The sequence below is a fragment of the Aquarana catesbeiana genome, linkage group LG02 (assembly GCF_042186555.1).
Source record: "Aquarana catesbeiana isolate 2022-GZ linkage group LG02, ASM4218655v1, whole genome shotgun sequence".
NCBI classification, from domain to species: Eukaryota; Metazoa; Chordata; class Amphibia; order Anura; family Ranidae; genus Aquarana; species Aquarana catesbeiana.
The window spans coordinates 502,263,178-502,407,356 of NC_133325.1; the positions used below are offsets into that span (position 1 = coordinate 502,263,178).

At 42.5% G+C, this 144,179-nt stretch overlaps 1 protein-coding gene across 1 annotated transcript; it reads right to left on the bottom strand.

Moving 5' to 3' along the window:
- Nucleotides 1-16,256: 16,256 nt before the first annotated feature.
- Nucleotides 16,257-80,579, bottom strand: LG02H6orf132 (linkage group 02 C6orf132 homolog). Its single transcript, XM_073615749.1, has 5 exons — nt 80,257-80,579; nt 37,752-37,855; nt 30,168-30,240; nt 23,940-27,306; nt 16,257-17,925 (listed from the first exon to the last, which is right to left on the bottom strand). The coding sequence occupies exons 1-5, from the start codon at nt 80,378-80,380 to the stop codon at nt 17,832-17,834; spliced, it is 3,762 nt and encodes a 1,253-aa protein (XP_073471850.1). The 5' UTR covers nt 80,381-80,579; the 3' UTR covers nt 16,257-17,831.
- Nucleotides 80,580-144,179: the final 63,600 nt, after the last annotated feature.

Genomic DNA, 144,179 nt, shown 5'->3' on the forward strand with positions numbered 1-144,179 from the left:
AGTATCTTTTATTTTGAATAGCAACCCAATGCACAGTAGTGGTCAACTCACCCCTACTGCAGTGCATCACAACACACGTCATGCGCTGCATTAGAGAAAAAGGTTAAGGTGCATTTTTGGTTGCATTGTGCGGTGTTGGCAGGGTGCTTAAATTGAAGGAGCCACCTTAAAACGTAACACGTATTAAAAATGTAACATGATACAATTAAACACGTGTGCAGCATACTGCAATGCAGTGCACAAGAGTGAGGTCATACAATATTTTTTTTCCTAAACCTTTAAATTGAATGTAAACTCCATTCTTGAAATCTGACCTTGGCACATCTATCTGTAGTGTTTACTTATCGCTCGCCAAAGCACCAAGTCCTGTGTCTTTCTGCTGCTCCATTCCTTCGGCATGAGAACTTCTGACAAGCTCTCCGACACAGGAGATAAAAGCAGCTGGAGGGGGTGTGACCGGAAGTCTACCTGCATGGATACTTGAGCTAGCTCTCTCATAGCCCACAGCTCCACAGCCTTTTAAGGGGACTTTCTGCACCCGTACATGGGTGGATTCAGGAGAACCCGCTCCTTCAAAGCACGGGGATTATCCCAACCCCCTTCCGTGTCTTTCACGACCATCCGCAGCTATTTTACATCGCCTCCCATGCCACCCGGTGGGATGGACAAGATGGCACCGGCTGCCTCCACCTCTCACACGCGGACTCCACCACAGCCTGCCTTTCAAGCTCAGCTCAACAGCAGGGCACACCCGAGTCTGCACGGATGGCATCCAGGATCCAACCACCACAGATGGACACAATGAGTCTCCCCCAACACCCTGATTACCAGGCGGTGGTGCCACACGGGACACAGCCCGCTGCACTGGGCCTAACCTCCACCTCGTACACAGTGTACAGACACCTTCCTGCGGCTGCTGCGCACAGCATCAGACCCCGGCCTGACTGTTGGGGGTCCAAGCTGTCCCTCTCCTTCAGTGGACTTCCCACCCTCACCAGGCCCCATGCAAACAAACAGAGGACTCAGAGTTCTCACAGGCCGAGCCCCAGGGGAGACTCACTCCACACCAGGCCTACTCCTCTGCTCCTGCCTCTCCCAAATCAGAGGCAATCCCGCTACAGGGACCCCGGTTCCTCTGGGAGGGGTGCTGACCACATCTTTACCTATGCCCAGGCAGTCAGCTCTTCGTTCCCAGCTCATACAGGGGACCGGCAATACGGGCCTCATCTCCTACCCAAGCCATGACGTGGAGAGACTCGTGGGACCCCCAAGTGAGGCCTAACATGCAGGTCCAGATCACCACTACCCTGCGACATCAATTGCCATCCTCTCCTCCTCACTTCTTGCCACCGCAGGTGGCGGTGGGCCCCCAGCATCAGGTGCCCCCCTCCTGGCAATCATATCTCCAAGCCATACCAACCAAAGAGAACTTTAAACAACTAATTGAGGATGTTAAATCCACTTCCCGTGCAGAGATTCAAACACTGCATGCTAATTTCAAGCACTTCGCAGACAGAGTGGAGATGGCAGAGGAGGAAATACAAGTAACTAAACTAGCAGTACATTGCACTCAACTACAAGGATCAGACTGTTGCATACTGCTGAGAGATATGCAGACCCATGTTGAGGACCTGGACAACCGAGGGTGAAGGAACAATATCCGAGTCAGGGGCCTGCCTGAATTGGATTGCCCCGAAGACCTGCAAACCACCCTGCAAACCACCCTGCAAACCTTATTCAATGATCTTCTGGGAGACCCCTCTAACAAACACATTGAAATGGATAGAACACACCGTGCCCTGCCCCCTAAAGGTCCTGCCTCCAAACCCTGCAATGTCATTTGCAGAGTTCACTCCTGAAAGAAGACATCATGTGTAAGGCCCGCTTCAGCTGCAAAGTAGTCTTTGACAACACACCGGTACAGCTATACCCGAACCTCTCTTGGATTACCTTAAAAAAGCACAGACTCCTCCAACCTCTTCTCCACTCGATGCAGGAAAAGGACATTGTCTATCATTGGGGATTCCCTTTCAGCCTCATAGCAAGATGACAAGGACGATCTGCCGTGCTACGATATCCGGGAAGACCTGGAAGCCTGCGATGTTCTTGGGATCCCTGTCCCCCAATTCCAGGAATGGGACTTGGTGGCCACCCCACCGCCTCCACCCAGTTTGCAGAAGGTCCCCCCAGCTAAACACTCCCATGGTCCCCACACCCCCCCCCCCGTAAAGCTGGCAAACAAAAAATTGTCTGACTGAAGCAGGGCCTCCCCCTTTGTCATACCCACCTATGATCCAAACTTCCTCCTGGCTGACATTCCTGGATTACCCTACAGCATTGCACATGGCCCCCTTAGGCCCCTAACGTACCCTTTTTTAGTTTATTGGGCATATCTCAATAGAGATATGAGAGTGGTTACCTTTCCGATCACTAGAACCCCCCTTGGTTTACCCCCTAGAGTTCCTTTGATATTTTATTGTTGACTTTTGATAACTATCACTGCGGTTCTCTGTGTCCCCCTGGCCTGTTCCTATTCTTGGCCAGGAGGACATATAGAAACGTAGTCAGACCTGTAAAAAAAATAAAATAAAAAAGGCAGCTGGAAATTTGTGTTGGGGGAGGGCGATTAGAAGGAGATTAGCAGAGAGCTGATTTATTCACAGCACAGCTCTGCATGTTTCTTCTATGCCCATTCCCTACAGAGCAAAAAAAAAAAAAAAAAGAGGTCTGACTATAGATACACTTTACGTACTATCACCTGTTGAGTAATATGTATATAGCAGCGATGGCAGGCCCTTTTTGGGGATATATCAGACCCTGACATTTTCCCAATGATCTGGAGAAATACACTGAGGACACAAGTCCCTGAGCTTTCTCGGCTGCCCTGCACAGTACTGACCTTGGAAATGCTCAGCACTAAATATTTCTATGTTCAGTTAGACGCTGAAGGAGATTGGTAAAGATATGAGTCATGGTCTCCCTGATTGACATCCTGAAAAAGATAGCCAGCAATGTTCCTGAAGCAGACCTCATCTCCAGTACAAGCAGAGGCTGGGGGAGAGCAGCAGATGGCTGTCACAATTTTAATGAATGGGTATCAACCATTTCAGCCTCTGAGCACAGCTATTCATTAATAGGCAGGGTTTTGGGCACCACTGTGCTGCCAGTTCACGGTCCCTGAAGCTACCAGGAACATATTGTTATAGAGCTGTTATTATCAACTGCAACTCCATTTTGTAATCTTCCCTCCGTTTTAAAGAATGTACGTGCCTTATCTTACACTTCTTTCTCGTTAAGAGTTTTAGGCTTTTTTGTTTGAGCCAAGTTTTAATTAGAAAACCCCCACTGACTCACTTTGCACATGAAAGCCGCCTGTTGTGTGTGTATTGGGGTCTCTAGAATCCTGACGGGGTCTCTGTGGGCTACCAAGGAACAAAGGGTGGTCGGCTGTTTAGTAATCCATCCTTTCACGTATAGTCTCAAGCAGTGATGGCGAACCTTGGCACCCCAGATGTTTTGGAACTACATTTCCCATGATGCTTATGCACTAAGCAGTGTAGGTGAGCATCATGGAAAATGTAGTTCCAAAACATCTGGGGTGACAAGGTTCGCCATCACTGGTCTAAGGGAATGCAGTTGCCATAAAGGTTACTTATGCAGTGTGCAAGTGATTTTACTGCATCATAACTCTTGCCACCCAGGCCCATGACCAGAAGAAGATGGCACCAGTGATGTATGGATTGAGAAGGGGTAAAGACAGACCTTGCACTGCTGGAAGAAGGGCACACTAGGGGGTAAATATGCCATAATGTGCAAGTATTTCATGCATGCATGGACGTTGACAAATGCTTCAGGAGCACAATGCTGATAAGTGTTGCTTTAAAAACTAGATTCACTGGATTTTGAGAATAATTGAGATGTGTAAAACTGGCGGTTATAGATATTGACAGTTTTCATGTTAGTGCATGTTGCAAGGAATATTCACACTTCTAAACACACACCCAACACAGTAATCAGCTGTAATTAAATGCAGATATATACTTAAATGATTATTGAATAGGCATAAATAGTATTTAGGGGGATTTCCTCAATTTCGTTGGACCAGAGTACACACTTTATTCATGACATGTATTTTAAATTAGAGCTGAACACCCAAGTTTGACCTGCCAATAGGATTTGAAGTTCTGTGTAGCCAGTCTCTTGATCCAGACACACTTGCTATGAAGGTCAGCTGAGACAGCTAGCCAAGAATTCACCCTCGGCCTACAGCCTGGTTAATGAAGAAGCAATAGCACACTAAGGCTACTTTCAGACTGGGGCATTGTGGGCGTCGGCGGTAAAGCGGCGCTAAATATACCGTCATTTTAGTGGCGCTATTCGGCCGCTAGCGGGGCGGTTTTAAGCGGGCTGAAGTTTGCTCTCTGCTGATGTCACTGCCGTCACCCCAGGCACCACTTCATCGCGACCACGGAGTCAGGATCCGCCAGGTGCCTGGACTGACACATGGCTCAGGCTTTCAGCGAGCCGCTGAGAGCCTGAGCCGGCCACCCCCACCACAGCCCAGTGCTCCAATGAGTGAGGACGGAGCAGAGAGCTGTGACTGACAGTCTACAGCTCTCTGCTTGGTAAGCTCTGAAATATGAGCGATTGGCAGTGTTCAATTGCTTGGTTCTCAGTGCAGAGGCGCCAGGGATTGATGCTGCATCCAACAAGGTAAGTATGATTCCTAAAAGAAGTAATAAAATAAAAACCCTCTACTTCTCTTTTAAGTCTAGTGAGAATTTACTAAGTGATCAGTCTGTACTCCTTTAGTAAATCATGTCTAGCTTTCTCAAAGCTCAGGGCTTAACTTACACAGTCACAAAGCAGTTTATTAGAAACACCTGCCTAATCATGTAATTGTCTAATCAGTCAATTGCATGAAAGCAGTGCAATACATAAGGCCATGTAGACACCGGTTAGCAGAGATGAGCTTAGGCGTGGTATACATTACCCTTTTATACGAGCGGGTTTGTGCAGTGACAGTTTTCTAGTGGGTTTGCTCATGTGGATTCAGACTAGGATCTGAACACACCTGAACTCATCTCTACTGGCCAGGAGTTTCAGTTCATGTTCCCACAAAAAAAAAAAAAAAAAAATGGGGGTAAAATATATGTAATTTGATTATGGCATGATTGTTGGTAACAGATGGGCTGATTTGATTTTCATAACTTTTATAATTGCTGATTTAACAACACAATGGCCTCTAGTGTTTATTTAAAATGTAAGAGAATAGCAAAAGAATACTGGTTCAAGATGACAGAGAGGCTACGTTGACTTAACTACTTCAGCCTGGAAGGATTTTCCCCCTTTCCTGACCAGAGCACTTTTTACAATTTGGCACTGCGTCGCTTTAACTGCTAATTGCGCGGTCATGCAATGCTGTACCCAAACAAAATTTGCGTCCTTTTCTTCCCACAAATAGAGATTTCTTTTCATGGTATTTGATCACCTCTGCGGTTTTTTAATTTTTTAAATTAAACGGAACGGAAAAAGACCAAAAATTTTGAAAAAAATTATATTTTCTACTTTTTGTTATAAAAAAAATCCAATAAAAACTCAATTTTAGTCATACATTTAGACCAAAATGTATTCAGCCACATGTCTTTGGTAAAAAAAATGTTCAGAGTTTCAGTTCATGTTCCCACAAAAAAAAAAAAAAATGGGGGTAAAATATATGTAATTTGATTATGGCATGATTGTTGGTAACAGATGGGCTGATTTGATTTTCATAACTTTTATAATTGCTGATTTAACAACACAATGGCCTCTAGTGTTTATTTAAAATGTAAGAGAATAGCAAAAGAATACTGGTTCAAGATGACAGAGAGGCTACGTTGACTTAACTACTTCAGCCTCTCTCTTCAGAGATTTCTTTTCATGGTATTTGATCACCTCTGCGGTTTTTTAATTTTTTTAATTAAACGGAACGGAAAAAGACCAAAAATTTTGAAAAAAATTATATTTTCTACTTTTTGTTATAAAAAAAATCCAATAAAAACTCAATTTTAGTCATACATTTAGACCAAAATGTATTCAGCCACATGTCTTTGGTAAAAAAAATGTTCAGAGTTTCAGTTCATGTTCCCACAAAATAAATTTTAGTCATACATTTAGACCAAATGTATTCAGCCACATGTCTTTGGTAAAAAAAATGTCAATAAGCGTATATTTATTGGTTTGCGCAAAAGTTATAGCGTCTACAAACTAGGGTACATTTTCTGGAATTTACACAGCTTTTAATTTATGACTGCCTATGTCATTTCTTGAGGTGCTAAAATGGCAGGGCAGTACAAAACCCCCTCAAATGACCCCATTTTGGAAAGTAGACACCCCAAGGAAATTGCTGAGAGGCATGTTGAGCCCATTGAATATTAATTTTTTTTTGTCCCAAGTGATTGAATAATGACAAAAAAAAAAAAAATTACAAAAAGTTGTCACTAAATGATATATTGCTCACACAGGCCATGGGCATATGTGGAATTGCACCCCAAAATACATTTAGCTACTTCTCCTGAGTACAGGGATACCACATGTGTGGGACTTTTTGGGAGCCTAGCCGTGTACAGGACCCCGAAAACCAATCACCGCCTTCAGGATTTCTAAGGGCGTAAATTTTTGATTTCACTCCTCACTACCTATCACAGTTTTGAAGGCCATAAAATGCCCAGATGGCACAAATCCCCCCCCCCCAAATGACCCCATTTTGGAAAGTAGACACCCCAAGCTATTTGCTGAGAGGCATGGTGAGTATTTTGCAGCTCTCATTTGTTTTTGAAAAGAAAGACAAGAAAAAAAATTGTTTTTTTTTCTTTTTTCAATTTTCAAAACTTTGTGACAAAAAGGTCTGAAAAATACTCACTATACCTCTCAGCAAATAGCTTGGGGTGTCTACTTTCCAAAATGGGGTCATTTGGGGGGGTTTTGAACTGTCCTGGCATTTTATGCACAACATTTAGAAGCTTATGTGACACATCACCCACTCTTCTAACCACTTGAAGACAAAGCCCTTTCTGACACTATTTGTTTACATGAAAAAATATTTTTTTTTTTTGCAAGAAAATGACTTTGAACCCCCAAACATTATATATTTTTTTAAAGCGAAGGCCCTACAGATTAAAATGGTGGGTGTTTCATTTTTTTTTTGCACACAGTATTTGCGCAGCGATTTTTCAAACGCATTTTTTGGGGAAAAAAAACACACTTTTTTTAATTTTAATGCACTAAAACACACTATATTGCCCAAATGTTTGATGTAATAAAAAAGATGATCTTAGGCCGAGTACATGGATACCAAACATGACATGCTTTAAAATTGCGCACAAACGTGCAGTGGCGACAAACTACATACATTTTTAAAAGCCTTTACAGGTTACCATTTTAGATTTACAGAGGAGGTCTACTGCTAAAAATTACTGCCCTCGATCTGACCTTCGCGGTGATACCTCACATGCATGGTGCAATTGCTGTTTACATTTGACGCCAGACCAACGCTTGCGTTCGCTTTTGCGCGAGAGCAGGTGGGGACAGGGGTGCTTTTTTTTTTTTTTTCTTCTTTATTATTTTTTTTGCTTTTTAATCCTATTTTTAAACTGTTCCTTTCATTTTTTTTTTTTTTTTTTTTTTTTATCATTTTTATTGATATGCCAGGGAATGTAAATATCCCCTATATCCCCTATGATAGCAATAGGTAGTGACAGGTACTCTTTTTTTAAAAAAATGGGGTCTATTAGACCCTAGATCTCTCATCTGCCCTCAAAGCATCTGAGCACACCAAGATCGGTGCGATAAAAAGCTTTCCCAATTTCCCAATGGCGCTGTTTACATCCGGCAAAATTTAAGTCATGAAATGCTCGTAGCTTCCGGTTTCTTAGGCCATAGAGATGATTGGAGCCATTCTATGGTCAGCTGGCCGAATCACCGGCTGCATTCTCAGGTTCCCTGTTGGGACAGGAGAGCCAGAGAAAAACATGGAAGACGGTGGGGGGGGGGGGGACATTCCCTCCCACTGCTTGTAAAAGCAGTCTAGAGGCGAATTAGCCGCTAGGATTGCTTTTACATGAAAGCCGACCGCTGGCTGAAAAGAATGATACCAAGATGATACCTAAACCTGCAGGCATCATTCTGGTATAACCACTCAAAGTCGTGAATGGCGTACCTGAACACAAAAAAATGGTTAACAATAAAACACAGTAAACAGTAAAGTATAAAAAAATTACATACCTGAAAAGCAAACATGATAAAACATAACAACAATAAAACATTGCAGAATAGAATACAGTAAAAAAGAGCTATTCTTGTTTTATTTTATATATTTTTTTTTTTTCTACACTTTTTTGTAACTTTTATAACTGTAACCGGTTCTAGGTTCGGGTCTCTCAAAATGCGATGGCATCTTGGGAGACCCTGTGAAAGTGTGCCTTATCTGTGCAGTGCCGTACCCTACGCTAATAACTAGTGCATGGTAGCGTTCAAAACATTCACCAATGCAAAGACCAGGATTGTCAGGACAGGAGGGAAAATAATAGCGGGTGTCACGCCTATATCAGCGCTTGCTGCAGATACGACATCTTTTTTGGGGGGGTTCGTCGTGTAGGGGTACTCGGGAGGACATAAAGAAAATACCTCTCATGCAGCCAACTGCATTTGGTTGGGGATGTGAATGGGGGAAGTACGGGTGCTGCAGAAGTGGTGGGTTCCCAATTAGGATTGGCGAATGCAGCAGGAAGGGCATTATGGGCACGACGGGCCTGTGTTTGTCTTCTTCTTGGTGGCAGCGGGACACTACTTGTGCTTGCCACCTCACCAGTTTGAGCTGCACTTATGGGACTCACAACGTCACCAAGTGTTACTGCAGTGCTGGTTTGACTATGACCGGGGTGTACTAGGCCGCTGGCGCTTGCCAGTTCACCAAAACGCTACCAAAAAAACTGTTAGCGATCACAGGGATCAGGTCTGACTCTGTGAACGCTGCAGAAATGCGTTTAGTGTTTTGTAAGTGTCAGTGATCGATCGATACTGCACTTGGGTGGGCTGGGCTGGGCCGGGCGGAGGGGCAAAACGTAGGGGCTAGCAGGTATCTGGGCTGATCCCACTAACACTGTGTTTTTGGGAACCCTAAACTGCTGGGGACACTAGTATAGATCTGATCGGATCAGATATTTATCCGTTCAGATACTATACCACTAAGGGAGGTGTACGGTGTGTGCGTGGGTGTTAGCGCTACTGGCACTAACCTGACGCTGCTTGGGGCTGGTGCTTGCCAGTTCACCAAAACGCTAACAAAAAAACTGTTAGCGATCGCAGGGATCAGGCCTGACTCTGAGAACGCTGCAGTTATGCGTTTAGTGTTTTGTAAGTGACAGTGATCGATCGATACTGCACTTGGGTGGGCTGGGCTGGGCCAGGCGGAGGGGCAAAACGCAGGTGCTAGCAGGTATCTGGGCTGATCCCGCTAACACTGCGTTTTTGGGAACCCTAAACTACTGGGGACACTAGTATAGATCTGATTGGATCAGATATTGATCCGTTCAGATACTATATCACTAAGGGAAGTGTATGGTGCGTGCGTGGGTGTTAGCGCTACTGGCACTAACCTGACGCTGCCTGGGGCGACGCAGACCTTATCTGACCCTAAAACCTAACTTATACCATCGCTGGGCGATCAGGGGGCTAAACCTTTATTAGGTAATAAACAGCGGGTGCCCTGACACTATAAAAAATAAACTAACCAGCGTCACTCGTAACAGTTATACGGTGATCACTGGTAAAAGGGTTAACTAGGGGGCAATCAAGGGGTTAAAACCTTTATTAGGTAGTATATGGGGGTCCCTGTCGCTATAAAACACTGACGACGAACCTAAATATTTACCTCCCTAACTAGCGTCACCAGTGACACTAATACAGCAATCAGAAAAATGATCGCTTAGTGACACTGGCGACGGGGGGTGATCAAGGGGTTAAAACTTTATTAGGGGGGGTTAGGGGGGTACCCTAGATCTAAAGGGGGCTAACACTAACTGCCCTACCACACTGTCACAAACTGACACCAATGCAGTAATCAGAAAAAAAAACAAACAAAAAAAAAAAACTGCTTGGTGTCAGTATGAGGGGGTGGGGGGTTTGGGGGTGATGGGGGGGTGTAAAGTATGCCTGGCATGTTCTACTGTGTGTGTTGGTGTAACTCACTCGGATGTCTTCTCTCCTCGGTGCCGGAACGGAAAATACTATACAGAGGCAGGGGAAGATTCTCATTCGCTGGGAGCGATCGCGAGGGGGGCACGAATGGATTGCCTCCCCCTTATCTCTGAACGCTCCCAGACAGAAGCTGACCACCTCGGGCACCAGTGGGGGGGGGGGGTTAAAGGGTAACTCCACTTTCGTGGGGAAAAAAAAATAACAGAAAAAAACAATATAGCGCATATAATTGCAACACTAAGGCCCCTTTCACACTGGGGCGGTTTGCAGGCGTTATTGCGCTAAAAATAGCGCCTGCAAACCGACCTAAAACTGCCGCTGCTGTTTCTCCAGTGTGAAAGCCCGAGGGCTTTCACACTGAAGCGGTGCGCTGGCAGGAGAGAAAAAAAAACTCCTGCAAACAGCATCTTTGGAGCGGTGAAGGAGCAGTGTATTCACCGCTCCTAAACCGCTCCTGCCCATTGAAATCAATGGGGCAGCGCTGCAATACCGCGGCTATACTGCCGCTGTAGCGGCGCTATGTGAGCGGTTTTAATCCTTTTTCGGCCACCAGCGGAGGTTAAAACCGCACCGCTAGCAGCCAAATACCCCCGCTAAAACAACGCCCCGACCGCCCCATTGTGAAAGGGGCCTAATCGTATTGTAATTTAATGTTATTAAAAGTTACCTTTCCTTTTCAATCTGCAGCCAATGTAATTTTCTGAGAATGCATTGCAATATGGCTACCTGGAGTTGTTCTGTACACAGAATGTGTACTGACCACTCCCCAGAAACATTTCCTGCTTGTGCGATTGGCTCACCAATTTTCTCAGAAGTCTGCCTAAGATAAAAGTCAGATTTCAGGCATCCCCTGCAACAAAACGTTTTTTTTGGAGAGATACTTTCAATAGGAGCAAGTCTAAAGGGATGCAGGCTCAGCAGATTTCCTCATTAGTGCTTTCCAGCTGCACACCTGGTAAATATGAAACCACTCCCATTAACTCACTCAGAACAGAGGCACAGACAAACACACATGGATTTTTTTTCTGAACAACAAAAGGTAGGAAACTGCAACAAAGTTTTTTTATAATCCTTGCAATGTACATAGATCACCCAGAGTGGAATGCTTTTTCCCAACAAAAGTGAAGTTACGCTTTAAATAACCACTCTTACCACCGTGATGAGCAGAAAAGCATCTCTGAATGCACATCTCATTGAAACTTGAGGCACATAGACTACAACAGCAAAGGACCACATCATGTTCCACTCTTGTCAGTCATGATCGGAAAGCGGCTACTGAACAGTAATCAAAACTCCTCTCTGGCCTCATGAATATGTCAATAAGCTGAAGCATTTTCTGATCCCGGGCTGAACCCATCTAAATGAGTCCACCAGGAAGCGGTCACCTGTACTAGGCCAATCATAAGTGGCAAGCTGTACGCTACCATGCAGCTACATGTATACACACCCTATCCAAATTTAATTGGCCCAGTACAGGCGACAGCTTCCTGGTGGCCTTGCTTAGGTTCAGACTGAGCTCATGACTATCGCCAATGTATTCAGAGTTAAGTGGCCTTTTCAGTCACTGGATCTCACCCCAGTAGAACATTTTTGGGATGCAGTAGAACTGGAAATTTACAACATGAATGTGCAGCTGAGGAATCTGAAGAAAATGCATGATGCAATCATGTCAGCATGGATCAGTAACTTAAAAGATGTGTGTGTGTAATGTAGAATCCATACAAGGAACTGATGCTGTCTTAAACCTTTGCCAGAGTAGTTTGCCTTCTTTTTGCACACATTTAAAATGCACAATTTAAAACTGAAGATTAGTTAAAACCTCCAAATTTTATATATTTTCTGAAAGTAAAAAAGAAAATTGAAAATAAAATAGTGGTAGTTGGAAACTTAATTTTAGTACACACACACTAACCAATTTTTTGGTAAAATTTAAAAGATGAGGTTGTGTCAAATAAATAGATATCAAGCCTTAAAATTTCACACACATGTGAAATGGCAAGAAACTTTGTTATCCAAAATTGTCCTTCAGCAATGCTTTCAAAAACCTTACAGGTCATCAATTTAGAGTTAACATTGAATAATTGGTCCTTGAATTCCGACATGCACGCCAATAACTGATATGTGTAGCCATAGGTGTTCACAGCCTATTGCATTAGGGTGCGCACCCCAAAGTTGTGTGTGTGCGCGCATGTGTATATATACTGACAGTGTTAGTATATCAGTGGACAGTGTCAGTAGGGCAGAGAATGGTGTCAGTCAGGCAGTGGATGGTGTCAGTATTTTTTTTTGTTATTTTTTACAATTTTATTTTTTGTAATTTTTTTTTGCACATTTTTGGGAGCCCGTTAGGAGGCTTTAATGGAATATCAGGGGTCTTAACAGGGGGAATTTGCACCACACAAGGTGATTAGGGTATGCCCAGGCACACCTGGAACACCCTGTGCGCACGCCTATGTGTGTAGCACAATCATTGTTTTCATACATATTTGCACTTGATGCATGCCTTTGCATTTTTATGGTCTTTCATTATTGATTTAGAGTAACTAATTTTTAAACCTTTCTTTTTCACTTAACTGTATTACATAGGGAGCAAGTTGTCTATGTTTTAACTTAATACGCAAGAGATTCTCTTTCAAAAGGAGACATTAGGGGCCTATTAGGCCCATAGGGTCACCCCCATGAAGCTGATGAAGCACAGATTGAGCGTAATCATTTTCTTCCCTGGCCAAAGCAGTCGGGGAATGACAACTCTGAAACAAAGTGACGAGAAACTTGTCATTTCTAGCTTCATTTAATGCAGAGATGATCAGTGATTGGATATTCACCCTTTTACAAAGGCTTCCTATGGAATCTACAAGTGGAAGTCTTAACACATTATGCAGGTATTGCCCACCGTTGTCACCATTTGATCGGTGGATGCCAGTCTTGAGGAGTGGGTGTTTCTAGGCGGGCTGAATTTACATGCAGAACAACCTAGGTAAGGCCAACTTGTGATGCTTAGCCTTCATGATTAAAAGAAAAAAAAAAATCCAAAAGAATGAAAGGAGTAGACCAGGAACAGTAAAGGTGGGGTTAAATGACTAGAGGATACTGATCATCCTTTAGGCAGAAAGGTGAACTCTGACATATTACAGCTTCTTGTGCACACAGAGAAGCTCACAGTTTGCAGCGATATCAGAGTAAGCTATTTCAGTAAGGAGAGGAGCCTGTACAACTGTCCAAGTGCAAGGTTGGAATTACCTAGGGCTCATTCACACAGGCGCACAGGGCAAGTGTTTTTTGAACCCAGAAATGACAAAATGTGCCATGATGCCCAGCAACCTGACAGATTCATGGCTCTGAATGCAGACTGTGCAAGAAGATCCATACAGCTGCTACTCTCATTAATTGCACAGAACATCCATCTATCCTGGGTGCTTAAACAAACATTGTATGGGTGTCTGCACTTATATAAATAAGCCCTTACTAAATGCATTCTGTTACAGGATTTGTATCTTGCAGAATAGAATTTTTCACTTATCTGTAAAATCTTCATCTTGGAATGCATTACAGGGCACAGGATCATAGTTTAAGATCAAAGGTTATGCAGAATGTCAAAAATAAGCTATAGCCGAGAAGTAGACGAGAGCGAATAATGCAAAAGTACACTTTAGAGGTGCAATGGTAGACTTTGAGAAAACTTCTATTTCCTAGCTTTAGGGAGTGTAGATAGGAATTAAATGGTTATCCCCTGCCCCTCAGGACCTTGGCTATAACAGCAAAAAAAGAAAATTTAAAAGGGAAAATGACAGATTAGGTTAAACAGATTCCACTGCACCAAAGCATCCACTGCGAAGGCCCAAGGGTCCCTGGCTCTAGGAATGAACCGGTTCAATTTGTTATTGAGCCTGGAAGTCCACTTTCAGCGTGCGCCACTTGTCACAGAGAGATTAAAAGACCTCTGGGTGAAGAGGCAATTCTCTGCAATCCAGACCTCGATTGCAGAGGAAGTCCATCTGCCAATTTTCCATGCCTGGGATGTGCATTGCCTGATGTGTTGCTTCTGGTGCCTCCTTGATGGTTGATTTATGTCACCGCTGTGGCATTGTCCAACTGAACTCCCGGTTAGGTGACCTTGCACATGAGAGGCCCAGCCTTGAAAGGGACAAATAGCCCTGAGTTCCAGTATATTGATCATAAGCAGAGTTTCCTCTGACGACCATGTTCTCCACAGCTTGACATTCCAGGTCATCAGGAAAAAGGATTTTTGTATTCTAGTGCCAGGTTAAAAAAATGTTCCTTTTAGGAAAAGCCTCATTTCGCTGGCCAGCCATATGACTGAGACTGAGTCTGCATGTCCTATGCTGCCAAAATGTTAGCTGCAATGGCTGGAGTGAAACTAGGCATTAAGTGCTACCTCAAAAAGGAGGCTACTATCAGTCACAAAATTTTCATGCAAAGGGAGCTCCTGGGTCATAGCGTCTCAACATGGGAGAGGAGAGATGGGAGCCCATTCAGGGGAAGGAAGACCCTGGACAAATCTATATGCAGGATTAGGCCCAGATACTCCAAATGATGAGTTGGATTCAGCATTGGTTTCTGGAGATTTAGGATCCATCTGAATCTCTGTAGGGTCTGCACTGTCTGTTAGGAAATTGGCTGATGGAGCCTGTTCCTTTAGCAGGAGGTTATCAAAGTATCTCACAACTGGCATGCTCCAAGAGAAAAGCAGAGTTAGTTATTTGGAGAAAATTCAAGGTGCCATGGACAGGCCAAAATTGTTAATATTGCATGCACAGAGTAAAATGCAGGTATTGGCAGGGTCCATGACTGGACTACCCATTTCTTTAGAAGCTCTCTCAATAGGGTACTACTAGTCAAAAGGTTTTGGAAGGTCAATATTTTTTACAGGATGGGGCCAGTCACCATATAACATAGGCTGTAAGAGCAAGATTACCGGGAAGGTTTTCGTATACTGAAGCAGCAATAGTAAATCTAGGCTGGTGCCTGGGCCAACATAGGCTGCTCTAAAGTAAGGCAAGGATGCTATGCATCAGTAAGTATAGAAATTATATCCTTAAGCATGGAGAAATATCAGCAGATTGGGTCTTTAGTACTGAACCCTCAGACTTGGGGTGTCACACTCCTCCTCTTTCTCAGGATGCACAGAAGCAGTCAAGAGGGAAATCAGAGATGCATTCAAAAGCTTGCAGCCCCTGTGGTCGGAGGCCTCTAAAAGTGCTGAAAACCTCACTATAAATTCAGACATTGTGGAAGAGAACCCCTCTCTAGGTAAACTGAAGGAGGTGGTGTGACAAAAGGATCTAGGAAGGCCATTGAGGGGGACAGTGACTCAGATTGTGGACAGTGGTCAAGGTTAGCAGAATTTTTACCTTGTGGGGGATGTTAGTAACCCCTGAATGCATTACCACAGCGTCAATTGGCAAAGCCTGCTGACCCATTTCTCTTGTGCCTATGATCTGCCATGTGTAGTGAAGTATCAAGACATGACCTGTACTGCAGAACAGAAAAGATTCAGGATTATTCACCCTCATGGTAGCCATACCCTTTAAGGCTACTTCAGGGATAGTCTTCCATCATTAGATGGACCACGGCCCTGGAACCGTATAGCACTCTGCAGATAACGCATCACGTTGCACTATGTAAGTAAGTGCCTGATGCAGGATCCAGTGTCCAAAGCAATATTACAGACCGTCCCCACATCTTCTACAGCTGAGATCCGTGCTAGCACAGTGAAACGGAAAGAGAAAAAAGTAGGGTCGGCAGGAGGCACATGCATGCGCGCCCCAAACCCAGAGAAAGGCCAGTCACATGTACATGGCTGGTCCTGTACCTGCTGCCCGCTCGCAGTATATTTACTGTGAGCAGTCGGCAGGTGGTTAAACAAGTTTTTCCTGTACATGCAGAGAACAAAAAAATAAATAAATAATTATAAATAAAATGTAACCCTTTTTACTCTATCCAAGATTAAAATGTTTGGTTTAACATACAAGACTAACAGAACAAAAAATATTCAGTAACAGCTATAATTTATTTTTTTTTGATACTTGAACTCTTACAGTATTCCCCTGCTGGTGAGTTACCTTGCCCAAGTTGTCACCTGCAAATTATTTTAAAAAAAGTAGTTTGATATTGTAATGGTGGATCACTTTGATTAAACATTTCAATTTAAAAAGTTTTGTTTTTCCTAAAAGTGATGCAATATGCACCATATAAGTATAACCAAGTAAATAAACAATTTAAAAAAACCTTTAAAATAAGCAATCTGAGCATACTGTGACCATGCCTTGTAGCGAGTCCAGTGTTTAATTTATTCCTCTTACTTTGATTTTACTTTCACTCTTTTTTTCCTACTATGTAAAAAATAATTAATTAAATATAGTTATAGCTATTAATAAAGTCAAAAGCACTGCAGAATGCTTAGTAACACAAAAAAGGTTTGGTTAGTCTGCACTCAAATACTAAGGATGAAGGAGTGCCACCAGACTGTCAACACTACCTTTTGAACAGCCAAACTTTGAAAATATTAATGGACTTTAAGCAAAAACAAAATAATTTCATTTGCAGTCATCTTTACCCATCTTTGGGAATCTATTTTTTGCAATGGAAAACAATATTTTACCTGTTGCATAAAATATTTTATTGCTGTAAAAGAACATTGAGGAAAGAACATGCAAAAGCATCATGCATCCTCTTTAAAAGAAAAACCAAAATGGTCAATGCTGAATATCTATAAACAAATGCACATAAAAAGAACACCTGACATACATGTATATATATATATATATATATTTACAGTGAATATACATTCAAAAAGTGCTTGTTGCTGGATATCCTTGTAAGGATCTCCCATTATAATATTATGTACATCATTTTTACATAGTAGGCATTATCTTTATAATAGATATATCATTATAAAATAAAAATCGTACATAAACCTCATGACAAGTACAGCCAAATATATGACCATAATAAATCATTAAAACAAAGTTCTAAAAAAATTCTCAGATAAAAACACATTTTTTATAATATATATATATAAAAAAAAAAATTTATAATATATATATATATATTTATTTTTTTTTTCTTTGTATGGTTAGTTTCAAAGTTAGAACTGCTCAAAAGTATTTTTTTTTCTGCAAACGTGATAGAGAATACGTCAACCCCAAAGGCCAAGAGGGTGAAGTGCAAAGTAGAGGTTATTTGTTTCACGTGCACTGCTGATATACAAAGCCCTATTTAATAAGGCAGTGCAAGGTGCAGCCACCCATAGCAATGGGTTACATTTTTTTACCACAGTATATGGCAATCTCATTGGATGCTATAGATAACTACATAAAGTCAGTGCACTTTCACTACCTAAAAATGCCAACGGGGTAGAAACCGAGTATATATCTAGATCATTCAAGTAGCACATTAATTAAATACCCTTTCTGCACACGTGTAATAGATGTGAAATATATAGCATAAGAAGTTCTAGAAAACTAGCGTGTGAAATTGAGTATTTTGTCAGATCAAAGTTACAAGCAGCTTCTTCAGGTTAGTTTTTATCGGCCTATAGGTAAGACTGTAGGCTGTTGGTATTCAGGATGCCTTCAGAGGTAGCCTCCTTGATACATCTGAGAAATTGGCTGCCTGGTGCCTGGCCTCACAGTGAATGTCATACCCTGCTGGTAGGTACTTTGTGATCTGTGTGGAGTAAAGGAAATAAATAAAATCAGTAATGTATTTATCATGCAATTTACAGAGGATACAGTATTCTATAGCAGTTTTTCCCAACCTCATTCTCCAAGTTCTCCCAATAGGCCATGTTTTGGAAATTTCCCTTATATAAAATAGCTGTCTTAAATACCAAGCCATTGACATTGAATTACAGCACCTCTGCAAGGTGAAGAAAATCCTTAAAACATGACTTGTTGGGGTCCATAGCATATATAGCCAGCCACTCGGTGTACTCTTGACAAAATTCCTTTATTGGCTACACATGCCAATAAAGGAATTTTGTCAAGAGTGCACAGAGAGTGTCTGGCTATATATGCTATGGACTTCATGTTTTGGGAGTTGAACATCCTAGTCAGAGAACTGGTCTCCAGCTTCTGAATTTAAATACAGCAGTTATGCTTGGGTAAGGTCTGCTATATGACTTGTCAGTGTACTTGATGATGGAGGTTGGGAATGACTGCTCTACTGGGTAAAGTACAGTGCACTCCAAGTCATTAGCTCAAAATGTACGTTAGGTTGCTTCATTATAAAGATTATGCATACATTTCACAAACATATTTTTCAGATGTAGTATTCTAAATGTATTACTCGTATTTAGTAACCAAACTAATCATTGATGTTTGGCTCTACTCTACTGAAAAAAAAAAAAAAAAGAAAAAAAAGAAAAAAAAAGGATATACGGTATATCTATATCTATCTATAGATATATATTCTCTCTATCTATCTATCGATATATATTCTCTCTATCTATAGATATATATTCTATCTATCTATCTATCTATAGATATATATTCTCTCTATCCATCTATAGATATATATTCTCTCTATCCATCTATAGATATATATTCTCTCTATCCATCTATAGATATATATTCTCTCTATCCATCTATAGATATATATTCTCTCTATCTATCTATAGATATATATTCTATCTATCTATAGATATATATTCTCTCCATCTATAGATATATATTCTCTCCATCTATAGATATATATTCTCTCCATCTATAGATATATATTCTCTCCATCTATAGATATATATTCTCTCCATCTATAGATATATATTCTCTCCATCTATAGATATATATTCTCTCCATCTATAGATATATATTCTCTCCATCTATAGATATATATTCTATCCATCTATCTATCTATCTATCTATCTATCTATCTATCACACATATACACACACAGGGTTGATTTACTATTACTGGAGAGTGCAAAATCTGGTGCAGCTCTGCTTAGAAACCAATCGGCTTCCAGGTTTTTTTTTTTTTTTTCAAAGCTTAAGGCGTTACCAAATCCAGTAGTATGAAAATAGTTAATCCGCCCTCCTAGCAGTGCCTACAGTTTATAAATCATCTTTTTACATTAACCACTTGCCGACATCGGTGGTACCGATGCCCGTGACCGGCGGTTACGATGACCGCCAGCCTTGAGCGATCGCTGCCATGAGAGGCAGAACAGGGACGTGTGTGTGTAAACACACACATCCCAGTTCTGTGAGGAGAGAGAGATCATGAGTTCCTACGAGCTGGGAACCACTATCTCTCATCTCCTATAATCAGTCCCATCCCCACAGTTAGAACACACACATAGGGAACACAGTTAACCCTTTGATCGCCCCCTAGTGTTAACCACTTCCCTGCCATTGACATTTATACAGTAATCAGTGCGTTTCCATAGCACTGATCGCTGTATAAATTGTCAATCGACCCAAAAATGTGTCAAAAGTGTCCGATGTGTCCGCCATGTCGCAGTCTCAATAAAAAAAAAAAAAAACTAATAATAAAAATGCCATAAATCTATCCCTTATTTTGTAGACGCTATAACTTTTGCGCAAACCAATCAATATACGCTTTTTGTTACCAAAAATATGTAAAAGAATACAGATGGGCCTAAACTGAGGAAAAAGTTTGCCTTTTTAAAAAAAAATTGGGGCTATTTACAGCAAAAAGTTCAAATATTGTGTTTTCTAAATTGTCGCATTTTTTTGTTTATAGCGCAAAAAATAATAACCACAGAGATCATCAAATACCACCAAAAGAAAGCTCTATTTGTGGGGAAGAAATAACATCACTTTTGTTTGGGTACAGCGTCGCACAACCGCGCAATTATCAATAAAAGCGGCGCAGTGCCGTATCGCAAAAAATGACCTGGTCATTGCGCAGCCAATTCTTCCGGGGCTGAAGTGGTTAAAAATGAAGTATGGGATTTTTTATTTTTTAGATTAATACTTACCTATGTGGATGGATCATCTGACCGATGCTGCAGCTGTCCCCCCGTCATCGCTGCACTGAGAACCGAGCATCGCCAATGGCTCGGTTTTCACAGATCCCCGAGAGGAGAGCTGCTGACTGTCAGTCAGCGTCTCTCCTCTCTGCTTCTCCACGCTCATTGGAGCAATGAGCTATGGAGAGGCATGGGAGCGTCCATCTCAGCGAAACGCTGAGATGCTGAAACTGCCATCAGTCGAGGCACCTGGCGGATCCAGACTTGGAAGTCAGGATGACGCGCTGCCTCGACTGATGGCAGTGACGTCAGCGGAGAGTGGACTTCAGGCCGCTCTCCACTGAAAACGGGTCACAGAAGTGCAATCTTAGGAGGAAGCCCAGCCTAAAAAGCTCAGGCTGGACTTCTCCTTTAAAATACTGCCACTATACAACTTTTTGGCTGATCTGTATACCACGGTTACGTGATAAACTGCAGGGTCCACCCGAGTGTTGAGTGCTCAGGTAGGAGATTTTCACTACAGCCTGGGTCATCATGCTGTTGTGGGGGGGGCGGATCATCCATGAGTTAAGATGCGACACCCCACCCACTGTGTTCTTTTTTAGTTACTGGGCATGGAGGAGGGAGGGACTGGGCTGTTATTTAGGATCTGTATATACACCCACCTGTGTGATGTCAATACCATGTGACTTGACTAGCTTAGCTCAACAAGGAAATATGCTCTACAGCAATAGAGACCAAACTGAGCATGTGCAGGGGGAGCACTCTGACTGTGTCTTATCTGGCCTTGCCCAGTGTGACCCTGCAGGAGTTGGAGGATCTGTGCATACAGGATCAAACAGCCTTTTTACACAATACAGAGTATTAACCCCTTAAGTTTATGTAGCGCTGGTAGATTTGTGATCTACCATCTGATAGGTAAATTTAGTAAATTGCTCATTAAAGGAAGTTAGATTTGCCTCTGTTCCAGCTTGGCTGACGTTGCGTGTGTTTCCATACTGAGCCGGTGGGTGTCGTTGTTACCATTGGCTAGTGTTGGAAAGGCAATGTGTTGAAGCGTATGGGTGCTCTTCTGTCCCGTAGACAACTCGGTGGAGGTGGTCCTCCGAGTTGGATTCTGGGAGAGGGTATATATGGGACAGACGCCATGTTTTGGGTCGTTTGACAGCCACCTGCTGGCCCTCCTGGCCGACAGGTATGCGTTAGAGTGCTACCTCGTGGTCTGCGTTCCGGAGGCCTGCGCCGCTGTGGCGCGTGGGTGGGCCCAGAAGCTTGTCTGGGGCCTACCACAGCAGCCGAGGAATGGTCCTGAGTTGTCTATCCAGAGTGAAGAAGCTGGATAACCGAGGAGGACCCGTCATGGAAGGATCATGCAGAGTGCTGGTCTGGAGAGGGGCCTGGTGACTCGGTTGGAGGACGTATCCTAAAGTAAATTTACAGCATAGTACTGTCGGGTTTGGCTTAAAGGTTCAAGTACTGTGTCTGACGTTCACCGCAAAACCAATACATCCTGTGGCAGAGGATTGTACAGGTTCATCTCAAGCAAGTCTGTGGCAGAGACTTTTGTTTGTGCTGCGTACTGGCTGCTAGGCAAGTGAGAGAGGCCTATCCAGGCGAGCAAGGAGTGTGTCCCACAAGGGGAGCGCATTCTACTGAAATATTCAACTCTAAAAAGGACATTTGTCAAGAATCCTACAGAAAGGTATTTGAGCTTCCCTGCAGTTTCCCTTCTGCCTCTTTCCTGCTACTTCCTTCGTTAATTGTTCAATAAAGCATTGAAAACGTACTCAAGTGTTGATGCTTATATCGTCCGGAGGTAAACTCAACGGAACCCTAGACCCGATGCCGGTGAAACAGAAGGAAGGAGAGTGAAGGCAACAAGCTTAAACCAGCAGCTCCACCGAGAGTTATTGCTACATTTACATAATTACATAGTAGGCGAGGTTGGAAAAAAACAAAAAAACACACGACACCAGTTCATCAAGTCCAACCTATGTGTGATTATATGTCAGTATTACATCGTATATCCCTGTATGTTGTGGTCGTTCAGGTTCTTATCTAATAGTTTTTTTAAACTATTGATGCCCCCCACTGAGACCACCGCCTGTGGAAGGGAATTCCACATCCTTGCCGCTCTTACAGTAAAGAACCCTCTACGTAGTTTAACGTTAAACCTCTTTTCTTCTAATTTTAATGAGTTGCCATGGGTCTTGTTAAAACGCCCTTCCGCAAAAAAGTTTTATCCCTATTGTGGGGTCACCAGTATGGCATTTATAATTGAAATCATATCCCCTCTCAAGCCTCTCTTCTTCAGAGAGAATAAGTTCAGTGCTCGCAACCTTTCCTCATAACTAATATATACCTTATTATATAACATATACCTTAAAAAATACCTTACTTTGTACAGTAAACATTTGTGGGGAACTGTGTCAAATGCTTTTGCAAAATCCAGATACACCACGTCTGCGGGCCTTCCTTTATCTAGTTGGAAGCTCACCTCCTCATAGAAGGTTAATAGATTGGTTTAGTAAGAACAATTCTTCATGAATCCATGCTGATTACTGCTAATGATACCGTGCTCATTACTAAAATCTTGTACATAGTCCCTTATCATCCCCTCCAAGAGCTTGTCAGTATAACAAGCATGCTATTCTGCTTATACAGACAGATTTTACTATTGTGGGTTTAGTAACACTTTAACTGAACAAGCTGAAGTTAGAAGCCGATTTGCTACCACGCACAGCTGCACTAGATTTTGCACTCTCCAGTTTTAATAAATTAACCCCATTTTTTCCCTTTATTTTTTATATATGGTTTTTGAATATCAAAATAGCTCAAAACAATGTGGTGCAGTAAAACATGTGCTTTACCTTTTTAACTGCTTTGGTCAAACTTTCGACATTCACTTGAACTAAAGTAGTTCAAACAGATTTTAAAGTTTAACCAAAGCATTTAAAACCTGAAACAAATGCATTCCTTGGCGTGGTGTTGCTTTGGTAACTATAAGAGGAATACCCAGCATACTACAGATATCTAAAATAAAAGGTAGCAGTAATGTGATTGATGTGTCCCATAAAAGAAAACAGTCCCCATGCTGCTGCAGTCAACAAATATGCAGTATGAAGTATGTTGGAGTTTGTTTTTAACATGGCAGGCTTCAGGGAAAGATGATTAAATAATAGATTCAACGCAGACCTCAAAGCTCTGACAAAAGGTAGCCTAAAGGGGAAAAAAAAAAAAAAAAAAAAATCTATCCACACATAGTACAGTTGGTTAAATTATTAACACACAGGTATGCTGAGTATGGCCAAATTGAATGATTCTTCAATACAGTACACACAATAGCAGCAGCTGTATGTTAGGGTAACACCCTATAGGCTGTTAAAGTGCTTGCTCCACCTCTGAAGTCACAATAGGGAAGCATAAGGAAATCACTAGTCCTCAATTTCAGTCCCCAAGGCCACCAACAGTTTGTGCATTACAATTTATCATAAACTCAGAGGTGACATAGCCAGTGTTGTACGAGTGTAAATCTTGTAACTGCAAAATAAGACGTGCAAGCAGCAAGACAGACATGACGCAGAGACATGCCATAAGATTGCATACTGGCAATTTGCAAAGCATTAGTGGGCTTATAGGTTATCATTGATAAAACAGACATGCATAGGAGTATACAAACGAATAAAAAAAAATAGGGTCAATTCAGGGGTTTTCAGATTAAATTAGTATATATATATGTGTGTGCTTACCTACTCGTTGATTTCCCATATTCAGGGTTTTGAGGTCTGTATTTCATATCAGTCAAATTCTGTACCATGTTTTCAGAAGACATCCTCCTTCCCTGTGACATGTATCTTGAAGGATTGCCAGAGCGTCGTGATTCTGGATTCATGCTGGAGCTAGACTGGGTATACATATGACTATAAGACCCTGGCAAAGCTGATGACCTTAGAGAGTGTGTATTTTTTCCATAGCTCCCTGAGCTTTCTGGAGCCGGCATATAGAGTCGTTTCTTAATTAGGGAACCTTTTTGTGGATCTCTGCTGATTCCTGTACTGTAATTATCACTTGTGGGTTTGTTAAAGTCACTATTATATGAGATTCTCTGAGACCCCAAAGGCCGATTACTTTCATTATTCCAGTCGTAATGGGATCCTATATCAGATTTTGATTTGTTGCTATCATATAATCCATCCTTCTGATGCATGTCAATGTGTGTGGATGGTGGAGTGTTCATGAATTCTGCTGGAGGTGGTATTATTCCATAATCCCTGTCCTCATAGGTATTTGAAGCTGGGACAGGTGAAGGGACAGAGGATATATTGACTGTGTATGCATCCATAAAATTTGACCTGTTGGGCGAGTTGTGGTTTTCAATGACAGAAGACTTGACATTCCAGAAGTCTTCATTTCTGTCCATAGGAACCTGTCTAACAGTTTTTTCCTCACCATGCATCCAGCTTGTCTTTTCATCATCTGCCTTTTGTGGATTCAATCCCAAAATATTTACACTAGATGATGGAAAATCTGTATCTGTCCATCTTGAAAAAGATGCATTACCTAAATTGCTACTTGATTTTGAACTAAAACTGGTTACTTCCTCTTCACTAAACTGTCCCCCATTTTCTTTCTTGGGAACAACAACAAACGTGTTTGCTTTGACATCATTATACCGAGAGGTTAAAGGACTTGCAACAATCCCACTTGAAACAGAAATTTTAGGCATATTACTGCTTTCTGGAGGCATAGAACGGTTACCCCTTTGGGCCCGCTTCTTTGCAGCCAGGAGCAAAGCCATTGGAGAATTGGCATCAACCTGCTCACCAGTGACAGGATGTTTATCTATGCCACCATCTTGTTGTATGAAAGATTCTGAATTCAATGAAGTTGATGGATGATTATTTATGCCTTCCTCTTGCTTTATGGGATATTCTGATTTCAATGAAGTTTCAGGATATGGAACTTCCTCATCTTTTTTTAAGCTCCCTACTGCCGTTGTTTCTGAAACTGCAAGTGATAATTTGTCCAAGGTCAAGCTTCCAGCTGAAACATTCCTCTCATGATGAGGCTTATAGGCTGGAATATCATTCATTTTTTTACTTACTACATCTGTGGCTTTTTGTGAGGAAGCTGGTTTTGAAGAGACTTCAAATATGGGCTGTGAAATATTATTTTGCACAGCTGGATATGTTGGTTTGTTCACTGTTTGAGTGGGCGTGACGGGCAAATAGTCTGGTTCGGGAATCTGAAAATTTGTGTTGTTGCTTTTAGGTATCCAGTCTGAAGAAGTGTCTCCATCAACATCTTCCTTATCAGATAAAGATGGTATATGAGGTACTTTCATCATTAAAGAATTTACAAGTGTATTTTCTCCACCTTTTTTCTGAGTGGTATTTCCATTAGGACTCTTTTTATTTGCTTCCAGACTTTTAAGATCTCTTAATTTTTCATCTTTCTTTGGAGAGAAGAGAGCTTCTAACTCACCCTTAATTTTACCAACTCTGGCCTTTTGTTCATTATCGCTAGTTATATTAACAGAAGATATCTGAGCAGGTCTAATATCTATGGGCTTTTTAGGGATTTGTTTCAGTGTTTGTTGTTTTTCTTGAAGTGCCTTAAGTAAAGGCAACTGTGGCTCTGGGGTAGATGTACCAGTTTGACTTGGCAAAGGTGGAGGTGCTGGTGGAGGAATACTTAGTTGTGATGTAGAAGCTGAAATTGTCTTTGGTTTTGGAGGATGCAATGGTGATGCCTGAGGTACTGGTGGCATAGAGGCCACAAGAGGTGGCGCAGGTGGCGGAGCAACAAAATTAGGTATATGAGAGGTCTTTTGTGGTGTAACTGTCACATGTGGTGGTGGAGGTGGTGGCGGAGGTGGTGGCATGGCTGGTGGTTTGGGTGGCGTCATAGGTGGAGGTGGTGGAGGGGGCATAAAGGGTGGTGTGGGAGGAGCTTCCTGATTAATTATTTCAGCATCTATATCTATTTTGTTTTTCATTTCTCCTAAATCTTTTGTTAAGGAATTCTGTTTAAGCTGTACGTTAGTATTTGATAATGACATGTCTGTTACAATAGGTTTTACAGAGAGAACCTTTACTGCATCTTTACGTTCCTTTGCTAAAAATCCATCTTTATTAAATGCCATTTTATTAAATTCAATACTGCTCAGGGGACGTTTTGATCCATCCTTCATTTTTTCAGAAACCCCTGACAAGTCACTGTCATTTGTATAAATTTTGTTATACGGCTTCTGGACATCAATAAATCCAGGCTCTGATTTCCATCTGTCATCACCAACAGTCTTACGTTCATTTTCTAGTTCAATAGGTGACTTTGTATTCATGGTGGACTTTAGGGACAAAGACCCAGAAGCTGCAGAATCTGTTATGCTGTCATTTCTTTGAATTGTAGCATCCATTTGAGACAGATCCTGTAGATCATCCATGATAAGCATTGACTTTCTTTTATTTAATGCATCATTCAAAGATTTCTGCCCTTGATTTGAGGGCAAGAAAAGTTTGGCTTGTACACCAGGATTGAAACTAGAAGGTACAGGTGATTGTGGAGGTTCTGTGGAGTAGCTTATATTCTGATTTTCATGTAACTGTATTGATGAAGTCCTCATTGGGGCAGGAGGAGGGACTTTGAAGGTCTTTGGCAAAGATGAATGGGGATCCATATATTTAGTTGTCTGTCCTTGACTGTGCTGAAAACCAGCACTGTTTAAAGAAAACCTGTTGGGCAAGGTCATAGGCATATCCTTTGAGCCTTCTGATTTCCATTTGGAAACATTATCAGTTTGACGTTGTTCAGAAACTTTTGGTGCTGTGGAAGTGTCTGTTAAAGGCTCAAAATTAGGTATGGTTGTTGCAGAAGTATGTGGCATAGGTGGTATGAAGTCTGGTAAACTTGGGGATATTGGAATGAATGAAGGAGGACTTTCTTGTGGTGGAGCAGCAGGAATCATTGTAGGTGGTGGGGGAGGGGGCATAGAAGGTGGTGGAGGAGGTGGCATAGAAGGTGGTGCAGGAATTTCCTCATCATAATAATTTGTTAACCGCAGATCCCCAACAGAACTATACATTCTGTAGTTGCCATTCAGCTTTGGTCCATTACCTACAAGTAGAAAGTTATTACATTCAATTTGTTATGGTTTCATGGTTTTCAAATCAATGTTTTATGAAAAAGATTTAAAGTAAAAAATTGAGGAAACATCTAAAATTTCAGTGTGTCACCGGAACAGAGCAAACATCTATCAATGGGCACACTGGTTCTGGTGCCAGCGGTCTAAAAGGGATTTCCTTTATTTTAGAGCGACTTCCTTTCACTTTCTGTAACATACACAGCTGAAATTGTACATACTAAATGCAAAAACATTTAATTTTATTCTATCCAAGGTGCAGTTGTATGGCACCTACTATAAACCCCAATTCTCATTAAAAAAAAGAAACTGCTTTGTAAATCATTGAAGGATTTTCCCTTGATCTCTCAAATATAATTTCTTAGGGCCCATCCACATGATCCTAATGTGTGTGGTGTTAAAGCAGCCCATCATTTTAAGCTGTCAACACACCACACTTGAAAAAAATGCACTATTTATTTCTGACACAGCCTTGTCTTTGCATTGCCTGTTACTGCAATACATAGGTATGGACAGTCCCTTATAGAAAACAAAAAATACAGATGATTACTACATCGTATTCAACTTGAGTATAATGTTTTGCTTTCTAAGCCGAATGCAGGACTAGAAGAGCCAAATATGTGATAACCAGAAGTAGAAGGGGTCAGACGGTACATGGTCTTCTTGTCCCAGACAGGTTTATACCCATCCCATGCTTCCAGCAATAACTGGGTGAACAAATTTTGTTTTCAGATGCATAATAGATGTAGTGTGCTAGTTCAATTGGAGGTAAAAGAGGGAAGGTAGGAAAACAGTAGCCACAATATTAATTTCTGATTTTTTATCCTAAAGAAATGGCAAACAACCAAATTAGGGACTCTGATTCAGCCCCCAACTTCTTTTTAGAGACAAACATAAGCATTCTAATACAAACATTATTTCAAGGGAGACAAGAAAAAATAAATAAAATGTTAAATCTTCATGACAAATTACATGCAGTGGTCTTGAACTTTTTGCGATGCACTATGATTCTGTATTATGCATCTTTAAAACATTGATGCCTGTGATTCGTGAGCAGTATGCACTAGCATTTGAACATACGAATTTCATTTTTGACTTCAAGCTCACAAAAAGCTGTGAGTGAATGGATTGCGTTTTTAGACTATAATGAAGAGACTCCAAGACAGTTTTTTTTTTTTAAAATAGGTAGATCAGAAAGACGTTTTAAATTCATGACATGCCAGAGTCATCCCCATCCTATCCTTTAAAGTGGTTGTAAACCCTTACAATCCACTTTTTAATACAGGTAAGCCTATAATAAGGCTTACCTATAGTTACCCCGGATGTCTCTTGAACCTGCACAGTTTAGGTGATATCCCATGTATTTGCATGAGCCAACCTCATTGGCACATGCGCACTGAAGCAATGGCACGTACGTGCCGTTACTTCAGCGAGTGTGCCATTATCCGCAGCTCCCGCGTGCATGTGCGGGAGTGACGTCATCATGGCTCTGGCCAATCACAGCGCCGGAGCCAGCGATACCAGGAAGTAACTCCGGGAGTGATGTCACCGGCCAGTGCTGTGGACGGGCAACACAGCGGGGGCTTCAATCTCAAGTGAATATTACATAATGAGCTAGTATGATATGCTATGCTATATTAAAAATGAGAAAATCTAAAATTGAGTTGTCCTCTGTACAGGAAAAGATTGTAAATATTTAGAAACAGTTGTTCCAGCTTAGTGGGGATTTTCCTCACTGGACAAAGTTCCTTTAACCTACTTGTCCACAAGAGAGCAAGACCCCATACACACTATTAGATTTTCTGCAGATTTTTGTCTTCAGATTTACCCAAACCATATAATCTGAGGTCAAACCTTAATGCCCCGTACACATGGTCGGATTTTCCGACGGAAAATGTGTGTTAGGACCTTGATGTCGGAAATTCCGACCGTGTGTGGGCTCCATCACACATTTTCCATCGGATTTTCCGACACACAAAGTTTGAGAGCAGGCTATAAAATTTCCCGACAACAAAATCCGTTGTCGGAAATTCTGATCGTGTGTACACATATCCGACACACAAAGTGCCACGCATGCTCAGAATAAATAAAGAGATGAAAGCTATTGGCTACTGCCCCGTTTATAGTCCCGACGTATGTGTTTTACGTCACCGCGTTCAGAATGATCGGATTTTCCGACAACTTTGTGTGACCGTGTGTATGCAAGACAAGTTTGAGCCAACATCTGTCGGAAAAAATCCTAGGATTTTGTTGTCGGAATGTCCGATCAATGTCCGACCGTGTGTACGGGGCCTTAGAGTTTAAATTTGTGTGCAATCAGGCACTACATGGTTTTGGTAAATCTGAAGACAAAAATCTGCAGAAAATGTAATAGTGTGTATCGGGTCTAAGTGAGGGGAACTCTTTCAAATGGTTAAACTGACAAAAAAATTAGCAGGAGTTAAAAAATTTCCTACGCAACCAAATATAATACTATAGCTATACCCTACAGGTCTAAAAGTATGTATTACAGATTGAATGTTAAACCTTTTATACTCTGAAAGAGTATACATAACATAATTTTACAGATTTTGTATGCATATGGGATTTCTAGGAGGTTTTTTTTTTGTTGTTATTGGTTTCCCTAGATTGTCTTTTTTCAACCTGACCAGCTATGTAACTATCTTCACAAAAGCAAAATGATGGAATTATATAGCCAATTAGACATCAATTGTTTACTTAATACATTTTTTTTTTCCATTTTAAAACTGCATTCTCACACCTTGTCATCCTAGGCAACTCAAATTATTTACATGCTTTGTTAAAAATGAACAGAAAGAGCACAACTTGAGTTTACCTATAGAAAGATTGTCAGAATACCCTGCTGGGACAGAAGGCGTAGGCACAGCAAGTCCTTGAGTATCTGTGTTCTGTAATCAAGAATGAAAAAGTAATAAGCAAGGTGAACATAGGTGGGGTACATTGGTTGTTATAAACTTCCACAAATAAATCATATTCCCACCACATTTATTTTTCTGAGAGTTTTCACCCATCTTACAAGTACTGGATTTACCCCAGTAGTTGTCCAAGCAGAATCCTTATAAGGCTGATGGAAAACAACAAATTGAAACAATAAATACGCCAAATCTGGTGTCCTAATTCCATTGTGTTGACTTATTTATAGACTTGACTGCTCCTTTTCACACAATAGAAGCACAAAAACTACTCAGTAATTGACACTGAGTAATGTTATGTTTGCCTAACCGAAAGCTACTTACGGAACCTGTATTGCGCTTTCCAACCGTCTAAAAGCCAGTAAGATAAGGCAGTATCATCATAAAACACACAAAGTCAAAGTAAGTAAAAATTAACTTAACACCATTGTGTTTCCCCCCCCCCCAAAAAAAGTCACCGATAACCAAGCATTCTTGAAAATAAGTACAATAATAATAAAAGAAGCACATTTCCACAATAGCTATTGATAAGAACGAGGAAAAGTACATGTTTTGCATTAAAAAAATGATTCTTTTAGATCAGTGTTACTAAAATTGCCCAACAGTTGTGTGCCTACATGATTCAGTAACCTAACCGTGGGATACATATTAATGCAGACTGATGATTCAGCCAGTATCCTTCCAACATGTTGGAAGAATGCGAGTACTGCAGGACTCTAAGATTTGTCCTTTTCATGGACTCTGTTGGGGAGCTTTTGCCACCATTTGAATAAACTTAAGACTACCTCCTCATATTGTGATATTATAGCTACACTGTTAGGGGTTTAATCTTGCTAGACTGGCTAGTTGCCTTTAGGCTACTTTTGGATATCTTCACTTGAGAGATAGTGGCTCTATCTTAGATTTTTCAGATGCACCTCCTTGAGAAACATATTCATGTTGCAAGTTCCAGTCAACCATATTCTGAGATCTTCATAAAGATCAAGAGAGGTTTCCAATGTATCGATTCCTTCAATGTCCTTCTAAAGAAGGATTCTTGAAACATGTCAAGCTTGCATGTGAACTGTATAAACAGGGCCAAGGATAAATCCAAGGGAAAAAAAAACAAGCTTACTTACTGACCAGCTCACAGACAATAAATTAAATATGTTTAACAATATGCAATAAAAGCAGGGGTTTAGTTTCCACGCATTTACAAATGCATACGTAAGGCACAGAGCCTCGCCACGGCACCCTGGTATCTGTGGTACCCAACACTAACTTATACGTGTCCCCACAGTGGAGGCACATGCATTCTGATGGATAGGTGATGCCAGGTGGACTGAAGGGGAGCCTACCCCTTCTTAAAAAGGTACAGGAGCACACTGAGCACCCAGCGTGTAGCTCCATGGCTGCGAAGGTGTCAGTGCATTGCCTGACCAATATACACGAAGAATGATACAAAAAAAAGACGCCACTGCCCCCATCTATAGCTGGCCATCACAGTATGTGCCTCCACTTTGGGGACACTTATAAGTTAGTGTTAGGTACCACAGATACCAGGGTGCTGTGGCGAGGCTCTGTGGCTTTCGCATGCATTTGCAAATGCGTGCAGACTAAACCCCCTGCTTTTAACGCATACTGGTAGGTAAGTAAGCTTGTTTTTTTCCCTTGGATTTATCCTTGGCCCTGTTTATATCTTATGTAGCCTTCCAATGCTTCTTACTGTGATGGCCAACTATAGATGGGGGCAGTGGCATCTTTGTTGCATGTGAACTGTGCATGGAATCAGTACATGTTGTGAACCTCTAAGTGGAGAGTATTTTTAGTACATTTTGTAATGCTTTAAATTAAATTGTGTTTTTTCACTCAGAGTTTTTTATATATGTCCACATAAAGTTCTACGACTACAAATATTTCCATAGTATATATGATATTTAGGGATGTGGACATATAGCACACACTGTTTGGGATCTCAACCACTTAGAGATATATTCCTCTATAAATAAAATGCAGAAGTAGACTCTATGGTTAAAATGCAGTAGTATTAGGTTCTGCAGCCTCTGCTGAGAATGCTTATGGAGCAGCAGACTTTAGTAGGATTGGAAGCCCAAGAGCGTGTTGATTCCACTCCAGGGCTTAGTGTTACACCATGATTGAAACCCCAATGAGACATGATTTTGACATGATCATTCACCCCATATAAGTTTATTTACCCAGTAGCACAATATTTTGAACCATGTTAGGACTAGAAAAACCAGAAAAGCACTGTACAATGAAACTAACAGAGGGGTGTTACTTTGTGCCCCAAAAGGTAATGTGCTTCAGTTCTGGAAATCCAGCCCCAGGTATAAAATGATATAAATAATATCCTGTGCAGTTTCAGGTAACAGGTTAAATTGAAAAAAAATTGTATTACACAAGCATCCTCAAATGTTTACATTGGGCACATTGAGAAAATATTAGCTTAGCTGTGTATTCTGATCTTAATCAAAATAAGGTGTTCAGTTACACAGATAGCACACAAACTCTCTACACCTGTAATTCAACATGCCATAGTGATTTGTTGGAATGCTGTCTTTCAGGCAATTGTCCCCAAGACAGTAAGTGAAATCTCCCCGGTGGGGTTGTCACATGCCGGAAAAAAAAAAAAAAAAAATTATAATTATATATATATATAATTTTTTTTTTGAGACAGAAAGATCTAATTGCCTTATTACTAGAAAGAAAAAATTCCTTTACTTTCTGTAAATAAAAAAAAATTAAATGCTAGAATAGTACGGGCACCCCCCCGAAATCACCCTGGGATGTCTGCTTTTAAAAAAAGGGTCATATAAACTGTTGCCATAATTTTTTGGAAGTGAAGAAAAATTGTGAATGAAGAAAACTACTGGTGCTGAGGGGGTTAAACACAGAGCCTGATAATTGTACACTAGATAGAGTAATGCACAGGCCATACACAGAGGAAGGAGGGAGGAAGTGAGAGGAATAATGTACTGGTCACATACAGTGGGACGATGGAGATGAAGGGGTTAATGTTCAGATGGGCAGGATAAGGCAGGTGAGGGGTTAATTTACAAGTCCAATTGAGACAGCATTCGATCTAGTATGTGTAGGAAGGAGGGGAGCTGCTGATCTACTCATGCTGTGTCCATTCATAATTACACAAGCTCACTCTTTTAACTGTTGAAAGGGGAAGGGTCAGTAAATAGTACCCTGTGATGACTAATCTAATGATGGCTGAGTACACAACTATCACCCATTGGATCAGCCATCTGACGGCTGTTTATCCAGTGGCATTCGTAAATAGCACTGTGTATATAAAGTGTGACTGATCCACCATTGAAAAATGTACTGCAGTGCATAAGAGGTTAATCTACCTGCATGAGGTTTGTTTTTTTTATATTCTTAGAACTACATTTTCCCCAGTTATAACTATTTTTTTTACATCTCACATTTTCTTCAAATTCCTCAGTTGCCTTTCCTATTTATCAAGGTGATTATATGGATTGGTTATTACATTTTCTTTACACTTTGCTTTCAGTTTTGATTTTACATTCCTAGCCTTTACATTTCATTTTAATTTTGAGGTACCATCATTTTTCTTCGTGGCCTATTTCGAAACTATGTTTATTTCTTGCAACATTTCTTTTTAAAATGGTTGTTAACCCCATTCATGAAATCTGGCCTGTGCACATATATCTGTAGTATTTACTTATCTCTCACCAAAGCTCTGAGTGCTATGCTAAGTTCCTCTGTTATCAGCATGATCATTTCGGACAAGTTCTCAGACATGAGATAAAAGCTGTTGGAAATTTGTGTCATGGAGGGAACTTAGAGATGGATAAGCAGAGAGCTTGTCTATTCAGACTGCAGCTCTGCAAGTTACTTTGTTCCTCTGCCTATGTGGAGTGAGGGTGTGTTTCTTTCCTCCAATCAGCTCTCGCAAGTGTAAGTGCAGACTCTCTACCCACTGCTGAAAGAGGAATAAAGATTTCTAACACAACGTGCACTTTCTAAAGAGTCTAGAAATGGAAAGACTGCAGATATACATGTAAAACTTATGTAAGGAGATTTATTTAATCTCTGTGTATCATCTGGGCCCAGACAGCAAGCAATTGTGCTGAAAGTTTGAAAATGACTTGCTAATCTATTGCTAGACTTGCCAGGCTTCACAAGTTTGTTGCACAATTGCAGGAAGTATGCATTGCATGACTCCAGATTAACATTGCAAACATTCTGCAAGTTCTGGTTCAGTTCATGTTGTGCAATAGTCATCCCACCACAGGGGTCACTGTGACTGAATTTTCATGCTGTAGACTTGCAGAGATCTTGCTGTAGACTCACCACTGCAACTTTGCTCTTGCTAGAGACTTGCCACGCAAATTTGCTACAAATTGTAAAAGTGTCAACTAGAACTTGTGCTTCAAGTGCTCTGCAAGTGTACAACTTGCCAGTGAAAATGTGCAGCAAGTTAACAAACTTACATTTCAAACTGCCACAAATTTGTGGCAAGTTATCCTTGCCATCTGGGAGTCTGTTCACATCACTGGGTGTAGGAGACGGTTTACATCCACTTTAAAAGTATCCAGCTAGGTCATAGCCATATATGAAGCTAGAGCCCAGTGGTTTTCCAGGGGACCCATTTACAACCCTCCTAATCCTACATTAAACCAATGGGATAACAACGGGTCAAAATTATATGCCTGTGCAGCATTTTTCAAGGAAGGATGCATTTTCAGGCAGTTGGTGTCTGATAGAGAGGAGCCATGCTTTTCCTTGCAAATATTTACCAATTTCAACTGAAGATTTTGAGAATCACAGCTGCTACCATGCCTTGGTCCCCATTCTACTTTGGTAAAGTATCCACTTTTTTTTTTGTATTCATATTTCTGTCAACCCTTTTTTTTTATGAGACTTGCTTTAATAATTTTGGTATCATTTAATTAATGAACACTTTTTGCAAACATTTCACATACTTTACTATTTTTACTTTGGAAACTATATTAGACCAAGGTGCAATAAATTGGATTTTTAACCAAGGTCACCACATGCTTGTTACAGGGTCTGTGAATCAAAGTATTTAGGCCACAGGCAACTGGCATTTTCAGAAGAAGGACAGAAATGACAGCTCCTAAAGTTCTCTTAAATATAAAATCATATAAAAGATGCATGTATTTTAGCCATTTTGGGAAAAAAGAAAAAAAAAAGCGCCTTTTTGTATGCTGTATTACTAAATCTCAAATTAGATACAAATTAGATACAGTATTAAGCTGAATGACTCATACTTCCCCTGCTCTGTATGATAGATCATCCATAGAGAAATAAAAAAGTTACTGCTGTTCTCTTCTTGGAAAACTCAAAATGCTCTGCAAAACCAACATTATGGGTGCACTCCATATTACATTTACAAAGTTAATTTGTGAAAAAATTACTGTTGCAGATTTGGATGATCTCATAAAACATAGTTCTAATTTAAAAAAAAAAAAAAAAAAAAAAAAAAAAAAAGTGATTTGTTGCAAAGAAATCTGTGTATGCTAAAGTCTCTATTGTTGTCTGATTTCCTTCAGATTTACCAAAACCATGTAGTGCAAGGGTCTGCCTGATTGCATACAAATTGAAACTCTTAAAAGGGTTGTAAATCTTCACCGTTTTTCACCTTAAAGCATTCTATGCATTAAGGTGAAAAACATTTTTCAATGCAGCAGCACCCCCAAGCCCCCCTTATATTTACCTGAACCCCGAAATTTGCACGACGGGAACGAGCACACCAGCTCCGGCCGGTGTCTCGTGTCCTGATTGGATAGATTGATAGCAGTGCAGCCATTGGCTCCCACTTTCAATCAAATCCAATGACGCGGGTGCCGGGGGTGGGGCCGAGTCATACATTCGGCGGCTATGGACACCAAATGCTGGACTGGGGAGTGTGCCCGCAAGGTAACCCCCTCAGGGAAGCACTTCCAACTAGGGGGTTATCTGATGCGGGGAAGGAGCCACGAGAGCCGCCGGGGGACCCCAGGAGAGCAGGTTCGGGGGCCACTCTGTGCAAAACGAGCTGCACAGTGGAGGCAAGTATGATTGTTTTTTTATTTAAAATAACCCACATAACAAACCCTTACAATCACTTTAAGGTTTGACCTCATATTATATGGTTTTGGTAAATCTAAAGAAAAAAAAAATCTAAAGAATATTGTAATAGTGTGTATCCAGCTTTATACTTCCCTCCTCTGTGCAGGGATTTTGCACAGTGCAGCCCCGATCCTCCTCTTCTCTGGTCCCTCTTTGGCTCTCCTGGCCCCTCCCTCCTATTGAGTGCCCCCCGCAGCAAGCAGCTTGCTATGGGGGCACCCGAGCCAACCTGCAGCTCCCTAGTGTCCATTCAGACACGGAAACACGGCCAAGCCCCGTCCCCTTTCTTCCTCATTGGCTTACTGACTTTGACAGCAGCGGGAGCTAATGGTGCTTCACTGCTGTCTCAGCCAATGAGGAAGGAGAGTCCCGGACAGCCGAGTCTCTCGTGCAACGTCGCTGGATCGAGAGGGGAGGGCCCAGGTTAATATCGCAGTCCCACTATAAGTCGTTGATCGCCTCCATTACTAGTGTTAAAGAAACGAATTGAAAAAAAATATAAATAAAAAAAAAAAAAAATCCATAAATAAATCCCATAGTTTGTAGACATTAGAAAATTCACCTAAACCAGTTAACATATGCTTATTGGGATTATTTTTACCAAAATACATATTGGCCTGAATTCATAAATTCAGGCCAATATGCATTCTGCTACATGTTTTTTAGAGATTTTTTATTTTATTTTTTTTTATTGGATATGTTTTCTAGCAGAAAGTAAAAAAAATATTTTTTTTTTCAAAAGTGTCGTTTTTTTGTTAATAGCACCCCCCCCCCCCAAAAAAAAACAAAACAAACACACCCCAGGCAGTGGGGACCAAATGCCACTAAAAGAAAGCTCTATTTGTGGGGAAAAAAAAGGGCATATATTTTATTTGGGTACATTACCATGCAATTGTCAGTTATAGTTATGCAGTGTTGTAACACAAAAAATGGCCTGGTCATGAAGGGGGGAGTAAATATTTCCGAGGTCAAGTGGTTAAAGTAACGATAGACCAGCTTTAATGCTGAAAAAAAATAACCACATCATTTGCTGTTAAAATAGCAAAGTACATATAATCAAGGCTCTTCCCCAGCCATCACTATATGTAATATTGAACATATCCTCACATACTAAACATCTCATAATTAAAGATGTTATTTGGGGTGAAAAAAAAAAATAAAATTCATGGCAACCTTCTGAATAAAAACCCAAGTAAACACTCCTACAAATAAAAACTCCAGTAAATTCTCCTTTGCAAATGACTTGCCACAACAAGCACAGATGCCAACAATTTGACAACCTTTCAAACACTATTTTTTTTAAGAACTTTAGGAAATAATACAGAATAGTGAATAATGTGAATACATTTTGAAATATTTTTTCTTTGTAGGATACTTACACTGGTTGAGAATTGAAGTACAGGCCTGGCACGGGGACCAGGTCGAGCTTTAAGTGTTGCAGTCCCAGAGTCATCCAGAAATGAAAATGAATTGTGTATATCATCTGCAAAAAAAAAAAAAAAACAACAAATAGTCAGTTTCAGCTACCAACACATACATTGTTTGATTTGTTCTCACCCATGGAAGAATACTAATAATTTATGGGCAAGATAATTTCTGTTCAAAATCAACCTATGCCTTCTTAATGCCAAAATCTAGCTAATTTTCTATTTAATTAATGTGTAACCCTTTTTAAGAGCTGGTTATATTAGGCATTAACCCTAGCAGCTATTGTGTACTGGGGCCCACAATAAAGCAAATCTGATATGTGTCAAAGTAATGAATATACAGTAAATATATGGTTTATAGGTTGTTCAGTGATTTAAGGCTATTTCACTTTGTTCTTTGAAGCATTTCAAGCAATTATCACTTCACTCAAAGTACAAATAACATTTAAATGTATTTCAAATTTGTAGGCTAGGTTCCTCCCATTGCTTTCACTTCAGCTCTACTGCTAAAAAAAAATAAAAAATAAAAAAAATGTATTATTTCTATCTGACTAGCTTTTAACCACTTAAAAGGACCAGGCCTATTTTTCAAATTTGTTGTTTACAAGTTAAAATCATTTTTTTTGCTAGAAAATTACTTAAAACACCCAAACATATGTATATATTTTTTCAGACACCCTAGAGAATGAAATGGCAGTCGTTACAATACTTTATGTTACACCATATTTGCGCAGCAACCTTAGAAATGCAATTTTTTGGGAAAAATACATTTCTTTGAATGAATAAAAAACAACTGTAAAGTTAGCCCATTATTTTTTATTGTGAAAGAGAACATTATGCCGAGTAAATTGATACCCAACATATCACGCTTCAAAATTGTGCCCGCTCGTGGAATGGCGACAAACTTTGACCCTTAAAAATTTCTACAGGTTACTAGTTTTGAGTTACAGAGGAGGTCTTTTGCTAGGATTAACTATCGTGGCGATACCTCACATGTGTGGTTTGTACACAGTTTACATAAGCGGACGTGACTAATGTATGCGTTCGCTTCTGCGCGTGAGCATGGCACGCTTTTGATTTTTCTTTTTTCTTAATTTTACTTTATAATTTTTATTTTTACACTGTCCCTTTAAAAAAAAAAAAAAAAAATGGATCACTTTTATTCCTATTACAAGGGATGTAAACATCCCTTGTAATAGAAAAAAAAAAAAAGCATGACAGGATCTCTTTAATGTGAGATCTGGGGTCAAAAAGACCTCAGATCTCACATTTACACTTAAATGCAATAAAATTTAATTATAATAATAATAATAGTAATAATAATAATTGAAAATTAAATTTCAATAATAATAAAAAAGTCCCCTTTAGGGCCATTGGGCAGAAGTGATGTTTGCCGTCATCCAACATCGTTGAGTTGAGTGGGGGCCATCATTCCCTCATTCGACGCACAGCCTCTGAGGGGAAAGGATCGGATCGTCTCTGCCGCTACCGGTGTCTCTGGACAACCGGAACGCGGCGGGAGAGGGGTGGGCACTTCTCCCGCCGCCAATAAAAGTGATCTTGCGGCGAATCTGCCACGGAGACCATTTTATCTGAAAGAGGACCATTGGTCATTTCAGAAAATTCCGGGGTAATGGCAGCTACCTGATATTCTACGTCAAAGTACCTGACGTACTGCTACTGCGGTTTACGGGAAGTGGTTAAAGAAAACAAATTTTTATTGTTTAAATTCTTTATTTATTTAAAACAAAGATTCTTGACATATCACAAAGCACGTCAATTCCTTAAACATACACGTCTTAGTCAAATTGTTCCACAAGTTAAAGGACGTAACATAACTTGAGAACAATTTTGTTAACAAAATAACAACTACTTTGTCTATACAATTACCTATAAGGATATAAAAACCAGAAGGCCTTAGGAGGCCCCCTGAACGTTTGCCAAGTTAACCTAAATATAAATATCTGATCCTTCAAATAGGTGAACATATATCATCACTTTAACTACCTGAATTACAAACTCAATATATCTTATGTTCACTATACTTATAACAGCCGAATTTTACGGCTGCATTATCAATACCTAATTAACAAGAAAAAAGAAAAAGCAGCATATCGAGAGGCAGAAGGGAGAAAAAAAAAAAAGGAAAGAAAAGGGGAAGGGGGAGGGGGGGAAGACAAATTGAACGGGGTCTCAATATCATGCTCATTACAGTAGTTACCTGATATCACAGACTCAGCCACCTCCTGTAGATACACATTTGTACCCATAAAATATCTCCATGGCCTCCATTTTTCCTGCATTATTTCCTCTGTATTATGGAGGGTGGCGGTCAATTCCTCCATACGAAGTATACACTGAACTTTAGAATACCACAGGACCCTCGTTGGTGGCTGAGATTGCCGCCAGAGTGCGGGAATGCATGCCCTTGCTGCATTAAGAAGCTGTATTGTCAAGGTCTTTTTGTACTTCTGAATGGATCTCTCTGTCAAATGTAAAAGGCACGCAGCCCGGTTGTCTTTCAGGTCAACAGCTGTCAAGTTTCTAATTGTAGTGGTCACCTCCTCCCAAAATGCCCTAAATAACGGACAGGTCCAAAAAATATGCATAATCGTGCCAATGTCCACATTGCACCCCCAATACCTATCCAAAGTGGCTCCATCCATCTTATGAAGTATGTAAGGGACTCTGTACCATCGGGACACAATTTTGTATCCAATTTCTTGATATTGATTTGCAATAGGAGGACTTATGTACCAAAGTCAACATTTTATTCACTTGCTGTGGGGAGAACTGTATCCCTAAGTCCCTTTCCCGTTGAGAGACAAATAATGGGGCTGACTCTTCAGTCTGGTTAATCAGGTAACTGTATATCAGGGAAAGAGTATGTCATGAAGGTTCCCCCGTTTTACATAACACTTCAAAGGGGGTAAGGTCTCTAGGGACATATGATGTCTTCTGAAGGGACTGTAAAGTGTCGAAGTTGATAGGTGCTGAAACTATCTAACGGTGGATCTGTGAGACTAGAAATGGTCGCTGATGAGGGGAGCACCCCATTAGGCCAGACATCCATTAGGCGATATCTCCCTGATAGTGTTAGTTGTCTAATCTTCCTGCTAGTGAGACCCGGTAGAAAATCGGGGTTACCTATCACCGGTGTCATAGGCGAGGGCAGCGGCGCAAGGCCCGTACTGCGAAACGTTAATCTAGCCACCCTAAGGGTGGCACTTACCAGGGGATGGTTCCTTATGTCTTCTGGCAGAGAGCAGGTGAGCCATGGAGAGGTCAACAGAGGCATAGAAACATCCTCAATCTCCATCCTCACCCATTGTTTGAATTCTTTATTACAGTGCTAGTCCACTATCCTCGAAAGGTGTACTGCTCTGTAATATTGGAGAAGATCAGGGAGGCCAATGCCCCCCTTCTCTTTGGGTTTAGACAACATTTGCATTTTGGTCCTAGGTGACTTATGTGACCAAATGAACTCTCTAATTTTCGTCTGGAGCTGTTTGAAATATGTCGAAGGTACTCAAATCGGTATGGTTTGGAGTATGTATAATATCCTCTGTAAAACCGTCATCTTCAGGGCATTACATCGCCCAAACCAGGTCAAGGTCAAAGTGTGCCAGTTACGAAGGTCAGCTTTCAGTCTCTGGAGCAAGGGTACATAATTAGAAGCGTACAAAAGTGCCAAGTCCGATGCGATATCAATACCCAGATATCGTATTGATTTATCTGCCCAATGGAACGCAAAGGACGTACGCATCCTGCAAGCCTCTGAATCTGGGATCCTAATATTAAGCACAGTGGACTTGGCGCAGTTGACAGTTTTCCAAATCTCCCCACAGCTGCTAAAATATTGGGGAGCGAGACTCGCGGGTTAGAGAGAAAGAAGATCAAGTCGTCAGTGTAGGCCACTATTTTGTGGTGTCCTGAGGGTTTCCGCACCCCTGTAATATTTGGGTCTTCTCTTATATGGCACAAAAACGGCTATAAGGTCAATATGAAAATAAGGGGGGACAGGGGGCAACCTTGTCTCGTCCCATTCGCTATTGTAAAAAACTCTGAGCACCATTCATTCACCTGAACCGCCGCCAACGGTTGAGAGTAAAGAGATGAGATCCAATTGAACATATTGGGGCCAAGACCGATGTATTCCATGGTGGCCCGCATAAAATGCCAGGACACCCTGTCAAAGGCCTTTTCCGCGTTTGTCGAAAGCAAGAGAAATGGTTTCCCCGAACAACCCTTATGAATAAGATTCAAAACCCTAATGGTATTGTCTCTTGCTTCTCACCTCGGTACGAAACCTACTTGATCTAAATGTATTAATTTTGGAATATGCAGTACAAGTCGATTAGAGAGTATTTTGGCAAAAAGTTTTAAATCTATGTTAAGAAGTGCGATCGGGCGATAATTCCTACATTGGGATAAATCTTTCCCCTCTTTGGGTATCAAGGATATATAAGCCCTCAACGAGTCTATTGGCATAGAGCTATCTCCTTTCAGCACATTGTAGGCCGCCAAGAAGTGTGGAGTCAGGGAAGTCACGAAAGATTGGTAGTAAGTCAGCGTGAAGCCATCGGGCCCCGGAGCCTTCCGTAGTTTTGTTTGGGCCAAGGCCTCATGAAATTCTTCAGCTGTAATCTCAGACTCCAAAGAGTCTCTTTCTTCATCCGATAACATGGGCATACCTGAGGCCCTGATGTATTCAATAGCTGACTTTGTCTTGTCCATCAAGGCCTCGGTAGAATCCTTAGGGTGTAGATCATACAATTGTCGGTAGTACTTGTAAAATTCATCTGCTATGCTCTTGGAGGTGTGTACTTTAATCCCCTGGCTAGTTGTAATATATGGAATAAAGGTGCGCTTTCTCGGGCCACGTAGGGGTCTGGCTGACATCTAGCCTGGTTTATTTCAGAATTCAAATAACGAGCGTCTCACCCATGCTAGGTTTTGAGCCATCTTTTGAAAAAGCAAGTCTTTCAATTCTCCTTTGGCCTTTAAAAGGGCCTTAAGATGGACTTCGGCCAAGGAACGTTTATGTAGTAATTTGAGAGAGCGCACCTTGGAAATCAACAAATCGATCTGCTTAGTTCTTTCCCGTTTCTTTAAGGCCCCGATCCTAATCAGCTTTCCCCTTAACACACATTTATGCGCTTCCCAAACAATCATTGGGCTCAGCGATGGATCAACATTTTCCAGGAAGTAGTTTGTGAGGATCTTTCCCACTTCACTGCATACTTCAGGAATTTGTAACAGGGATTCGTTTAATTTCCACGTCGGTGGAGAGCGATGTTCCGTGTCTAAACTTAAAGTCATATGAATTGGTGCATGGTCAGAGAGGGATATATAGTCAATCTGGGAGGAGGCGACAAAGCAGTCTATCATGGAGTATGTCTGATGTACGTGTGAGAAGTAGGTGTAATCCCTAGCATCCGGATGCATAATTCTCTATGTGTCGACCAAACACAAACTCAACAGCTCTGCTTTAAGTTTTTTAAGGTAGGAAAAAGAAAGATGTGATGCTCCTCTCGAAACATCCAATAAAGGTTCCTGTGCGAAATGGAAATCCCCACCTAGCAAGAAAACACCCTCCCAGAATTCTAATATGATAGGTACTAAAGACTTTAGAAAGGCCAGATGATCTGAGTTCGGGAAATACACGTTCACCAGGGTCACAGTAATATTTCCAATTTTCCCTTTCACAAGCAGATATCGACCTTGTGGATCTACCCGTTCCTCCACAAGGGTCCACGGGACCGATTTAGCAATTAAAATACTTACTCCCTTAGATTTTGACAAATGAGAGGGTGCATGATATACAGTGGGGAAGTAGCGATTATAAAGCCTAGGAATCGCTTGCTGCTTGAAGTGGGTCTCCTGTAAGAACACTACCTGGCTATGCGACTTTCTGAGATCATAAAAGGAGTCTGGAAGGTTTCTCAGGTGTAGCTAAGCCACGAACTTTGAAAGAAGTAAATTTGACCCCCTGTAAAATGGAGCGAGATACAATCCCCCCAGCAAGGGTCATAAGGCTGAAAGAAAAGAGAGAAATTAAGAAAGAAATAGTAAAAAAAGAGACAAACACCAAAAATAATAAGTGAAAAAGAAAGAATATCTAGAAAGTGTTAAATAGTTAATAAAAAGAACCCACTTTAGTGGGAAAAAGTTCTAAAAAGAATAACAGCAAAAATTGCTATTACGCTCTCCAGTCCTAAACTGGAAGAATAAGCGCTAACCTACAAGGGGGTATAGTCGGAGAGAACCGGGAGGGTGCTCCCCTCCTCCCCCCGACCCCCACCACTCTATTTATTTTACAGATTAAATTCATAATTCTACTTATTTTGAACGGTACATAATTTTATTAAAAAAAAACCATACAATTGTACAAAACCATGTATATATAGCGTGAGTTTTATCACCTACTCCTACCTATGTTCGGGAAGGAAGAGTAGGAGGGGGGGAAGAGAGAGGGGAAGAACCCCCCTCTCCTCCCGCCCTCCTATGTCATCCTTAATTGCCCTTGATTCACCTTCTTCCTATCCACCTTTTAAACTATCCCCCCCCCCTCGGCTGTCTCCCCTCTATTCTAGGGGTATTCTGTCACAGTCTACTTCTCCCCCCACGACATCCCGACCAACCCCCCTCCCATACTCTCCCCAGTGTTGGAATCACTCCCAGCAGCACAGCTGCATACCTCTTCCAAACCCAAGGTCTCTTACTTCTAATATCAAAATCTACATATAGAGTGGTTGGAAATAACAAATGATATATCAGGGGGCAGAAAAAAAAAAAAAAAAAAAAAAAAAAAAAAGGGAAAAGTGCAAAATTTAAGATGTGTAAATAAAACCAAACACACACCTTACACCCTAAAAAATATGTGACAAAAAGATGCATAACGTACAAAGTCATACAATATATATAAGTGCAATACTCAAAAAGAAACAACACCCCTCGGCCTCTCTTAAAAAGTGAAAAAAAAACCCAAAACAACCCCCCCCCAGTGATATACCCCGATTAATAAAATCCCCAACTTAAAACTCACAATATATTAGGCTAACAGTGATCCCTAAAATAAATAAATAGAATTAGTGTTCTGTTCCAATATTCAGTGTCTCTATTTGGTGTCTATCAATACAAATTACACCTACCATTCCCCTATTCAGGTAAGTGATCACAAGTGTCTTATTATGAATTAAAAAAATAAATAAATAAATAAATAATCTTCGTTAGGACATAACACCCTAACTCACGTGGGTGTTATGGCTCCCCTGCCTCACCTTCCCTTGACCACCTCCCGTGACCCACCAAATTCATATATTAGAGCAGGGGTTCTCAAACTTTTTAGACAGGGGGCCAGTTCACGGTCCCTCAGACTGTTGGGGGGCCGCACTATAGTTTAAAAAAAATATGAACCAATTCCTATGCACACATCTTATTTGTAGTGAAAAAAAAAGAAAAAAAAAAACACACAGGAAAAAAAAAAACAGTACAATATTTAAAATAAAGAACAATTGTAATCAATATGAACTTATCAGTATTTCACAGACTCCCCTCATTACAGAACCACTCCCAATCACAGACCCCCCTCCCCATCACAGACTCACCCCATAACAAAGCCCCCCCATGACAGATCCCCCCCATCACAAAGCCCCCCCAACACAAAGCCCCACATAACAGATTCCCCCCATAACAGACTGCCCCATATCACATACTTCCCTCATCACAGACTTTCCCCATAACAGACTCCGCCATCACAGATCCCCCCATAACAGACTCCCCCATAATAGACTCCCACCATCACAGATCCCCCCCATATCAGTCCCCCCCCCATAGCACAGACGCCCCCATCACAGACTCCCCCATATCACAGATCCCCCATATCACAGATCCCCCATATCACAGATCCCCCCCATATCACAGATCCCCCCCATATCACAGATCCCCCCCCATATCACAGATCCCCCCCCCCATATCACAGATCCCCCATCAGAGATCCCCCCATATCACAGATCTCCCCATATCACAGATCCCCCCATAACAGACTCCCCATCACAGATCCCCCCATATCACAGATCTCCCCATATCACAGATCCCCCCCATATCACAGATCCCCCATCACAGATCCCCCCATATCACAGATCCCCCAATATCAATATTACACTGCCACCCCCTATAATATCACAGCACTCCCACTCAACACTTACCTGTATCACGCAGGACGCGAGGCATGGTAGGTCCGGACGGAGGGCGGGACTTTGAAAGTGAGGGGCAGGTGATTGGTTCCTGGACCGCCCCGATGCCTAGTAACCAATCACCTGCTTCTTAGCACAGAAGGTCCTTTGTCCGGGCCTGTTATGTTTCCCGTCCTGTGTGATGGAGGGAGCAGATGGCAGGGCGAGTGCTGCAATGTTAAAGGGGCAGTCCGCGGGCCGGATAAAAAACGCTGGAGGGCCGGATTCGGCCCGTGGGCCGTAGTTTGAGGACCCCTGTATTAGAGGGTACCCATGTACCCTCAGTGCAAAAAAAAAAAAAAAAAAAAAAAAAAAAAAAAAAAAAAAAAAAAAAAAAAAAAAAAAACACACAAACCCCTTCTCCCCCCTCAATCTATACATCCCACCCCCTTATTATATCAATACATAGGGTCTCTCTAGATACATATTTAGAAGACACAATCCATATTATAAGAAATACATCCCTTCATGATATATTCCAACCAATAGCCTAATCATGGTGAGCTCCCATCCCTACTCTAAAGCAGGGGGGAGTCTCATATATTCATTTAGCTCGGGTTCTTTCGGGTATTCTTCCATCTGTATGCAATTATTGTTAAAAAGTTCTGTCCATAAATCCCGTACCACAGTAAGAACCCAAGTCCAGGGATATCAGAGACTACCGATAGTTCTAAAGTCTCATGGGTAAGGGGTCTCAAAAAAAAAAAAAAAAAAAAAAAAAAAAAAAAAAAAAAAAAAAAAAAAAAAAAAAAAAAAAAAAAGGGGGAGAGGGGAGGGGGGACTGGGCAATAAGGGGGGGGACATTACCTTTAGGTGCATCATAAAATCTGTTGTTACCCGTTAATTTAACAGTTCTTGAAATGGTGATATTCATCTTGAGTATAGTGAAATTTTGACAGTTTCTTGGAAATTGATCATAACTCATGTGACCCTTCTGCAGATGGTGTTCTGGATCTCCCTCTGAGTCTTTGTGCTTGAACAGGCTGGTTGTTCTGAATAGGGGCCTGGCCCGACCAGCCTGTCGATCTAGGGATATTCTGAAGCCAATTGCACACTTGCACTGGTTCTGCACCCAAAAAAGTGTAGAAGGCTGTAAGGTCTGCCGGGGAGAGTAGAGTAAAAGATGACTGCGCTTTCCGGAATGTAACAGTTAATGGGCAGCCCCATCTGTAAGTACAATCATAGCGCTTTGCTAGATCCAATATTGGTCGCAGTATGGCTCGCCTTTGCAAAGTAGCTCTTGATATATCTGGGAGGATCTTCACCGTCCTTCCCTCAATCTCTGCATCTCTGTGTTCCCATGCTCTACGGAGAATAATCACCTTCTGTTGGTAACGATATAGCCTGCAGAGAACATCTCGGGCTCGAACTCCTCTGATCCTACCGTCTCCGGGATTCCCCGTATGCGCAAATTATTGCGATGACTACGGTCCTCCAATTCCTCCGAATGGAGCTGCATATTGCTAACTGTTGCCTCCTGTGATGACAGAGAGTTCTAAGGCTAGCACTCTGGTCTCCAGGGAGGATACAGAGGCCTCCCCAGATTCCATCCGGCCGGTAAGGGAATGCATCTCCGCTCTTATCTCCTGAATGTCCCTGCTGTGAGCTTCCTCTATGCGGGTAATCAGGGCTTCTATATCCGCTCTTGTAGGGAGGGCTTGCAGCATAGATCTGAGTTCCTCATCCAGTCTGCTATGGTGTTGTGCGGGGCTTACCGCATCCGCCCGGGAGGCCGCCGCCATCCCTGGAAGCTGAACAGAAGCCTGAGAGGGGACATGTAACCCTGGTACTGCTGAAGCTGCTCCATCGTCCATCCCGGGTACTCGTGGAGCCACCACTGTGTCTTCCAGCGTCAGATGCTGCGGGTCACGGAGAAACCTTCAGATTCTGGTCTGTGGCGTCGTAGGCCTGCTCCCCCTAGTGGCTGATCTGGTTCTATACCTTCTATGAATTGTCATACCGTCTTCACATGTCAGATAGTCGGCTTACAAGTGGTAGCGGTCCGGGGGAAGCCAGGAGCTTCACAGATGCACGTCCTCACCCGGTCATCTCCAAGCCACACCCCTCCAACAAATTTTTATAACCAAGAATTGTCAATCTGCAAAATCATTCTCTTCAAACTTTGCAACAAAGATGTACACTCTGTACCAATAATATTATTAACAATAGAGAACTACCTATATCCTTGTAACCTAAATAAACACAAATGTCACATAATGGTAAAGGAATGTATTACGACGGATATGCAAATTAAAGCAGTTAAATAAAAATAAGCAGGAATGACATACTTGTGATGTCATTTGCAATGGTATGCACTGAGAAATGTCATACTTGTCAAAACATTAAACGAGAAGTTTTTTTAATTTAACCATTAAAATTACCTAGGTGGATGCAGCATCGGTCCCCCCGCCGCCTCTTCACTGAGAACCAAGCGATCAAACATCGCCAATTGCTCGGTTCTCTCAGCTCCCCAAGAGGAGAGCTGCTACCGGTCAGTCAGCGGCTCTCCTCTCTGCTCCTCCACTCTCACTGGAGCGCTGAGCTGTGGAGGGGGCAGAGCGGCCGTCTCAGCGGCTCGCTGAGAGGCTGAGAAATCCATCAGTCCAGGCAGCTGACGGATCCAGACTTAGAGCCATGATGATGCGCTGCCTTTACGATTCCTCCGACGTCAGTAGAGAGCAGACTTCAGACAGCTGAAAACGGGTCACAGGAGGGCAAAACGAATTGCACTCCTGTGACCCATAGGAGAAGCCAGGCCTAATAAGCTCTGGCTGGACTTTTCCTTAAAGGAAATGTTTTTTATGTTTTTACCATATTCTGTGCACACAAAGCTGAAGTTTAGTCTTTTTTTCTTTAAATTATGTGCCAATGAGTGAAGAACTTACCGTCATTCATCTCCTCCCAGTGGCGGAACTACCAGAGTCGCTGTTGCGACTGGGCCCTGGCGTGCCGACACTGTGGGGGGGCCCCAAGACCGCAGGAAGACTTCACACAGGCAGCCCGGCACTGTACAGAGCTAAAGAAACTTAGTGCAGCGGAGTGTTTTTAAAGTTCTCACAGCTTGGATCCAGCAGGGATCAGCTGCTTCTCTCGCATCTGAGAGAAGCTTAAGCAGCACTTTGATCGTCCATTCGTATCCCTGGTGGGGTGAAGACACGGAGGGCTCCACACAGGTCGGCATCTGCAGTGCTCACTCCGCTCGTGTGTCGGCTCCATGTCTAGCAGCACACACAGTGAGCTCATCCCGTCCTGGAGGCACACATGGTGTGTGGGCTCCCCGTTCTATCAGTAGCATCAGCTGTACAATCAGCTGGGTTATGGCTCATTACAAGGCAACAGGTCCCCGGGAGGGGGGGGGGGAGAAGATCAGGTGAGTCTTCTTGTCATTGTTTACAGAATAATTGCAGTCCAGGCCAGCCAGCCATCCAGCTTAGAGCACTTACAGGGAGCCTTTCAGTTATACACTTACAGGAGGGCAGTTGAGACATTTTTATAGCATTGTCTGCACACTGTGAGCTTACCTGCTGCATATTACTCGCAGAGTGCAGCTGAGCCATCCATCCAGCTTAAACCCCCAATAACCTACATTGGCTCCCTAGGTATTGCAAGAGATTCATAGCCACAATCAAAGTTCCTGGTGGACTGGGCCAGCTACCTGAAGGCTAACACCACTTCTTTGGTGGTTTATCACAATCTGCATTTGCAATATTTTACAGATTGACCACAGTGACTTGAATAACAGTCCATACCCCAGAGAACTATTTGGCTTGTCATTTTTACACCACGCAGACTTTTAGTCCACTTATATTTTTAATTTGGACTTCTATAAAGTTGCACCCAGTTGCTATTCTGACAGGAGGTATTCGTGCATTGCCTTTATGTATTGTTTTACTGAGTATTTTCCACGCAGGCTGGTTTAGCAGGGACTGCGGTGGGTCACTTGGTGTCTCTTGGGGAGGGGGTGAGAGGGAGCTGGGATGGTTCCTTTGGATATGGCCGGGGGTAGTATTTAATTTATTTTCATTTTTTTCCTTGTGGTTTTCTATTTTGATCATATCTATTATTGTTGGGTATATTTATGATTATTTGATAATAAGCCTTTTTACATTTCTAATACAGGGTAGCCTGAGTTGGCGTCTCCTGGCCACATTTTCTTCTCTTTTGTTGTTTACCATAATAAAGGGCCCTAGGACCAATGCAAAGGGCCCCGGGATGGGGTCAGGGGGGCCCTTCGTGATTTCTTGCACCAGGGCCCTGAAGGTTCTAGTTACGCCTCTGTCTCCTCCTCCTCCATTCATGAATTTTTGGAATGATGGAGGCGTCAGGAGGGGGTAGGTGAATGACTCACTTTTCTCGATTGAGAGCTGCTGTTGCTAAGATTCGTAGCACCGGAAGACAACTGCTTAAGGCAGTATCCAGCAGCAGTGAAGAGCACACAGCATGGAGGATTTTGAGCAGAAAGCAGCCACCTGTAGGCAATGGGATACACACCATTCACTTACATAACAGGTAGGGTACTGTATCCCCAAAATATGTTTCCTAAACTGCTGTATTAAAGTGTTTTAGTAAAAGCTTTTAGATAGAGAGGCGAAGGATTAGATTTTCGGTTAGCTTTTTATTAAGCTAAGAAAAAAAAAATGTCTAAAAGCTGCCCATACACACAGATAGGTATTTAGTAGATTCCTCCATCTGCACCAAACAGTGTGAATAGACAAATCTTCCCTGCAGGGCCGTTTGAAGGAATTTAGGTGCCCCAAGCAAAATGGACATGGAGGCTTGGCCCCTTATTTCTAGTGAAGGAAACTCTTAAGGCGTCAGCATACCAAGACATTTTGGACAATTTCATGCTCCCAACTTTGTGGGAACGTAAAGACACAGACAGCAAGGGTGGTGGAAAATTAACTTCAAGTGCAAAAATTCAACTAAAACATATCAAATTAAGTGTAACAATCTAAAAAATAAAAATTCCAAAGTGCTATAATGGTGTGAACCTCCCAACTAAAAAGTTGTTGCACTAGTTGTTGCACTTGAAGTTAATTTGTATTGCAATTATGTGTAGGAGGGGTTTCCACCATCCTTGCTAAGGTTTAGAAAAAAAAATGTCTTATTCTCATTTTGATGTGCATTACATGTGATATCACATATCACTGGAATTGTTGCACTTAAAGTTAATCTGTATGGTAAATATCTATAGGAGGGGTTTCTACCAACCCTGCTAAGTTTAATTTTATACAGTATGTCTTTTTTTCAGTTTGATGTGCATTATATGTGATGTTACATATGACAGAGACCGTCATTGTGGTAATATTGAAGTTTGAGATTTTCATACATTAGGAGGGTTCCACCATTATTGTTAAGTTATGAATTAGTAAGTTAGCGCTACAATTTTTTTGTGGTGTGGGAACACATAATAGTGCTTAGCGGCAAGCCTTTTACTGACACTTTAATTTACCTCCAGTAGTTTATTATAAAGAGTAGTGTGGTCATTAGCTATTATACGAAAGATCAGCATGTGGCATTAATAGACAGACAGATTTCAGTTGTGCCCCACCAGGCCGGCCCCCCATGGACAATGTGCGTGGCTGCTGAGTTCATCTCTCCTTCCCTGTACTCAGTGCACTGATGGGAACCGATTGGCAGCACTGATGGGAACTAGTGGGCGGTACTGGTTGGCAGCCCTGATTGGCACTGCTTGGTGGCACTGATTGGCACTAATAGGCAGCACTGATAGGCTACAACGATAGGCAGCACTGATGGGTACTGATAGATGGCACCGATAGGCAACAATGATTGGCAGCACAGATGGGCACTAATAGGTGGCATTGATTGACACTGATGGGCACTGGTTGGCACTGATCTAGGAGAGGGGGAGTTTCACATTGAGCAGTCAGCAAGGCATGTAAGAGCTGCTTAGTGTGTGAAACCATCATGTAATGTCACTGCTTGCAGAGACCAGCAGGCAAAACTCGGCGCTGATGTCGGTGGTGGGTGGGACCGAACAGCTAGCCTATCAAACACAAGCCAACGGGACAGGGGCTGGGCGGGCCACTCCATGTATGTGGATCTACCACCTTTCTATCAGCATCAGCTATCAAACATCATATTTATATCCAAGTGATGTTGTCTCCGTAAACATGATACTCGTGTATGACTAACTTGAAAAAGCATTCTAAGTACATTGCTATTACCATGACATATGGGCACACCTAAGGTTTAGAAGATAATCCATTTGAATTAGTTTTGCAATTAAGCAAATGTGATACAATGAATTTTACATACCTTTTGTAAATGGGTCAATCGTGAACCAATTGCAAAGAAATAGATTTAGCTATATAAAGCTAGTTATCACAGTTTAACAAGTTAAGCATTTAAACTATATTAGACAGAGATGGATGACAAAAAAGTTTGTCAATGAGCATTTGTTCACATTAGAACTGCTTCTAAAGCAATGGTCTAGGAAGCATCCTAAACTGACCGTAAACGCAAGCAAAATGCACCTGAAATTAAGCTGCATTTACCAGACTACATAAGTCCAAAACTTGTTGGCACTTGCCCAAAATCATCATGTCCAATTTTGATTGGCACTTCACGCCAATAACTGAATTACTGATGGACTGCATGCACTAGGCCTTACTATTACACTATTTTTATTGCAGTGACAACAGCAACTGATTTTTTTTTACCATGAACATTTTGTCCATGTGACAACTTGCTTCTATGTTAGAAATTCTACAAAGAGATGAGTACTGAATACACTAATATTCTACAGAGCGCAAAAATATTCACATTTGTGATACTTGCAATTCATGATTTTCTAAAAAAGTGTAGAGTGTAGAATAAATAATTGTTACTGTATCAAAGTAGGATTTCAGACAAAACTTTTTCTTGTTTTAATAGCACGTGACCCCATTGCAAAAATTCTAACCCTCCATTATTTTTTTTTTTTTTTATTACTGTAAAACTAGGACAAGAGGGATGCGGTCACCAAACTAGATGGCGCAGAAAGCAATAGAAGTCTGACCATGTTTTTTTTTTTTTTTTTTTTTAAACTATCCCCACTCTACTAAATTGGGATAAAAATAAAATAAAAAAACATAAAAAGTTATCATCATCATCATGTTCCTTTTAAAGAGAATTTTCCTTCACTCCTTGTCCAAGGGACAGTGCTCACTGATATAGAAAATATTTGATAGCTCACCAGCTTGGAAACAACAATAAAAATCTGGCAAATACTCTAACCTTGCTCTACATTATCCAAAACAAAAACATTTGACTGGAGTTGTGTTCTAAATCGTACCAAATTTAGCTTAGTCAAAATAATATTCTGATATTACTCATTAGTCCTACAAGTTTGGTTACCCAGTTATTACATGTAATTTTACAAAAATACATTCCTCTGCCAAATAAAAGAAAATTGAATCCATTTATAAATGAATATAAAAAAGGGCAAAAAATATGGGGGCACAAATGGAAATTAGATTGTGGCTGGGATGCAGTTCTTATATGAACGATATCAGCTAATATTGTTAGATTAAATGAACAAAAGATATAGGTCATTAAATGAGGGGTACCTATTTAAAAAAAAAGTCAAAATAAAAGCCCTATATGGAACAAAATAGACCAGATTTACAAAACAGGATTGTGTTTCAGAATTCCTAACAGAGTTCAGTTTTTGAAATTTCTCAATATAAAGGAATAATAGTGTCATCCATTTATGATGACATACGTAAGAGAATTGTGCTTCTCAATGTATAGGAATAATGGTGTCATCCATTTATGGTAGCATGTGTAAGAGAATTGTTTTCTAGGAGTGGTAGAGGATTTAACAAACAACATGACCTAGGAATCATCTAAGATTGGAGGTCCTAGGTGAGTGCTAGACATATGCGGTAAGTTTACTTATTTGAAATGACTGAATGAGTTTTAGCCCCATGCACAGGCGTAGCACTATGCTGAAGTCAGCTGTATATTTTAAACAATGGGCCCAGACAACTATATGCAAAAAATTACTATCTCATCTGCTACTAATATAGAAGCCCATGAAACTAAATTTAAACTTAAGAATATTAAGAACTATATCTAGAGTCAACAACCCCCCACCCTTCTCCTCCACCACCACCACACTACAAAGGTTAACTGATCTATTTGTCGAGGGAATGAATCTTTCTAGCAGAGACAAAGACAACAATAAAAACCTGACAGTGATTTTAATCCTTCCCTAATCTAAACTGAAAAATAAATAAAATAAAAAAATATTATGTCAGCTTCTAGTGGTAACTTTTTATGATCCACAATTTCCATAGGATATGGAACACCATTAGGATTGTTTTAAACTACACAAATAATTACTCTTCTGTTTCTATAGATACACTTTTATAAAACACCCACTTATTTCTTTCTGTGACGCTTTGTGACTTAATGAGAAACAATGATGTTCAACTGAATGTCTTAGACTTCCTATTACATGTTGACACGTTTCAGGCGATGCACACACCTAGTTCAAATAGAAAAGTATGAATGATGGCATACACAGAGGTTTATGACAGCGGGTGTGGCTGCTACCAAGGATTCACCAGTCTAGAGGTTTCATATAAAATACCTGCCGACCCACACCTCAGAGAGAATGCCTAATAATGGGTGTAGAGAGATACACCTACAGGGCAGAGCATGGCATTAGCTAGCAAAATGCAGATTTCAGCTTTATGCACTACAACACAATATATTCTTAAAGCTAACAAGTGAATAAATTACAACACTCAAGTCTATGTAAACAATATATGCGTAGGCAAAACAACATGTAAAGCAGAACTTAAGGCAAAAAAAAAAAAAAAAAAGAGAAGGAAAATCAGCTAGGGTTTAATAAGGTCTAGCGCATCATTCTATTTACATTTATGTCAACAGGTTCCTCACATAATTGGGATCTAGAAATCAATTGTGCTGCATGGGTGCTTCCGCTGTTTTTACATTTACCTTTTTCTTTTTTAGGATAGAGTTCCACTTTAATAATTGAATTTGTTTTGGACAAGTACATTGAATTATATTATTTATATTTGCCATGTCCAATTTTTTGTACCCAGCTACAATATTTTAGATTTGCGTAAAGCATCTCTGTCTTGGTGTAAACTCGAAATTAAACATGCATCCTTAGTTTGTGCTTTCCCCATTAATTGCAAAGCAGCAGATTTCCTTTAAAATTCTTACTTTCACAATTTAGAGCAGCCTCCCGACCCTCTGATACTCATCTTGTCAGTACTCCCCCCACCAATCTTTGTCATAAAATAAGTGCATCTTGTGCTTCTGGGTACGGGACAGAAAGTGACCTACTATCACATGAGAGTATGCACAAGAGGCGTGACCTGTTTCAACCTGGAACTATACACCAACAAGCCTCCATCCCTGCATATGTATAAAAAACAAAAAGGGGGGTTTAGGATTTGGACTTTAATTGAGGCCTGTAGGTGTGTATAATAATATAAGTATATCGCATGAAAGGAACCTGGGTGTCACAGACCCCTAGGGGCGGTTCATGGTAGTGATATTAAGAGGGCATAATTAGATAATATAATAAAGCATTTCTGATGTAAAAATACAATCATAAAAATTCAACATAAGTTGATATAATCATAATACATTTAATAACAAAGAATTAATCACTGGGACATGATTTGTGACAAACAGTGAAATTCATGACAGCAAAAGAATACAATTGAGAGTAAATCACAAAGCTCAAGCAGTGTACATTGCAGAGGGACCGACATTAAAGAGAGGGCGACATTGCTGTTCCACCCAGCAGCATCCCTAATTAGACCACATTTGGAATTTTGGATTCGGCAGCAGAAGAACACTGGCAAGGCGAGATTATGAACTCCACAGACACACATAATACATACCTTCTTTTCACTCCCCCACCTCCCTGTTCAGCCACAGGGAGCTAAAAGGAAAGCACTTTGCCCAGAATGGGCAATATACACGTTTGCATTAATCTCTAGATCTTGGATTGTTTTGACCAAAGTTAACATCTGTTTGAACATTTTTATATGCTAAATTGGAGCTGCACAGCTTTCTGACAGATTTACTTTAAAGTGAAGTGGTGGCCAGACTAAGCACACTAAAGTATTTACATATTTTTTCTGAACAGGCAGCAAGAGTACTTCAAAACAAGCCATCATTCACCTCTGTAGTTATAGACTATTGAGGAGTTCACTTTCATACTGCAATAATGGAGGAGTAGAAGTCCTTTTACACCATAATCTAGGCAGAAAGTCTGCCCTCTATTGTAAACACAAGGCAAGTGTTTCTAAGCTGTTAGAAACCGCCTTAAGACCCCTTTCACATTGTGCCACCCGGGCGTCAGTGGTAAAGCGGCGCTGTCGTTTTAGTGGTGCCATTTGGCTGCTAGCGGGGCAGTTCTAACCCCAGCTAGTGGCCGAAAAGGGGTTAAATGCGCCCGCAAACCTCCGCTGCAGCGGCGTTTTGCCAGGGGTATGACAGCGCTGCCCCATTGATTTCAAAGGGAAGGAGCGGTGGAGGAGTAAGTTCACTGCTCCAAAGAAGCTGCTGGCAGGACTTTTTCTGACGCCCTGCCAGCGCACTGCTCCAGTGTGAAAGGAGCTGCTGTTTTAGGGCGGTTTGCACGTGCTATTTAAAAGCTATAGCGCCTGCAAAATGTCCCAGTGTGAAAGGGGTCTAAGGGCTTGTTAATACTTTGTGCGTGGTAGAATGCCACATTTTACTGTGCAGGATGTGAACATTCTGGCAGGCGTTCTTGTTGGCTTGGCTTTATGCTTGTGCTTTTTTCTATAACTTTATTCAACTGTCACAATATAACATTTCATTAATTTCTATGCACTGGTTCTGGTGCATAGAAACACAAATGGAAATAGAGCTGTGGGTGATCCGGGGAGCGGGCCAGAAAACTGCAGACATGTTTTAGATGTTGCAGATTTCTGTGCCTACAATACAGCTCACCCGAAAGCAGCGGGTTTAGTAATTGTCTTCTGTGTGCCCTATTGCTGAAAACTACAGGTCTTTACACAAATGTGAACAATTCCTTAAAGTAGAACTAAAGGCAAAGATTTTTCCCAGTTATTGCTGTCTGTGTTGCTGTTAGGGAGATTCACCCTCTACTCTTCTTACCGTCATCACTGAAAGTGAAAGAAAATCCCAAAATAGAGGGAACATCTTCCAATGGGGACATTAGTTCTGGTGACAACCAGGAATTTCCTCACTTCCTGCTTTTGCTGTGGGACCAGAGGTGAAGGGAAATCTTCTCAATGTGAAAGAGATGGCAGAAAAAAAACCTGACGGGTTATAATCACCCCTCTATCAAAAATGAAAAAAAGTTTTTGCCTTTAGTTCTACTTTAAAGTGATTGTAAAGGCAGAAGTTTTTTTTTTTTTTTTTTTTTTTTTTTTTTAATCTTTCTGCATTCTTTTCAGGAAGATAAAAAAAACAGCTGTGTTCAGCAGCCACCCTAGCACCCCCTACTACTTACCTGAGCTCCATCTCTCTCTAACGATGTCCACAAATTCCTCAGCCGTCCAGGACTCTCCTTCTGATTACCTGAGACACAGCAGCGGCGCCATTGGCTCCCGCTGCTGTAAAAAAGTAAAATTAGCCAATCAGGAGAGAGGGGGTGGGCCGAATGGGGCTCTGTGTCTGAATAGACACAGGGAGCTGTGACTCAGCTCGGGTCACAGGAAGATCTGGGATGCTCTGTGCAAATCCACTGCACTGGGCAGGCAAGTATAATATGTTTGTTATTTCTAGAGAAAAAAAAAAAAAAAAAAAAAACTTTACAATCACTAAGCCCCAGTTCACACAGGGGCGACTTGTCAGGCGACTTAGCCGCCTGACAAGTCGCGTTCCGTTCTGTATTATAGAACTGTTCTAATAGGAAAGACTCAAGTCGCTCTGACTTAGAAAAAGGTTCCTGTACTACTTTGGGACGACTTCAGGGCGACTTGCATTGATTTCTATACAGAAGTCATTTTGCAAGCCGCCGCTGAAGTCGTGTGCAGGTCGCCTTACAGAGTCACGCTGCAAGTCGGGCTGCCCCTGTGTGAACCGGGGATAAGTGTCTCGCTTATGATTTTTGTGGATCTTTGAGAATGAAATTACTTCACATTACAAGCAGATAGAGAGGTCAGGGATTACTTGTTTTAAAGCCCTTTTACTGCCTCTTAGGAATATGTAAATAATAACCATAGCCAGGGCATGTGTACACTTTAAAAAGTCTAACCAAATTCTTAAGTAGGCCACAACAAACAGCAATGACAGGCTGTAGACAACAAGGTTTCAGTTCACTAGAGCAGGGAAAGGTATATTTTATTTTATTTGGTTGGTATGCATTATTGCACTTTGCAAAATCAATCAATCAAGATGTTTAATTTGCCATCCAACTATACAATTATTCTGTGAAATTCTCCATGTTCGTAAATAACCCTTATTTGAGTAGGTAAGCATACAAGGAATAGTTATCACTCATAAATAAACAAATTTCTGTTGCTGAGCAACTTCCAGTAATGGTCACTTGGTCATTTCCTTCTAGTAAACCTAGAAATTATTTACATTGAAGGGGAAAAACACCATGTCAACTGTTTTCCAATAACTCAAAAGCAGGTGGTGAGTTGAGAAATGTGATTAACAGCAGAGCATGTGCTAAAATCCAAGAGCAGCAAAACGAGCTTTGCTGCTGCCATGCCTTGGAAAATAACGTACAGAATGTGCTGCATTTACCTACCCACATAATCTGCTGCCAGTCATCCAGATGCCAAGCCACAATATAAAAAACAGTGCGAGGTTACCTTACTGAGGCTAAAGGAAACTGGATCCAACCAAGCAGCACTTCTATTGAATACAAAATATTAGCAAATAACTTACACAAGGCAGATTGGGACAGAGAAAAGGAACTGAGGACAGAGATTCCCCAGACTCTTTCTCTGCAGCCTCGGCTGCACTGGACAGTGAATGAATCGGAAGTGCTCTTTGCTGAGCAGCTTACCATTCATTCACAAACTGAATCAGCAAATCCCCCCTTTCCCCCGCAACAGCTAACGGGAGAGGACAGAGGGAAGCCATCAGTGCTGCAGGGAGTCATCGCAGAGCGAAACAAGACAACCCTGTCTCCCTCCGCACCCGGTCCGGCCAACTTCAATACCTGGGGCCCGGGAACTGGGTGCAGTGCTCCTTCTGCAACATTCTCCTGAGTGAGCCGAGAGACAGGGACTGGTGGTGTCCCTTCCTCTTGAGAAATGAGCTGGGCAATGGAGCGCGCGGTGTGGGACACTATCATTTTCACTTTCAAGTGCAGGCGGAGTGATCTACCACACTACGGCTCCTGGCAATTAATTTAAAAGTCCTAGCCTGCCTCAGGAGCTTTAATTTAATTGTTGGGAGCTGCAGTGCGGTGGATCACTCTGCCTGCACCTGAATTTGGTGAAAAAAAATCCATATTTCTGCCCATTATCGGCCCTGAGTTGCGGACGCCAATGGTGTCAGTTTCATTTAATTGGGGGGGCACAGGATAATGTTGGGGGGGTCATGGCTCCCTCTGGAGTGCCCCCTTCATATAGCGCCCATGGCACTTGCCATATGTGCCATACCCTGGATACGCCACTGTCCACATCACATGCGATTCTCAGTCCTGAGCAGCTGCTTAGAGGATATGCAAACTTCAGTCATTTACCCTGTGTAGAATAAAGAGAAATTAAAACACTTTCACTGCAAATCTGACAACTCCCACAGTGCTTCTATCATAAAAAATATCTTTCCCCAATGATTGCTCTAGTCTTTAAAATTATATTGCGACTTCTATTTCTAGTGCCTGATGACTCTGCAGCACTAAAGAGAAGTTAATGTGTTCCTGGAGGGATAACAATATAACAACTGATTTGCTCAGCTTGTGCACTATGACCCTTACAACTGTCAGCCACCAGACAGCAGCACGCAATTTTTTTATTGGCTACACAAGTACATCAAGTAAAACCATTTAACGCATTGTGGCCCCTGTGGCTTTACTCCTAGAAATGCTCTCTTACTCTCAATGCTATGGAGTAAGGCCACAACAGCTGAAACACGTTAGTTTTACTGGATGTACTTGTTTGAATCCATAGAGTTGTCAGCTTATATCCATCAATGTTAGGAGGTACTGTGGGACTGCAAATCCCAGACAGGAGCATCGATTTTCAGCCTTGGAGAGCATTAACAGCAATGGGCATTGTATTTAGGGATTCCATTCCCACGTGCCAGATAACCAATAGCACACCTTTCAAGACCACATGGAAGTTTCTGCTTTTCTTGCTGATTGTGAACTCACATATCCTTCCACGCCAACAAAATCCATTCTTGGGTTGGTTAAGTATTGCATATGTGCAGTCATTTGGCTTGTTCTGTACTACTCTATATAGCTACTTATCCAAATAGGGTCACATTGGCTGGCTAACAAAGAACTTTATCCTTCACTCAGAAATGCTTTGCAACAGCCCTAGTGGGCTGGCTATGCACCACCTACACCCCGGGAAGCAAACAATGAGCCATTTTGACAATGCAATTCCAATTTTCTCAGCTTGACATCAACGCTTATTATCAACTCCAATAACCAAGCCATCCATCTACTCCCTCTGCTGGCCAAACCTTTGGCTTTTGTGCTAACAAACCCAGGGAATAATCCCATACTTTCTTCGTTATGAGCAACATTGCTTCTTGGCTCCTCAATCCTGTTATTATTTATCTCCAGTGGTTTGCAGACACTATGGTGTTGAGTCCCTACGTAAAGGCAAATAGACTGTGCACTTTGCAAGTGCAGTTGCAACAGAGCTTAGTAAATGAGTGGAAGCTCTGCTGACTTCAATCATCCCATCCTATGCAAGCAAAAAAAAATTTTTTTTTTTACCCCCCATGAAATGTGATTAGGTATTCCTTCTAAAGCAAGGTTTTTCTAGATTTACTAAGCTCTGGAGCGACTGCATTTGCAGAGTTCACAGTCTATTTGCCTTTAATAAATCAATCCCTATGCTTCTTGTTAATGGAACATTGGAGAAAAAAAGTGGTCTATGACTAATGGTTATTGTTTTTTGTTTTAATTCATGCTCATAAACAAGCACACTATTTGAACTAGTTCTTCTATTCAACATAAAACTTTGTGTTTGCACAGGTGCCTCCATTACTACACTTCTTCCCTATATGTTTTTTTATTCTACATCATAGATGCAGCCATTTATTGGCACCTTTCATACACTGACTTCCATCAGACCACTCAGCTCCAGTCTGCCCTTATATATCACATCATATCATAGATCAGTGTGATCTCTTGGAATGTTAATGGACTTCAGTCCCCCAAAAAAAAAAAAAAAAAAAAATATATATATTTTAGATTCTAAAACATTTAAAATAACTGACGTAGCCTTAATAGAGAAAATACATTTGATCCAAAAGCACTACTTTAGAATGTGCAGTTTTGGGTAGGTGTAGTTCAGGGGTGCTACCTGTGCCCCTTAGAGCCCTCTGATGTGGCCCTCAACCTCAAAGCAGAGAAGCACACTTCTAAAAGGCAGCTAACCCACGGGAAAGCAGCGGGTGCACTGCGCTGCACCTGTGTTGCAGGTAAATCGCAGTGCATCAGTGTGAAAGCAACCATATAGGGGCTCAGGATAGTAAGGGTCCATTTACATTTGCAGTTTTTGGGGTGGTAAAACCCCTATAACTGAGACATATTTTTACCCCCCCATCCACTGGTGTGGCATCAGAGGTCACAAAACAGACCCTGCGCCCCATGTCCCGGGCGGCCCATGTGGCCCCTGTCACATTCTGTTTTACACTTGGACAAGAGTGGCAGCATATAAAGGATCTGACCTCTCCAATTTTCCTCCTGCAACCGCTGAAAGCCAGCTTCTCCTCCTCTCCCTCCCACCGGCATTCAGTGGCTGCAGGAGGAAACTGTTCATTATGCGATTCAAAATAAAATATTTCATTGTGGATGGCAAATGGTTACTCAGTCACTTAAGTGGCCCTCGTTCTTCAAAACGTTGAGCACCACTGGTGTAGTTCAAGGTTCTCCATCTTATGGCAGGAGCGCTGGTGTGTTTATGCTTATCCACAAGGTGTATCCCTGTTAGGAAATAACAATGGAGCTGACAAAGAGGGTTACAGAGCAATACTAATCCATGGCAGAGAATTGGCAATTTATAACATATGCTCCCAATTCTCTTCCAAAACCATTTACAACTTTTTTCTTACATAGCTGTAGATACAATTGTGCATGGGGACTTTCATTCAGTAAAGAATCTTGGCGAGGACTGAAAATCAATGCCCCTCTCTGCCAAGGCCTCCTTACCTCTATTAAACCATCTTCCCTGAGTATACGGCAATAGTCAAAACTGATGCTGAGAAATACCTTAAAAACGTTAGCCTTCCTCGGCTGTATTGTGTACTCAATGGTATGCAATTTAGTGGATGCTGTTGCTCAGCCTTGCTATTGAACCTCCCATGAGATATCTGGACAGTGTTACAAGCCTCATTAAGGTCACTATCAGTAGGCTAAAATTAGTTCTCTTTGCCAGTGATATATTATGGATTACTTCTTCCCCAGACAAAAACCCTTATGACTATGCAAAAATCACACTTGAAGACTACATTTAAGCAAGGATGAGCTCCGGCGTGTTCACACAGCCCATGTGCAGAGCCCACAAGGAATTCGGCACCGCTCTGCGCTAATCACAGGCAGTGAGACATTGTCCCGATGCGCGGCTGCAGAGATCAGGAAATGTCTTACTGCCCGTGATTAGCGCAGCGCAGTGCAGACTTCCTGGTGGGCTCTGCACGGGGGCTGTGGGAACACGCCGGAGCTCATCCTAACATTTAAGCATCACTAAAAGCAAAATATTACCTATTGCTTCACACAGAATAGGGAGCTGGATACACACACTTTAAAATTACATCAGATCATATAATCACAATCTTAAGTTTCAACATAGGAAAACCTTCTCTGTATACCCTCCTATTCTCTCCAAAATGTTTGAAGAACAAGAACAATGGCACTCGCTCCTGCTTTTTGGCAGAGCACACCTAGTCAAAATAGTAAGCATGGCTTAATCGCTATATACAGTGCCTTAAGAAAGAATTCACAGACCTTGAAATTTTCCACATTTTGTCATGTTACAACCAAAAACAAAACGTATTTTATTGGAATTTTATGTGATAGACCAACACAAAGTGGCACATAAATTGTGAAGTGGAAGGAAAATGATAAATGGTTTTCAATTTTTTTTACAAATAAATATATGAAAAGTGTGGCATGCATTTGTATTCAGCCCCTTTTACTCTGATACCCCCGACTAAAATCAGTTGGAACCAATAGCCTTCAGAAGTCACCCAATTAGTAAATAGAGTCCACCTGTGTGTAATCTAATCTTGGTATAAAGACAGCTGTTCGGTGAGGCCCCGGAGGTTTGTTAGAGAACAAACAGCACCATGAAGGTCAAGGAACATGCCAGACTGGTCAGGGATAAAAGGTGTGGAGAAGTTTAAAGCAGGGTTAGGTTATAAAAAAAAATATCCCAAGCTTTGAACATCTCACCAAGCACTATTCAATCCATCATCCGAAAATGGAAAGTGCATGGTACAGCTGCAAACCTATCAAGACATGGCTGTCCACCTAAACTGACAGGCCAGGCAAAAAGAGCATTAAATCAGAGAAGCAGCCAAGAGATCCACAGCTCAGGTGGGAGAATCTGTCCACAGGACAATTATTAGTCGTGCATGGCACAAATCTGGCCTTTATGGAAGAGTGGAAAGAAGAAAGCCATTGTTGAAAGAAAGCCATAAGAAGTCCCATTTGCGAGAAGTCATGTGGGGGACACAGCAAACATGTGGAAGTATGTGCTCTGGTCAGATGAGACCAAAATTTTACTTATTGGCCTAAAAGATATGTGTTGCGGAAAACTATAACTGTAAATCCCCCCCCGTGGAACATGGTGGAGGTAGCATCATGTTGTGGGGGATGCTTTTCTTCAGCAGGGACAGGGAAGCTGGTCAGAGTTGATTGGAAGATGGATGGAACCAAATACAGGGCAATCTTAGAAGAAAACCTGTTAGAGTCTGCAAAAGACTTGACACTGGGGCAGAGGTTCACCTTCCAGCAGGACAACAACCCTAAATATACAGCCAGAGGTAAAATGGAATGGTTTAGATCAAAGCATATTTATGTGTTGGAATGGCCCAGTCACACTCCAGACCTAAATCCAATTGAGAATCTGTGGCCAGACTTGAAAATTGCTGTTCACAGACGCTCTCTATCCAACCAGACAGAGCTTGAGCTATTTTGCAAAGAAGAATTGGAAAAAATGTCACTCTCTAGTTGAGATGGGCTCGGGCGCGTTCGGGATCCCACCTGCCCGATCCCGCTAGGAAGCCAACACTGCACAAGGCCAAATCACAGGCAGACATTTACCGATCTGGGCGGCCGCCCAGATCGGGAAATGTCTCACTGCCTGTGATTGGCCACATGCAGTGTCGGCTTCCTGGCGGGATCAGGCAGGTGCGATCCCGAACACGCTCAAGCCCATTCCTACTCTCTAGATGTGCAAAGCTGGTGGAGACATACCCAAAAAGACTTGCAGCTGTAATTGCAGCAAACAGTGATTATATAAAGTATTGACTCAAGGGGGCTGAATACAAATGCACGCCACACTTTTCACATATTTATTTGTAAAAAATGTTGAAAACCATTTATCATTTTCCTTCCACTTCACAATTATGTGCTACTTTGTATTGGTCTATCACATAAAATCCCAATAAAATACATTTATGTTTTTGGCTGTAACATGACAAAATGTGTAAAATTTCAAGGGGTATGAATACTTTTTCAAGGCACTGTACCGTTCATGCCATCCCCTTTCTTCTAAAGCAGGGGTCTCCAAACTTTTCAAACAAAGGGCCAGTTTACTGTTCTTCAGACTTTAGGGGGCCAGAAAATGTCCCGGCTCAGCATTAGTGAGAATAAACATGGCCTTAGGGTTGGAGTCAGTGGGAGGAGTAGGGCCCCCTTCAGTGTCAGTGGGAGAAATAGTGCCCCAAGGGCTGGATAAAGGCTAGCAAAGGGCCACAGTTTGGAGACCACTGTTCTAAAGCATCAACACAAATAATCCAAACCTGCAGCCCACATTTTAAATATGGTAATACAGAATTCAGTGGGAACCAATTGGAATATGAGGAATGATCTGGAATTTTAGGATTGCCTATATAAGGGCTGCTTGAGTGGGGCATATTTCCTTTTCCTGTGACCAGAGCACCAGCAAAAGAGCTCCCTCCCACCCTAGTCACGAACACCGTTATGTGGTTGGGTCACCCTAGACTTCTAGGGGGGACGTTATATTTCTATGATAGAATGTTGGTTACTCCTACTCAAAATCTGACAACTGAGCAAATATGTTTTTTGTTCATTAAAAAGGGCAAGTTCACCTTTACAGAAAACTCTGTAAGGTGAACTTACAAAGGCCCCCCTCTTCGCCCCCCCCCCCCCGGTCCCGCTGACCTGGACCGCAGTCATCTCTGGTTCTAAGCCCCGGTATATCCGGCCAAGTGTCCGGGGCTTAGAAACCCTATCAGTTGAATGTCCAATTGGTCAGCGCCATCACATAGGTGGCACCGACCAATCAACAGCCACATGGCCCATCCTGCTAGCTATGAAGACGCCGCATGGATGGAGAGGCCTGGGCTTCTGACGCTGATATACCGGGGCTTAGAACCGGAGATTGCGGCGATCAAGGTCAGCGGGAGGGGGGAGTTGGGAGGGGGACCTGTGTAAGTTCACCTTACAGATTTTTCTGTAAAGGTGAACTTATACTTTAAAAGTTAAGCTAAAAGTTATACAGTAAAACCTTGGATTGCGAGCATAATTTGTTCCAGAAGCATGCTTCTAATCCAAAGCACTTGTATATCAAAGCGAATTTTCCCATAAGAAATAATGGAAACTCAAATGATTTGTTCCACAAACATTTATTCATAGGTCGTTCAGTTTATAGTCTGTATAAAAAGATTATAACAATGTGATTGGTTGTGTAACCATAACATGTCCATCCACAAATGGAAGCCTCCACAAAGGGATTAGTAGCAAAATCCAGCAGGAGATAGAGAGTATAAAAAAAAAAAAAAAAAAAAAAGAGTGGTGCCTCCAAGCGTAGCAATATGGTTACATTTAACGGTACAACATTTAGCAACTAACATGGTTGATGATTAAAAGAGGCACATCTAAGTATACAGGCATCCGGGGTAAAGCTGTCTGCAACTGTGACCGGGAAGACTATCCTGCAGTAGAGCAATCTGAAAGCTTACACCGCTTACACCGCTTGAACCGCTCATGGAGCGCTGCGTGGAAGGGACGGCGTCAATGGCAGTGTGGAGGACAGTCTATGTGGACATCTTTACCCCGGATGCCTGCATACTTAGATGTGCCTCTTTTATTCACCAACCATGTGAGTTTCTAAATGTTGTATCTTCATTAAAATTTAACTATATTGCTACACTTAGACCCCATTCACACAGGGGCAACACGACTTGCAGGTCGCCTCAGCGAGGCGACCTGCAAACGAATGCCCGGGCGACTTGCAAAACGACTTCGGCATAGAAGTCTATGCAAGTCACCCCAAGTCGCCCCCGAAGTCGTACAGGAACCTTTTTCTAAGTCGGAGCGACTTGCGTCGCTCCCCTTAGAACGGCTCCATAGTACAGAACGGGAGGCGACTTGTCAGGCGACTAGGTCGCCTGACAAGTCGTCCCTGTGTGAATGGGGTCTTAGAGGTGCCTCTCTTCTATTTTATACTCAGTTGTGACATGACGCTACTTGTATATCAAGTTAAAGTTTATTTAAAAAAATGTTTGTCTTGCAAAACACTCTCAAACCAAGTTACTCTCAAACCAAGGTTTTACTGTACTTGATTGTATTGTTGTTCGATATGTAAAAATAAAGTGCCACGGACAATTTTTTGCCAAATTTGGGTCTTGTTTAATTTATTTCTTTGGTTGGATCTGGGGAATGTGGCCTACAATCTCAAGCATTTTCTGTAGCATATATGTGAAAAAGTAAACCCAATGTCCAAAAAGGGAAAAAAAAAAAGTTTTGGTTAGAGTTCTAATAATGGAGCAACAGATGAATGAAGACCTTCATGATTTTTAGCACAATAAGGAGTTCTGGCTTCCAGGCTTTTTTTCCTTATTTCCCAAGCCTAAGAAATGTAATTGGTGGCTTGATTTTTCCCACATATGGAAAAATCCAATATGCAGCAGCTTCTATTTTATGCAATGCAAGGAGGCAGCAGCATCTTTGTTTGTAACAAGAATGTACTCCTCCTGCTAATGACCTAAAATTGAGTAGCAAGAAAAGCTATAGAAATAAGATCTAAGCATCCCTTTGCCTGACAACTGAATTCTCACCAGGGCAAAATGCTGACAGCACAGTAATTACCAAGCCAATTAGTCAATTTGAATTGCCTGTCCTACTGTCATATAGGGTTAAATGCTGCTATTCCAAGTAGTATCACACGAGCCCGCCATACAAAAGCCACAAGAAATGCATGTTCCTGGAATGTAGCCACCAACAAGCTGTCTATTGCTTTTACTCCAGCTTTCTAAGTGAACAGTATGGTCAGTGACAAAGCATAATCTAGTAGGGTTGGCACCTGGCTTGTGAAACACGGGACCTGTTGCCAATAATGATTGTAATAAGGCTTTTTAGAAAAATGAGCAGCCATATTTATACTCTGTACTCAGGGAATGACACATTAGCTTACTTACATGCTAAACTTTAGGTATAACAGTATATACTGTATATTGAAGAGACCAACCTAAAATTTGCACCAGGTACCATCAGGCTGCCTTGAAAAATATACAGTATCTCACAAAAGTGAGTACACCCCTGACATTTTTGTAAATATTTTATTCTATCTTTTCATGTGACAACACTGAAGAAATTACACTTTGCTACAATGTAAAGTAGTGATTGTACAGCTTGTATAACAGTGTAAATTTGCTGTCCCCTCAAAATAACTCAACACACAGCCATTAATGTCTAAACCACTGGCAACAAGAGTACACCCCTAAGTGACAATGTCCAAATTAGTGAGGACACCTGGGGGCCCGCCCACAACGTGGAACATTGGAGAGAATAGGAGACCACCAGCTGCCAGAGGAGCAAAACATAATTTTCAGTGTTCTCTTAGACCCCCGGGGACTGTCCAAAACAGATAGGAGGAAGTCTACAGGAGTGAGGCATAAAAAAGGTAAGCAAACAGCTTTTTAAAATGTTCCCCTAGACAAAAACAAGCATATAACCCCTCCAGTAAAATGGGAAACCTTACTACAGGGGCAACTATGGATTTTCCCTGGAGTTCAGCATGAATGCATTTAACAAAATGTCAAAATCCATAAAACACAATTTTTTCTGCTATCCCTAAGAATGGTTAAACCACTATCTCACACCTGTACAGAACCTATGAACCAGAGCAATTAGTACAGTTCTGCTATGGGTCTATTGATTCAGCTATTGCTTGGTCAGGTACCTGTACCCACTTCCAGGAGAAGGGGCCGTCCCTCGGAAGTTCAGCCACCCTCCTCCTTCCTCCATCGCCGGGCCAATTAGAAAGCCCAACGCGCTTCGCACATTCACAGTGTAGAACCAGATGTGAAGCCAAAAGGCTTCACCACCAGTTTTCCTTACTACAAATGGCAGCGGCAGCACCCGAGGGCCGATCTGAAAACCGGCTGGAGTAGCTGCTGAATTTAAAAAGAAAATTTCCCCATGCTGAAACACCGCTTTAAGTTCTTATTGCGCAAAAATGCATAAATGCAGTGGCAAGAAAGGCAGGCTTTAATGGACACCACACATATGCACCCATAGTACATATATCATCATCTTTTTTTTTTGGACACCCCCCCCCCCCCACACACACTTTGATCAGAAATAGTTAGTTACTGTAAATAAAAAGTATATTTTGTTCCATAATTTTTCAATTTAAAATGACACCATAATTATAATTCTGGTACCAAGCATTGTAAAAGGTATTAAGAAACAATAAAAATGAAAAAAAAAAAAAAAAAAAAGTTGATTAGAAAAGTATAAACTTATTATTATTCATTTTTTATTTTTATTTTTAAGTGAAAGGGGAAGGAGCTCCTCCCTTTGACCTGCAGATGAATGAAACAGTAAATACAATAGTATTAATAGTGTTATTAATAGTGTTACTTTTGTGTCTCCATTTTGCCTCTGAATAGTCTATTCATAAACAGTCTGTTTTTCTGACAGTGGCACCAGCTACAGCTGCTGAATTTACACAGCAACTTCAGATATTTTTGCTAGTGAGAAAGGGAAGAAGGCGTGCAGCAGAAGAAAAGGATGTACTACACATGCCCTGTGTATTTTTTTGATAAAATTTATGTGGGCATGAGTAGGGCAGCACATGACAGGTCCACGCAGGACCCACATTGGAGAGAGAGCTCAAAAAGGGAATGCAGATTGCCAAAGCCCGCGATTCTGGAACAGATAAAAAGGGGAAGTCCGGCCGTTACCTGCTGACCCTTTGGGACAGGACCGGGACTTGGAAGGATGAAATGCCGCTCGCCTGAGAGGAGAGAGAGCCTCCTCATTGGAGAGGGCCGAAAGTTCGGGAGGCGAGGAGTGGCTTATACACTGCCTAGAGGAAGGTCAGACCGCAGCTCCATCCAAGCTATCCAAAGTCACAGTCCCTGCAAGTATGAAGGAGACAGCAGTGAGTGTGCGCAGTACACGCCACAGCCAGGGAGAAAAAAGAAGAGGCAGAGGACAGATGCTTCTCCAAAGCCTAAAGGCAAGGAGGGAGCTTGCAGCGTTCCTCTAAGGAATGCACCACAATTGAAACACAGCAGAGCTACTCAGCCAGCCTCTGCAGCGGCCAGCAGTGAGGAGCTGAGGAGTTTGAGGAGTTCTGTTGACGAGACACTGTCTAGTGTTAATGTCTCTGAGTTAAAGCGGGGGTCCACCCACACCGCCAAAAAAAAAAAAAAAAATATATTAAAAGCCAGCAGCTACAAATACTGCAGCTGCTGACTCTTAATACATGGCCACTTACCTGTCCCAGGGTCCAGCGATGTCGGCAGGCGACGCCGAGAACCCGCTCGGTTCTCGGCAGCTGCCGCCACCATCCTAGGTGAGGGAATCAGGAAGTGAAGTGTTGCAGCTTCACTTCCTGGTTCCCTACTGCGCGTGCACGAGTCGCGCTGCGCGTCCCAAGTGGTCCCCGCTATCTCCTGGGAGCTGTGTGTTTCCCAGGAGACAGCGTGGTGGGGACGGGAAGAGGCGTAGACTCCCATGGGAGTCTATGCCGGAAGTGGGTGCAAATACCTGTCTTAGACAGGTATCTGCACCCCCCTCCCCCCTGAAAGGTGCCAAATGTGACACCGGAGGGGGGGAGGGTTCCGAAACGCAGAAGTTCCATTTTTGTGTGGAACTCCGCTTTAAATATAATTGTCAATTCGTTATCCAATATATTAAAAGGGGCACACACAGTTGGTGCTTTTGCTAAAGAGGATGAAGGAGCACAGGATTCTGGTGCACTGAATTTTGCTAATACCAGTGCTAATTCTATGGGGGGGCCAGTTAAATGGTGCAATTTTACATTCAAATGATGTCATGTTTCAGTATAATGATATAGATGATGATATCAGCATAATCTGGCAAAATGTATCCGATCCTCCCCTCAGAAAGAATTTTAGGGATAGCAGAGCATGTATCCTGTCTAAGAAGCCCATTAATATTTGTAAATCTGTTACCCCTTCTCCTCCTTCACGCCCCTCTCACTCTCTAGTTGCTGGATCTTCCTATAAGGAACCTATGCCTTGTGAAATTTCACCTTTGGGCTTCCACTTAACCTGCTCTGTTAACAGCTCGCCGACCAGCGCACGCCGATTTACATCGGCAGAATGGCGCTGGTGGGCAAAAGGGTGTACAGGTACATCCCCTTTAAGAAGCAGTGCTGTGTGTGCGTGCGCGCCCACCGTGGTCTCCGTGACCACGGGTCCCGCGGACTCGATGTCCGCCGGGTGCCCGCGATTGTGTCACGGAGGAGGTAGAACTGGGAGATGCTTTTGTAAATAAAGCATTTCCCCATTCTGCCTAGTGACAGGACAGAGGTCACTGCTCTCTGTCATCGGGAGCAGTGATTGCTGTCATGTGAGGTGTAGCTCCCCCCCCAAAAAATATGTAGAAGAATACATAATCGGCCTAAACTGAGGAAAAACATTTTTTTTTTTTTTTTTTTTAAATATATTTTTGGGGGATATTTATTATAGCAAAAAGTAAAAATATATATTTTTTTCAAAATTTACATTCTTTTTCTGTTTATAGCACAAAAACTAAAAAACACAGAGGCGATCAATTACCACCAAAAGAAAGCTCCATTTGTGGAAAAAAAAAAAAAAAAAACACACGTCAATTTTGTCACACAACCGCGCAATTGTCAGTTAAAGGGATGCAGTGCCGAATCGCAAAAAGTGCTCTGGTCAAGAAGGGGGCAAATTCTTCCAGGGTTGAAGCGGTTTAGCGAAAAATTTGGGTCCATATTTACCTGCGTCCAAAGAATTTCTATCTAAATCTGAAAGAAAAATGGAAGACCGCATGGAGGAGGATAGGAGAAGGGCTATCTCCAAAACTTTTCAGAAATGGTTGCTTGGTTGCAGGCCTTTTGCATGTATGCAGCAGTACTGGGAGAACAATTTCCTGAGAAATGCTCAGGCTTATTCCAACACGTAGATATAGTTTCTGAAGCCTTTCATCATTTTGGTGGTACAACATGGTTCACATATGACGAGAATTTTAGGCAGTTCACCTGACTCTACAATGGGGGTCCAAAAATGTAGGCTTATGTTTGAACCTCATGCTACCACAGAAGCCGCAATTCACACAAATAACAGTGGCTAGCTCACAGAGTGCCTTTCGCAAAGGCTTCTGTTTTGCTTTCAATGAAGGGCAATGCAAATTCTTATCAAACTGCAGATATAGGCATGAATGCTCTTACTGCAATGGGAACCATCCTGCTAACAGATGTTTTCGTAAAACATCAGCAACTTCTCGCCCATCGCTATCCTGAGATGCAGGTGGGAAAAGCCAAGACACCAGTGAGCTTAACAAGAATGTTACCTTGGTTGGGTTGCTACCCAGATCGCACATCTACTAATTAATGGCTTCTTGGTCCCCTCCTTCTCAGGGAAGGGATGTGCCTTTGTTAAGAATTTACATCTTGCTGCGATTCATCCTGAAATTGTTCGGGATAAGATCTCTAAAGAAGAAGAGTAGCTGGTTCATTCCTTTGCCCACCATTTCCAAATTTCTGGCTCTCCCCCTTGGGCAGGGTTCCCAAAATTCAGCATCTGTCCTATCCAGAGGATGCTTCACTTAAAATAAATAAATAAAATTTATTTCGGATGTTGAAGCTCCTGTTTCATAGTTATCTTTTGACGAAGCACTTGTGCTGTTAAGACACTTTGGACAGGGTGCATCGTTAGCGAAGGCAGACATTAAATCTGCCTTTCGCCTGCTACCGGTGCATCCACAAGGTTGCGATTAACTTGGTTTCCACCTCTAGGGTTGCTTTTATGTCGATAAATGTATGCTTATGGGCTTTTCATTATGTTTTTATTTTGAGGCCTTCTCTAAGTTTTTACATTGGGTTCTGACGATACATTCCCCTTCTGGGGTTTTTCCACATTATTTAGATGTTTTGTTCGTTTGTCCAGCAGACATCCCTATATGTCTTAAGTCGCTGAATCCTTCGGAGTTCCGCTTGCACATGAAGACTTTTTTTTCCCCTACGACTAGTACTGAATTTTTGGGGATCACTATCGACTCATCCATAATGGAGTTCAGATTGCCCATAGAAAAGTTACATTGTATGAGGACAACAATATAATTTTTGTCTAAGCGCAAGGTGTTAAAAGAAGGCCAATCTTTATTGGGTCTCTTTGCATTCGCAGCTAGAGTTATCCCAATAGCCAGAATCTTTTCTAGGCGATTTGCTTTGGCTACCAAAGGCTTAAAAATCCCCTACTGACATGTTTGCATCTCTAAAAGTATCAAAGAGGACTTAAAAAGTATGGGATTCTTTTCTTTGTAACTTTAATGGGTCAACCATCTGGCAACAATCTTTTAAACAGGATTTTCAGTTGAATTTCTTTACTGATGCCGCGGGTTCATCGGGCTTTGGAGCCTTTATGGATGGCCATTAGTGTGCCTCTGAATGGCACTCAAGTTGGTTGCATCAAGACATTTTGCATAACATAGTCCTCCTTGAGTATTTCCAGTTAAAGGTTCAATCGTGTTCTGGAAGGAAAAGTTTATGAACCGTAGAGTAATTTTGCATACGGATAACAAAGGTGTACTCTTTGCTATCAATATGCTATCATCTAAAACCGAACTGGTTATTAAACTATTACATTTCTTAGTGTTACACTGCATGAGATTCAAGATCTGGTTGAAAGCAAGTCACATATCTGGAATACATAACAACATAGCTGCCGCTTATTCTCGCTTGCATTTCAAGAGATTCCGGGAATTGGTTTAATCGGCTGATCCGTGCGGCACCCCTTGCCCAGACTTCCTCTGGGGCTTGATATCTGCTAATCTCAGGAATTCGGTATCACAGAAGACATGGCTGGAATAGAGGTTGGCCTGGTCCAGATGGTGTTCTTTTTACTCTAACATGCTTTTAGAGGTTATGGAAATGAATGCATATGTCTCGTTAGCGTTTGTGTCCTAATTCAATCAAAGCTTAGTCCTGTCTCAGTGAGTAAGGTATTGGCAGGTGTTTTGTTTTTTCTTAAATTTGCAGGCCTGCCAGCTTTAACTTCCTTCTTTCAGGTCAGTCAGATCCTCAAAGGATTCATGAAATCACACCCAACTCGGGATTCAAGATGTCCAATTTCGGTTAATTTGTTGATTAACTAGTTCCCGACCGGATCGCATACATATACTGTGGCACAATGGCACCGCTGCGCGAAACCCCGTATATATACACAGGGTTCCTTTAAGAGCCGCCAGAAGGTGCGTGCCCGCTGCACAGCGGGGGACCCGATGCGCGAGGCCTATGATCGATGCCAGCCACGCATCATCGCGTGCACGAGCACGGGGATTTGAGTGTGCTGTCAGAGGAGGAGGAGACATGCGTTTGTTCCTAGTAAGTAGGAACAGCGAAACGTCTCCTCTCCTACTCAGTCCTATCCCCATACAATTAGAACACACTGAAGGAACACACATTTAACCCTTGATCGCCCCCTAGTGTTAACCCCTTCCCTACCAGTGTCATTTTACACAGTAATCAGTGCATTTTTATAGCGCTGTATAAATGTCAGTGGTCCCAAAAATGTGTCAAAACTGTTTGATCTGTCCGCTGCAATACCGCAGATCACCGCCATTACTAGTAAAATATAAAAAAAAAAATATAATAAAAATGCCATAAAAGAAAAAAACCTTCCCATAGTTTGTAGACGCTATAACGTTTGTGCAAACCAATCAATACTCGCTTATTGCGATTTTTTTTAACAAAAATATATTCTTCTACATATTATTGGCCCAAACCGATGAAGAAATTTGTTTTTTTAAAAACATTTGTTGGGATATTATAGCAAAAAAGTAAAAAATTGTTTTTATTTTCCAAAATTGTCGCTCTTTTTTTGTGTATAGCGCAAAAAATAAAAACCGCAGAGGAGATCAAATACCATCAAAAGAAAGCTCTATTTGTGGGGGGAAAAAAAAGACACAAATTTAGTTTGGGTATGCATTGCATGACCACGCAATTACCAGTTAAAGCGACACAGTGCCAAAATTGTAAAAAGTGCTCTGGTCATACTGCTTTCGGTATTGGAAGCCATTTGCTTTTTTCAATATGAGCTCTTACTTTTTAGAGTGGCCTTTTCAGTTACCCTTTTTGGTGCTCTAAGGGTTGGGGAGTTTACAGCTCACAATAAATCATGTTCGTCCTTTTTACTGTTTTCGCATGTATCTCTGGAGTGCTTACATCTATTTATCTGTAGGTCAAAATCTTTTGGTTTGGGTAATGGTCAGTGGATCTCTCTGTGTAAATCTCCCAATCCTCTAGTGTACCCAGTGTCCCATGTTGCCAGGTATGTGTCGGTCAGACCCTCATTTTTTATCCATCAGGATTTGTCCCCTTTGAAGAGATACCAGTTTTCTGCTGCGCTATCTTCATGCCTTAAGCTCCTTAACCTCACAGGTTTCCAATTCTCATCACATTCCTTTAGGATTGGGGCTGCTACTACAGCTAAATTCATTGGTTTTCTCTCCAAATGGTCTAAAAAGGGTTGGCTGGTGTGCAAAGTATTAGATCTCCGCCCCAAGTTGTTAATTGTATGATTTTCTCTTTCAGATTCATCCAAATGCACAATCTGGATAGTAGGCTTCTGGGCTGAGAAGCAGGCAGAATCCAGGATTTACTCAAGCAATTTAGGTCTGGATGTTAATAACTTTATAGTTTTATGGTCAGGCATTAGGGGCCTAAGATGGCGCAATCTTAAGGACCACTTAATTCATTTTTTTCAGCAATTGGCCTTTTCCTCAGGTTCTAGTTAGTCACATAGGAGCAAATGACATCGGTAAAATTAAAGCCTGGGAACGGTTATGTGAAATGAAAAGGGATCTTTATGCCATTAGGCTTTTGTTTCCATATACCATTTTGGCTTTCTCCGAAACGATTCCATGGCTCCTTTGGTCTCCTTCCGGTAATTTATTTTATGTAGACAGAATTAGGAGACAGGTTTTGCACCTGGGTTATTCAGGAATTATTTAGTACACTTGTCCGAAATTGATGTGGACATATTCAATATGGGCCTGCAAAGTTTGACTGAAAGTGCCACGGTGTTGGGGGGAACTCAGCCAGCAGATTCCCTTCTGGCCTCGGTCAGTGGGGAATAGTCATCTGGCATTGTCTGGATGGAATTGTAATTTTGTGTAATTTTGGTGTAATTTTTGCGTTGCTGTATTATTAGCCAGGATGGCTTCATATTTTAATTGAATTTATCATTAATATGTTATCAGGTTACCCCTTGAACAACACTGTGGCCTATGTTAAAATTTTGCCAAACAAATAAATATTTATAAAAGAAAAAAGTACAAAAAAAAAAAAAAAAAAATGGTTGTTGGTCTCTTATTTAATAATCCCTTTGTGCTAGCCCATGCATTAATCTTTTCTTTTTGTTTAACCAGTGGGTTGAATGAATAAAAATGATCCGATTCCGCCATCCACACATTTAATGTGGATGGGGGAAAATCACTTACGCTGTGTTATTGTGTTCTGACAGCGGGGAGACTTACCCTCTATCAGAATACGATTATCAGTGCTAGACGGAGGCAACGATCGGGAAAAACCTGACAGGCTGCTTGTAAAAAAGTCAATCTGTAGATTGATTTCTGTACAACCAGGGTCCTAATACATGGATTGAATTTTAAATCATGTATGGCCACTTGGCCAGCTTAATACGTTCACTGTCCAGAACTGGTTAATGAATTAAACTCTAAAAAAATGCTAAGCTATAGAGTTTTTTGTCATAGACATGCAGTCTCTTCTGCTAAAACCTTTAGCATGAATCTATGCATGGCCGCTGTAGCCACCCCCTATTTAGGCTCCCCTTTTTGGACTCCGGCGCCTGAATTACAGCTGTGGGCGGGGGGGGGGGGTGTTTTAAGCACATGACTAATAACCCCCGGGGGGGGGGGGGAGGGGTAGTCACAGTGGCTGCATTTGATGGGCCACAGAGGCTGCATTTGATGGGGGGGTTTTTTCAGTATTTTTCAGTTTGTTTGCGCCCTCCCCCTCCACCTGAGCACCAGCCGCTGCCCGCCGCTGACACTTGCTATGGCTTGTTTTTGAAGTTTCATGCTCAAGAGATCATCCCTGTCCTTTGATAACTGAATACCGAGTTACTGAATATACAGTACGGTATACACTGTAGAAATATTAGGAGACCTTACATGCATATACTCCTTCCAGGTCAGTGGCCCACAAAGTAGCTAAAGATGGATAAGGATTAGGTTTCTGAAGTATCCAACCCAAACAGAAATGACAGTTCTCGCATTTCTCCTGAAAGCTCCTTTTAACATTTTTAGCATCCCTAGCACTGTCCTGACCTAAAAAAGAAGGTCTTCCTAATGCTATACTGGGGAAGGTCCTACACATCTAAAAGAAATTTCAGTGGGTTGTACTGGCATGGACTGCCACAGGTAGATCCTTCATCACCATTTTCTCATGCATTAGGCTACATAGTTTTAATTTATTTTAATATGTCTATATGGTGCTGATAATTTGTGCAGCACTTGACAAATAGTACATTCACATCAATCCCTGGCCTCAAGGAGCTTATAATGTAAGGTCCCCATTTCACAGGCATAAATAAACATAAGTAGGCCAATTTCATGCAGAGAAAACATGCCATTTCCATGCAGATAATGCCCTGACCAGGAATCTAACTGGGGACCCTAGTGCTAAAAGTCCAAATTGCCAACAACTAAGCCACTCTTCTGCCACAGTTTAGACAAAATTTTTCAAAATCATTGTTTTCAGTCAGTTACCCACCTAATTTTTTTTCAGAGTGAAAAACAGCCCTGTACACTTCACTGACCTGCATTTTACTATTCAAATATGATTCTATCAAAAGACACAGCACAGTGCATCACATGCATTATGGAGTAAAGGAGTCCTTCTAACTGATACTCATTTTCAGTAAGAGTGTTTCTAATGCAGGCCATACATTATGCAAAATTGCTTGATTTTCCTAAACGCAGCCTGTATCGATGCGGGAATTCCTCCTGCAGTGCTATTGTGTTCTGCTGGTAGGGAGGGCAAGGAGCCTTCCCCGCTGGCAGAATACAATGACGACTGCTGGCGACTATAGCCGCTTGGAAAACCCAACAGACTGGCTGTACTGAAGTTGATTGATGGATCAACTTTAAGACAACCAGTCTGCCCATACACAGTTCGAAGGTCGAAAATCAGCCGATTCCTGCTGAACCGGCTGAATTTCGATCCATCTATGGCTAGCTTAACACTGTATACTGGATATTTTTTTCAGTAAAGTAAAAACAGCAAACAAGCACTTTTACTTTAATGATACCGATCCAAAGCAGGATAAAACCGTGAAATGGGTCTTATTAAAATGAATAATAAATATACAAATTGTCTTCAAGAAAAAAGGGTTAATGCCCATGTTCTCATTGATTGTGCTTCTAACAATTATCTGAGTCATATACTGGTAGATGTCTATGACATTCCACATCTCGATTAGGTCATAGTTAAGACATCCCATCCAATGAACAGGAAGGAACTGGCTACAAGTGTAATCAATTTTATTGACCTTGCTCAGCTCGTGTGGGTGCTGTTCCGAATAGAGTGCAATGTATGCTAGCTCATAAGCGCATGTTCCCTCTAATCAGATGAAGTTTGTTTATGCCATCATCCAATTAGCATTTTAAGGGCAACTTTTTTTTTTTTTTGTCTTAAGTTAAAACATATTTACGCTAAAAGTTTGACAGTCCTGGCAATATTGGTTTCCATAACCAGGTTAAAAAAAAATACAATTTTAAGTAGAAATTCTAAAAGTATGTAAAGCAAACTTTTTTTTCACGGTTCGGCTAGAGTGTGTCGAAGGGTTAGAACTTACAGTATGTTTTTAATCGTGGTCTGTGTCCCTGCTGGGAAGATTACTCTCTCTGTTGGTCCTGATGACTATTATCTCTGGTACAGAAAGTGATGGGAAATCCTAAAAAATAAAAAAGTAGAAACCTTCCAATAAGGACAACTGTATAAGTGGAGACTTCCTCTCGCTTTGAAGAGATCTTCCTTTTTTTCCCTTGTGTGTATCTGGGACAGGAAATGAAGGAAAATGTTGCCAAGGGGACACAGACCACAGAAAAAAAAAAAAAAAATCATTTCCTATTCAATCCAAAGCATACTTGTATGTAAAGCCTGTTCTTAAATCAAATCTCAAATAAAGGTTTTACCTCTAAAGTAGATAGTAAATACCTTATTGCTCAGAGCACCCTGCACTCTAGTGGAGATAACTTGATGCCTGATGCTGGTGCAGAAAACACTTTTAAGGGTATTCATGCCCTGGTCTCCCACTGCAATCCACCTCACTACAGGGTGCAGCAGTAATGGAAGGGGCCCATACATTGTGCGAATTTCTGAGTTACTGATGAAATGATCACAAATTCGCTTTGTGGGTGGCCCTATCAGCCCCTTCTTGCCTGACATCCTTCAACTGAAAGGCGTTAGGCAGAAAACGGTCAGCCAAACAGCAGCTGCATCCAATTGGGTGCAACCACTGTCCAGGTGTTCTAACAGCTGCTAGTGGCAGCTGTCAGAATGCAATAGCCCAGGGAGATCCATTCATCTGCGCTGTATATAGTGGATCTGGTTTGTTTTTTTGGCAGAATAAATAAATAGAGTCCATTAGTGTATGACCAACGTATGGGTCAGCAATAGAAACCATTGAGTGCAGAAGGAAACCATGAAATTGACACTTCCAAAAGTGTTGGTTTCTGCACAATCTTCAGGCGGCCAGCTTAATTGATCACAACTGCGTTTGGTGGCGGTGAGGTGCGGCATTAGAAGTATTTGCTATCTTCTTTACATATCAGACCTTTACTCTAGATTTGTGAGTAAATTTAACTTGGATTGTCTGTTACAAGATTTAACCACATTCCCAAATCTTAGTAAAATCACACCTGCACATTTTTTTCCCCCATAAGCCCTTCCTTGTCACCTATTTAAAAAAAATACAAATGAAGATAAGATGGCACTTTATATAGCTAGATCTCATTACCAGGAAGTACAAAGGATAACCAGTAAGGTAAGATAGCTTGCAGTAAAAAAAAAAAAAAAAAAAAAAAAAAAAAAAAAAGTGTTTGTCATGTCTTCCTCTGACAAACACCAATCAAACAGGTCCATAAGCTGCTCTACCATAAAATGGTAATGAATGCTGCTGATCTCTTGGTAACCTTGCTTAAGGAACAGATCTGTACTGTTCTGCAGAGATTGATAAAGGACCCAACCAGATTAAAAGCGAAGGAGATAGCAACGCGCCCTGTATATTTTACCATAGAAAAAGGGGTTACATTAGAACAATCAATGTAGCAACACATAACAAATACTGACATATGTATCCCCATCAGAGCCCTAGTCACTAACCATGGTAGTCAACGGACGCCTTCTTGATTCCCTGAGGCTTCATCCATGGTGGATTGTCCGCATACAGTGAATTTTGACTATTGTTTTTCTTTCCAAAAAGCTTATTAAGAGTCCCCTTCTTCATTTTGGTAGTTTTTAGTCCTCGTTTAGAATAGAAATATTCTAGCAGTGATACATGTTTCCAAGGCGGTCCAGGTAGATGGCAGAAACAAACGAGCTGGGTCCCTGTAGATTGTACGCAGCAGGAATAGAAGGCTGAGTCTCACCTTTGCAGCAGGTAAATAGCTGATTCCTGTTGGTTCAGTACATTTGCTTCTACCTGACCCCACCCTCCCTTCACCAAACTGCACTAGTCACATTCCTGCTCTCACCTAGCACCACCTTCTAATGGGAAGACACAGCCAGGGTTTAACCTCTCTGCTACTAGAAGGTTAAATATTAACTCTTCTCAAAGTCACTTGTTTGTGTATTGTATGTCAGATCCGCAACACAAATGGCTCGCCTCTAGTATATTCGCTACTTTATATTGAGATACCCACAATCTAATAGATTTAGCTCCTCATATAAAATTGAATCTTTAAATGATTATTATTATTTTTTTGGCTAGAGTTGGGGCTTGTTTACACGTGTAGTCACTCGCTCTTCAGAGGGCATTTGACAGGTGGTGAGGAGGTATTTTGTCGCCTGATTTAACCCTGTAAATGGCACACGATGATGAGGCAATTTTGTGCGTTCCCATAGACTTTCATCGGTCACATTCTGCGACGGCGACGCCTGCTGAATGCAACTTGCTGCACTCACAGAGCACAGAATTGCAGCTGCAGTATGTGTACAGCCCTCAGCTATGGCAGGTGCAGGCTGGTAGATGGGAGAGATAAAACTGCATGAAGCATAATTCTAGGCTCACACTAGTGTTGCTGCATGCGTTCTTCAGTGCGTTTTTGGAATATGACTTTATACGTTTTTGGTGCATTTTTTTTTTTGTAGAAGAAGACTAGATTTTAGACCTAAAATGCTGGCAAAACCGCAATAGTACTACTTTATGATGCATTTTCAGCCTGGGTTCACACTAGTGCTATCTCAGAGATCGCATGTGACTCGCACCCTCACTGCAGTGCCGATCACATGTGATCTCTGAGCAATGCAAGCTCAGCCATACAGTTGTATGGCTGAATTTGCATTGGATTCACACAGAAAATAGTGCAGGAACTTGTTTTTCCCCACACTAGAATCAGATCGCATGCGTGTTCTCAACTATGTGATCCAATTCCTGTGCGAGTTCACAGTTCGCACTGCAATCTGTGAACTAAACTGGGGCTGTCATTAACTTTGGTTCCTGCATTGCACGAGTGTGAACCCAGGGTCAGTGTGTTTTTGTAGTGCAACTCTGCACGTTTTTTGGTGCATTGTTTTAATAGGAGAAGGAGAATAGATTTTATACACAAAACCCTACCAAAACTGCATTAAAAACATATGTACATGCAGTTTACATGGAGTGTACATGCACTCTCATTGAAGTCTATGGGGCAAAAAACACACTGCAACTTCACCAAAGAAGAGTCTGCGCCTTTTAAAAAATGGCACTGCAATGGGCGCCATAAAGAAGAATGTAATTTTCATTGCTGTGTAATGCAACAAACCCAGGAGAAAATGCACTATTGTGAATTGGGGCTAAGCTTGGGCTCACACTAGCGCAATCTCAGAGATCGCATGTGATTCGCACCCGCACTGCAGGTGCCAATCACATGCGATCTCTGAGCGATGCAAATTCAGCCATACAGTTGTATGGCTGAACTCGCATTGGATTCGCACAGAAAACAGTGCCAGAACTATGCATGCACTGTGATCTGTGAACTAAACTGGGAGTGTCATTAACTTTGGTGAACTGCCTTCTGGAGAGGAGCAGTGCAGGAACTGGCGCTGGAATCGCACTGGTTCCCACATCACACTAGTGTGAACCCAGGGTAAAAGAGAATTCTAAAGCTGGATTCACACTAAACAATTTTCTTTGGATTTTTTACTTTAAATTTACCAAAACCATATAATATGAGGTCAACCCTAAACACTTTCAATTTGTATGCAGTAAGGCAGACTCTTGCACTACATAGTTGAAGGTAAATCTAAAGCTAATCGAACAACAAAAGTTGTATAGTGTGTATCCAGCTTAAAACCTGTCTGTTTTTTTGCCCCCTGTGTCCCATTGAGGAGATTTCCCATCACTTAGGCTAGGTTCACACTGGTCCACACAGTAAAGCCTCATACACACGGTACGATTGTTGGCAGGGAATTGTCTGTTGACAGACTGTTGTCCTAAAATCTTACCGTTAGTACGCTCCTTTTGACAATTGTTGTCCAATTTTTGGCCAACAAATGTTAGATGACAGGCTAGTAAATTTTCGGCGGACAGTGGCTTGACGTCTGAACTTTGTATGGTCAGTACACAAATCTGTCACACAAAAGTCGAAAGTACAAACACGCATGCTCGGAATCAGTGCTCACCAATCACAAAATTAGCAGAAGGGGCCAAAAGGGTGGCGCTCAAGAGCTGAAATTCCTCGTAGTATGTCACTACGTTTGTGTTTGTGGCACGACAATTGTGTACCATTAGTATGCAAGACAAGATCCTGGCACACAATCGTACTGTGTATACCAGGCTTTAGGCTGCATTCACACTTTTGCGTTGTTGGAACACGTGGAAAATTGCACGCTTTCCAGCAATAATGGCACCCCCATGCACCTGCTAATGCATGCTGCGACATCATGCATTTTGGTTTTCCAATTCTGAAAAGGTTTAGGAACCCCTTTTCAGTGGGTCTTACTCATAGGGCCAATCACTGAAATGAATGGGATGCCCTACATGCAACACATGGAAATGTTCACGATGTGAGGGAGCATAAGATGCAGTATTTTATTACGTGGGCAGCTGTTAAAGTCAGCTTCCTTTTTTTTAATTTAAATTAATTTGAGATGTCACATAATGACACTTGATCCAGGTCTCTGCACAACAATGTTGTGCTTTGCACTACTGTGCATTGGCATGCAATGCCATTCAGCGCGCTGTCATAAAAGCCACCCATGCTGCATTTTTTTTTTCACAGCACCAAACCAGCAATTGTTTTCCATGTATCCAAGCAGTGACCTGCGTTTATCCAGTGTGGAAAAAGGCAGGTCACCGTACATAGGGGCTGATTTACGAAGCATTTGCGTCATGAGTTGCGGCGCACGCCAATGCGCAAAGGACTTTTTCATATTTACAAAACATCTGCGCCGGTAACACAGCGCAATTCCCCATTTACTGTTCTCTTCCTGGCACACGGGAAGAGGCGATCGGTACGCCACTATAGACATGGCACACGGCATCTTTAACTTAAAATTTAAACAAGCTGGAAGTGCCAAAATTATGGGGGTGATGTGGGTGATGTGAGGAAGTATAGTAATAACTGCCCAAGTAACAAATATGGCCAAAATAGAATGAGAAAGTAACTTTATCTGAACAAGCCTTCTGCGCCGGCAAGTACATTTAGAACTGCGGGAGGTCAATTTATGCACCGCGCATGCGCAAACGGCATTTGCGCTTGTTCCAATGCTTTGGTTCACTGCGCCAGCAAAATCTTAGTAAATGTCAAGCAACGTAAATGCATTTGCATAGGTTGAACGGGCGCACCTCTAAACTTTTTTTTTTTTTTTTTAACGCTGGTTCACTTCGTGGCTATAATGAAATGTCAGTCCGGCAATACACATAAAAGTTCATTGATAAAAACAGCATTCAGAAAAAATAACAAAATTAAGAAAAAAAATGCCTGGGGTTCCCCCGAAATTCCATACCAGGCCCTTCAGGTCTGGTATGAATTTTAAGGGGAACCCCGCGCCAAAATTAAAAAAAAAAAAATGGCGTGGGGGTCCCACTAAAAATCCAAACCAGACCCTTATCCGAGCACGCAACCTGGCAGGCCGCATGAAAAGAGGGGGGACGAGAGAGCGCCCCCCCCTCCTGAACCGTACCAGGCCACATGCCCTCAACATTGGGAGGGTGCTTTGGGGTCCCCCCCAAAGCACCTTGTCCCCATGTTGATGGGGACAAGGGCCTCATACCCACAACCCTTGCCCGGAGGTTGTGTGGGTCTGCGGGCGGGGGGCTTATCGGAATCTGGAAGCCCCCTTTAACAAGGGGACCCCCAGATCCCGGCACAAAAAGTACCCCTACCATTTCACAAAAAAAGTGTCAAAAATGTTAAAAATATCAAGAGACAGTTTTTGACAATTCCTTTATTTAAAGTCTTCTTCTTTCCATCTTCTTCGGGCCTTGTTTCTTCTTCCTTACTTCATCCTTCAGTTCCTTCCTCCATCTTCTTCTTCCTCTGATTCTTAATCCGATCCTCTGCTTCATGCTCCGGTGTTCTCGTCCAGCGTCTTCTTCCGTGCTTCGTTCTTGGGCCGCTCCGCATCCATGGGAGGCTCCCGCTGTGTGACGCTTCTCTTCTTTTGACACTTATATAACGGAACCGTGCTTCAGAGGAGTCACCGGGTGGCCCCGCCCTCCGTTATATAAGAAGTGTCAGAAAAAGAGAAGCATTACACAGCGGGAGCCTCCCATGGATGCGGAGCTGCCCGAGAACGAAGCGTGGAGGAAGATGCCGGACGAGAACACCAGAGTAAGAAGCAGAGGAAGAAGAAGATGGAGGAAGAAACCGAAGGAAGAAGGAAGGAAGAAGGAAGAAGACCCGAAGAAGATGGAAAGAAGACTTTAAATAAAGGAATTGTCAAAAACTGTCTCTTGACATTTTTAACATTTTTGACACTTTTTTTGTGAAATGGTAGGGGTACTTTTGTACCCCATTACCATTTCACACAGGGGGGGGCCGGGATCTGGGGGTCCCCTTGTTAAAGGGGGCTTCCAGATTCCGATAAGCCCCCCGCCCGCAGACACCCACAACCACCGGGCAAGGGTTGTAGGGATGAGGCCCTTGTCCCTGGGGACAAGGTGCTTTGGGGGGACCCCAAAGCACCCTCCCAATGTTGAGGGCATATAGCCTGGTTTTGGTTCAGGAGGGGGGGTGCTATTTCGTCCTGCCCTCTTTTCCTGCGGCCTGCCAGGTTGCGTACTCGGATAAGGGTCTGGTATGGATTTTTGGGGGGACCCCACGCCATTTTTTTGCGTTTCCAGTTCCTGAAAAAAAGTAGAACATGCTGCATTTTTTATGCACTGGCCTATACTGGAACGCTGTAAAATGCATCAAAAACACACTGGAACGCACCTAAATGCACCAAAAACGCACTGCAGGTGCGTTCCAGGTGCTTTTCCGCATGTGCGTTTTTGATGCGTTCCAGTGCGTTTTTGGTGCAGTCCTGTGCTTTTTTCCCCCCTCTTTTTTCTTAACCTTAAATAAGGACAAATGTGTTGCAGTGTGTTTTTGGTGCATTTAGGTACATTCTGGTGCGTTCCAAGGTGTTTTTGATGCGTTTTACAGCTTTCCAGTACAGTCCAGTGCAGAAAAATGCAGCATGTTCTACTTTTTTCTGGAACTGGAACGCACTGGAACTACAAGCACTGGTGTGAACTATGCCATTGAAAACCATATAACCGACATTCCATGCATTTTTGATGCATAAAATATGCACTGGACTGCATTGGTGTGAACTGGCCCTTAAAGCAATTTGGCATATTTAAAGGCTGGCTTATTTTGTGCTAGCTGCATTTGGGTTGTTCTGGGCATGATCAGGGACTTTGTTTTTTTTTTTTTTTGTTGCTTTTTGTGTGTGAACGGCACTTGTATGTTTCTGGGCATGCTCAGGGTGTGATTTTTGGTTTAGTAATTTAAGGACATCCTTAACAGGTGTACCCACTTTGAAGTTCTCTCTACATTGGGTGAACTTGCATTTTGTGTGTTTCATGGACTGTCCATGTGTTTGCAATTGCCTCATTAGTACACAAGCATATGTTATATAAAGCTTGCAGATAGCAATCTTTACTTTGCCCTGAAAAGAGCCAAGATTGTGTGATGGTCTGAATTTTTCTTTGCTGAGCTCAATGGAGCGAAAGGGGATTCAGAACACCCTGCGGTTTCAGGTTATGCCTGGTCATCTGCATAAAGTGAGTTTGGAGTTCCTTGTTCAGGATTTGCTGGAGAAAACAGTTGCAGTGGAACCACGTCACATCTATTGTATCCAGGACCATGCAGCACCAAGGTACTATGATGTTTCTTTTGTGCATAGCAATTTTTGCATGGGAGTTATTGAGAAGTGTAAGGAATTGGAGAAAGCTAACCATGAGTCTATAAGGCCTTTCATAGTGGAACCCTTGTATGCTATGGAGGAGAAACCATTGGTTGTTCACCTGTTTAACCCCTTCACGGACATTGCCTTGGTAGTGGCCTTTTTGAAGAGATACTGCTCTGCAGTGAAGGGAGGCTTCAGGCTGACTAATCGTCTGGGGACCTTTAATGGCAAATTAAAGTTTTTTTTGTCAAGCTGAAGGTGGATTCTGAAGGGATTGGTGAAGTGCGGCATCCACCAGCTAATTTTTCAGTAGCAGGAAATAGAGGGTTTCTCTACCACCCTGGTTAACCGACATACTGCAGAAGATGTCATAAGTTTGGGCATACCAGAGATGACTGTAATGCCGAGATGCACTGCCGGAACTGTGGGGAGGAGGGACATGAGGCTGGGGCTTGCTTGATTAAGCAGGCCTGTGATATATGTGGACAGCGTGATCATACAGTGAAGAATTGTCCAAAAGTAAGAAGGGCCTATGTCTCTTATGCTGAAGCTGTCAGGCGCACCGCTGAGAGTGGACGACCAGTGTCCACACAGGTGCTGTCTGACTCTCCTGAAAGACAGGAAGAGGAGGAGGTGATGGTGGAAGAGGAAGAAAGTGGGCACCTGGGTGTGGAGTGTTAGCGAAATTTGGTTGTACGCAAAGCACACAGCCAAATCTCCTGTTTCTAATCATAATAACAATTTTGTCTAATGATATAATACCATCTCACCTTTTGATCATATGTCTCTCCTCTGGTGTAGCTCATCCTCTGGTGTGTGCCTCATGCTTACAAATAGAATCACAACACATCCTTCTTACATTCCCATCTCAGCAAAACTGCCTTACAGCCCTGTCTCAGCTGTCTGCCTGGGCCACTTTATTAGCATATCAATTGCAAGTCCCAAAGCTTGAGGGTTGGGCCTCCAACAGCCAAACACCTCTTACAAAGCTTGTGACCTCACAAAAAATGGACACAGGATATGACCTCACAGGATGTAAGTGACCATATAAGGATTTAACAACAGAATACAAAACAACCAATTACTACAGGACATGATACAATATACTAAATGACGATGACTAAAGTTCCTTGTGCATGGGAGATTATCTGCAGGTATACGTCATGGCACCCCAAACATGTTGATCAGGCATACCAGGGGTGACAAGAGCAAAACACCTCTAAACCGATAATGTCTTTGCAGAGTGAACGCATCCCCACCAGACGATCGTTCTGTGCATTGCACAGGGGCCCTTTGCTGGCGGACATGTCCTCTCTCCGCAAATACTTCTCTCCAAACACCAGGAAGTTTTCCACTACCTAACAGGTCTCAGCCAGCGTCGGACTGCTCCAGTCAGCTCTTTAGAGCGGACTGCAAGAGATCAGACACTGGGAGATTTATGACAACACATTAATATAAAATTTCCACAACAGGAGGAGAGAGTGGAGGAAAGAGTAGAAGTGCCACCCACTAGTGTGGAGCCATTAACAGCGGGGAGTGGAGCAGAGGTGGAGGAGGCTATGGAGGAGTTGGCAGCAGCCTTACAGTGGGAGCCAGAAGTGCAGGAAGCCCAAGAAGAGGAGGTGGAAAAGATGGAGACACTGGGTGCCAAGACCAAGGTGGACGCTTTGGGGAGCCCTAAGAAGAGAAAGGCTAAGAAATTGAAAGTAGAGACAGCTGGGATTGAAACGCCTAACCCCTTTGAGGTCCTAGGGGATGTTGGGGTGGAGGTAGAATCACCAGCACTAAGTCCAGGGGCTCCAGAAATTTTTCAGCCGGCCACATTGTATGATGAAAGCGTTATGGCCCTGAGGAATGTATGTCAGTTTTCTGGCTTAAGTGATAGGTCTGGGGGTAAATGATTCAAATCTTCATGTGAATGAGCATCAAGCTGGTGTCCCTCAATGTGAGGGGTTTTGGGTCTCCTGCTAGACAGTGTGCTGTTTTTGAGGACTTGAAGGTCAATGGAGGAGACATCATCTGTCTACAGGAGTGTTTTTTTTAATCGACCGCCCAAGCCCCCGGAGTGGGTGGTGGATTACATATGGTCGGCAGTTGGGGAAAATAGGAATGCCGGGGTAGGCAGGGGTAGGCATTATCATTACAAATAGAAATATTCGCATTATGTCTCATGTTGTGTTAGTGCCAGGAAGATTAATTATGGCAGATTTAATTTTGCTTAACCAGAAGTTTAGGCTTTTTAATTTATATGCTCCTGTGAATAGCCAAAAACGTCTTGAGTTTTTTGAAGTCTTGAAGTTACATGCAGTGGGAAGGAGACCTAGTGTGATCATGGGTGATTTTAATACGATCCGATTTGTAAAAGATCGGATAGGAGTAGCGGAGACTAAGTTTTATATGTAGGTAGCACTATGCTGAATGGGGTAATTCAGGACTTGCATCTCAATGATGCTCATACTGTTCTGGGTTTGGTCGATCCATATTTCACTTTTTTTTCGGAGTGTGGGCGCACCAAATCCAGAATTGATGTTTTCTGATGCGTTCAAATGTGCTAATGTTAAACACAGGCCAGTAATTTTTTCAGACCATGTGGCAGTGTATGTTGATTTGAGTATGGGAGATAGTATTAAGTTTGGTTTAGGGGTATGGAGGTTAAATAGTTTATTGTTGCAGGACGAGCATGTCAAAGCCCATTTTAGTAAGGTATATAGTAGATGGGTTAATGGGGAAAAAAGATTTTAGTAATATTTTGGGGTGGTGGGATTGGGTCAAAAGGAAAATTAAATTATTTTTTCAAAAAAAGAGTAGGGATAAAAGTAGCAGTGAGAAAAGGAGATATTCTCGGTTACAAGTCAGGTTGGCTACATTATATTCATTTAGAAATATGGGTTATGACATGGCCGATGAAATAGACCATGTTAGGAAGAGGATTAAAGAGGTATTAATTGAAAGAGGAAAACAAATTATTTTTCAAGCGAGAGTTAAACACCTGGAGCAGGATGAAAAATGTTCTAGATTTTTTTTTTTCAAGAGGGTTTGTAAGGAAATAGGAGTGTTTGAGGGTGTGTATGATGAAGAAGGTAGGGAATGTAAGGGGGAGAATGTGCTGGAATGCGTGACTAAATTTTATGAACGATTGTATGAGGAAGTGTGTGTTGATGAGTCAGATACTAGAATGTTTGATATGGTAGAGGATAATTTAAATGAGGGCGATAAGGTTTTTTTGCAGAAAGCAGTGAATGAGGAGGAGGTGTGGGAAGCTGTGGCAAGCATGGGGGCGAATAAAACCCCGGGAGGGGATGGCTTACCAAGTGAGTTTTTCAAATTGTTTTGGGATGTTATTAAGCGGGATGTGGTTGAGGTATTTAGTTACATGATGAGGGAAGGCATGATATCCGAATCAGAGAGGGGGTAGTGGTATTAATTTATAAGAAGGGGGATAAGATGGATATTCGAAATTGGAGGCCTATCTCCTTACTAAATTCAGACTACAAGGTCTTTGCAAAGATGGTGTCAAGGAGATTATCTAAGGTCATTAGTAGGATGGTTAGCGAGATGCAGGCCTGTGCAGTGCCGGGTCGAATGATCTTGGAGAATTTAATTTTAGTTAGGGATATAATTAATTTTTGTAAAGATAGGAATAGTTCGATTATCCTGACATCATTTGACCTTGAGAAGGCATACGATAAAGCAAATCATGGGTTTTTGTGGGAGGTTTTGAAGCGGATGGGTATACCACAGCTGCTCATTAATGTAATAAAAGGGTTATATTGGGGGATCAGTAGTCGGGTTCTGGTTAATGGGAGTTTGGGGCGGGCTTTTTTGGTTAAATCTGGGGTGAAACAGGGGTGCCCCCTGTTCCCTATTCTCTTTATTTGTTTGATTGATCCACTGTTAAGGATGATACAGAGGGATAAGGTGGTGAGGGGCTTTTTGGTGCCTGGGAGTGGGGGGAAAATTGTGAAATGTTTAGGCTATATGCATGACGTGGTGGTGGGCGTAAGAAGGGTGAAGTTACTTTTGTCAATTTTTTTGTGTATGTGCGGGAATGAGTGTGAATTGGAATAAGTGTAGTTTGGGTGTGTATGGAAGACAAGTGGAATGTGTGGCTGATCAGATTAGGAAGGTTGAGGATGGAGTGAGGATTTTGGGTATTGTGTTTGACTATGGAATGAAAGGGGAAGTGTGCTGGAATGAAGTGGGAGAAAAGATAGCCAAGAAGTTGAGGTTTTGGTGTCTAAGAAAATTGTCGATTTATGGGAAAGTTTTAGTAGTCAAGGCAGTAATCTTACCTTTAATTTTGTATACAAGTATTATCTTCCCTCCTGGGGAGATAAGATTGAGGAAAATTAATAAGTTATTGTTTACCTTTTTAGGGGGGTCGAAAATGGAAAGAGTTAGGCCTCTTTCACACGAGGGATCCGTATGTCCGTTTTTCATCCTTCCGTTTTCGGATGAAAAACGGACATACATGTATCCCTATGGAGCGTCGGATGTCAGCGGTGACATGTCCGCTGACATCCGACCCGCTCCGATCCGAAAAGTGTAACGTCATCATCCGATCCCCCATAGGAGAGAGCGGCGCTCTGACAGGTCCATCGCTGCACAGTGTGCAGCGATGGACCTGTCATCTTTCTGCTCAGCGGGGATCGGCGGAGCGATCCCCGCTGAGCAAGCGGGTGTTCACGGGGTGGATCATCACTGATCCGCCCCGTGTGAAAGCACCCTCAAGAGAGAACATGTGTGTAGACGTGAATGTAATGGTGGGTTGAGTCTTCCGAATGTGAGAGTGTTTTTGTTAATGCATTATTGGTTCTGTGTGGTGAAAGTTTAGAGGAATGGTGGAGTGTGTGCTAGGATGATGGCTTTTTCAGGTGGGTGGTTGTTTAGGAGATGGGGGTGGTTGGGAAGGGATTCAAGGATACCGGTGGCTTACGTGGTGGCACGCGACTACTGGGTATTGGAAAAGTTTAGGGTAGACTTTAAGTTGGCAGATTTAGGAGAAGGGGAGAGGGATAAAGTGAAGGTGAGAAAGTGGTTGATAGAGAAGGAGTATGTGTGTAACCTTAGGGGAGTTAATGCGTCAGCGGCTGGGGAAGTATGGAAGAAAATGAGTATATATGGGGTGACAAATGTGCAGAGACAGATAGTATGGATGAGTTTGCATGACTGTCTAGCTACGAGGCTATTTATGAAAAGGAGGGATTTGCGTGTGTCTGATATTTGTCCGAGAATGAATTGTGGGGGTGTAGAAGACAGTGAGCATGTGTTCTGGGGGTGTGGTGTAGCGAAAGATGTGATCAATAAGAGTCAAGATCTGGTGAAAGAAATAACAGGAGTGAAGGTGAGTGAGTGGAAAATGATGATGTATGGCTTGGGAAAACTGGAAAAAGATAAACCGAGAGTATTGTCGTTAGTGCTATGTGCATTAAAGGAAGTGTTGTGGGATGCACGCAACTTGTATGTATATAAAAATGTTTCGTTAGATAGTAAACAATGTATAGGATTATGGCTAAGTAAGCTATACTTTTTTTTCGTGGTAGATAAAAAGAAGGGTGTGGATGCTGAAGGCATCTGGAAATTTAAAAAATGGAGAATGTTGATTAAAAATTAAGTCTTTTCCACGATGATGCAAGACCTTGTTGGAGACAGTGAATGAGCGTCAAGCTGAATAGTCTCTCGAAAGTTTTCTGAAGTAGATTTGAAAAAAAAAAGAGTACATTTGGGTGTCCTTATTGAGTGTCTAAAGCATGTATTTTCTATTTGTATTTTGTTATGTTGTTGCAAAACAGATGTGTTTTTATGCAATTTATTTTTTACTTTGGTTTGTATTTTTTTTGGGTGGTGGTTATTTTACCATGAAATCTTTTTTATGTTGGCAATGTTTGTTGTTTTTATGTTGTTCACTTTGATTTAACTGTCTGTGCTGCATTATTTTTAAAATTCTTTCTCAAGATGTTGTGCCTAATGTTGTTTTAATCCCTAATAGATGTCCATTTGTGGGTGTACTCCTTTTAACTCCTGTTAATTTACACTGCAAAAGGGTCAAACCTCAAACATATTCTGTAAGGCTCCATTCACACTAGCGCGTTTTTTGATGCATTTTGCATTTTGCAGAAATGCATGGGAATTTTTTAACATGGGTTCCTATGGAACATGTTCACATGAATGCCTTTTTGTATCTCTGCATTTTTGGAAAGGGTCAGGGACTTTTTTTCATGCAAAATGCAGCGTTTTGCATGTAATACAATTCAATGGACAAGCATCAAAAACGCATGTGCAGCGTTTTTGCAGCGTTTTTGCCGGGTTTTTTTTTGTTTTTTTGGTTTTTTTTGTTTTTTTTTTTTACAGTTTTTTTTTAGTCTAAAAAAAAAAAAAAAAACGCAAAAACGCTGCTCAAAAACGTGGCAAGCATGAAAAAAAAACCTCCAAAAACGCCCAAAAGCAACATGCATAGGTGTGAATCGAGCCTTAGTGTCTCAAATTAACATACATGTGTGTATTTTGCTTTCCTTGCTTTTTTTCCAAGTCCCGTGTGTTTTGTTTTGTGTGTTTTTTTTTTTTTTGTTACTTTCCTGGTGCCTTCATGGTAGCACATGCATGGATTGTGCGTAAGCTGCCATGGATTGTGACCAGGAAAGTAACATTTCAGAGTGGTAAGTTTTCAATTTTCTATTTGAACAGTGGTTTTCAGCCTCAGTCCTCAAGTACCCCCCACAGGACATGTTTAGGAAATTTATCTTATCTAAAATAGCTGTCCAAAATACAAAGCCATTGACTTTGATTTCAAGCACCTGTGCAAGATGAAGGAAAACCTGCAAACATGGCCTGTTGGGGGGTACTTGAGGATAGGGTTGAGAAGCACCGAACTAAAATCAAGCTCAAGACAATCCTATTCTAATTGTGGACATTTGAGGGAAATCAAGAATTTTTTATTTTATTTTTTTTATTTTTTTAGGTTGGGCTTTGTGTCCCTTTTCTTAAAATTGGCTTTGGTTCCTGTCACATAGCCAAACAGGAAGTGAGAGTAAAACCCTAACAATATTTTTCCTTGGGGACACACAGGTCAATCTAACTAGTGTCCCCATTATGCAAATTGCACTCTAGCACTTTGTTGTGTACACCCCAAATTATTAGGTATTTTGGGGTTTAATAAAGGAAAATCCTTTCTGCAATACAAGTGTAGCTGATGAAAATCTAAGGGGTAGTACTGGTGATTTTATCATCCAATCATGTAGAGGCAAAGATGCTGTGTTTTTTTTTTTTTTTCATTTCCTTGCATGTCCCCCTCGGATCTCCAGCAACTGCACTTCTGAGTACACTTGTAGTGCAAAGTGGATTTACCTTTTAGTAAATAAACCCCAAGATACATAATAATTTGGGATGTACATGGCAAAATGCTAGAGTGCAATTTCCCGATTGGGGAAACTATATTGACCTGTGTGTCCCCAAGGACATACATTGGTAGGTTTTCTAGGCCAGTCCTAGAAATCTGCATCTGTTTTTCTATTAACCACTTGGTGTCTGTGCTATAGCCAAACGACGGCCAGAGTGTGGACCTGAATTTCTGGGAGGCTGTCATAGGACGTAGTCACTGAGACTCGGGTGATCACAGATCGAAGTAAGGGCCAATCCCGGCCCCTTACCACATGATTATCTGTCAGCCAATGACGCTGATCACATGATGTAAACTAAAGCTCGGTAATTGTTTGTTTGTTTTTTCTCCTCACGCTGACAGCATGAGGATAAAAATAAAAGCTGATCACCGGCTTAGGTGCAAGGGACATTGGGCCTGAAGAGGCAATTCTGCCTCATCTGTGCCCACCAGTAACACCTGCCAGTGCCACCTATCAATGCCCACCAGTGGTCCCAAGCAGTGCTGCCTATCAGTGTAACTAATCAGTGTAACTAATCAGTGCCGCCTCATTAGCGTACATCAATGAAGGAGAAAAATGACCTGTTTGCAAAATTTAATATCAAAATATCCAAAAATATCCAAAATTATTTAAAAAAAATCTTTTCTTCTTTTTTTTTTTGAACAAAACAAAAAAAACCACAGAGGTGATCAAATACCACCAAAAGAATGCTCTATTTGTGGGAACTTTAAAACAAAACAAAAAAAAACATTTGGCTAAGTATGACCGCGCAATTGTCATTCAAAGTGCATCAGCGCTGAAAATTGTTCTGCACAGCAGGGGGGTTTAAGTGCCCACTAAGCATGTGGTTAATTTCCATGCAAAATATGGATTTCTGTAATAAAGATGTGTGCCCGCTGTGTATACGGCATGGGCGTAAGCAAGTCGCACACTTGTGATGCAACTTTTTAGTCCCAAGTGACCTTAGGCTCTCTTTCCACTACTGCGAGTTGTTGTGCGACTTGACACATGTGAAGTCGCAGGACAAGTCAAAACACATGTATTTCAATGTTCTCCCGTTCTAATTGGTGCAACTCCAAAAAAAAGTTTGTTCCAAATTCAGTGCGACTTTTTCTCAATGTTTTGAACTAGTCGCATTACATGGCATTAAGGCTCGGTTTCCACTATTGCAAGCCCAAAGTCGCGTGTTTTTTGCTGTGAGTTTCCCGCAACTTTTTGTCAAAACTTGAAGCAATGTCTGTGTATTTTTGAGGTCTATGAACCTCAAGTTGCATCAAAGTGGGACCAAAGTAGTGCAGGGACTACTTTGAAGTTGCTGCGACTTGAAGTCGCAAACCTATGAACAGTACTCATTGTAAATCATGGGGTAGAACTTGTGATGCAACTTTTCAGTCCCAAGTGGCATGACAAGTTGCAATAGTGGAAAAGCCGAAAAAGCACATTGTAAATCACGCAACTTTGGGGTTGAAATAGTGGAAAGAGAGCATTAGGCTAAAGCGGTAATAGGAAGATGCACTGGAAGAATTACTTCTAATTGTAGAAAACCAAACAGGCTCTTGCACTGAATCTAATTTATGGAAGATCTAACTGATTGGCCAGTGTATGGTGATCTTTAAAGATATGAAAAGTTGAATTTCTGGTGTTTAAGCCTCATACACACGATGGGACTTTGTACAAACTTTCCCGTGGATTTTTGTACAAAGGGTGTTGGCCTTAGGGTTTTTTCACGTGGACGTGTCCGTGTACGGAGCCCGCTCTGCTCAGAGGGGGATCGCTCCGTCGTTCCCCGCTGAGCAGTCAGATGACAGGTCTGTCTCTGAACACTGTGCAGGGACGGACCTGTCAGAGTGCTGCTCTCCTCTATGGGGGATCGGAGGATGATGGACTGTAGAGTCCGTCGTCACCCGATCCGCAGACGGATGGAAAAAGTTTTTTCCTCCGTTACACTTTTTCGGATTGGAGTCGGTCGTATGTCAGCGGACATGTCACCACTGACATCCAACCCTCCATAGGTCTATGGAGTGTCTGTTCAGGTCTGTCCGTTCAGGGGCCTTTGGCCCCTTTCACACTGGGACGGTGCGGGCGGCGGTAAAACGGCGCTATTTTTAGCACCGCTTTACTGTTGTTTTAGCAGCGGTATTCGGCCGCTAGCAGATTTAATCCCGCTAGCGTCCGAAAAGAGGTTAAATCCGCCTGCAAATATAGCCGCGCTGTCCCATTGATTTCAATGGGCAGGAACGGTTTATACACCGCTCCAAAGATGCTGCTAGCAGGACTTTTTTTAGGCCCCTTTCACACTGGGGCGTTTTTTAGGCGCTACAGCGCTAAAAAATAGCGCCTGAAAAACGCCCTAAAGAAGTGGCTCCATTCACTCCAGTGAGGGCTTTCCAACTGGAAAGGTGCGCTGGCAGGGCATCACAAAAAGTCCTGCCAGCAGCTTCTTTGGAGCGCTTCTCCTCCACCACTGCTCCCCATTGAAATCAATGGGGCAGCGCTGTGATAGCGGCGGTGTTTTGCGGGCGGATTTAACCCCTTTTCGGCTGCTAGCGGGGGGTTAAAACAGCCCCGCTAGCGGCCGAATAACTCTGCTAAAACGACGATAAATCGGCACTAAAAATAGCGCTGCTTAACCGCAGATGCCCCCGCCACGTCCTGCTAGCGCACTGCTCCAGTGTGAAAGCCCTCGGGCTTTCACACTGGAGTGAATGGAGCCACTTCTTTAGGGCGTTTTTCAGGCGCCATTTTTAGCACTATAGCGCCTTAGGCCCTTTTCACATGGACGGATAGAATTGTGCTTTTAGCTGCATTTCCTACCGCAGCTAAACGCACACAATTCTTTACTATGGCCCCATTTACACACTGCGTTTAGCTGCGTTTTGCTACATTCGGTTTGGTGCGGATAGAAAAAATAGAATTGCCTGCGTCCAGGAGCCATTTAGCTCAGCTATCCGCACATAACCGCAGGTAATCGCAGTGCACTGTGTCAGCTGCGGATAGCCGCGCCAAGCTGGATCGCTCATCGGGAAAGGAAAAAATGTCTTTTCCTTTCCCAATGAGCGACAAGCACGGGGATCTGACTTGGATCCCCGCCAATGCCAGGCACTGTTTGGTATGAATCTTGAGGGAGAACTCGGCGCCAAATTTTACATAAAAAAAACAGCATGGGTTCCCATCCAAGAGCATACCAGGCCCTTCGGTTTGGTATGGATTTTAAGGGGAACCCCCTACGCCAAAAAAACCCATATCAGACCCTTATCCGAGCACGCAGCCCGGCCGGTCAGGAAATGGGGTGGGGACGAGCGAGCGCCCCTCCTGAACCATACCAGCCGCATGCCCTCAACATAGGGGATGGGTGCTTTGGGGAAGGGTGCTGCGGCCCCCCCCACCCCAAAGCACCTTGTCCCCCATGTTGATGAGGACAAGGGCCTCTTCCCAACACCCTTGGCCGTTGGTTGGCGGGGTCTGTGGGAGGGGGCTTATCAGAATCCGGGAGCCCCCTTTAATAATCCAGATCCCGCCCCCCCTGTGAGAAATGGTAATGGGGTACAAAAGTACGCCTACCATTTCACAAAAAGTGTTAAAAATGACAGACAGTTTTTGACAATTCCTTCCAGCATGCCCCGGGACTGTGTCGTTATAAGGGGCGGTCAAAAGGGGGTCAAAACAGGCTTAGTAGTGGGAGAAGTAGAGATGAACTTCGAGGGATGTCCTTTAAGAGTCTCTGTAAGGAATCTTGCTAACCCGCTTCCTGGGTGACTACTCAACAGCAACAGAGCGCCATTTCGGAAGATGTGGTCCCAAAGATACTTCCTGTCTCCATGTGTTCATCTCTAAAAACTTTTTTGTTGCTGTTGAGTAGTCGCCCAGGAAGCGCGTTAGCAAGATTCCTTTCAGAGACTCTTAAAGGACATCCCTTGAAGTTCATCGCTACTTCTCCCTCTACTAAGCCTGTTTTGACCCCCCTGAGTAAGGGTGGTCGCTGGCTCTCTGGTAAGCCTTCATTACATTATCACCAGGTGGTGGGCAGCACTGGCGGTGGATTACTGATCCAGAACTCCGCATGGAATAATTTTTGGACTTCAATCACATAACTCAGAACTTTTTATTTTTCATTAACTATATTTGTCTTTTCATCACTTATGGACTTGTGGATTTAATGTTTTTCTCACTAGTTAATATCAGGTGTTATTCATTATTGATTGCTTAAATTCTTTATATTGATTTTTTACAATAATTTCACAATATTTTTCACTCATGACATTTGTCCAGCGCTGCACTGTTCTCTTTACATCTGAATGTGTAGGGGTACCATGTACCCCATACTCATTCACATAGGGTGGGGGGCCAGGATCTGGGGGCCCCCTTATTAAAGGGGGCTCTCAGATTCTGATAAGCCCCCCGCCCGCAGACCTCGACAACCAATGGCCAGGGTTGTCGGGAAGAGGCCCCTGTCCTCATCAACATGGGGTCAAGGTGCTTTGGGGTGGGGGGGGCGCAGTGCGCCCCCTTCCCGAAAGCACCCATCCCCCATGTTGAGGGCATGCAGCCTGGTACGGTTCAGGAGGGGGGTGCTCGCTCGTCCCCACCCCCTTTCCTGATCGGCCGGGCTGTGTGCTTGGATAAGGGTCTGGTATGGATTTTGGGGGGACCCCACGCCGTATTTTCCCCGTAGGGGGTTCCCCTTAAAATCCATACCAGACCGAAGGGCCTGGTATGCCCCTGGAGGGGGAACCCATGGCGGTTTTTCTCGTGCTGCTTTAATAGGAAGATGTGTTTTTCCTATTGCAGTGAGCGCGAAATGTACCTCGCCGAGAACCAGCGCGATGGGATTGCGCTGGAAACATTCTTGCGGGCAGGTACTGCTGTGCATACGCCGGTTCACACGCTCAATTAAGGATTTATCTGGCGCATCAATTAAGGTATGAACCAGCGCATTCATCTTAGTAAATGACCCTCTATGTGTATTAGTGTACAGCAGGTGCATTGGCAGCTAATGTACAAGCGTTCTGGGGCGTCTTACTTAATGGCTCTCTAAGGCAACACACATATACATATCATGGGTTAGGGAGCATTGGGGTAACGCACAGTAAAGCATGCATTTTACCATGTTACATGAGTGTGAATGGGGCCCTAAATAGAATTTGGACCATAGTTTGCTGTGGTTGCCCTTGTTCTGTCTGATGCAAAACTGTCCTGATGCTGCCTAATTTCTAATAAGCTATCATTAAGAACTAGGAGACCACTGGTTATACGTACAGTGTAAACCTGGTCAGCAGTAGGTAATTTTTAATGAGTGAGAATTGGCTAAACTGTACTAGAGAAAATTAATACAGGCAGACATAGTTTAGTTATTGAGATAGACTTTTTGCAGTATGTCAGCTTCAGCATTCCCTCATTTTATCCAATGGAACTGCTAGTGATTTGGGTATACTAACAATCTGTAGCTCTGCCTAGATAAGCATTGTAGTGTGCTTTAGCAGTAAATATCTGTGCAGCTACAAATCCCCAAAGAAAAGAGACAGAGTTTTGTAGCTACAAATTATGTTCAAACGTTGCTAGCGTGATATGGCCCTAATTGCATACCTCCCAACTTTTTGATATGGGAACGAGGAACACCTATTAGCAAAAGTATATAGGCATAGGACACACCCCCCCCCCCCTCCCTTAAAGAAGAATTATACCAAATAAAATTTATCACTACTGTTCTGTTATACTGCCTTTTGAAATTTACAAATGCAACAATCTAGAAATTGGATGAAAGGTTTAGCACTGGGAAACCACTTTTTGGAAAATAAAGTGCATTTTATATATAGCTATATAGAGCAGACCAAAATGAGGGACAAATGTGGAGGAAAGAGGGACAGAGGGACTTTGTTCCAAATCAGGAACAGTCCCTCGAAATCAGGGACAGTTGGGAGCTATGCTAATTGTGCTGCTCCTATAATCCAGTTGACAGCTGGACTCTGGATGGGAAAGTGACATTAAGGCCCCTTTTACACGGGTGTTCCGTTTGTTTGTTTTTTTTATCCATCCGTTGACGGATGAAAAACGGACATCATTCCACCTCTATGGAAAAACGGATGTAAACGGATGATCCTCTATTTACATCTGTTTACATTGGCTTCTGTCAACATTTCTTGGAATAGATCAAAGCCCAGAAGAAGAATGGATGTAAATGGACAAACGGTTAGTTTTTGTATTGGATGTAAAAAAACTGTACTGATGTAAAACTGATAAGGACCTGATGAGAAACTGATGTAAACTGATCTGTTTTTTCTTTGAAAAAATGTAACTGAACTGATGAAACGGAGTGCTTATGTGAAAGAACCCTAAAGCTTTTTTTTTGTATTAAAATAATAAAACATGTCATACTTACCTGCCGTGTGCAATGGTTTTGTGCAGAGCAGCCCTGATCCTCATTTATGGGGCCCCAAACCAGTTCTCCTGGCTCCTCCTTTTCGACGGGTGCCCCCATTGGAAGATACACTCCGGAGCCGCTTTGTCTGTGTCCTGTAATGCAGACTGTATGGCTCGGCCCTGACCCGGTGTTCTGCCGAGAAAGTTCCGCTCGGCGTATAAGTTCCCCCCTCTACTGCGCCTGCGCAGTAGGTATCGGCGGAAATAGCCGAGGCAGAACAGCTGAAAATCAGCTGTACACGGCGCCTGTAAGAGGGCCCCTCGCGGGCTCGCTTCGCTCGCCACACTTCGGGCACGGCCTCGCTGCGCTCGGCACTTTTAGATTCCCCCTCTAGGTCCACTTGGATGGTGGGGAAGGAACCTGGACCCAGAGCGCAGGCGCCGTGTACAGCTGATTGAAGCATTTGAGCTTCGGCTATCTCCAGCGGCTGAGAGTAGTATGTACTGCGCAGGCGCTGCAGTACAGGGGGGAATTTATCTGCCGAGGGAACATTCTCGGCAAGACACCGGCTCTCTTCACAAAATTTGATTGACAGCAGATGGAGCCAAAAAAGATGGACCATGAAACAAAAATTGCAGAAAGGGGAGTATATACATTTTCCAGTTTCTTTGTGCATCATGGCATACTACATGGCAGCATACTTTAGGCATTAACTTATAAAACCCAGGAGGGTTAGAGTTAACTTGCAAAACAGGGAAGAAGCAATTAAAATAATTATTTATTGTGTTAGAACTAGGGATTAGGGATAAGCTCAGGCATGTTTGGATCCTAGTCAACCTACCTGAGCTACCGCGCCAGGAAGCTGTCACTGTACAGAGCCAGAGGAGGGGAATACTTTGGCCAACCAACCTGCCATAAATGTTTTAAAGAACTTGAGGACCTTCTTCCTATGGTCTGGAATTGTGACACAATTAGGCCCTTTTGATCTCCAATTACTGCCTTTATTTCTATTACCTTCAAACTCCCCAACATCTGTAACCATAAGCAGGGTTGCTGTTAGAAATCACAGGGCCCCATACAGCCTACCTGACAGTGCCCCCTCCACCCCCAGCCAAAAGTGACTGAGGATATATTCACAGGTGAATGAATAGGAAGCACTATGATGCTGTAGTAAGCACAGTTTACTATGCTTTATTGATGAATGGACACAGGAGTGATCGGTACTGATCACTCACTGTGTTCATTCACGAAAGGAAAGGGCCAGTAAATAACATATTCACAAGCCCCTTCCCCCACACTCCATCCTGAAATATCCACCTGTGTGCCCGCAGCAGCTGCCAGTGGGAGACGAGGGAAGTCGGAACTGCTGGGATGAAGGGGTCACACAGTGGGGCCCAGACAGCAGATGGAGGGGATACATGTGCTAGAACCAATCCCCCTGCAATGCAGCCAGAGGGAGGGAGAGGAGAAGAAGTTTGCAGCACTGTGGGGGCAGAAGAGGATCAGTGTCTGCAATAAGACAGTGCAGCCAGCCTTCCTGCTCAGCAGGTGCCCCCTTTTGAACTTATGGGGCCCGGGCCCAGTACAGGAGGGCTGGCTGTACTGCCTTATCAGCGGCCCTGACCATAAGTGGTGTCTGTTGGATATTTTTAAAGAAACTACACAAAAGCACTTCCTGTGGACCCTTCTGTATCATGCAACCAAAACAGTGTCACTGAAATGGATACACAAAGAACCTCTTAACATTAATATGTGGAAGAAAATTGATTAACCAAAGCTTACCCTTGTACAGTATAAACAGACATATGAGGTCAGAGGGTACTGTGGAAAATTCAATAAAATCTGGGGTGCCTGGCTGGACAATCAGGATACCAGTGACACACTTTCTGTGCTGATTACTGATTTCCCCTCCTAAAATTCTCCTATGTCCTATTCCACTGTGTGCTATGATTAGTAACGAACCTATATGACACGTTGACATTTTTTTTCCCGATTTCCTTTTATTAGGAAACTATAAGCACGTATGATGAATTGGTTCTCTCATCTGAGTTTTTTTTTTTGTTTTTGTTTCCTTAACTATTGTTTGTAAGCTTCCCATACATTCAGTTGCTCAGGGTTATTTGTCACATACGTCATATGTTTCTATGGAAAACTGTTTGTAACACCCTCCTAGTTAGGCTCCTAGGGTGCTAGGTACATTGAGTTATTTTGGCTCCTCTGTAATCAGTGGTGCAGTTTTGTAATCAGTGGTGCTTGGGTTGTTCTGGATGTCACAGGCTGCAGGTTTGATTACTTCACCCTGCATTCTAGAGGATTCTAGAATCATAGTTGGCTTGAAAGTCAGCTGACCGGCCTGAATATTTATGGTGTTTCAGCCGATCTCTGGGAGGTGTGCCCAGTAGGCAGTCTAAGGATATAAAAATAGTCTGAGGCCTGAAGCAGCCTTGTTCTTGTCCTGTTGGAGAAGTTTCACAGCAATAGAGGCTCTGTCCCTCTAAAGGCAGTTTTTGCTAGAGTTTGCTGGTGTTCATTGAGGTCCAAGCTGTGGCAGGGCTGGGGGCTATTCATCATTAGCCAACTAAACAGTCTTATCTAAAGGACCTGGTCTGGAGATCTCACTTAGGAGTACCCTGTGGAAGTTGGAAAGGGTCTATCTGTCCTATGACATTATGTGCATTGACTTCTCCCTCACTGAAGAGTGTCTGATGGAAACTGGAAGGAGGCATTGTGTTATCCTGTGACATTGTGCATACTGACCTGAGCACTAGGTCCTAGTGACTGTGTGCTGTTTTTCCCTTGGGTGAAAGTGCCAGTGATACCCCCAGCTGAGACAGCCTCTATGAGACCTCAGTCCTGGACATTTTCTTCTGTTCCTGGTGTGGGGGCTGTACAGACAAGTTTAAAATAATAAAGTGTGTCCTCTTATTATTCAGAGTCTTAGAACTTCCCATATGACCCTAAATCCGCTCCCAAGTTTTAACTAGCAAATAAACTTAAAAAGTCAAATCCCTAGACTGTTCATTTGAGCCGGAGTGAACGGGTTGATGCTGTGTGCTTGGCTGCCTTTACACTAGTTTGGGAAAGAACCAGTTAAATTACAGTTGCTCCTTTAATGGTAGAGCTACAAATTCTATGCATGCATGTATGTTTTATTCATATATGCAATAAAACAAGTTAAAATAAAAGAATCTCTGCTGCAGGCCAACTTTGCATGTATCATATGTGGTCTCCTAATTGCTAACCAGAAAGCTTGATAGGAATTAGCCAGCATCATTTGTGAATTTGTGAATTTTCGAAACCTCAGTCTGGATAAGGCCCCGTTCACTAGGACACATCTTTGTGTACATCCATACAAAAGGGCCATCTTTGCCCTCACAGGATGCACAGGTGTTTCGTACATCTGCATGCAGGCAGTCCCAATTCATGCCTATTGGAACACAATGCAGTCAGTTCCTGAGTTACGAGCAAGGTTCTGTAGGTTTGTTTTTAAGTTGAATTTGTGAGAACAGGCACATTTTTTCAGTGTAACTCCAACCAAAAAATAATTTTTACATTTTGGATAACATAGGGAAGGGTTAACTGGACATGCAGTGATGTTGGATTGCTGACAGGTCCGCCGGACAGTAGGTACCAGCATGTGGTGAGCAGCAAGATGGCTGGCCGGTGGTTTCTGGGACCAGCATGTCATGCTGCCTCTGTTCTAAAAGGGTAAGTTCACCTTTTACAGAAAAATCTGTAAGGTGAACTTACACAGGACCTCCTCCTCACCCCCCCCCCCCCTCAGTCCTGCTGACCTGGATCACTGCGATCTCCTGTTCTGAGCCCTGGTATAGCCACCTCAGGAGTCCGGGGCATAGAAATCCCTGCAGCTGAATCTCCAAAACAAACCCCGTTAGGAGGGAAGTTTTGGAGCATTCTAATTGGTTGGCGCTGTCACATGGTCAGCACCGACCAATCCAAAGCCGTGTAGTCTGTCCTGTCAGCTGGGAAGAAGACGTGTGAATGCCGAGGGCATTTATAAGCCCCAGACTCCTGCGGCGGCTATACTGGGGCTCAGAATGGGAGAGCGCCACGATCAAGGTCAGGGTACTGTGTAAGTTCACCTTACAGATTTTTCTGTAAAGGCGAACTTACCCTTTAAGTAGGAGTAGTATGTAAGTCGGATGTTTGTAACTCAGGGACTGCCTGTACAGCATTGCAGGTGCGTGTCCCTGAATGGCGATAGTCTGTGTTCGGGGACATTTACCCACACCTGCATGACTATCAAATTGGGACCAGTGTCCATGCAGCTGTCCCAATAGACATAATTGGTAATGCCTGCATGCGGATGTACGGAACACCTGTGCAACCTGTGACACATGTGAATGAGACCTAAGTATCTGGCAACCAAGGCAGTTGGTGCGAATATGTGCCCAACTGCAAATTTCAGGCATGGTGTAAAAAATCTACTCCCTCTGTCATAGGAAATGGCATCCAGGATAGAAAACACATTTAGTGTGCTATGAGGATGCTGACTAATCAATATGCTGGTGCACCAACTGGTTGTAGACTCCTTGATTGAGCACCCATTCATTATAAATAAAAGAGCAGCTCAATGAGTCTGCAACTTAGACACAAGAAAATAGATACATTTCAGGTAAAGGTGATGTTTGGTCTATTGCATGATTGGTTCTGCTGCCAACCTGTCATTCATAGTAGCACCCTCAACCCCCAGGTCTTAGGAGCAATTGCTAGAAGCACCTTGCCTGCAGCCTTTAGCTCTAGTACATTTGATACAATACTCTCCACCTTGAACAGCCAGCTACCCTTTGCTGTGAGATCTTTAAGGAAGAATTCCCATCCTTTATGACTGGTGTTGTATTCCAACTGTAAATGTTTATTGGGAGATAGTTTAAGAGAGCTTTTTAGATAATTTGATAGATTTTTTTTACTGTGTCCGCTGCCCCAGATAGTTTTTTCACTTTCCTGGTGATTTGTATTGGTTGAAGAATAGTCTTTCCAAATCTTTTGGCTCATAAATCAGTTCTGAGGAAGACATGAGTGCCAATGGATTAACTTTACCATCGGGATGATTAAACACTGCCAGTGGGACCACTTTACCTTTGGGATGGTTGAACAGTGTGCCAATGAGCACTCTTTACCACTGGGATGGTTGAAAAGTGTTCCCAATAATCTCAGATATTGAACTGCTGTAAGGGGAGTAACTGCCAGTACTAGTTTCACTTTTGATAGGATTTTTGAGATCTTGCCTGACTACAAAAGACTAGTGTAGTAGCTGGCATGGGTTGTCGTGGGCTTGTGTTTTTGTGTATGACCACACTGCTCTCCAGCATGGTCATTCACCACAATACAAGCTGCCGATAGTTACAACTCCACTCTCTCTAATGCTATCTGAAATAACAGGCTGTAGGCTGGCGGGAGGCGTTTTGGTCTGTATTTAGCAGTTTTCTTTACAGAGGAGACAAAGGAGGAGGAAACAAAGAGTTTTACCATTAGATGGCAAAGCTGCAGATTTTTCCTGCTCTCCTGGCAGCTTTCAGAGTGGTTGTGTGGGATCTGTGCACACTGCCTGTTAACCCCCCATTGATGTCAGTCAGAGTCCATCTTCTGTCCACTGTTGTTGGATAGTGGTGGCGGGCGGGCGGGGGAGGAGGAGCTCTCTGGTAATGCTGCTCAGCAAACCCTGCACAGATTTGAATGGGACTGAGTACAATCTACACTTCCCATGGGGGCTTTATCAAGAATTTTCTGGAGAGGCTTCTTCTTTAATGGACTGTGTAATTGAAGATGCCATCTCCTTTGGTAGGTGTAAACCTAGAACACCCAAACCAATCTAATCCTAGTATTTTTTAATGTGTACCTGCATTAAGCCTTTGAGCTAAGTATCACATCTCATCACCATTTGTCTTTTCAACTGATTTTCACTGACACCAAGCAATCCCTTCTCTAGTGATTGAAAGAGTGTGTAGAGGAGACACATGTAGTCATGCTTTTCAAAATGGGATATATCCAAAAAGGGGCATATTCGGTAAGCTTATCCAAGCAGACAGAGCTGGGACAGCTACTGTTACTGGTGCTTGCATAGTTATCTGGCTGTGTACAAGATATACACACATATGCATGTAGATGTTGGGTAGCAATATTACCTGTGTACTTCTGAACAAGTTTCTTTTGTATGTGGATTTTGATCTCTGCAGGAAGTGTTGGATGTCAAATCCTGCCTCCTAACTATCCCATAGATTGGCATTATTCAGAGGGCTAACAGAGAGAAATAGACATTTCTGATGAGGTACATTTAGTGTGATTGTGTCATGTGCAATATAGTACATAGTCTGGTGCCAGTGGTTTGTTTTAATTTAAGGTTTACAACCACTTTTTTTTTTTTTTTTTTCCTTTCATCTCCTCAGAGAAAGATGCCTGGTACACCAATTTTTTCTGGGAGTGCCTGATCACTACACACCCAGCATCAATTTATGGGTGGATGTCCATGGCATCTAAATGAAGATCTGTGACACTGTGAGGATGATCTCGAGTGACTTCTGTGACGCAATGGCATGAGGATGATCTCAAAAATGGTCTTGGGAGTGGTCTTTGTGCTAGGAAGTGCAGCTTCTCTCCTATTTTACAGGGCTGGCAGTACAAGTAGAAGTACTTGGTCGATGCTTTTTCTTTTTCTTTTTTTGCATTCTGATCCTACGTCCATGGGTGCATAATGCCCTAAACATTAATCGCACCATCTAGCTGCAGCAGCTTTCAGCCTCTCATAGAGTTTCATCCAGCCCACACAGTGGGGATGGATGATGCATCTCTGCCTTTCGCTCTCAACTAAGTCAAATGTACACAAGGCTTTAATTGTCAGCCCTATATAAATAGCTATAATACATAAATATAATAAAAAGCAAAGTCTAAACCTGTTTTTCATTCACTTCTGAAACTCGCACATTGCATTGATGCCTTAATGTCAATGGTTGGCATGTGTTTCTACAGTCTTAAGTTTTAAATGTATGGATGTTTTAGACTTGCATCACTTCTAAGTCATAGCTGTAATTACCAAGGTAACAAAACAGGCTATAAACACACTGATTCGAAACTAGACGCACAAATGATTCCAGTTTATTACTCTAGCAACAATAACTTTTATCATAACTTGGCACTCAGTATTATAATTATTTATAGAACTTCTGGGACTTTATATCTATTTTTATCCTGTAGCTCTCTTTTTATTTTTATTTCAAGCTCTGTTTGTTTTACATCAAATTTCTTCGAATTCCAGATACTTGTAAAAGCTGCTGAATACAAATGTTTGAATGTTGACTCTAGTATTGGGAGTAAACAATTCAGGCTGGGTTCACACCCACGATGGATGTGGCTCGCAGCAGTCCCTGTTCTCCATTTCACGGACGAATCAGGGACGAATTTTTGCCTGAATTCAGACCTAAAAACAGAGCCAAAGATGCACAGTGTTCCTGTGAAAGTTGCTCCGCAGCTGCAAAAATTTAACAAAAAAACCATGGTATTACCATGCTTACCTGCTCTGTTGAGTGGTTTCGCACAGAGCAGCCCAGGTCCTTCTTTGGCACTCCTGGCCCCTCCCTCCTGTCGAGTGCCCCCATAGAAAGCAGCTTGCTATGGTGGCACCCGAGCTGAGTAACAGCTCTGCGTGTTTATTCAAACACGCAGCCTGACCCGGCCCTGCCCTTTCTCTCCCCTGATTGGCTAACTGACTTTGACAGCCATGGGAGCCAATGGCGCCACTGTTGTGTCTCAGCCAATCAGGAGGGAGAGTCTCGGACGGCTAAGACACTCGTGGACATCGCTGGAGAGAGCTGGGGCTCAGGTAAGTATTAGGGGGTGATGGGGGGGGGCTGCTACACACAGGTTTTTTTTATCTTAATGCATAGAATGCATTATGATAAAACCTTCTGCCGTTACAACTCCAATAAACTGTGTTTGGGGAGAAAAGATTGATTTCCCGTATATATCAGTGGTTACTTTCCTCTATACAGGATTCTGCTACACTGCGGTGCAGGGCAGTATGGTCGGAGGATATTGGGGAAAAAAACAGGCGAACAGTGGGATATGGCCCTGGAATCAATCTCCTTTGTATCCCTGTCTGCTTCCCACAAACTTTTTTACAATTGTTTATTTTACATAGGGCCCATAGAATGTCAGCCACACTTCATGACTGGGGTAAGAGGGACTCACCTCTATGTCCTAAATGCCATTCTCATAAGGTGATTTCATACATCTGATCTGGAGATGTCCGAAACTTAAGCGTTACTGGACCCAGGAGGTACACCCTATTTCATTAGTCGCCCAAGTTACTATATCTACTAATCCCCTAGTATGTCTACTGGGCGCATTAGACCCTGAATTGTTTCAACCAGGTACATATATAATGGTATCTGGTCTTTTGTACATTGCTCGTAAACTGATCACTAGATACTGGATGGCTCCCACTATCCCGACAGTGAAACAATGACCAGAATATGTTAACTCCTTGCTACTACGTGAACAACTCGCTTATCGACATCGGAAAGCCTTACACAAGTTACAATTAGTATGACAGGAAAGGCTGGACATACCAGGCTTAGCCCCCCCCCGCCCCAAATTAGTGATAGACAGGCTACTACAGTTGAGTACCACTTTTGGTGATAGCAATGGTATTTTGCTTTAGGTTGAACCCACCTAACGGAAACTGTTTAAAGGCAGGATTTTTTGCTGGGGTGTAGTTAGTAATCCCTGAGATGTTGCTCATTGCTCATTGCTCACTGATCTTACTTACCTTCTTAGTGGATTCCTTCTGCACTGTTTTGTATACAAGTATTGCTACATTTCATGATGGATTGGACATTCTGTCTATTTCTCCTTCTTGACTGGTATTTCTATGCAAAAATGTACATCCTATGCAATAAACATGATTTGTAATGTATTTTTTTTTCCCTCTGTCCTGACCTTTATTATCAATAAAAGAGATTGGATTTAAAGAAACTGTGTTCCAGGTTTTTTACTGTAATGCCATGTACACACGATCGGACATTCCGACAACAAAATCCTGGATTTATTTCCGAAGGATGTTGGCTCAAACTTGCCTTGCATACACACGGTCACACAAATGTTGTAGGAAATTCCGAACATCAAGAACGCGTTGACGTACGACGAGCCGAGAAGAATGAAGTTCAATAGCCAGTGCGGCTCTTCTGCTTGATTCCGAGCATGCGTGGAGTTTTGTGTGTCGGAATGTGTACACACGATCGGAATTTCCGACAACGGATTTTGTTTTTGGAAAATTTGAGAACCAGCTCTCAAATTTTTGTTATCGGAAATTCCGACAACAAATGTCCAATGGAGCCTACACACAGTCGGAATTTCCGACAACAAGCTCACGTTGAACATTTGTTGTCAGAAATTCCGACCGCGTGTATGCGGCATTAGAGCAGAAAGCATGATTGATGGTGTCAGCGAGGAGTGTACGTAAATTCAAAAAACTTTTAGATGTGTTTCTTAGCAAACTCATCGTACAGGGATATGAAAAATGGTAGCGAAATAAAAACATACACACACTCCACTATGTAACTATGTAATATTATAATGGTGGCCATACACACTTCAATGTTGTTATCCAATGATGTACGATTCGATCAAAGTGATCAAATCAGAAATGGATTGAATAGCCATAACTTCCCTTCTGAACGATTGTGGACTTAGTTTAGATTGGGTTTGGCCAATTGGCCAAGGTGGAACATTTTGGATCATTTTGCAGAAAAGAAATTGATTATACGTATGGTCACCGTTAGCTGCTGAAAGCTGAATTGTTCAACATACCAGAAGAGCATGCATATGACTTACAAAAAACATTTACCATTATATTTGCCAGAGGATGCCTAATGCTGCTCAGTCACGTTTGCAATTCACACAGCTCTGCCCCACTGCACAGTGAGGAAGATCACTCTGCTGCTCCTTCCAAAGTCTGCTTTACTACTTTCTGCCAGCTAGTTCCGCAGAAGCGATGATGATAATTCTTTGTACAGGAGTAAGCTAAGAGGGCATAGGAAGCTGCATTTCCGAATCCGGGTAAATATTTATCAATTGCCTGGCTGTGCAGTATGTCAGATATATCAGATCACAAGACGGGCTGAACAGAAGTACACATCCTTTGGCACAACATTAAACAGTAAAGGATTACGTAATTTGTTTAGTTGTCTGCGTGTCAATGTTTTATGCAAACTGTAAAGTTGAGACACCAATCTTTTTTCAGTGATCTGTGTCAGGGAAAAGTCTTGTTTATTGACTTTCCCCTAGCGACTGCCAAAATGTTGTTATAATTATTATTATTGCTATTTATCATTTATAAAACAGCAATTTATTTTGCAATGATGAGCACGTCTGATTTAAAGAAAGAACAAAGGTAGCTGTTCTGATTTGTTTTAAAAAAAAATAGATTAGTTAGTGTTTTTTGCTGGCTAGCTAAAAAGTACGTTGAGGAACCTCTTTTTAGTGTAACAAGAGGACAGCTGCACTATTGGCAAAGGTTGTGTGATGCTAGCCAATCAGACACACAGAGAAGAACGCCTCATTACTCTACTCAGAAGGGTAGGCTGAACATTTAAAGCAGGGATATGCAATTAGCGGACCTCCAGCTGCTGTAGAACTACAAGTCCCATGAGGCATAGCAAGAATCTGACAGCCACAAGCATGACACCCAGAGGCAGAGGCATAATGGGACTTGTAGTTTTGCAACAGCTGGAGGTCCGCTAATTGCATATCCCTGATTTAGAGGATATTTTCATGATGGTGAATTGTCCTTCTTCAAGTCTGGTGAATATTAGGTGTATGTAAGTAGGCTATACTTCAATCCTGGCTTGAATGGATACACCTCGTCTTGCTGCCCTCTTAAGACTGAGGGAGTCTGGACCACTGACACTACAAAGGGATGGGACATAGCTGTGCCTGGCTCGGGAAAGATTCTGACAATAGACAATATTGTCAGGATCCACCTGTTTGCCTGACAGCTTCGTTCAACTTTCAAGATGTGGCTGAGAGCCAGAGTCGCACCTGTTCCTTTCCCAACCTGACCTGTGAGCATTGGAGGTGTAGAGCAGTGACTGACAGTGATTGCCATCTGCTGCAAGCAGATCAAGAATTGACTGATGGTTAATCATGTAATCGCTAACAGCCTTAAAGTGTGGACAAGACAGCTGCAGTTTTACATGGATGCTGCAGCATGGAGGTGAGTATCTATGTTTGCTTTTTTTTTTATTATTAACTTCAACTACTCCTTTATCTAGGTTCACATCTCTGTGAGTTTGAAGACCGTGTTTGTGCAGGCATGGCAGCACATTCATCTCAATGGGCTGCCGTGCCTGCATTTCCGCCAAAAAAATATGCATGCACTTTTTCAAAAACACGGTTGCAGGGAAATAGCATGGTCTTTTTGACACATGCACTGTGATTTTATATGAGTGGGGGTGCCATTCAGAATGAATCGCAGCCACGCGTGTTTCCGCAGAGCAGTGCATTTTCACTGTGGGTGGTTGTGGGAATCTCTTAAATTCCTGCAGCCACACACACAGAAGTGTGAACCTAGGGTAAAGCAGAAAGAGAAACATACAACTGAACTAACCCTAACCATGCATAAAGATTAACAATCAACTTTTGACTCAGGTCATCAAATGTTGTTGTCCTCCTCCATGTAGGTGGATGGATCAGAGGGCCATAAGGTGTAAACGTAAAGTGGAGTCCGTTTACACCAGGCTGCCCATAGAGCAGAGTGGGCTCTGTCTGTGTCTGCTCTACAGGAAGTGAGTGGACACAGACCTGCCATCCGTTCTGTCTGTTGATCCCCTGCTGACCTTGGCAGAGTCCGCCCCATGTGAAAGGGGCCCTAATGTTTTTAGGTATGTCGCCCTAGTCATAACTTCAACTTCTTCTTCTAAACAAGTACGCATAGGACTGATATGTTTTAGGTTTGGCAATCTGTCTAGTAAAATTACAGCATAAAACTACTCTACTTTTGGCAGCAAATGGCCTCCAAAACAGCTCTGGTTGCAGGTTCCCCTAACCCCTCAAATGTGTTTTCTTTTTGCTCCTATCCCAGACATTCCTCCCTTCCAGTGAGTGTTTATTCCATACATTTTTTAGCGCAGCTCAATAGGTTATTGTCCTGAATTGGCGCTATTCAGAAACCCCTTGGGTCCAGGTGTTAAGGGTGGATGCTACTAAACTTATGGAGCACATCCTCCACACGGCCCTTGACTCTATGATTGTGTTCAATAATAAATGTAATTACTGGAACATTTACTAACTGGTACTCCCTATTTGCAACTTACCCTTTCATTTTCATCTATACCCACATCTTATTTTTTCTTGTACTTTTTCTTGTACATTTTTCTTGTACTACATTTCCCACAGTCCTTCACACTTCAGAGTCTCCAGTAGTCCATGTTCTTTGTTCCACTGTTTTGTCAAATTAGCCAACTCATCAGAAACTCCAACCACCTCACTTCCGGTTTCTTTAAACCATCAGTAATTGGAGATTTTGACAAATTTCTGTTTGGGCACAAAGCCGGCAACCGAATACAGTCCGGTACAGGAAGATTTTGCTGTTTTTGACACCGCAGCAGCTAACGAGGACTAAGTTGTCGCCGCCTCGGAGGCCATTTTGGTTAGTATTGGAGTGAGTAACAATCTCCACTCATAATATCATGCAGCAGACTGTAAACGGTTGCCGGTATTTTGTCCAAACAGCATTAATCCGAAATCTCCAATTACTGATGGTATAAAGTAACTGGACATGAGGTGGTTGGAGTTTATGACGAGTTGGCTAATTTGACAGAACCCCCCCCCCCCCTATTGAATGGAGGGTGGCCCAACACTAGCTCCTCTGTGTTCTGTGAATGCAGCTTCTCTTGCAGCTTTGTCTGTAAATGTCACTTGCACTACTGCAGTCTTGGCTACATTTATTTTGTTACATATACAATAGCTGCCATCAGTACAATGCTGTTATACATGTGTAGCACTTACTCTCGGTGGAGCTGCTGGTTTAAAGCGGGCTGTTACCGTTACCTTCGTTACCTCAATTTCACCGGAACTGGGTCTAGGGTCCCGTTGAATTTAATACCAGACAATGTAGGCACCTGACACTTGAGTATCTTTTCCAATGCTTTATTAAACGTAATTAAAGGAAGTAGCAGGAAAGAGGTAGAAGAAGAGTTGCAGGGAAGTTCAAATACCTTTTCTTAGTGTAGTATTAGGAATTGAGGAATTGGAATCTTGTAGATGAATGTACTCTATTTTAGAGTTGAATCTTTGCCCGCCTGGGTAGGTTTCTCTCTCTAACCTAGAAGCCAGTATGCAGCACGAACAAAAGTCTCTGGCACAGACTTAATTGGAATAGAAACCCGTACGATCCTCTGCCACAGGATGTAATGGTTTACGATGAATAGCCAACACAGCACTAGAACCTTTAAGCCGACCCGGCAGTACTATGCAGTAAGATTACTTTAGGATACGTCCTCCAACTCACCAGTCACCAGGCCCCTCTCCAGACCAGCACTCTGCACTCTGCATGATCCTTCCGTGACGGGTCCTCCCCTGGGATCTTCTCAGTTGTCCAGCTTCTTTCCGTAGGACAGACAGCCCAGGACCATTCCCTTGTTGCTGTAGTAGGCCCCAGACAGGCTTCTGGACCCACCCAGCAACGTGGGCCTCCCGGTCGGAGGACTAAGAGGTAGTACTCCTAGCACATACCTGTCGGCCAGGAGGGCCAGCAGGTGGAACGAAAGACCCTAAAACATGGCGTCTGTCCCATAAATACCCTCTCCCAGAATGCAACTCGGAGGACCACCTCCACCGAGTTATCTCTGGGACAGAGGAGCACTCATACGCTTCAGCGCGTTGCCTTTCCAACTCCGACCCATGGTGACGACACCCACAGGCACAGTGTGAAACTACATGCAACTCGGCCAAACTGAAACAGAGGCAAATCTGACTATATGTGAACAGATAACCCACTAAATTTACCTATAAGCAGTAGATTGAAAATCTACCAGCGCTACACATGGTAATAATAAAACTATGTATATTGTAATGAATGGGGATTCCACTGTAAGCTAAGCATGACTATAATTAAAATCTCAATGTTTAGTTGAAGTATTTGTGGTGCTTTTAGCCAACTATTATATTTGATTTGGGGGGGCTTAAATTATGGTTGTCGCCCTAGTCCGCAGCACTGACATAAGAGGAGCAGCAGTTTTCACTGTCTCCATGGCCGTTCCTGCTCTAGCTGACAGAGGGACTGGGTGGAGGAACTACATTTCCCAGATTTACTGGATCTTTGTGGAGAGGAAAAAGGGAAGGCTTTTTGGGTGTAGGAAGATGCAAGGAGGGCATTAAGGGAAACAGTGTGTGCATCTGTTTGCTGGTAAAACGCATACCACAAGGATAAAACCTCTTCAGCTTTTGTTGCTGATTTCTCCTTTGTTCCTGTTCTATTGAAACCCACCATGAGTACAGGAAATTAGGAAAATTCTTATTCTTTTGTACATTAGTTAATAAAAAAGATCATGCATCAGAATGTGCCTGTCCCAGAACAAGCACTACTCCTGAGATTCAAGTAATGGCAGTCTCCAGACCATGAAATGTGTTTCCCAACACATTTCATCAGGTTTGCCCCTGATGACGTCATAGATGACAAAATACATTGTTAGGAACCTGGTGGTCCGAGGGAGAGGTGACGATGCTTGTCTGTGGAACAATCTGCACTGCATATTTCTGAGTATTTACACAATAGCGCTGCATAGCTTGTTTTACTGCGTTGGGAGTGTTTGTTCTCATCCTCCATGTGAGTGCATTTTATTGGTTTCATTTAATAAGATAAACACAGAGAACACTATGGATGTTTCTGTTTCCTTTTAGACCTGGGTTTGGCATTTATCTCTCTTGGCTAAACTGGCTAGTTGATCCATGAGGCTGACCACCTTTGTGAGATATTTGATCCAGGCTGATTTGGAGGAGCAATGATACTTACTTGAGCTTTGCTGTGACATGGTATGAAGATTGTCATGTAGGAAGAACACTGTTTGTACCAATGGACTAAGGACTAAAGAGACTGGAATCCTGTTGACTGAAATCGGAATTGTTCTATATTGTGCAATTCTAGGAATGTATCCATGCAGGCTTGCAAGGTTACTCATATGTCTGCTTAAATGTATCTGAAAATTCCTACACTGAATACCTTTTTGTCTAGAGATGTTTCTATGGACAGTTAGTAGTAGTCACATTCAGCTGGACTTGTTTTGTAATGATAAAGACATTTTGCCACTTTTTCAATCAGCTACTTCTGCTAATATGCGAAAAGCCGCATGTACCAAGGTTCAGTTTGGGGTACGCAAAATACAGTATTTGTAGCTGCTGACTTATATTTGTTTTGTAAAGACTGAAGATCCTCTTTAATAGGAAATATCTTCAATGGGCACAAATCCAGGAAAAACTAGTATTCTTATGCTACTCCATGCTATGCAAAACTAAAAGATAGGTTTTAGCTTGAGCTGAGCCTTAAAATCTCCGCTGATGATTAATATCTCCTTTTTTTTTTTAGTTTGCAATGTTAAGATCCCTCAGCAACTACAAGCAATTTTTCCTTAAAAAAACATGGTTATAAGTTAAAATGGTTATAAGTTATGGTTATAACCATTATGGTTATAAGTTATTTACTTACCATACAAAGTAAAAGTAACTAATCCCCCCCCCCCCCGCTCTTTTTATTTTAACAAGGTTTTTCTCATTTTGCTACTATCATAATGGGGCTGATAGTGGGGACAGATCCTCTCCATTAGACCCTGATAGATCCTCTGACTGTAGTACAAGCAGATTGGAGATAGGCAGTCCCAAGTCTGTCTGCAGCTTACCCACCCTCTCTGCCTTGATTTTTACAACTCTGAACCCAGAGCAGCTTAGCGGTATGCACTTCCATGTTCATTCTCAGTGTAGGGAGGAGGTGGCAGATGCTCCATGACTTCCACTCTTTTTGGCCATCCTAAACCCTGCTTGTTATCCTAAGGTTCCCATTGCACTGGTTCACAATTCACAGAGCAGCCAAGTGATGCCAGAGATCAGCAGCACCGGGAAGTGATTGGATGGCTGTCACTTCACCATCAATGAAAAAACAAATGACTGTATGTTTGTTTTCATCCCTCCACTGTCCTGCCAATGTGTGGTTACTAGGATCAGCTGTTTTTAAAATGTATTGGTGGTAACAACATGCTGGTATTATTTTTTTGGTTAAGAATTATATTTGTGATACTATTACAATTAAAAACATGTCTTTTTATACAAAAGCACCATTTCGTATTACTGTTTACCTTATTTTATTTAAATATATAGTTTTCATTTACAATTTACTGTATGCTACCAAATTGAGACTGTTCTTCGAGCAGCTATGATTTAACCACTTGCTTACTGGGCACTTTCACCCCCTTCCTGCCCAGGCTCAGCTCTCAGTACTGTCACAATTTAAATGACAATTGCATGGCCATGCAACACTGTACCCATATGACATTTTTATAATTTTTTCACACAAATAGAGCTTTCTTTTCATGGTATTTAATCACCACCGTGTTTTGTATTTTTTTACTAAACAAACAAAAAAAAAAAACACTGTTGTTTAAAAAACAAAAGTTTTTTTGCAAATAAGTAATTTTTCTTCTTCACTGATGTGCGGTGATGAGGTTGCACTGATAGGCTGCACTAATGGGCACTGATGAGGCTGCACTAATAGCCACTGATGGGCATTGATGAGGCTGCACTGATGAGGCAACACTGATGGGCACTGATGAGGAGGCACTGATAAGGCAGCACTGATGGCCACAGATATGCTGCACTGATATGCTGCACTAATGAACACTGATTGGCATTGATGGGACTCCACTGATAATCAGGGCACTGATGTACCTGCCTATTCACAAACAAATAGCCAAGTATTTGTCCAAACCAAAAATTTGAATTTATTAGGGGTCCTAACAAAATAAAGAGGAAGGCAGTTGGAAACAGTTGGAATTGGTGAAGCCTTTGTACCCCAGGGCAGATATCAATTATTTGACAGGCCAAATTGGTAACCTGAGGAGTCCATTTAATAGGGAGCACAATATAGTCCAGGACTCCGAGATAACTGGAGCAGCAGCAGATGACATATATGTCCCCAGGCTGTGGTCTTACAACAGCCTGCGTCTTTTGCCAGAACACAACAAACCCAGCCCATCACTCTCAACACTTCCTTCCACACTACCCTCCAGGCTGCTGTCATGGGTTGGGTGGCTGTATTGTTGGAGGTGTTGCTGGAAGTGGTGGAGGAGTAATATGGACCAAATCACACAGGTGGGTTTTAGTTGTGAGTTGACCCCTCATCTCCTTTTTTAGGGCCTGAATTATTATCTCCTCACACATGAAATGTTGGCCCACCTCCATTTCTTCCAGTTAAGTCTACAGCCATACAACTCAGGGGCCACCAGGGGTTGTTGTGAGGACCGCAGTAGCCTGCCAAATCAAAACAGTCGCTGACTCCTCCAGGTTCTTCGCCTTCCTGGTCCTTTTTGTTGGAAGGCGGAGGGGAGGAACCTGGGATTCGGTCAAGCTGCTGGGCACGGCCACCTCCTAGTTGCCACTTTCCAGAGCCACCTCCTGGCTGCTACTTTCCATGGCCACCTCCTGGCTGCCACTTTCCATGGCCTCCTCCTGGCTGAGACTTTCCTGTGTATGAAAATGGTACATAGTTTTAGTTTTTTGGTCATCAATCACACACAATTTTGAGCTCATGACTGTTGCAAATTGAATGTTAACAAATAGAAAAGACTATCATTCTGACCCCAGCATTTTTCATTCTTGTCCCAATCATTTTTGGCTACTATTGTCTATTAATATGTAAACCACTTTACAGTTTACAGTTAAATCAGAAATTAGTGATCAATAATAACATCTAGTTAACATCATTCAATTTTTGACAAGAAATATGTTGAACAATGCTATACCTGGCTCAAGCTGGGCTCCTCCACATCTTCTTCCTGGGCGGAAGGCCCAGGTTGGACTTCTGAAGCCTCATCTGATGTGGAAGGAAGTGTGGAAGGAAGTGTAGCTAGTGATGACCTGGGTTCACTATGGTCTGACAAAAAATGCAGTCTGTGGTAGTACCAGAGCCTGGGGACATAAACGTCATCTGGTGCTGCTCCTGATCTCATGGAATCCTGGACCTTTTTGTGCTCCCTATTATATGTGCTCCTCAGGCCACCAATTTTAGCCTTCAAATAGGTGATGTCTGCCGTGGGATACACAGCCTTCACCAATTCCAACAGTTGCTCCAGTGCTGCCTTCCTCTTTAGCTTGTTGGAGTATTCTCGGTGTTTGACTTGCCACAGACATGGCAGCTCCCTGTACATGTCTATGAAGTTTGGCAGTAAATGTATCCATTTTCTCTGCAAGACACACAAGTTAAAATTGTACCTTTGTTTGCACGATCGGTACTCACGCTACTCTGACCTCCACTCACAGATCGTACGTACGACGCACGCGTGTTATGTTTTATATACACTGCGCATGCTTGAAACTCCGCCCCTGACCTACTTTCTAGTGTATTCCCCACCCTTTATCTTTCAGCGCAGTGGGACATGGCGGAGAGACAGCAGGTGCGTGATAATAGCAGCAACGAGGAGGACAACGAAAGCTCGGAGCAAGGCAGTTCCTGATCCATCAAATACATCTTTTGTAGAGATGGTGGAGATGGTGGAGATCTTGAAGAGGGTCGACTATGATGGGAAGTATGGACCATACAGCAACCCAAATGTGAGAAAGGCTTAGATCATGACTAAAGTTGTGAGAAGTCTGCATAGGAATTTTGGGGTACGATGAAACAAGAAGCAATTAAGGAAATGCTGGTGTAGCAATAACTCTCGGTGGAGCTGCTGGTTTAAGCGGGCTTGTTACCTTCACTCTCGACACCTGTTTCACCGGCACCGGGTCTAGGGTTCCGTTGAGTTTACCTCTGGACGATATAAGCACCAAACACTTGAGTAGGTTTTCCAATGCTTTAATGAAACAAACGAGGGAAGTAGCAGGAAAGAGGTAGTAGGAAAACTGCAGGGAAGCTCAAATACCTTTCTGTTGTATTTCTTCAGAACATTCTTTATAATTGAACGCTTGCAATTGAATAGTCCCCTTTTTTGTAGGATTCAATCTTTGCCCGCCTGGATAGACCTCTCTCACTTGCCTAGCAACCAGCACGTAGCACAAACGAAAGTCTCTGCCACAGACTTATCTGGAATAAAACCTGTACGATCCTCTGCCACAGGATGTATTGGTTTGTGATGAATGTCAGATACAGTACTTGAACCTTTAAGCCAACCCGGCAGTACTATAGAGGTCTTGTAAAGTGAGAATCAAATCCTTGTATTCAGGTAAAGTTTGGTAATGTATTCAACATGCCCACTTACGACTGAATTTTGTCTGCGTGTCTCGTGAAATATGTATAAGCTGTTCCATTTCTGCTACTCTGTTTATTCTGGCAAACCATTCTTTGAGAGTGGGTATTTGTTTTGAGTTCCAATGTACGGGGATACATTGTTTTGCTGCGTTAATCATATGCATCATTAGTGATTTGTGATAGGTAGTGTGTGGTAAAGATGAGAGGTGTAGAAGAAATTGGGCAGGGGTGAAGTCTAGTTTGTAAGTGGTAACTTGCGTGATTATGCGAAGGACCTCTGACCAAAAGGCTTGCAAGGGGGTGCAAGACCACCAAATGTGGAGAAGGGTACCCCTTTCTTGATGGCACCTCCAGCACGTTTCAGGGACGACAGCTTTAAATTATGTAACAGTACTGGGGTATGGTACCATCTAGCCTGAATTTTGAACCCATTTTCCTGGGTGGTAACGTTGGTTGAACCCTTGTGTATGTTCAGAAATATTTGTTCCCATCTTTCTTCCGTGAGTTGGATGGATAAGTCGGCCTCCCATTTTCTGCAGGACTGACTCACATTGGCTTTAAGATCAGCGAAGATTAGGTTGTGTATGTAGGAGATAAGATGTGATTGGGGTGATGTCTTGGTACATAGTAATTCAAAAGGTGTGAGCGATCTGGAGCATTGACCACTTTTGTCTAGGATTTTGAGGTAATGGGCTATCATTATGTATGCCCATGGAGAAATAGGAGTCTTTTCTAAATGGACGGCAATTTGAGCTGCTGTGAGTAAGTTGCCTTGGTGGTAAAATTGGTGGGCTCTGATTTGTTCCTGTGGCCAGTTGTCTGAGAGATATTGGTGTTACATTCCTGGAGGGAAGTCGGGGTTTAACTTTATTGGAGTCAATGGACTGGGGGTGGAGGATATGGAGGTATTCTTGCATGTTTGGTGAAAGCATTGTATGGTGGGTCCTATCGTCGGGTGTGAGCAATATTTCTGGTGGGAGTTGGTTTGGGGGAAAAGCAAGGGAGTGAACTCAGGGTTAATTTCGCGAAGAAGGCTTCTAAAGAGACCCAGTCTTTCTGTTGGGTATGGACTTTCCAGTCCACTATCCTGGCAAGGTGAGTGGCTGTGTGGTAGTGAAGGATGTTCGGAAGGCCTATGCCTCCTAGATTTTTTGGGCGAGTGAGTTGGTTGTGACCGATTCTATGTCTGTGTTTTCCCCATAGGGAGTTGGAACATATCTGTCGGTATGTTTTGAAGAAGGAAGGGGGGATCTGTATTGGGATCGTCTGTAAGAGCAATAGGATTCTTGGAAGAGCATTCATCTTCAGTATGGCCACTCTACCGAACCATGAGAAAGTCGGTTTGTTCCAGGTTTTGAGGTCCGAAGTTAGTTTGTTTAGGAGGGGGAGGAAATTTTTGGCGTATAAATCTGAGAGTTTGGAGGGGATTTGAGTTCCCAGGTATGTGATCGAATCTTGTTTCCAGTGAAAAGGGAAATTCTCCTTGCATTGGTCTACTTGACGTTGGGGTGGTGATATGTTTAGAGCAAAAGATTTAGTGAAATTGATCTTTAAGTTAGAAAGGGTCTGGAAGTGCTTGAATTCGGATAATAGTATTGGTAAAGTAGTTAATGGTTGTGTGAAGAATAACAGTATGTCATCTGCGTATGCAGCGTATTTGTACTCCTTCTCTGGAGATCTGATTCCCTTTATGTCTGGGTTAAGTGTAAGTTTGCGGAGGAAGGGTTCGAGGGTAAGTACAAAGAGGATAGGTGACAGGGGGCATCCCTGTCTTGCAGAACACCCTTTTTAGGGTGTCTCACACAGGTGCTCCAGTGGATACTAGGGGTCTCTCCATGTGTGAAACTTTAATAACAAAAAAGGTAAGTATTCCAGCTTTAGAAAGGGAAAAAAATATCTTTTGAGCTTGAAACTCTGCCAATACAGACAATTGTACAACACTTCCAAGCAATGTTTTATATTCCTATTTCTTGCCTCAAATATCTGTGTGCTAAGTATATCTTTTTTTTTATTCACATAGGGGAGAAAAGAATCGGGACATCTGAGGACACCACAAACGCCACTACTCATGAAGAAGGGGAAATCCCCACACACCATGAAGAAGATGTGGAGTGAGAAGTTCATGAAGTGGGCGAAATAGTGACCACAGCAGGTCAGTGTCTGAGACCACAGCTTCAGGTAATAGATGTATGCCTGCATATTTATAATACACTGTGTGTTTTTTTATTTTTAGATGATGTGGATATTGTGAAATAAGAAACTTATTTTAACAGTGCAGGTGCACGGATCCTCATCGCTGAGATCATGGTGTGCAATCGTGATTTAGAGAAGGTCAAGGAAAATATCAATGATGTCCAAAAAAAAATGACCAACATTGATGTTTTAGGCAGAATCTAAAAACAACAAAAAATGTAAATTTGCTGGTTGTATTTTATCTTTTTTAAAGAAAAATTCAGTAATTTGAAGGCCAAATTTTGAAGATGCACACAGTGTGTCAACATTTGCTATCTGCCATCATGGGATATCAATGTACGCGTTTTGTGTGTGCAACCCCTTCCTCGCAACTACAGTAGATGAGAGGAAGGGGTTGCACTCCCGAAACACATCCATTTGTGTGCATCTTCAAAATTTGGCTTTTACAGGGGTGACATCACCCCATCTGATGAAGGCAAAATCAACACAGTTTTAACATACTAATGTCACATATTGCCTTCACGTTATCAAAGTTGAACTTTGTAAGTTCCTGAGTTGTGTATGTTATGGTTTTAAACATGCCTGTTTATCCAAAAAAGCTATATCTACTGTCAAACATAAATGTTACAAAACCAATGTTGGTTTGTTAAAAAACCCTTTTATAACGCACATGTGAATGTGCTTTGCTTCAAATGTTTTATACTCAACAATGTGTGGCTTCTTCTTTCATTGCTCAATACCAGCTTTTGGAGTAAGTTGGTGTAGTTACAGTGACAATGGGGGTTATTTACTAAAGGCAAATCCACTTTGCACTACAAGTGCACTTTCAGTGCAGTTTCAGTACACTTGTAGGGCAAAGTGGATTTGCCTTTAGTAAAATAACAAAATTTGCCCCACTCAGGCCATTTTAGGGACTACAAGCAATTAATTCATGGAGTTGAAAAGGATGATTTTTTTATCATTAATGCATTACATACATTAACAACAAAAACAAGGTGTGTATGTGTAGCAGACCTATAGCACAACATAATAGCTGAAGAAGAGATTGTCACCTCATGTATCAAATAAATTATGTTTGCACTATTGAAGAAAATAGCCAAAAATAAAAGGCCATTAGAGAACCGAGGAGACAGATAAGAAACACAAGTAGTAAATTAAATAAAATGAGTTCAGTTTATAAATAAAAAATTTATTTTAAACAGGTTTATTGATTCTCTGGCATATCAATGTCCCCCCTACCCGCAAAGTACTCGACATGCTTTTGGCAAACTTCACGGGCGCTTTGGGGGGGGGCAAGCCAGGGCGGCCAGGTTCAAGATCCGTCAGATTTGTTGGATCCAGTAATAAGTTGGCCTCAGTCCCAACTGAGGCCACATAGTTTGATTAATTTTTTCTTAAAAAGTTATGTAGTATGCAGCATGCAAGAATGATGTGATTGATTTTACATTCCGCCATATTGTTAGCTGTGAGAAATAGGCGGAACCGGCTTGCCATTATTCCAAAGGCATTTTCCACCACTCTTCTGGCTCTGGCTAGCTGGTAATTAAAAACCCTCTGGTCTGGGGTGAGGGTCCTCATCGGGAATGGCCTCAGAAGATGGTCCCCCAGCGCAAACGCTTCATCCGCGACGAAGACAAACAGGAGTCCCGCCACATTGTCTTCAGGAGGTGGCAAGCACAAGCTGCCATTCTGGAGTCATCTGAAGAATGCCATCTGGGAGATGACTCCACCATCTGAAACCTGGCCATTTTTCCGAACGTCCACATACAGGAACTTGTAAGTCGCCGACACCACCAACAACAACACTATACACTATACTATTATACTCCTTATAATTATAATAGTAGGACCCCGAGTTGGGGGGTGGGACGATTTGGACATGCTTCCCATCTATTGCCCCTCCGCAGTTGGGGAAGTCCCACTGCTGGGCAAACTGGGAGGCCACAGGCTGCCATTTCTGTGGGTTTGAAGGAAACTGTGGAGTCAAACAAGAAAAAAAAAATAGTACTTTTGCACATAACAATGCAAGCAGATTAGACACAAACATTCTTGGCCAACATAAGTAGAACATTTATTGAAATGAGTATTTAAAGACAAAAGTATAAGGTCCACTTATCAGATTACTCATCCCCTCTGATGGCCCATTGTAAACATTTTATGGTGGGGGGGGAGATATTTTGGACGGGTAACCCTCTCCACTTCATTGAGAGCTGAATGCCTAAATAATGTGTATTACTTTGGCCAGCCCCTCCTTACTTACACTATTGGCAGCCCACTGGACAGGTAAGACGTCTCATGATACAAAAATAGGAATACACACTGTACAAATTGAAACACATTTTTACATTCTGCAATTACCTTTTAAGATATTCGGTTGACTTAGAGGTTGGGGGGAGGGAGGGTTTCAAATGAGTTTGGGCCCCCCAAAAAAAGCCTCTTGCATTATGCCTGAATTTCAGGACAACAGGAACATTTGGACACATTTTAGGGGGTGTTTAGTGTAAGCACTACAATCGAGCTGACAAAATACATTGTTAAGTGACTAGGCTAGGTGTGTATGGGCCCAGGACAGCATGCTGGGGAGGTTAGTGAAGGCAAACATGCATGAAGGACTAAAAAGGAGCATTAAAAGCTTCCAGCATGCATGAGGACAAAGAGGACATTCACAACATATTACAATCATGGTAATTAGGGAATAATGAAATAAATACAATACATTAGCAATCATTAAATACATAGAATGTGATGTTAAAGGAGAAAACTTGCCTTAATATAGTCCTTTTGCAGGACCTGTATGAATGCAGAACAGGTCTCTGGAATAATGATTCCCAGAGCCTGGGGGGAGATTCCAGTCATAAACTTGATATGTTGGAGACTTCTCCCCATCGCCAAGTACCGCAATTTGGCGACGAGCCTCTGCTCGGGAGTGATGGCTTGCTGCATGCAGGTGTCTTGCTTCATAATATAAGGGGACAGCAAAGCCAACAGACGGTGAAAAACGGGGTCCGTCATCCGGAGATAATTCCTGAAATCATCAGGGTTATTCTCCTGGATCTCCAGCAGCATGTGCGAGATTTGGTCACGCTGGAGCAACCAATTCTTCGTCCATGAACTCCTCCTCGCCCTGTTCATGGACTAGACTTGGGTCAAAGCAAGAACTCCAACATCAAGCCCAAGCACAGCAAGAATTCTATGACAAGTATGTACCTGCAACATGACTTGAAAATGGTGGGCTGGTCAGAACGAACTAACAGAACACACTAAAAATCAGAAAGGCCTGAGAAGAGTGAGCTGAAAATCAGAAACGAGCAGACAAGAACGCACTGATAAACCGATACGAACTATTAAATAGAACGCACTGAAAGACAGGAACAAACTGACAACACGCACTGAAGAACAGATACGAACCCACAAGCACAAACTGACAAGCAGTAACGAACTGAAAAGCATGAGGCTGAAAAGCGCAAATTGTCTCTCACCAAGCTTCTACTAACACAAGATAAACACGAGATTAGCAGAAGGAGCCCAAAGGGTGGCGCACTGGCTACTGAACTTCCTTTTTATAGTCCCATCGTACGTGTTGTACATCACTGCGTTCTTGACGTTCGGAATTTCCGACTACATTTGTGTGTCCGTGTGTATGCAAGTGTCACGTACCTGGTAGGAGTCTGAAATGACGAGGTCAGCCTCTCTTGTATCTCCAATCCAAGCCCCACGGGAGATGAAACAGATGGTGGCAAGGATCAGGAGGAACACGAGTGCCTGTGAATGCTGCGTGCAGAACTTGCCGGAAGTGTTGCAGACTGGGAAGTGCAGGCAGGGTTTCTGGTGAAGAGCTGGAACCAGCAAAGCTGAGAGGATGGACGGCCAGCACAGGTACTCGAAAACAGCGTGGAGCCAAACAGGAGACAGAAGCGAGATCATCGGGTAAGCCGGGTTCAGTAACGGGCGGGCAGCGAGGTACCAAGGTATAAACAGGAGCAAGGTCAAACAGGAAGCCAGGATCAGGAACCGGTAATCAGAGTAATCAGAGTCCAGAAACAGGGTCAGGAAGGCCAGGGTTTCAGCAACAAGAAGTCAAGTCAAACAAAAAAGTTTCAGAATCTCAGGACACAGCTGAAGATCAAGCAGCACCTGTCAGAAATCAGAGCAACCCTTAAATAGGCTGTCAGGCGCCAATTGTGGCCAGATGTGTGTTCCTGCGCAAGGAAACCTGCTGATGCCCGTAAATGCGCGCATGCGCACGTGTGCATGCCAGGCGCATCCTGACAGTTCTCTTACATTGCCCCCCCTTAAGGGCAGCCTCTGGCTGCCCTTCAAGTGTCTTTTCTCTGGGTGGCGTTGAAAAAAGGCTTGCACTAGTTTGGGAGCATGCACATCTGAAGCTGGTTCCCAGGAATTTTCTTCCGACCCATAGCCTTTCCATTTAATGAGGAACTGTGTTTGGTTATGCCTTCTTCTACAGTCCAACACGGCTTCCACCTCAAATTCCTCATTCCCTTCGATGAGCAGCGGAGGAGGAATTTCAGAAACCCGATCTGGAAATGGATTTGGTACAGCTGGTTTCAACAAAGAGACATGGAATACAGGGTGGATCTTTAGATTCTTGGGTAACACCAACTCGAATGCTACTGCATTAATTTTCCTCTTGACTGGGAAGGGTCCCAAAAATTTTGGGCCAAGTTTTCTTGAAGGACAGCTCAGTTTCAAGTTTGTTGTGGAAAGTCAGACCTTGTCTCCAGGTTTAAGATTCAGATTACCTCTCTTCTTCTTGTCAAAGAACTTTTTATTGCTTGCTTGAGTCTTGGAGATTGTATCCTGCAGTAATTGGTTATTAGTACTGAGGAAGTTTAATCTGTTTTGTACAGCAGGTACAGATGATTCAATGGCCAGCTCAGGTAAGAAAGAGGGGTGGTACCCATAATTGGCAAAAAAGGGTGATTGCTTGGTTGCAGAGTGGTTGGAATTATTGTATGAAAATTCTGCATTCTGCATTCTAACTCTGAATTGCTCAGGGATAAAGATTTGCTCCTTATGAAAGTACAGGCCATCCCTCAATTGAAGAGCCAAATCTTTGGAAGGTGGTTGGTTTACCACATCTGCTTTTATCTGAGACGTCAAATCCGCCTGAAGAAGCAAAAAATTTTTGGCTGGTAGAATAGTATCAGGTTCTGAGGATACCACTGGGTCGCTGAACATGCGGGACAAGGCATCCGGTTTACCATTCTTTGAGCCAGGACGATAAGTTATATGGAACATAAAACGAGAGAAGAAAAGTGCCCACCTTGCCTGCCGGAGTCTTAGTCGTCTAGCCGTCCTCAAGTATTCGAGATTTTTATGGTCCGCGAAGATGAGGATGGGGTGAGCTGCTCCTTCCAGGAGGTAGCGCCATTCTTCAAGCGCAGCCTTGATAGCCAGCAATTCTCGGTCTCCAACATCATAGTTCCTTTCAGAAGGATTTAATTTCTTAGAGAAAAAGGCCACAGGATGGAGCAAAGATTTGGGACCTTGGTGTTGAGACAAAATGGCGCCCAGTGCACTCTCAGAGGCATCCACCTCCAAAATGTAGGCTAAGGATGGATCAGGATGTTTCAAGATAGGAGCTGACGTGAATAAAGTTTTTAACCATTCAAAAGCTGTTTGAGCTTCAGGGGTCCATCGGAAAGGAACATGCTGCTTTGTTAACTGAGTGATGGGAGTGATGATGCCAGAAAAGTTCTTGATAAATTTTCTGTAAAAGTTGGCGAATCCCACAAATCTCTGAACAGCTTTCCTGTCGACAGGGGCAGGCCATTCCAGGACGGAAGTGACTTTCTGTGGGTCCATGGAGATACCGTCAGCAGAGATAAGTCCCAGGAAATGTATGGTTGGTTTTTCAAAGTCACATTTCTCAGCCTTTGCGTAAAGGCGGTGTTCCCTCAGCTGACCCAGTACTTTCTTTACATGAGTCATAGTTACATAGTTACATATAGTAGGTGAGGTTGAAAAAAGACACAAGTCCATCAAGTCCAACCTATGTGTGTGATTATGTGTCAGTATTGCATTGTATATCCCTGTATGTTGTGGTCATTCAGGTGCTTATCTAATAGTTTCTTGAAGCTATCAATGCTCCCCGCTGAGACCACCGCCTGTGGAAGGGAATTCCACATCCTTGCCGCTCTTACAGTAAAGAACCCTCTACGTACTTTAAGATTAAACCTCTTTTCTTCTAATTTTAATAAGTGGCCACGAGTCTTGGTAAACTCTCTTCTGCGAAAAAGTTTTATCCCTATTGAGGGGTCACCAGTCCGGTATTTGTAAATTGAAATCATATCCCCTCTCAAGCGTCTCTTCTCCAGAGAATAAGTTCAGTGCTCGCAACCTTTCCTCATAACTAATATCCACCAGACCCATTATTAGCTTTGTCCTATGGGGTTCTAGAGTTTCAGAGAATATAAGGATGTCATCCAGATACACGATGACGAATAAATAAAGAAAGTCCTGAAAAACATCAGTAACCAGATGTTGGAATGTGGCAGGGGCGTTGCAGAGTCCGAATGGCATGACTTGATATTCAAAATGACCGAAGCGTGTTCGGAAGGCCGTCTTCCATTCATCTCCCTCCCTGATTCTGACAAGATTATAAGCACCTCTCAGATCCAATTTGGAGAACACTTGTGCCCCATGCAGCCTTTGAAAAAGTTCAGGGATCACAGGCAGAGGGTACCGTTTTTTAACAGTGACCCTGTTAAGGTCACGATAGTCCACAGGGCCTAAGGGTATGGTCTTTCTTTTCAACTAAGAAAATACCAGCCCCTGCTGGTGAAGTGGAGGGCCGGATGAATTGTTTTTCAAGGCTTTCATCTATATAAATCCGCAGGGCTTCTAGTTCAGGCTCAGAGAGAGGATAAATTCGCCCAAATGGGATCTCGGCCCCTGGTAAAAGTTCAATAGGACAATCATATGTTCTATGGGGAGGAAGAGTGTTAGCTCCTTTCTTGTTAAATACATCCAGATACTCGTGGTAGGCAGCAGGGACCAGATTAGAGGTTTCATGGTCAGGGAGGATACCCAGGAGGGGTGTGGTATTGAAAGTCTTTTCAGGTAGGCAGTGAATTTGGCAGTAGTAGAAGACGTACGGCAGGAAATAGGTAAAGTCTCTTGGGTAACTGGGCCTGATTTAATGCCGGAACCATCAGCCAGATGAACATGGAATTCCTGCTTCTTGGCACATACAGGCAGCTGGTGGAGAGAAGCAAATGCAGAGTCCATAAAACAACTACAGGCCCCAGAGTCTATGATTGCAAGTACAGGAACAGTCTTTTCAGAAAACTGGAGCACAATGGAAAGAGAGACATGAGACTGGTACCTCCCTGAGAGATGCATCATGTGAGGCTGACGGGAGAAAGACCTGCGGGTCTTTGCCGGGCAAGTCTGTATAAAGTGACCCGCCTCCCTGCAATAGAGACACAGATTGTCCTGTAATCGATGAAGGCGTTCATCAGGAGAAAGGGGTGGTCTTTGAAAACTTCTATGAGGAGTCTTATGCAGTTCCCTCCTTCTGGGGGATGCAACGGATGAGGATGCAGGAATGTCAGACCTTGAAGCCACAGAAAGGGTTCCTTTGGACCTTTCTTATTGCCTTTCACGTAATCGCCGATCGATCTGAATGGTTAGATCGACCAGGTCTTCCAGGGATGCTGGAACTCCCACTCTGGCAAGCTCATCCTTTAAGGTGTCAGACAGTCCTCGTCGAAACTGGTGGCGAAGTGCGGAATGATTCCATTGGGTATCTGCACTCCATACACGGCAGTCAGTTACATATTCCTCAGCAGGCCTTGGACCTTGCTGTAATTTGCCAAGCATGAATTCGGCAGTCTGCAGGTAGAAGGGGTCTGCATAAAGCTGAGCCATGGCTGAGAAGAAAGAATCCGTAGTTGTCAGGACAGGGTCATGTTGTTCCCGGAGATGATGAGCCCAGGAAAGTGGTTCATCCAATAGTAATGTAATGATTAACCCCACCTTGATGTTTTCAGACGTGAAGGTCCGGGGTAACAGGGAGAAATATAGTTCGCAGGAATTTCGGAATGTGCGAAACTTCTTGCGATTTTCGGAGAATAGCTCAGGCATAGGCACCCTGGGTTCAGGAACGGAAGCAACCTCATGGAACAAGCCGGGCTCTGTTTGGGTATATGAATCAGAGACCAAAAGCGGAGCACAGGCCAATGCGACATTCTCATCGTGGGGAAATCACTCTCCTATGCGACTCAGATTTTCTTGTAACTTCTGCACAATATTGGATAGCACAGAAATAGATCTGTAAATGTCCTCTGGTGGAGAGGCCTCCCTTTCAGACTCCATTTGTGGCTGCTTGATACTGTCATGTACCTGGTAGGAGTTTGAAATGAGGAGGTCTGCCTCTCTTGTATCTCCAATTCAAGCCCCACTGGAGATGGAACAGATGGTGGCAAGGATCAGGAGGAACACGAGTGCCTGTGAATGCTGCGTGCAGAACTTACCGGAAGTTTTGCAGACTGGGAAGTGCAGGCAGGGTTTCTGGTGAAGAGCTGGAACCAGCAAAGCTGAGAGGATGGACGGCCAGCACAGGTACTCGGAAACAGCGTGGATCCAAACAGGAGACAGAAGCGAGGTCATCAGGTAAGCCGGGTTCAGTAACGGGCGGGCAGCGAGGTACCAAGGTATAAACAGGAGCAAGGTCAAATAGGAAGCCAGGATCAGGAACCGGTAATCAGAGTCCAGAAACAGGGTCAGGAAGGCCATGGTTTCAGCAACAGGAAGTCAAGTCAAACAAACAGGGTTTCAGAATCTCAGGACACAGCTGAAGATCAAGCAGCACCTGTCAGAAATCAGAGCAACCCCTAAATAGGCTGTCAGGTGCCAATTGTGGCCAGATGTGTGTTCCTGCGCAAGGAAATCTGACGATGCCCGTGGATGCGCGCATGCGCATGTGTGCGTGTCGGGCGCATCCTGACAGTTCTCTTACAGCAAGACAAATTTGAGCCAACATCCTTCAGAAAAAAATCAATGGTTTTGTTGTCAGAATGTCCGATCGTGTTTACGCAGCATTAGTGTTATTAGAGGAAACTGTTAGGACTTGGTTGGTGTTTGTCAGATTAGTATATCTTACAACACCACCAAAAAAGAATATGTCCAATTCAGCTTTTGCTACAGAGCATAGCATATAAAAAATATGGCCAACCATTTAAACCAACAGATATTATATTTAGATTGACAATGGTTTATGTAAGGAGCATCACTGGTAATTTTTCTGGACTGCAAAGAGGAGTGTGGCCAAAGCTCCCAAGTGTGATTTTCAGTATCCAGTGGAAAAAGTGGGGAAATAGTACATGCTCCAATTAAAAAGAAAAAAAGGGTATTGAGTGCCAAATTCTGTGATATATTAAGAAAGGCATGTTTAGAGAAACTGGAAAGAATGTTATTGTGTATCTTGATGCTAGGACTTTAGAGATACCATTTTTAAAGCGTGTGTATGTTTGTATGTGTGCGTATACGCTGCAATGTTTGAAAAAAGGGTTAACCTTCATGGCAATCGCTCTATACCTTTTGGGAGACAAGCTTGTTTTATCCATTTTCTTGTAAGTGTAAACCCCTCTTTTTTTTTTAATAAAAAGACCATACAGAGTTACACTATGTGTATTCATTTATCTACATGTCCAATGCCATGGGATAACCTCATATGTGAGATATACTTGCCGTTCATCTCAGAGTTTATCTTTTGATGTGGGATCACCTGTTTAATATTGAAGTCCATCTTCCAGTCATTGCCTTCGTATGGTTGATAGAGGTCATTTCCTCAACAATGCCTGTTTGACCCACGTGCTGTACAATACGTGTGTCCACCTTGTCCGGTAAGCGTGCCAACCGTACTACTTTTTGTCGTCTGCACTTCATGATCAAGTATCACTCAAGATTCATCACTGTATTTGATCCACAAATTATGGACTTCTTTTCATAATATTCACACTGTCTGTTTATGATGGACCAATATGATACATTTGATACATCTGATTTATTCACTTTCACTCAAGGTTTTACTGTTTGTATAAGTATATATTCACCCATTTTTTGAGCGCTACACTGTTTGTTTTTATTTGTTTTGCAATTTGTGTCCAGTGGAGTGTTGACCACTCACCTAATTTTCTCTTTGCAAAACTTTTTCTCTATATATTAAATAAATATGGCCTAAACTTTTTTGGCCATACTTCTCCTATGGATCACAGGAGTGCAGTTTGTTCTGCACTCCTGTGACCTGTTTTCCTGCTGAGAACTGCTAAGAGCCTCAGTCAGCCCCTCCGCCTTCTTCACAGCCCAGCCCTTCAATGAGCGCTGGAGGGAAGAGCAGAGAGCCGCTGACTGACAGTCATGGCTCTCTGCTCAGAACAGAGGGGGAGTGATCAGCAGTGTTTGATTGCTCAGTTCTCACTTCAGAACCGGCGGGGGATAGATGTATTTTTAAATACACATCCGTATCTGTGATTTTTCTCTAAGGAATTGGACAATGGTAGGACAGTTTTGCATCAGTGAGAACAGGGACAAGACAATCTACTGCGAATTTCCATCTCCATCAGGCTTATTACTGCTTGACAAAAAAGCATGTATCATTACTAAAACTACCTTAAAATAATCCCTTTTTAACCAAAATGAATCAGATTGGGGTTCTTCTGCTCTTTGTAATCAAAGCTGCTCCTAAAAGAAAGAATCATTTCCGCGTCCATCCAAATATGTGTAGCACCCTCTACCTTAGGTAGGTGCTAGAGTTAGTTTTTTTGGCCAGTGCAGGTAAATTAAGGACAGCCTAGCTAAAAGCTAGGCCTGTTTGTTTTGTTTTGATCTGGGGGCTGGGGAGTGGTTTAGTGTAGGCTGGTGATTCACAGATAGCATCACCTTTTGGTTACCCGGTGAGCTGGGAGAGGCATGCCAGGAGTGGATGTGGAGACAGCGGGAGAGACTGTGATGTTACTGGCATTGAAGTTGGGCTGCTTCAGCCAGGGGGGCTGTCAGAGTCTGCACAGGACTGACTGGGATCAGTAGTCCACCTCAAATACAGCTAGCACTAAAAGACTTTCTTTTATCATTGGTTGCTACACCAAAGGGGCCCACAGTCCTTGTCAGCAAATGGCAAATCCCTAAAGTTGGGATTAATTCAGAGTTGGGCCTAACCATGTGCTAGCTGTGCCAGGAACCAAGTATTGCACAGGAGAGAAAATAATAGTCTACAAAAAAGCGTTGTGCTGGAGAAGTCTGGAGCTTTAGAGAATGTAAATATAGGTTCCAATCAATCACCTCATTGTTTAATACTATTGATTCTGGGTATCCCATAATCCATTTACCCCATCCAAGTTGAATCCCTCAATAAAATAACAATGGACTGTTCATTGTCTGGAGAGTGACTGAAAGTGAATGCCAGGCTGGGGCATGGTGATAGGTGGAACTACTACACTCAGGGGCCCCACAGGGGTACCGCTACATATGCACTGCCAAGGTACACTGTTGCTGAGGCTGTCCATTAATATCATACTGTTCCATAATATCATGAACAAATAAAAGCTATCCCAAAAACTGTGATTTAAAGGATTGATATATATTCCAATATCATCCTTGAAGCTGCAAAAAGCATCCTCTTCCTGCTGTACAGTATTTATATAAACATGTTTAACATTTTCCTCACCGCCATAGCAGTACCCAGCTACCCATGCATTTTTTATAACAATAGCTTGCCTATTAGCCCTGAAAATGCCCACCCCCCATAGACTTGAATTCAGGGAGAGACTGGGACACTGGGGGAAGGAAGGCCCAATTTTGTTCATTTGGAAAATTGGGTATGATTACAAAAATGCTGCAATAACCTGCCTTGCAAGTTTTATACACTGTCAAGAGGCAGGCAGCCAGGCCAGCCCGGGAAGCTGTCAATTACAGCCAAGCTGTCTCTAACAGGATTCATCAAGCTCCCCGCAGTTCAAACCTGGGCACATTCGCTCAACACTCTTAGATATTATAAGTTGTTGCAATCATTTAGTTCTCTATTAATGCTAGTATTAAAGCTTAGGAAAAGGAGCAGCCTTATTCAGGGGTTATACACGTGTGTATCATACTACATCACATTTAGCACTACAAGCTGCCACATTTGACACATTACATACTGTAGCAATGTCTGGTGCATTTAGTTAAAAAATTGTAATGTCTGATAAACATTTTTGTTTTTGTTATGCTCCCAGACCAGTTTACTTAGGATTAACTATTTCACAAGCTTGGATTTGATGGCATCCTTAGAGTTAAAGGTCAATGGATTGGTGTTTGCTGTAAATGGCATTTTGTTTGTTCACATACCATCCATGCCTTCTCTTGTGTCAAGCAAGCCTAATTCAAATGTCTTGTGACAAGATGTATTCACATCATGCATCTCCTGTGAATGCACAGATGATTATGATCTAGCGTTAGAAGGATCAGGAAACACTAAGGTAACATGACAACAGAGCCAGTTTTTCCAGTTACACTACCTATGCAAGGTTTTTATTGCTGTTACTAAACTTTGTGTTCATACCTGTGCTTACGTACACCTGTCAAAGTCCATTTAGTATTAGAGCTGCATTGCAGGGATCCTTCTGTCCACACTCACAGGATGATAAATCTGCCTATTCAGAAATTGTAGCAGAAACAGAACACTAAACAAAATTGCCATAACACCAAAGGTGCAACAGGTGAAATTTGACATTGCAGATCTCAGCCCCCCTGAGCAGGGATGATGCAAGTGGAGCATGGGGCTACCTGGATCAATTCGGAAGATAGAGTGGGATTAAACGATAATTTTTGTTTAAAAAAAAGTGTATGTATATATAGATAGACACACACACACAGACACACACACAGACACACACACAGACACACACACAGACACACACACAGACACACACACAGACACACACACAGACACACACAGACACACACACAGACACACACACACACACACACAATGCTAGGAGGTAGGAATTTGTGGCAGAAGAGACTTGTAAAGACTTGTAAAAAAAAAACAAACAAACAAAAAAAATCTTTTTCCCTAGCAATTTCTTATTCTCTGTATACACTGTTTGGTGCATTTGCTATGCAGTGTACACTTACAGCTTATTTTAAGCTTCTATCAGATATTAGGAATGGACCAGGTGCCTGGGATGATGTAATTGCTGTGCGCATGCACAAGAGTTACATTATCATAACCATGCAATGGCCAAGCCCAGCACACAGCGGTTTAATACCAGTTTAAAACGCTCATCCAGTAAAGCAGATATCTTCATTAGGGCCCCCTTAAAACTATCTTCCTTTGCTGAGTTGCATTATGGCATGCACAATAAAGCGGTAGAAAACTCTGCTTGGTCACTTTTACCTACAGGTAAGCTTATAAAAAAAACGTACCTGTAGGTACAATAAATATCTCCTAAATGTGCACTGTTTAGAAGATTTTCAAATGTTTTGCAGCCAGTGACATCACCAGCGCATGTGCAGTGCACTCTGAATTGAGGGCTCATTGAATGTGCCGTCATTCCAGAGCATTGTGATGCAATCGTGACTCCTGTGTGCATACACAGGATTGATATCATCTTGGCTCGGCCACTCAAACCTGTCTGCGAACCCAAAGATGCCAGTGAAGACTGGGTGTAAAATGGAAGCCTTGGTAGTGGTGACAGCATGCTGCTGGAGGGATCCCTTTCACAGTTAAGTCCGTCATAAAGTATGTGATGCATACTAGCATATTATGCCATTAGCTTGCAGAAGGGGGGGGGATTATTTATGTATATTAAGACCTAACAACCTAACTACCACTTTATTATTTCTGTTATCTCTAGAATGGGCTGCCAATGCAGAGCAGAACAGAAAACCAGACCTGTAACTTTTTTTCAATGCAATGTACCACAATGCAGAGTATTTGTGTTGTGGTGCACTGCAATGGGGTGCTGGACCATCAGTAGTGAGTTTACTTTATATTGAGTTGCCATTCTAAATAAAAAAACACTACAACACACGTCACAGAGTGTAATTTGTTACCACAGGTTGCAGTAATGCATGGTAAATCTGCATACACATATATGTTTGTGAATTACACCAGAATTTAAAAAAAGTTTGTGTATTCTCTGTGAATGTTTGATTTACCTAATTCTACAAATGTACTGTATTTTGAGCAGTGGAAAGAAAAAAAATAGCATAAACATTGGAAAAATATCTGACTATCACTAATGAATTTGCATTATTACCAATATTTAAAGCTGAATTCTGGGCTGGAAAAAAATACATTACTCTGTTAAGTCTAGGAGGTACAGGAATAAGGAGTAATATTTAACTTATTCCTGGCTCCAGTGGGCTTCCTTCATCCACATGACCAGACCAATGTTGCCTACTATCTAAGACATTCTCAGCCATGATCAAATGCTCAATTCCTCTGGATACACTGCAGAGTTAATAGGCCTGCAGTATACAAGATGATGCCAAGGGATCAACTACAGCCCGGAGAGCCAAGGAGAAGAGGACAGTGCTGAAGCTGGCTGGAGCAAGCAGTACAGTAAACAATACAGGCTCTTCTGATATCCCTAGAAATACTGAGCTTTTCACTTTTAATTTCTTTTTTTTTTTACAATATTGGAGTTCAGCATTAAGGAAACCTACAGTATCTCACAAAAGTGAGTACACCCCTCACATTCTTGTAAATATTTTATTATATCTTTTCATGTGACAACACTGAAGAAATGACACTTTGCTACAATGTAAAGTGTACAGCTTGTATAACAGTGTACATTTGCTGTCCCCTCAAAATAACTCAGCACACAGCCATTAATGTCTAAACCGCTGGCAACAAAAGTAAATACACGCCTAAATGAAAATGTCCAAATTGGGCCCAAAGTGTCAATATTTTGTGTGGCCACCATTATTTTCCAGCTTTGCCTTAACCCTCTTGGATATGGAGTTCACCAGAGCTTCACAGATTGCCACTGGAGTCCTCTTCTTTATGTAGAGCAACAATTATTTTTTTTCAGATCTTCAGAGAGTTCTTTGCGCTGAGGTGCCATGTTGAACTTCCAGTGACCAGTATGAGAGAGTGAGAACGATAACATCAAATTTAACACACCTGCTCCCCATTCACACCTGAGACCTTGTAACACTAATAAGTCACATGACACCGGGGAGGGAAAATGGGTAATTGGGCCCAACTTGGACATTTTCACTTAGGGATGTACTCACTTTTTTTGCCAGCAGTTTAGACATTAATGGCTGTGTGGCGAGTTATTTTGAGGGGACAGCAAATTTACACTGTTATACAAGCTGTACCCTCACTACTTTACATTGTGGCAAAATGTAATTTCTTAAGTGTTTGTTTACAAAAATGTGAAGGGTGTACTCACTTTTGTGAGATACTGTATGTTGAGGTAAATTAAAAGGCAGCCATTGCTGCCTTCCTTCTGAAAATGCTAATCGCCTGGGAGTTATACAGTCCAATAACCTCACTAATTTCTGAGTTATTAGCCTGAAACATGCATGCAGTCAGAGAAATATGGGCAAAATCAGAACTCTTTATTTTGCATGCCTTGCATACCCGCAGGAACCTTCGCTACCTCAACCCTTCCCTTCTTCATTCTGCTACTGACTGCCTTTATGATAAAATTGCACCCCTATCCTGCCCAGACCAACAACATACTGTCATCCTCCCAGGACACACTCACTCCTTTTTTTACACACAGAACCAGGCCTCGTTTGCTACAACCCTGGCAAACAGATGACACCAGAAGTCTCAAGAGAAGCAGTGGTACTCTTGAGTGAGCATGGCGTAAAACCAAATCCCTGCAAGACTTCACCCTCAAATTTGCCCTTTTCAAATACAACTCCTGCCTCCACACTGCTAAGCAAACCTTCTACACCACCATCATCATAACCCTCTCATCCAAACCTCACCAACTCTTTTCTACCCTCAGTTCCTTACTCCACCCCCCACTGCCTCCACCCACCAACTTGCTTACTGCCCAGGAGTTCGCCAATCATTTCAAAAACAAAATTGACACAATTCTTGATGAGATATCCAGCTTCCTCCCCTAACCAACACACCAGGTCCAACACCGCACTCAACACTTTCCTCCTTCAGCCCTGTCACCACTGAGGAAGTTGCCAAACTCCTTTCCACGGCCACCTGTCACCTGTCCCCTCACAATTACTGCAACCACCTTCCTGCTCTATCCTAAACTCTCTAACCCATATCTTCAACCTCTCCCTCTCCACTGGCACCTTACCCTCCCTGCCGAAACATGCACCGGTTACCCCCATACTTAAAAAAACCCCACTGGACCCTACCTGTTGGAATAACTTAAGACCCATCTCCCTGCTCCCGTTTGCCTCCAAGCTTCTTGAACGCCTCACCCACAACCGTCTTAGTTGTTACCTCACTGACAACAACCTTCTTGATCCCCTACAGTCCGGCTTCTGCATACAACATCCTACTGAAACTGCCCTACTAAAACTCACCAACGACCTACTAACTGCTAAAACCAACTGCCAGTACTCCATGCTCATACTAATATGGACCTTTCTGCCCGTGACAGTTCATCCGATCCCCAATATATCCTGTAATTATTTTACTTTTTACTTTCATGCCTTTGGACTCTATGTTCTTATTTTACATATATGATATTTTGTGTATGTACATACTATCAAAATATATCTATTAAGATATATGCTGAGTTGGAGACAATTATTTTTATACCACCTTTTTGTTTTTTGTCTCTATGTCACTATTCACATTGATTTACATGTTTGGTTCTACACGTCATCCAGACTTCAGCTGCTCACTATGGATGAGCTCTGTTTTTATACACCTATCCCCCTTCTTTTCCTCCCTTTCTTTTATGTCTCCCTATGTCCCCCCTTTTTTTCTCCCTTGCATCCTGGATGGGGGGGGTTTGGTGGGCTGTGCGGTTGCTCTGTGTGCAGCCCTGGCAAGCGGGGCTGTTCTGGGCAGTCCCCTTTGGTTTCTGTCCATTTGGCCTTTTTTTGCATCTTCTCAGGTTTCTTTGGTGGGCTAACATCTCCTCCTAGTATACCATCAGGGCTGATGGCTTTTGCTCTCCCTCGGTCCTTCATGCTCCACCTCCTGTGGTCATGTGACCGTCACTGTGGTTGCCAGCATTGTGTAGGCGCCGCAGTGCTGTCATGAGATGCAACACTGCCATCTTGGATGTGGGCAGGGGTGACGCTGTGAGCTGCGCACTTGGGGGAACGCGCCAACATCATGTATGACAGGTGTGGATGATTTTCATCATCCACACCTGTCTGGGTGGCGGAGTCTTGAGCACCCAGCTGCTATTTAATAGCAGGCTGGGGTAATACAACACTAGTGCTGTGGTTCCAGACGAGGTAACACATTAGTATCAGATAATTAATAAAGGTTGGGACTTTGAGTGAGGTCATGGAAGTGACAATCAAGTAATCAAGTGACATGCATAAAAACAATTCAAAACAGCACCACATAGAGAAAGACATTGTAATAAATATCATTTCATAAATCACAACACATGTATATGTGCATATGCGATCGGCATCAAGGGTACATACAGCTTGGCGCCACACAGTGGTCTTGTTGAAGGATTAGTGCATATACAAGAATTACATAGTATGTACAAATAACAATACCACAGCACAACAGAGGAAAAAAGTAATGTAGTATAAAAAACCATAGATAGTTCTTGAGATGTTGTACTGTAGAACATATGTTTGAATCCCAAATCGCTGACGCGTTTCGTGTAAACACACTCATCAGGGGCCAGATGATCAGGGATTTATATGAACAGTGCAATGGGACATGGCAGGTACAAAGCCAGGGCCAAACAAGTATCTGCTGAGGTGCAGTGGAATGCGCGCTGGTGGGTCGGGCACACAGAGTCCCCCCTAAAAGACAGCATGGGAACCACAGAGCTGATGCAAATAGGATATCAACAAAAGAGTGCCAGTATGGACTGCCTGGGAGAAAAATTAAAAATAAAGCAATATGTCAGAGTTAATGTTGGTACGATAGACCAATAATGTCTATCTGGTAAGCATGGTGAAACACGGGTGTCTATGCAGGAAGAAAAAATGTAGATATACTTGGATAATAAAACATGACCACATCCAACCATATTGGACTGTGGTATATACCCAGATAAAAAGAAAATGAAGCAAACAGCAGAGACAAACCCATTTTCAAACAGCATAAAGAAAGGCTAGCTGGCAAAAAGCTGGATAAAAATAGCCATGTGTAGACTTACATACATCCCAGGCAGGGAAAAAGGCGCTGTGGATTAGGGGTGAAGATAAAACATCTCTGAGCAAAGGCGCCCACGCTGTAACAGGGGAGGCAAGATATACCCAACAACCACCACGTGAAGAAGGAGTTTTTTCTCCGTAACGCGTAGGAAATATTGTATGCATTTCTACTATTATATGTTCATACCATGTTAAAACATTGGATGCATTTCTATTATTACATGTTCATACTGTAGGTGCATATTTTTCCATGACCCTTCTGGAACACTATGCATCTGAGAACTTTCCTTGCACAGATTGTTTGATATACTGTATGTTTGTATAAGTTTATGTGTCTTTTTTATACAATATTTAATAAAATTTATATTTTTTACGATATTTTTGTTTCATAGTCCATGCCTTTAAAGTCCCGTCCTCAAGGGGAAACCTTGTACAAAACTTTCTGCTGCCTTCCACACAGTTGACCACCTGCTCCTCCTCAACAAACTCCATTTCCTTCACCTCTGTGATTCTGCTTTTTCCTGGTTCTCCTCCTACCTATTTCAATGCACTTGTGTCACATACAACACCATCTCCTCCGCTCCTCCCCCTATCTCTGTGGGGGTACAACATTTTCAGAATTCGCCCCTTCCTGACCAACCACACCACAAAACAACTTATTTACTACTTAGTTATTTCCCGCCTCGACTACTGCAACTCCCACCTCACTGGCCTACCCTACCCTAGTTCCCTTGTTACCTCCTCCCATGTTTGTCTCCAGGACTTCTTTAGAGCCTCTCACATCCTCTGGAACTCCTTGCCCCAGTATGTCCGGTCAGTCCCTAACCTGTCCACCTTTAGGCCATTCCCTGAAAACTCATTTATTCAGAGAAGCCTATCCCACCTCCACCTCAGAACCATACCCGAGGCATCTCCATGAGATCACTCCCGCAACTAATAACTTTTGTACCACTTCCCCCTCCCTTTAGATTGTAAGATCCATGAGCAGGGCCCTCCTATTCCTTCTGTTTTGAACTGTATTGTAATTGTACTGTCCCCCCTCTACATTGTAAAGCGCTGTGCAAACTGTTGGCGCTATATAAATCCTGTATACTAATAACAATATTACATTGTTTTTAAATAGTGCCTCAGGAAGTACTGACACAATTTGAAAAGAGAAAAAAAACAGGCAAATAGGAGTGGGCAGTAGTGGCTGCCCCATACATTAAAACACAAATAAAATGGAAAACAGTTCTGCCACAAAAACTGCTAGATTTTTATTCAGTGTTTACTGTAAGATTGTTATTATTATTATACAGGTTTTATATAGCTCCAACAGTTTGCGCAGCGCTTTACAACATGAGGGCAGACATTACAGTTACATTACAATTTGGTATAAGAGAAATCAGAGGGCGCTGCTCAGTAGAGCTTACAATCTAAAAAGGAAGGGTCAATTGATACAAAAGGTAATAGCTGTGGGGGGATGAGCTGATGGAGGAAGTAAAACATTGTGTTAGTTAGAAGCAGGATAAGCTTCTTTGAAGAGAAGGGTTTTCAGAGATTGCCTAAAGATGGATAGATTAGGGGACAGTCGGACAGATTGGGGTAGGGAGTTCCAAAGGATGGGAGAAGCTCTGGAGAAATCCTGGAGGCGAGCATGGGAGGAGGTGACAAGGGAGCTAGAGAGCAGGAGGTCTTGGGATTACCGAAGAGAGCGGCTTGGTTGGTATTTTGGGACTAGGTTAGTGATGTAGCTGGGGGCAGAGTTATGGATGGCTTTGTAAATTATTGTTAGTACTTTGAATTTTATTTATTGGGTGAGTGGAAGCCAGTGGAGGGATTGGCAGAGAGGGGTGGAGGACACTGAATGGTTGGTAAGGTGGGTGAGTCTTGCAGCGGCATTCATTATGGACTGAAGGGGGGATAGTCTATGTAAAGGCAATCCAATGAGGAGGGAGTTGCAGTAGTCGAGTCAAGAGAAAACCAGGGAGTAAGATGTTAGTTGGGTGATTGAGACTGAAACTGGGTTGCAGGAACGATTTACCTACTGTCCTCGTATGCACACCTGCAACTCCTCTGCTTTGCCACAATAGTCTTTCTCCTCCCAGGCACTCAGCAGCCTCTTATATAAATATGTCTATTTAATTACAGTCAGGGCACTGGAGGCATAGCTGACAAGGGCTGCCTGCCCTTCCAAAATTCAGGAGAAGGACAGGCTGCAGCAAAAAGTAAGCATTGAACCCTACAAGCTGTCCGTCCTTCCCTGAATCAGGTCCCCCCCCCCCCCCAAAAAAAAAAAAAAAAGGCAGGCATAAATAGGCATTTTGTCTTCCTCACACCTCTAAATCTTTATATGAGAGACAAAGAAATGGAAAAAGATGAATCATAGGGAAATTTTTAGGTAATACATTCAAAGAGCAACACAGCATACTTAAACGTATAAAAAAATATAATTATTAAGAAGATGGAAAAAAAACTTGCTTTAAAAACAATTACAGATGGTTACCGTATATTACACATATGAAATGGTACATCATGCACACAATAAAAGACAACTCTGATGACAAGCCCATATACTTTCTAAATTACTCAAAGATTTACATATGTCACCATAGATATGATTCAATTCAATAACAGGTTTGTATATAATAGGCTAAACATAAAAAAGGTAAGTCCTGTGGCTGATGACACTGTATGCTGGTGCTTATCGGAATATAAGGCTCATCAGGCTCAACTTAGACTACAAGAAAATGGCACCCGGCTGCATACAGGATCAGCAGACTATAAAGCTAAAATAGTGAACTGTGCTGAAGCCAATTCTCATCATCTTTCACTGTTTAGATTTCACAGTCTGCTGATCTTGTGTGCGGCCAGACGCCATGTTTTTGTAGTCTAGGTTTGTATATAAATTGGATACGGGCTTTGATATAAGTCAAAAACTCAATGCATTTTGAAGAGGGCTTCATCAGGAGTTCAGAGGTACTATTAGGGTGTCAGCGCACACATCTCTGCTGACATCCGCCTGCCCATAGGCATCAATGGTTGGCCCACTCGAATCCGCCTGAAAAACAGGCGGATCCGAGCGGGCTTATCTTGTGAAAGGGACCTTTCAAGTCAAAATATAATACAATTTGCGTAAATGATTAGAAAAATAGTCTACATACAATTGTTAAAGGCATTTGAAATAAAACTTACAATAAATTTATGTTGTGTTGTGCACCTGGCCCAGTTTATCCAAAAATGATGTACTGTATGTATTACTTTGTTGTGTTAGGCCTTTTTCACACATGTGTACCATTCAGATCCGCCTGTCTGTTTTTTCAGGCGGATCTAAACGGTCGCTCCATACAGCTCTATGGAGCGTCGGATGTCAGCGGTGACATGTCCGCTGACATCCAATCCGCTCCGATCTGCAAAATCCAGATGGATGGACGTCCTATTTTCCATCCGTCGATCGGATCGGATGAAAACGAACAGGCAGTCCATAATCATCCGATCCCCTAACGGGGGAGAGCAGTCTCGCTGACAGGTTCGTTCCTGTGCAGAGACGGACTTGTCATCCGCCGGCTCAGCGGGGATCAACGGAACGATCCCCACTAAGCAAGCGGAGTAGTAAAAACGGACAGCCCCATGTGAAAGGGGTCAAAGTGTAAGTGTGAGAGCTGAAGTAGTGAAATAGGTTCATAAAAGTGATTCACCCCAAACAAATACATAATTAATTTCTTCTTTGATCCAGTGAACAATATGCATTCTTCATTAGTAATTATGTGATTGTGTTAGGGGAATTATTTTTGTATTGTTAAAGTGATTGTAAAGTCTCATTTTTTTTTTTTAAAAATAACAAACATGTTATATTTACTTGCTCTATGCAGTTGGTTTTGAACAGAGCAGCTTGGATCCTCTTCTTCTCGGGTCCCTCTTCTGTACTCCTGGCCCCTCCCTCCTGTTGAGTGCCCCCACAGCAAGCAGCTTGCTATGGGGGCACCCGAGACAAATCACAGATCCCTGTGTCCATTCAGACACAGAGCTGCGACCTGGC

What these genes read in the sequence shown, in the direction of transcription:
- LG02H6orf132 (XM_073615749.1), bottom strand. Translation starts at nt 80,380, where the DNA reads ATGAAGAAGGGGACTCTTAATAAGCTTTTTGGAAAGAAAAACAATAGT. An exon ending in GGCGTCCGTTGACTACCATG is followed by an intron (nt 37,856 to 80,256) that starts GTTAGTGACTAG and finishes TTTTTTTTGCAG; the next exon opens with ATGATATACACAATTCATTT. An exon ending in TATGGGAAATCAACGAGTAG is followed by an intron (nt 17,926 to 23,939) that starts GTAAGCACACAC and finishes TACTCCACACAG; the next exon opens with ATCACAAAGTACCTACCAGC.